Source organism: Oncorhynchus keta, chromosome 4 (assembly GCF_023373465.1).
Source record: "Oncorhynchus keta strain PuntledgeMale-10-30-2019 chromosome 4, Oket_V2, whole genome shotgun sequence".
In the NCBI taxonomy this organism is placed as follows: Eukaryota; Metazoa; Chordata; class Actinopteri; order Salmoniformes; family Salmonidae; genus Oncorhynchus; species Oncorhynchus keta.
Genome location: NC_068424.1, coordinates 22,896,350 through 23,040,528, shown reverse-complemented (window position 1 = coordinate 23,040,528; position 144,179 = coordinate 22,896,350). Strand labels below are relative to the sequence as shown.

Sequence of the window (144,179 nt, the reverse complement as noted above, 5' to 3'; positions counted from 1 at the left end):
TTGATTTTGTTAGTCACTCAAATAAAATTGTATTTATCACATTCTTGGTAAACAACAGGTGTAGACTAACAGTGAAGTATTACTGAAAGGTCCATTTCCAACAATGCAGAGTTAAAGACACAAATAGAAATAGTGACATATCAAATAACACAGTGAATCAAAATATACACAGTGAATATCAAATAACAACAAGAGTAAATATAACATGGCTGTATTCAGGAAGTAGAAAGCAACATGGCTGTATACAGGGAGTAGAAAACAATAATAATAATAATAATATATGCCATTTAGCAGACGCTTTTATCCAAAGCGACTTACAGTCATGTGTGCATACATTCTACGTATGGGTGTATACAGGGAGTAGAAAACAACATGGCTATATACAGGGAGTAGAAAACAACATGGCTGTATACAGGGAGTAGAAAACAACATGGCTGTATACAGGGAGTAGAAAACAACATGGCTATATACAGGAAGTAGAAAACAACATGGCTGTATACAGGGAGTAGAAAACAACATGGCTGTATACAGGGAGTAAAAAACAACATGGCTATATACAGGAAGTAGAAAACAACATGGCTGTATACAGGGAGTAGAAAACAACATGGCTATATACAGGAAGTAGAAAACAACATGGCTGTATACAGGGAGTAGAAAACAACATGGCTATATACAGGGAGTAGAAAACAACATGGCTGTATACAGGGAGTAGAAAACAACATGGCTGTATACAGGAAGTAGAAAACAACATGGCTATATACAGGAAGTAGAAAACAACATGGCTATATACAGGAAGTAGAAAACAACATGGCTGTATACAGGGAGTAGAAAACAACATGGCTGTATACAGGAAGTAGAAAACAACATGGCTATATACAGGAAGTAGAAAACAACATGGCTGTATACAGGGAGTAGAAAACAACATGGCTGTATACAGGAAGTAGAAAACAACATGCCTATATACAGGGAGTAGAAAACAACATGGCTGTATACAGGAAGTAGAAAACAACATGGCTGTATACAGGGAGTAGAAAACAACATGGCTGTATACAGGGAGTAGAAAACAACATGGCTGTATACAGGAAGTAGAAAACAACATGGCTGTATACAGGAAGTAGAAAACAACATGGCTGTATACAGGGAGTAGAAAACAACATGGCTATATACAGGAAGTAGAAAACAACATGGCTGTATACAGGGAGTAGAAAACAACATGGCTGTATACAGGGAGTAGAAAACAACATGGCTGTATACAGGGAGTAGAAAACAACATGGCTGTATACAGGAAGTAGAAAACAACATGGCTGTATACAGGGAGTAGAAAACAACATGGCTATATACAGGAAGTAGAAAACAACATGCCTATATACAGGGAGTACCAGTACCGAGTCGATGTGCAGGGGTACGAGGTAATTGAGGTAGCTATGTACATATAGGTAGGGGTAAAGTAATCTTGGTTACCCAGAAATACAATTATCTCACAATAGTTTGTCAATTCCTGTTTTACTACTAGGGGGGGAATGCCATGAACAATTACTCATCTCATATATATATACTGTACTCGATACCATCTACTGCATCTTGCCTATGCCGTTCTGTACCACCACTCATTCATATATCTATCTTTATGTACATATTCTTTATCCCTTTACATTTGTGTGACTGAGGTAGTAGTTTTGGAATTGTTAGGTTAGATTACTCATTGGTTATTACTGCATTGTCGGAACTAGAAGCACAAGCATTTCGCTACACTCGCATTAACATCTGCTAACCATGTGTATGTGACAAATCAATTTGATTTGATTTTATATTATTATTCTTGATTACCTTTGTGCAAAGGAAGGAAGCAAAGTCTCCTCCCTCGCAAACGGAAACTCTTGGCCAAACCCCTCCCTTCTGCTAATTTCACTGGTTTATCATGGCCAAAAAGCACATTTTTGTTTTCATGAATGCTTTACTTGTTGCTGTGGAATCTAGTGTAAACCGTTTATTATCCTCACACAGGCTTGAAAATCACTGCACCAGTTTAAGCACCACCTTCGCCCAATCCTGATTCGTCCAAATATCAATGACGGAAACCCCAAACCAGGTACTACTGCTGCTCGTAATCAAATAATTGTTTGTGAGCCTTGACAGATTCTCACCATTTTGTCTGTCCACGAAAATCTGTCAATGAGAAATTAGGGGTAAGGCAACAGGATAGATAGACAGTAGCAGCGTATGTGGTGAGTGTGAAAGTATGTGTGTCTGGCAGCATTATACATGTGTGGGCATATGTAGTGTGTATGTGTTTGTTGGGGTGTCAGTATGTTTGAGTGTGTGGGTAGAGTCAGTGCAAGAGAGTTAATGCAAAAACGGTCAATGCGGGTACTTGCACTCAAATGATCATGGCAAAAATCATGGCAAAAATGTGTAGAATTGCAGGTCATTAACTTTGAAACTGCAAATGTTTCTCTCTGCTGCCAAGAGGGGGGCCACTAAAATGTTTTGCCCGCGTGGCCCCCAAAAAGCTAGAAACGGGACCTGCTCATTGGCATGTGAATTACCACTGGCGCAGGGGGAAAGAACAGAGCAGGGATCAGGGGGGAGCATTCTCTCTGCAGGACACTTTCTTCACTCACTCAGTTCAGGAAAGACCGTCCAGGCATTGTGCATCATAGCACTTGTTGGTTTGGCTCTGCCCTCCATCCCACCTCCAGGCGGCAGCATGGCTAGGTTCTGGTGGAGGTCATCTGACGACGAAGACGGCAGCATTGTATCGTGGCATGGTATCTGTAGTTGTTCTCACCAGCTGCAGAAGTGAGGGTATTAGCCTCAGGTCTGTCAATTAGGGGAGTGCCGATCGCCATGGAGACCAGCCAAAAGGGAGGAGACTATAATTAGGAGACACATAGAATATTGGTACAGAAAACCAAAGGATATGCAAAGGCAAAATAATGGATGCTAATAAAGATATGTTTTCAAGAATAAAGTAATAAATAGACAGAAAACAGGCCGGTCTCCACGTGACATTAGCACTGTTGATTCAGCTTGCAGCTTTGCCATTTATGTAGATATACATTAAGCAAGGACCTACTCATATCTTCTGAAATTAACTGAATAAATTAAAGTATATGTCCAGTGAAAATCTCACTTTTAAAAGTTCCTATTCTGTTAAGTCATACCCAAATAATGTTGTTGACTCGTCCTATATTCGTATTTGTGGCCAGAGCATAAATTGGGGGGGACACTTCAAAAATCCCACATCAAACATCTCAAACAGTCCATTTAAAAATCCTTGCTATTTCCTCATAGTGTATGATGTCATACTTCTGAGGAGGATGAGCTGGCCAGTCAGCGGTCTACTTGTGTTAATATTTTTAATGACTAGTATACTCCCACACCATTCTGTAGTTGGTGTACGCCCACACCATTCCAACACAGAAAATATGCTTTTTAACATACTTAATTAAAAACAATTTGGAAGGAAAGCTATTTCACTCATGTAGTTATAGGTTGTATTTCATAGAAATCTGGAAAATACAGGACAGTTACTTTAATAGGCGGCAGGTAGCCTCGTGGTTAGAGCATTGGACTTGTAACTGAAAAGTTGCGAGATCAAATTCCTGAGCTGACAAGGTAAAAACCTGTCGTTTTGCCCCTGAACAAGGCAGTTAACCCACTGTTCCTAGGCCGTCATTGAAAATAAGAATTTGTTCTCAACTGACTTGCCTTGTTAAATAAAGTTTAAAAAAATAATTAAATAATCACAAGCTAGTGGTTTTAATAGGTTTTAATAGGTGATTACAAATGGAAGGAATAAGCAATACCCGTATATTTCTATAATCATTAGGAAATATGATGCAGTATATAGCCTAACCTCTGACTAAAACAACACAGAATAAACAGCAATAAAACATGTTTTTTATTAGCATTAATATCAGAGCCTCAAGAAGAGACCTTGGAGAGTGGAGTCTTTGTGGGCCTAAAATATGTTGTTATAAACGAGGACACAAAGACACACACACACACACAGTCTATTCTTCCCGAGGAGGAAACCTATTTTGCGGAGTGAAGATCGATGAGGAGGTCAGCCCGTGTCAGGAGAGGTAAAGCAGAAACAAGCAGAAGATTGTTTTCTTCCTATTTTTCCCTTCCACTGGAAGGGCAGTGGTCAATCCACTCTTCCAGGGTGCCAAATCGCTACACAGGCAGCAGCTTTATTCAAAACAGCATTGGGTTTGCCTCTGTCAGTTTGTGCTCTTGCTTCATCTGTCTGCTCAGAATACAACTGCTGGCTTGACGTCTGCGGACATAGGGGATCATTTCTTACATTATTAACCAGCGATGTTAAGAATAACTTCTACCTATCACGTATGTATGAGTCACAATAGGCAAACATTTAAGTAAGTACAGTATATTGAGTACGCTATTCTCCCTGGTCAAACAATGCTCCCTCACTCCCATTGTCATTGCTGTCAACTCATCACCACTATTTCTAACCTGTGACATCATCTGTGGACCACAGTTTCATTGATAAGTGTGGGAAAGGGGCATGTGTCAGTGTGTTTCCACTTCCCTGTCCTCGTCCTGAGCCACAATGGCTGCCTTTGTGCCAGTCTCACCTCAGCTCTGTCTGCCTTGGGCCCCGTATGCACAGCGTTTGCATTTAATGACGTTTAATGAAGTTACAGCAGCTGTAGCGGCGGTCCCCTGGGTAGTAGTAGCCTATATGGCTAGCTAACTGTAGGAGGTTGAAGAGCCCAAAAGAACATTGATCCCTGATCCCTAGATCACCGACAGGGCCCATCTCATTGAATTAGCCGCCTGGCGGCTTCCTCAACTTCCTCTTTGTTCCCCTCAACGTGGCGCGACCGTGTAGGGTACAGTGGCACCAGGCTGTGACGGATAGGCTGGAGTGTTAGCTGTTAGGGTAGGGGGGTAGGAGGCCTGTGGTGGTGGGTCAACATATTGCATGTGTGGCAGGGGGGCACAGACGGAGGGGTGTGGGGGCACAGACAAAGGGGTGCGGGGACTCACAGGAGGGGTGTGGGAGCTCACAGGAGATATGCTATAGAGAGAGAGAGAGAAGCCCAGCATGGAGGTAATTAGAAGACCATGTTGACCACCAGCAGTTCATCTCTTCCTCCACCACTTCCTCCTCACAGATCCTTCCCAGGGTCCCCTTCTCTCTCACCTAAATCTACAAGAGCCCCCTGCGACCATTTGGTGACCTCCACCCTCCTTCCAGGTCAGGATTCCAAAGAGGTAGCCATAGCCGGTGTCGGCCCTGAGTGATTGTATGCACTCCTCTCATACCGTCAGTCCCTTGACATCCCCCCCCCACCCCCAGGGTGTCCTGGCCCAGGTGTACCTCCCCAGTGCAGGTGGCTGAGTGTGACAGCTCACTCCACAGGTAATACCAAGGCTGCCATAGTAAGGGTTCCCTGAGGGCCAGAGCAGTCCAACACCATCACCCCTACCAGTCCGCCCAGGGGAGGAAAGAAAGAGAGAGGGGTGGATGGGTCAGTCAACCAGGGGGTCCAATAGTGTAGGAGAGTTGAATGCCTGGTCCCCCCTGGGTTGAACCCCCCAACACACACACATACACACACACACACACACTCTCACTACCACCACTTAGTTCTTGTCCCCTAAGTCCCATCCTCACTGACAGAGCCGTTGAGGCGAAATGAGAGGCTGGGATTTTTGAGGGTGTAAATGTGTGTGTTTGTGTGTGTCCTTGCATGCGGCCGTGTGTGTGTCTGTGCTTGTGAGACAAACTGAGAAGTGCCCCTCAGAGTGTGAGCGCAGGTTTGCGGTGCACAGACATCTGGCCGCTAATTGTAATGAGGTCAGTATGTGACAAGTGCATGATAAATGACTTCTTGATCCCCTCGCTTCCTCTGGTCAACTCATACGTGTGTGTGTGTGTATTGTGTATTGTGTGTGTGTGTGTGTGTGTGTGTGTGTGTGTGTGTGTGTGTGTGTGTGTGTGTGTGTGTGTGTGTGTGTGTGTGTGTGTGTGTGTGTGTGTGTGTGTGTGTGTGTGTGTGGCAGTGGCTGACTTTTGACCTACTTGGACCTCAGTCAGAAATGGTTTTAGTGTGGAGAAACTTATGAGGAGGCCAATCTGACAAGATACGTATAGTCAAACTAAATATCATCTTATGGAATTAATTGAGGTCTGATTGCACCAACCCATTTCAAAGCACACCTCGATGGGGTTGTATCTATTGTGGTATACCTGCCAGGTAAGACCAGATCATTCAATTAATCAATTGGAAACCCAGTAGTAAAGCCTGTGAAGGTCCTGGGCCCTATGACAGCTAACTAACCTAACCTGTAATTGTAACAACTACTCCTCCTTTAACTGCCTATGTGCGTGCAGGTAGAGAGTTAATGGAAATGACAATAATCAGATGGCTCCAAACTAGCAGGCGTCTGCAGGACTGTAATGACATGCACGAGTCTGGGCACGCTTCTCCCAGGCTGATGGGAAAGTGTGTATTCTGTGGGACGGCTCAGAGAGGATTTGTGTGTGCTCTCAAAGTTTAACTCCAGAAATACACACTTGAGGGAGGGGGGGGGGGGTTGTGTCGTGTAGTACCCCAGCAACACAGCGAAAACAGGATTTGAGTCAGAACATTCCTACTTATGTGTCACGAGATGATGGCAGCAGACCTCCCTATCTGGTAACGCATCGTCAATGGGTCCCACTAGCAAAACTCCATCCAGGCAACACAAACACCCTCTCTTCAGCTGACTTATATGGCAAGTGGGGAGCTGGGGTGGGAGGTATCCTATCATCACCCTCTCCAAGTGTTTTCATGGAGCCTATCTTTAGGACATCATTTGACATCATGTACACATTCCACAGGGCCCAGATGCTCCCTTGTGATATGCCGTGTGTGTTCCCCGCCTCAAAATGGCCCTCAATGGGCCGCTTTCTTTCAAAGCCTCCCCTCTCTCTCCACACACACATACACACACAAACATGTAGGGCCCTAGCCCACCACTCGTCCCAGCCCTATTCAGCTGGCAGCGGCTTCTCACAGGGTGAAAAAGCCACCACATGATAGTAGCAGGGCCCTGGAGAAACCACCTTTTCTGTGCTAGGGGAACAGACAATGCATTGTGGGTCGTCTGGAGGGGAGTGGGGAGTCTGCCCCCCCATTAAAGCCAGTGACGCCCAGCTGCTTAAGCTCGTTCTCCAGACTATGGGCCATTGTTTCCACGCATGCCCCGCTTTAGTCACATCCCGGGCCCCGATGGGCCCCAAGTGATGATCTATGGCCAAAGCCCCTGTTGGTCTGGACCTGGCTTTACGGGGGCACCACAGGGCTCTGTGGGTGGACCACTCATTTTTGACTGATAGCCTGTCACCCCTCCACCCCTACCCCTCGCCCCTTCTCCTGGCCAAGTGTCCTAAAAGTGGCCGTCGTCTGTCCCCCCCCCCGAGTCCATCCATGCTCGTATTGTTCTTGTTGTTTCTGGGATTGTCCGAGTATGCAGAAACTACACCTCATTATTCACAATGTGTATTTTTATTGGTGGCAACTTCTCTCAAGATAGGTGTGCTCAGCCTTGTGTGTTTCATTCCATCTTCCTTTTTACGACGGGCCTTAAAAAGATAATGTCTGTCTTCTCATCTGCTTGGTGGCAATTAAATGCTGTTGTGGGGGTATTGCAGCAAGGCCGTGGCTAGCACGTCCATCAGATTGAGGGTTGCATGGGAGACATGCTCAGTTAGGCCGTGCGGTCGTAAAGGGGTGTATTAATGGTTTTATGTACCTCACTGCAGCATTGTTAATGGCAAATGACATTTACTGTGTGCTGCAAGAGGAGGCTATTCAATCCACTGTATGGTTTATCTGTCTTGTCAAGCGCTCAATAAAAAAGCCCTCCGTAATATCAAAGGAGAGGCTGAACAAAGCCTCCAACCCCTGGGCTAGGTTTAAACCTCCTCTTGTGTTCTCCCCAAACAAAATGAATAGTTTATATTTTCAAATCCGGCTGAAATTAATCAAATTTAATTTCAGTCACACTGCACGAATGCACACACACATATGTGAAAACTCATGGATGCACATACACCCAATTTGCACAAACACACACACACACACTACTCAGAGCATTTCAGGAAGCGTTTTAAGCTAGGCCATGAAATGGGCAACAACAATCAACCACTGGATAGTTTGTTTGTTAACGTCAATGCCATTGCTTTAGTGTTTTCCCTTTGCCTTTTACTATGAACCATTGGCCCCGACGTTGTGGGAAATGTGGCGGGGGTAACGATAATGATGATGAAGGTAATGATGGAATAATTCATAATTACCACTCATCGAGGAGCCATACAGTGTGGATTTGGAACAAACAGGCGGATAGAGAGGGAGGGAGCAAAGGAGGGAACGAAGGAGGGAGCAAAGGAGGGAACGAAGGAGGGAGCGAAGGAGGAAGAGGGGGGCTTTAGTCTTTCTCTTTAAGTGTGTCGCCTGATTGAAGTGTAAGGTTCAGAGCTAATTACATCCAGAGCCACAGACCTCAGGAACAGATGCCACACTTGTGCATCAATAAATACTTATAAGTCACTTATTTAGGGGCTGACTGCATGTGGCTGCCACCAAGGGAAATGGCATGACTGGAAGCACTGGCGCCCGGGGCCATTTCTCTCTCTCTCCCCCAGCTCTTTGTCTTGTCATCCTACATCTTTAAGTGTGTGTGTGTGTGTGTGTGTGTGTGTGTGTGTGTGTGTGTGTGTGTGTGTGTGTGTGTGTGTGTGTGCGTGCGTGCGTGCGTGCGTGCGTGCGTGCGTGCGTGCGTGCGTGCGTGTGTGTGTGTGTTGAATCTATTCACTGCTTTAGAACAACGTAGGAAGCAAGAGACAGCAGGGCCTGATGCATGAAAAAAATTACTCTAAATATTTGCCCTCTTTATAGTGTTTTTAATGTCTTGTCTGTCTCTCATCATGAAAGTTGCCTCTTCTGGCTTGATCATTGTTAACAGAGTAATCTGCCAGAGCTATGCTTCTGTTTTTAATGCCAGGATCCCTGTCTCTTTTTGAAGGCGTTAAGATCAATATTTGTTTACTATAGCTCGTAGTACTTCATTCTTGACAGGAAATATTGTTTAATCCATTTAGTTCTCTCTTAAAGTATTAGAGGCATTAAAGTGTTAGTTATTCAATGTAAACGTGTATAATGCTCCTTTTACAATTGAGAAGTGTCATAGCTGGCCCAAGGGATTCTCTGTCATCATTGTTATTGAGCGTTTATAGTGCCATTCAGATTGTAGTTGACTGTCTGACTGGCCTGACAATAGGTCACTACTGTCCTCCACCTATCTCTAAGCATATCGAAGGCGTGCCATTGCAGAGGAAGATCTAAACCCCAAACCACCACAAAGACTTGGCGATCCTGCTAAACAGATTCTAGTCATTGCATACAGTGTATTTGATTGACAGGGCAAATTTTATATTGACAGCTATTAAAGTAAATGAACAAAGCATGCAATCACAATTATCTCAATTAGATATCACACTATTTCAATAATGGATTAGCTAAATTTATAAATACTTATCCTGTAATTGCAGTTTAGACCCGTAAATAGCTGTAGTTGTTCACAGAAGAACACTACTTGTTTTCACTGTAAATCAGCCATCCCTCTGGTGTTCTCTGATCTGCCTTAGCTGTCTTTCCTGCTCCTACGCCTCACTCCACACCTGAATAAAAATGTGTGTGCCTGTGTGTGCATTTGTGTGCAATTTATGTGTTTTTGTGTGTGTTTGTGTCTGTCTTTGGTATCAACATTCCACAGATCTGCTTATAGAGAGGGAGCGTTCTGTGCTCATTATCGCCGCGGCAACATGATGAAAGAAGACGAAAGTCGCAGGAAATTCTGGTTGGTTGAGATGCATGGCCGACCGCAGCTCAAAACACGACACACTGAAGCCTCCCAACAGAGAGTTTCACAGCTATATTTTGAATGCGAGAAGCTGTTTTGCAATTGATTATTTTCCAGAATAATTAGGGAGCAGTATGTTTTTTCATAAGCTCAAAAGCACGGCTTTCTAATGTGCATTTTGTAACTTCATGTTGCAAATATTCCCGGGCCTATTAACATATTTGAAATATGTATGATCTTTAAGGCATATGCCAGATGTGTTTTAATCGAACGCTGCTCCCCAAGTTCATTCATGTGGATGAGAATAAATGACCTAGTTTGTTTTAATATTTAATAGTTCTTTTTTTATAGGTTGGAAAAGTAGAATTTTCACATGTACTTGTCTGGTCCTATTGGACGTAGGGTAGTGTGCACTCTGAAGTGTTCATAAGCATCGCTGATGCCCTCCATCTCAAACACACATACACACACACAAGTGTTGTGTTATGAGCAAACTGAGGACTGTATGACTACTCTGTTTAAAATGTGAGCCTGATTAACTTATATCAGGAGTGAAACACATGGAAATCCTTAGTGTGTGTGTGTGTGTGTGTGTGTGTGTGTGTGTGTGTGTGTGTGTGTGTGTGTGTGTGTGTGTGTGTGTGTGTGTGTGTGTGTGTGTGTGTGTGTGTGTGTGTGTGTGTGTGTGTGTGTGTGTGTGTGTGTGTGTAGTCAGTGGAAATGGAAGACTTGGGAACGGCCATTCATCCCCCCCACGTGGCTCAACGAGGTGGTAGAGAGGGGCGGGTGTTGGTGATCAGCAACTTTTCCATGACATCACTCGTCAGGCATTAACCCCATTAACGTGTCTGTTCTCTCTTTTCCTCCTCTCTCCTGTTGTCACTCAAAGCAAGGCGATGTGGGAGAGAGAGAAAGCGTTGCAGGTTTTATTGGGGTTCCATGTGGCGTCTTGCCAGACACTCGGCTTCTTATTTCTTCCCAGGGCTAATTTATCACTTCTTTGGTTAGTTGTTCACTTGTCCCACTTTTTTTCCAGGGTGTGAGCATCCACCACTCCTAAATGTGCTGGAGTTTAGTGGTAGTGGGGTAGAATTTATTGCTAGTGGGGTAGAGATCAGTGGTAGTGTGGTAGAGTTCAGTGGTAGTGTGGTAGAGATCAGTGGTAGTGTGGTAGAGGTCAGTGGTAGTAGGGTAAAGATCAGTGGTAGTATGGTAGAGTTCAGTGGTAGTGTGGTAGAGTTCAGTGGTAGTGTGGTAGAGATCAGTGGTAGTGTGGTAGAGATCAGTGGTAGTGTGCTAGAGGTCAGTGGTAGTAGGGTAAAGATCAGTGGTAGTATGGTAGAGTTTAGTGGTAGTGGGGTAGAGGTCAGTGGTAGTGTGGTAGAGTCCAGTGGTAGTGTGGTAGAGATCAGTGGTAGTGTGGTGGAGTTCAGTAGTAGTGTGGTAGAGTTCAGTGGTAGTGTGGCAGAGTTCAGTGGTAGAGGGGTAGAGTTTAATGGTAGCGGAGTAGAGATCAGTGGTAGTGTGGTAGAGTGCAGTGGTAGTGTGGTAGTGGGGTAGAGTTCAGTGGTAGTGTGGTAGAGGTCAGTGGTAGTGGGCTAGAGTGCAGTGGTGGTGCAGTAGAGTTTAGTGGTAGTGGGGTAGAGTTCAGTGGTTGTGTGGTAGAGATCAGTTGTAGTGGGGTGGAGTTCAGTAGTTATGTGGTAGTGGGGTAGAGGGCAGTGGTAGTGTTGTAGAGTTTAGTGGTAGTGTGGTAGAATTGAGTCATAGTGGGGTCGAGTTCAGTGGTAGTTTTGGTACAGTTCAGTGGTAGTGTAGTAGAGTTCTGTGGTAGTTTTGGTCGAGTTTAGTGGTAGTGGGGTAGATATCAGTCGTAGTGGGGTGGAGATCAGTGGTGATATGTTAGTGGGATAGAGTTCAGTGGTAGTGTGGTAGAGATCAGTGATAGTGTGGTAGAGTTCAGTGGTAGTGGGGTAGATTTCAGTGGTAGTGTGGTAGTGGGTAGAGTACAGTGGTTGTGTGGTAGAGTAGTGGTAGTGTGGTAGAGATTAATGGTAGTTGGGTAGCGTTCAGTGGATGTGTGGAAGAGTTCTGTGCTAGTCGAGTAGAGTTCACTGGTAGTGTAGTAGAGTTCAGTAGTAGTGTAGTAGAGTTCAGTAGTAGTGTGGTATAGTTCAGTGGTAGTGTGGTAGTTAAGTGGTAGTTGGGTGGAGTTCAGTAGTGATGTGGTAGTGTGGTAGAGATCAGTGGTAGTGGGGTAGAATTTAATGGTAGTGTGGTAGAGATCAGTGGTAGTGTGGTAGAGAACAGTTGTAGTGTGGTAGAGATCAGTGGTAGTGTGGTAGAGATCAGTGGTAGTGTGGTAGAGTTCAGTGTTAGTGTGGTAGAGTATAGTGGTATGGTAGAGTTCAGTGGTAGTCGGGTAGAGTTCAGTGGTAGTGTGGTAGAGTTCAGTAGTAGTGTGTTAGAGTTCAGTAGTAGTGGGCTAGAGTGCAGTTCTGGTGCGGTAGAGTCCGGTGGTAGTGTGGTAGAGTTCAGTGGTAGTTTTGGTAAAGTTCAGTGGTAGTGTGGTAGAGTTCAGTGCTAGTGGGCTAGAGTGCAGTGGTGGTGCGGTAGAGTTTAGTGGTAGTGGGGTGGAGTTCAGTGGTAGTGGGGTAGAGTTCAGTGGTTGTGTGGTAGAGATCAGTTGTTGTGGGGTGGAGTTCAGTAGTTATGTGGTAGTCGGGTAGTGGGCAGTGGTAGTGTTGTAGAGTTTAGTGGTAGTGTGGTAGAGTTGAGTCATAGTGGGGTAGAGTTCAGTGGTAGTTTTGGTAGAGTTCATTGGTAGTGTGGTAGAGTTCTGTGGTAGTTTTGGTAGTGTGGTTGATATCAGTCGTAGTGGGGTGGAGATCAGTGGTGATGTGGTAGTGGGATAGAGTTCAGTGGTGGTGTGGTAGAGATCAGTGGTAGTGGGGTAGATTTCAGTGGTAGTGTGGTAGTGGGTAGAGTACAGTGGTAGTGTGGTAGAGTTCAGTGGTAGTGGGGTAGAGTTCAGTGGTATTGGGCTCGAGTGCAGTGGTGGTGCGGTAGAGTTTAGTGGTAGTGGGGTTATAGTTCAGTGGTACTGTGGTAGAGGTCAGTGGTAGTGGGGTAGAGTTCAGTGGTAGTGTGGCAGAGTTCAGTGGTAGTGTGGTAGAGGTCAGTGGTAGTAGGCTAGAGTGCAGTGGTGGTGCAGTAGAGTTTAGTGGTAGTGGGGTTATAGTTCAGTGGTAGTGTGGTAGAGTTCAGTGGTAGTGGGGTAGAGTTCAGTGGTAGTGTGGCAGAGTTCAGTGGTAGTGTGGTAGAGGTCAGTGGTAGTGGGCTAGAGTGCAGTGGTGGTGCAGTAGAGTTTAGTGGTAGTGGGGTTATAGTTCAGTGGTAGTGTGGTAGAGTTCAGTGGTAGTGTGGTAGAGATCAGTGGTAGTGTGGTAGAGGTCAGTGGTAGTAGGGTAAAGAACAGTGGTAGTATGGTAGAGTTCAGTGGTAGTGTGGTAAAGTTCAGTGGTAGTGTGGTAAAGTTCAGTGGTAGTGTGGTAGAGTTCTGTGGTAGTGTGGTGGAGTTAAGTGGTAGTCGGGTAGAGTTCAGTGGTAGTGTGGTAGAGTTCAGTAATAGTGGGCTAGAGTGCAGTTCTGGTGCGGTAGAGTTTAGTGGTTGTGGGGTAGAGTTGAGTCATAGTGGGGTAGAGTTCAGTGGTAGTTCAGTGGTAGTGTGGTATAGTTCAGTGGTACTGTGGTAGTGGGTAGAGTACAGTGGTAGTGTGGTAGAGATTAATGGTAGTGGGGTAGAGTTCAGTGGATGTGTGGTAGAGTTCAGTTGTAGTGTGGTAGTTCAGTGGTAGTGTGCAGTGGTGGTGCCGTAGAGTTTAGTGGTATTGGGGTATAGTTCAGTGGTGTTGTGGTAGAGTTAAGTGGTAGTCGGGTAAAGTTCAGTGATAGTGTGGAAGAGTTCTGTGCTCGTCGAGTAAAGTTCACTGGTAGTGTGGTAGAGTTCAGTAGTAGTGTGGTAGAGTTCAGTGGTAGTGTGGTATAGTTCAGTGGTAGTGTGGTAGTGGGTAGAGTACAGTGGTAGTGTGGTAGAGATTAATGGTAGTGGGGTAGAGTTCAGTGGATGTGTGGAAGAGTTCTGTGCAAGTCGAGTAAAGTTCACTGGTAGTGTAGTAGAGTTCAGTAGTAGTGTGGTAGAGTAGTTGAAGTGTGGTAGTTCAGTGGTAGAGTGCAGTGGTGTGTGGTGGAATTTCGTGGTTTGTGGCAGAGATCAGCCGTAGTGGGTTGGAGTTCAGTGGTGTGTTAATGTTCAGTGGTAGTGGGGTAGAGTTATTGGTTGTGTTGTAGAGTGCATTGGTAGTGTGGTTAGAGATCAGTTGTAGTATGTGTGGAGTTCAGTGGTGATGATGGGATAGAGTTAACTGGTAGTGGGCTAGAGTGCAGTGGTGGTGCGGTAGAGTTGACTGGTAGTGGGGTATAGATCAGTGATAGTGTGGTGGAGTGCAGTGGTAGTGTGGTAGGGAGCAGCCGTCGTGGGGTGGAGTTCAGTGGTAATGTGGTAGAGTTCGGTGGTAGTGGGGTACATTTCAGTGGTAGTGGGGTAGAATTTAGTGGTAGCGTGGTAGAGATCAGTGGTAGTGTGGTAGAGTACAGTGGTAGATTTCAATGGTATTGTGGTAGAGTTCAGTGGTTGTGTGGTAGTGGGGTAGAGTTCAGTGGTAGTGTGGTTGAGTTCATTTGTACTGGGGTTGAGTTCAGTGGTAGTGTGGTAAAGTACAGTGATAGTGTGGTAGAGTTCAGTGGTAGTATGGTATAGTTGAGTGGTAGTGGTGTAGAGATCAGTGGTAGTGTGGTAGAGTACATTTGTTGTGTAGTGGTAGTGTGGTAGAGTTCAGTGGTAGTGTGGTAGAGTGCAGTGGTGGTTGGGAAGAGTTCAGTGGTCGTGTGGTAGTGGGGTAGAGTTCAGTGGTAGTGTTGTATCGAACAGTGGTAGTATGGTAGATTTCAGTGGTAGTGTGTTAGTGTGTAGTGTGGTTGGGTAGAGTTCAGTGCTAGTGTGGCAGAGTACAGTGGTAGTGTGGTACAGTTCGGTGGTAGTATGGTAGTGGGGTAGAATGCAGTGGTAATGCGGTTGAGTTCAGTGGTAGTGTGGTTGAGTTCAGTGGTAGTGTGGTTGAGTACAGTCGTAGATTTCAATGGTATTGTGGTAGAGTTCAGTGGTTTGTGGTGGTAGTAGGGTAGCGTTCAGTGGTAGTGGGGTTGAGTTCAGTGGTAGTGGGTAGAGTACAGTGGTCGTGTGGTAGAGTTTAGTGGTAGTGGGGTAGAGTTCTGTGATAGTCGGGTAGTGTTCAGTGGTAGTGTGGTGTCGTAGAGTTGAGTAGTATTTGGGTATAGTTGAGTGGTAGTGTGGTAGAGTTCAGTGGTAGTATGGTAGAGTTCAGTGGTAGTGGGGTAGAGTTCAGTGGTTGTGTGGTGGAATGTAGTAGTTGTGTGGTAGAGATCAGCCGTAGTGGGTTGGAGTTCAGTGGTAATGTAGTAGTGGGGTAGAGTTTATTGGTAGTGTGGTAGAGTTTATTGGTAGTGGGTTAGAGTTCAGTTGTAGTATGGTAGAGTTCAGTGGTAGTGGGTTAGAGTTCAGTGGAAGTGTGGTGGAGTGCAGTGGTTGTGTGGTAGAGATCAGTCGTAGCGGGGTAGAGGTCAGTGGTAGTGTGGTAGAGTTAATTTGTAGTGTGGTTGTGTACATTTGTAGTGTAGTAGAGTACATTTGTTGCGCGGTAGAGTGCAGTGGTAGTGTGATAGTGGGGTAGAGTTCAGTGGTAGTGTTGTATAGTACAGTGGTAGTGTGGTAGAGTTCAGTGGTAGTGTGGCAGAGTACAATGGTAGTGTGGTACCGTTCAGTGGTAGTATGGCAGTGGGGTAGAGTGCAGTGGTAATGCGGTTGAGTTCAGTGGTTGTGTGGTTGAGTTCAGTGGTAGTGTGGTAAAGTTCAGTGGTAGAGTACAGTGATAGTGTGGTAGAGTTCTGTGGTAGTGTTGGTGGAGTACAGTGGTAGTGTTGGTGGAGTACAGTGGTAGTGTGGTAGAGTACAGTGGTAGTATGGTATAGTTGAGTGGTAGTGTGTTAGTGTGGTAGAGATCAGTGGTAGTGTTGTAGAGTTCAATGGTGGTGTTGTATAGTTCAGTGGTAATATGGTAGAGTTCAGTGGTAGTGTGGTAGAGATCAGTGATAGTGTTGTCGAGTTCAATGGTAGTTTGGTAGTGGGTAGAGTATAGTGCTAGTGTGGTAGAGTTCTGTGCTAGTCGGGTAGAGTTCAGTGGTAGTGGGCTGTAGTTCAGTAGTAGTGTGGTGGAGTTCAGTGGTAGTGGGGTAGATTTCAGTGGTTGTGTGGTGGAGTGCAGTAGTTGTTTGGTAGAGATCAGTCGTAGTGGGGTGGAGTTCAGTGGTAATGTGGTAGAGGGGTAGAGTTCAGTGGTAGTGTGGTAGAGTGCAGTGGTAGTGTGGTACAGTTCAGTGGTAGTATGGCAGTGGGGTAGAGTGTGGTGGTAATGTGGTTGAGTTCAGTGGTAGTGTGGTTGAGTTCAGTGGTAGTGTGGTTGAGTTCAGTGGTAGTGTGGTTGAGTTCAGTGGTAGTGTGGTTGAGTGGGTCACAGTGGTAGTGTGGTAGAGTACAGTGGTAGTGTGGTAGAGTTCTATGGTAGTGTTGGTGGAGTACAGTGGTAGTGTGGTAGAGTACAGTTGTAGTATGGTATGGTATAGTTGAGTGGTAGTGTGGTAGAGTTCAATGGTAGTGTGGTAGAGTTGAGTAATAGTGGGCTAGAGTGCAGTTCAGTGGTAGAGTGTGGTTGTGGGGTAGAGTTCAGTGATAGTGGGGTAGAGTTCAATGGTAGTTTGGTAGTGGGTATAGTATCAGTGGTAGTGTGGTAGAGTTCAGTGGTAGTGGGTAGAGATTAATGGTAGTGGGGTACAGTTCAGTGGATGTGTGGTAGAGTTCAGTTGTAGTGGTAGTTCAGTGGTAGGGTGGTGCCGTAGAGTTTAGTGGTATTGGGGTATAGTTCAGTGGTATTGTGTTAGAGTTATGGTAGAGTTCAGTGATAGTGTGGAAGAGTTCTGGGTCTGGTAGAAAGTTCAGGTAGTGGCAGTAGTGTGGTGGAGTTCAGTGGTAGTGGGCTATAGTTCAGTGGTAGTGGGTAAAGTTCAGTGGTAGTGTGGTAGAGTTTAGTGGTAGTGGGGTAGAGTTCAGTGGTAGTGTGGTGGAGTTAGTTGTTTGGTAGAGATCAGTGGTGTGGTGGAGTTCAGTGGCAAGTGGTAAGAGTTCACTGGTAGTGTAGTAGAGTTCAGTAGTAGTGTGGTAGAGTTCAGTTGTAGTGTGGTAGTTCAGTGGTAGAGTGCAGTGGTGGTGCCGTAGAGTTTTGTGGTATTGTGGTATAGTTCAGTGGTATTGTGGTAGAGTTAAGTGGTAGTCTGGTAGAGTTCAGTGATAATGGGGTATAGTTACGTGGTTGTGTTGTAGAGTGCAGTGGTAGTGTGGTAGAGATCAGTCGTAGCTGTGTGGAGTTCAGTGGTGATGATGTAGTTGGATAGAGTTAACTGGTAGTGGGCTAGAGTGCAGTGGTGGTGCGGTAGAGTTGACTGGTAGTGGGGTATAGATCAGTGATAGTGTGGTGGAGTGCAGTGGTAGTGTAATAGTACAGTGGTAGTGGTTGGTGTTAGTGGTGGTTGGGTACATTTGTAGAGTTCAGTGGTAGTGGGTAGTACAGTGGTAGTGGCAGATTCAGTGGTAGTGGGTGGTAGTGGGAGTTTAGTGGTGCAGTGGTAGTATCAGTGTGGGTAGAGTACAGTGGTAGTAATGCAGTGTGGTAGAGTTCAGTGGTAGTGTGGTAGTGGGGTAGAGTACAGTGGTAGTGTGCTGAGTGGTACAGTGGTAGTTCAGTGGTAGTGTGGTAAAGTACAGTGGTAGTATGGTAGAGTTCAGTGGTAGTAGTGGTAGTTGAGTGGTAGTGGGGTAGAGTTCAGTGGTATAGTATGGTGTGGGAAGAGTTCAGGTGGTGTATGCTAGTGTGGTGGAGTACAGTGGTAGTAGTATCAGTGGTAGGGGTAGAGTACAGTGGTAGTATGCAGTGGTACAGTGGTAGTATGGTGGTAGTGGCAGAGTACAGTGGTAGTATACTAGTGTGGAAGAGTACAGTGGTAGTATGGTAGTGGGGTAGAGTGCAGTGGTAGAGCTAGTGTGGCAGAGTGTGGTAGTATGCTAGTGTGTAGTGTGGCAGAGTACAGTGGTAGTATGGTAGTGGGGTAGAGTACAGTGGTAGTATGGTAGAGTACAGTGGTAGTATGCTGAGTGGTGGTGGTAGTGGTGAGTAGTGGTAGTGTGGTTGAGTACAGTGGTAGTTTCAATGGTATTGTGGTAGAGTTCAGTGGTTTGTGGTGGTAGTGGGGTAGAGTTCAGTGGTAGTGTGTTCAGTGGTAGTGGGTTGAGTTCAGTGGTCGTGTGGTAGAGTTTAGTGGTAGTGTGGTAGAGTTCTGTGGTAGTGGGTAGAGTTCAGTGGTAGTGTTGGTAGAGTGGTAGTATTTGGGTATAGTGAGTGGTAGTGTGGTAGAGTTCAGTGGTAGTATGGTAGAGTATAGTTGAGTGGTAGTGGGGGGTAGAGTTCAGTGGTAGTGTGGTGGAATGAGTAGTGGTAGTGGTAGAGAGTTCAATGGGTTAGTTCAGTGGTAATGTAGTAGTGGTAGAGTTTAGTGTAGTGTGGTAGAGTTCTTGGTAGTGGGTTAGAGTTCAGTGGTAGAGTTCAGTGGTAGTGGTTAGAGTTCAGTGGTAGTGTGGTGGAGTTCAGTGGTAGTGTGGTAGAGTTCAGTTGTAGTGGGTAGAGGTCAGTGGTAGTGTGGTGTAGTTCATTTTGGTAGTGTGGTTGTGTACAGTTGGTAGTGTAGTAGAGTTCAGTACATTTGTTGCGCGGTAGAGTGCAGTGGTAGTGTGATAGTGGGGTAGAGTTCAGTGGTAGTGTTGTATAGTACAGTGGTAGTGTGGTAGAGTTCAGTGGTAGTGTGGCAGAGTACAGTAGTGGGGGTACAGTTCAGTGGTAGTGGGGTAGTGCAGTGGTATGCGGTTGAGTTCAGTGGTAGTGTGGTTGAGTTCAGTGGTAGTGTGGTTGAGTAGTGTTCAGTGTGGTAGAGTGGTATTGTGGTAGAGTTCAGTGGTTAGTGGTGGTAGTAGAGTTCAGTGGTAGTGGGGTTGAGTTCAGTGGTAGTGGGTAGAGTTCAGTGGTGTGGTAGAGTTTTAGTGGTAGTGGGGTAGAGTTCAGTGGTAGTGTGGTAGTAGTGTTCAGTGGTAGTGGTGGTAGAGTTGTAGTATTTGGGTATTGGTAGTTCAGTGGTAGTGTGGTAGAGTTCAGTGGTAGTGTGGTAATGTAGTAGTGTGGTAGAGTAGTGTGGGGGTAGAGTTTAGTGGTAGTGTGGTAGAGTTTATTGGTAGTGGGTTAGAGTTCAGTGGTAGTATGGTAGAGTTCAGTGGTAGTGGGTTAGTTCAGTGGTAGTGTGGTGAGTTCAGTGGTTGTGTGGTAGAGTTCAGTGGTAGTGGGGTAGAGTCAGTGGTAGTGGGGTAGAGTTAGTAGTGTGTGTGTACAGTGGTAGTGTAGTAGCATTTGTTGCGCGGTAGAGTGCAGTGGTAGTGTGGGGGTAGAGTTCAGTGGTAGTGTGTGTAGAGTACAGTGGTAGTGTGGTAGAGTTCAGTGGTAGTGTGGCAGTAGTGTGGGTAGAGTTCAGTGGTAGTATGGCAGTGGGGTAGAGTGCAGTGGTAGTGGGTTGTAGTGTGTGGTAATGTTCAGGTAGAGTTCAGTGGTAGTGTGGTTGATTCTGAGTGTTAGTGGTAGTGTGGTAGAGTTCAGTCATGGTAGTGTGGTAGTATAGTGGTAGTGGTAGTACAGTGGTAGTGTGGTAGAGTTCTGTGGTAGTGTGGTAGAGTGGTGGTAGTGTGGTAGGTATAGTGATAGTTCAATGGTAGTTTGTAGTGGGTAGAGATAGTGGTAGTGTGAGTTCAGAGTGTTGTATAGTTCAGTGTAGAGTTTAGTGGTAGTGTGGTAGTTGATAGTGGTAGTGTGGTAGAGAGCTCTGGGTAGAGTAGTGGTAGTGGGGTAGCAGTGGTTGTGTGGTGGAGTGCTAGTTGTTTGGTGAGATCTAGTGGGGTGGAGTTCAGTGGTAAATGTAAATGTGGTAGTGTGGTAGAGTACAGTGGTAGTGGTTAGTTCAGTGGTAGTGGTGGTTGGGTGAGAGTTCAGTGCTAGTATGGCAGAGTACAGTGGTAGAGATAGTGGTAGTGGGGGTGGAGTTCAGTGGTAATGTGGTAGAGTGGTAGTAGAGTGTCAGTGGTAGTGTGGTTAGTAGTGGTAGTGGGTAGTGGTAGTGTGGCAGAGTGTAGTGGTGGTGGGTAGAGTTCAGTGCTAGTGTGGCAGAGTACAGTGGTAGTGTGGTAGTTCAGTGGCAGTATGGCAGTGGGGTAGAGTATGGTGTGGTAATGTGGCAGAGTACAGTGGTAGTATGCTAGTGTGGCAGTGTACAGTGGTAGTGGTAGTGTGGCAGAGTACAATGGTAGTGTGGTAGAGTGCAGTGGTAGTATGCTGGGCAGAGTGCAGTGGTAGTATGCTAGTGTGGCAGTGGTACAGTGGTAGTAGTGGTAGTGTGGTAGAGTGCAGTGGTAGTATGCTAGTGTGGTAGAGTGCAGTGGTAGTGGGTAGTATGGTAGTGTGGCAGAGTACAGTGGTAGTATGCTAGTGTGGTAGTTTGGTAGTGGGTAGTGGTAGTAGTGTGTAGTGTGGTAGAGTACAGTGGTAGTATGCTAGAGTTCAGTGGTAGTGTGGTAGTATGCTAGTGTGGTGGAGTTCAGTGGTAGTGTGGTAGTGGGGTAGAGTACAGTGGTAGTATGTAGGTGGAGAGTACAGTGGTAGTATGCTGAGTGGTGGAGTACAGTGGTAGTATGCTGGAGTGTGGCAGTAGTACAGTGGTAGTATGGTGTGGTGGAGTTCAGTGGTAGTGTGGTAGAGTTCAGTGGTAGTGTGGTAGAGTACAGTGGTAGTGTGGTACAGTTCAGTGGTAGTATGGCAGTGGGGTAGAGTGTGGTGGTAATGTGGTTGAGTTCAGTGGTAGTGTGGTTGAGTTCAGTGGTAGTGTGGTTGAGTTCAGTGGTAGTGTGGTTGAGTTCAGTGGTAGTGTGGTTGAGTTCAGTGGTAGTGTGGTAGAGTACAGTGGTAGTGTGGTAGAGTACAGTGGTAGTGTGGTAGAGTTCTATGGTAGTGTTGGTGGAGTACATTGGTAGTGTGGTAGAGTACAGTGGTAGTATGGTATGGTATAGTTGAGTGGTAGTGTGGTAGAGTTCAATGGTGGTGTTGTATAGTTGAGTGGTAATATGGTCGAGTTCAGTGGTAGTGTGGTAGAGATCAATGATAGTGTAGTAGAGTTCAATGGTAGTTTGGTAGAGAAGAGTAGAGTTTGGTAGAGTAGAGTATAGTGCTAGTGTGGTAGAGTTCTGTGCTAGTCGGGTAGAGTTCAGTGGTAGTGTGGTAGAGTTCAGTAGTGGTGTGGTAGAGTTTAGTGGTAGTGTGGTAGAGTTCAGTGGTAGTGTGGTAGAGTTCAGTGGAAGTCTGGTAGAGTTCAGTAGTAGTGTGGTGGAGTTCAGTGGTAGTGGGCTATAGTTCAGTGGTAGTGTGGTAAAGTTTAGTGGTAGTGTGGTAGAGTTTAGTGGTAGTGGGGTAGATTTCAGTGGTTGTGTGGTGGAGTGCAGTAGTTGTTTGGTAGAGATCAGTCATAGTGGGGTGGAGTTCAGTGGTAATGTGGTAGTGGGGTAGAGTTCAGTGGTAGTGTGATAGAGTTTAGTGGTAGTGGGTTAGAGTTCAGTGGTAGTGTGGTAGAGTGCAGTGGTGGTGGGGTAGAGTTCAGTGGTATTGTGGTAGAGTACATTTGTAGTGTGGTAGAGTACATTTGTTATGCGATAGAGTGCAGTGGTAGTGTTGTAGAGTTCAGTGGTAGTGTGGTAGAGTGCAGTGGTAGTGGGGTAGAGTTCAGTGGTAGTGTGGTCGAGTACATTTGTAGTGTGGTCGAGTACATTTGTTGCGCGGTAGAGTGCAGTGGTAGTGTGGTATTGTGCAGTGGTAGTGTGGTAGAGTGTAGTGGTAGTGTAGTAAGTCGCTCTGGATAAGAGCGTCTGCTAAATGACTTAAATGTAAATGTAAATGTGTAATAGAGTACAGTGGTAGTGTGTTAGTGTGTAGTGGTGGTTGGGTGAAGTTCAGTGCTAGTATGGCAGAGTACAGTGGTAGTATGGTAGTGGGGTAGAGTACAGTGGTAGTATGCTAGTGTGGCAGAGTACAGTGGTAGTATGCTAGTGTGGCAGAGTACAGTGGTAGTATGCTAGTGTGGCAGAGTGCAGTGGTAGTATGCTAGTGTGACAGAGTACAGTGGTAGTATGCTAGTGTGGCAGAGTACAGTGGTAGTATGCTAGTGTGGCAGAGTACAGTGGTAGTATGGTAGTGGGGTAGAGTACAGTGGTAGTATGGTAGTGTGGCAGAGTACAGTGGTAGTATGCTAGAGTGGCAGAGTACAGTGGTAGTATGCTAGAGTGGCAGAGTACAGTGGTAGTATGCTAGAGTGGCAGAGTACAGTGGTAGTATGCTAGTGTGGCAGAGTACAGTGGTAGTATGGTAGTGTGGTTGAGTTCAGTGGTAGTGTGGTTGAGTTCAGTGGTAGTGTGGTTGAGTTCAGTGGTAGTGTGGTTGAGTTCTTTGGTAGTGTGGTAGAGTTCCATGGAAGGGGGGTAGAGTTCAGTGGTAGTGTGGTAGAGATCAGTGATAGTATGCTTGGTGACCCCTTAGTGTTTGTGGACCTCGTAGCACGCTGACTAAGCTACATTAGTATACTGTACACCACAACCAAGTGCTTCTGCTAATCGGACTGAGTTAGAGATAGGCCTACTTCACGCTGTAGGTTTGCTTCAGTTGCAGGTCTATGCTGTCTAATCCATTTCTATATCATTGGTCTGTATGAAATATCTCTAATTCATCTGGGATTAGTTTGTCTGGGTTCATACTAACAAACTGTCCATAGCAAGGTATAGTTGTGCTAATACTTGAGATGTCTGGAAAGAGTATCTCAACATTGCTTTAAAATAACAAGGGCACATTCACGACAACAATGGTAGACTAGTACATTTCAGTTCAACTCAATTGACGAATTGGTATAAAAACCTTGAAATGTTTTTTCATGGCCTGTCTGTCAGAGAAGTCGGTATAGGGCTGCAGGTAGTGTTATGTTCCAAGCTGCTCCTGCACACTTTCTCACGGTGAGGAGTAAGTGCTAAGACAATGTGGGCTCCACAATGAACTAATCCGAGGTGTCTGCTTTCACCTTGGGGGCAAGGGAAAAAAGTGTCGAGAGGCACCATATTTTCACGTCTCGAAAAATGACGACGCTCTATTTGTCGACTTGTTGGGGCGTCAACCAGACTCACAGTGGAGCATATACATTTACTTCCTGCCACCACCTTGTCTTTTTTATCTAATTTACTTTCCTGTTTTTTTTCTCCCCCTTTTCCTTTCCCCCTGAAATTGATTTCTTCTTGTTAGGTTTGGCAGTAATAAGATCAACAGAAGGATTACATTTCAATGGCATACTACCTTCAACCCGGGGCAAATGATTTGTCCAAACTTAATAATAGAATACTTAGGATGTATTGTCAGATGTAAACAGTAGTCGTAATAAAACAGAGCCCCGGGTAAAATACTTATTTAAGTTGTAAAGCCCCTGTACTGCCTTGTGTTGGTCTATTCAACACCCGGGCTGAGGGCTCCCCTAAACATTATGATAAAATGTATCCCCATTTACCCTGATGAAAAGTCACTATAAAAGCCATGCGCTAGGCTATCAGAGGCTAACAGAGGCTAAGCCCACAGAGTGAAGACATGTTTATCTCCCCACCAAGCAAGTCAAACAAGCAGAGATTGCGGGTCCTGAGTGACACAAGAACAAGCTACTTCAACGTGACACAAGCTACTTCAACGTGCTACGTTGGCGTTAGCAGCGATGCTCAGTTGGGTCTGACACTGCTTTGATGAACAGGGGCAACACTGGGGAAGTGGATCTTGTCTGCATGTTAGCTAGATACCTACAACTATTCTGCAGGATGCCTGTGTTTGCATCCAAATTCAACTCTGCTACCAAACTCAGCATATACTGCCCTCACATTTGTAAAGAAAATGGTATCTTGACTTAGTTAAACTTTGCATATGTATTTGCATGTGATTATAACTGAAAATCTTTAGAGTGAGCCTAAAACAGCTGTTTTACCGACTTCTAAAATCCAAACAAATGGGTCATCCTCAGCCTTTTTGAAACTGTTTATATGTTCGAGTTGATACTTAGAGCTAACCGATGTGATTGTGGCATACTTGTTACAGATATATCCATGCTTCATTATCATGCATCTGTTTTGTTGTCTGGACTGCTGTAGGCACCACATGAATCCTTGTGACTAAGGCCTGAAGATATCAAGATAACAACTCTTGGTAGTCAGGAGCTCTTGGTACATAGCCTGCTCTGCAAGCACCCAAATCCTGGGACAGTAACAGTCCCTCTGACCCTGTTCTGCCATTAAACAATGCACTTCACGACATGCAGCGGCCGGTCTACAAAGATCTCATTGACCACTCATTGGGTGTGAATCACTCCATCTAATTCTTTTGATAAATTACACAAACTCAATCTCGAGCCAATTCTAATTTGTTATCATGCCGCTTTTTTCACACGTTCATTAAGATCGGTACTGTAAATGTGACACGAATGTTGACGCAGGGACATTACGAAAGCTGGAGTCTGGACACAAGGTGGCCTTTGATTGTGTGCGACTTAAGTGTGACCCTGACTACGTGTGGGTTTCTCCTTAGAAAGGGAATGAAAAGTGGGTCGATGTTGGAATGATTTGACCTTAATAAGAGAATATAGACCTCTTTTTCTGACTACTGACTATTTCAGGTGTATGTACTGATCTTGATGAACGTGTGAAAAAAGCGGCATGATAACAAATTAGAATTGGCTCGAGATTGAGTTTGTGTAATTTATCAAAAGAATTAGATGGAGTGATTCACACCCAATGAGTGGTCAATGAGATCTTTGTAAACCGGCCACTGCATGTCGTGAAGTGCATTGTTTAATGGCAGAACAGGGTCAGAGGGACTGTTACTGTCCCAGGATTTGGGTGCTTGCAGAGCAGGCTATGTACCAAGAGCTCCTGACAACCAAGAGTTGTTGTCTTGATATCTTCTGTTGAAAAATACTAGGATTTTTATTTTTAACTGATTCGAGAAAAAAACACATGTTTGCCATGGCTGAAAGCAGGAGCCTTTAATAGCCTGTCATAAATCACTCACTCTATTGTCCTGCCACCAAGTTACAGGTCCACATTTTTTTTCAGTTAAAAACTTTGCTTCTGTTTTTACCGAAGATGCTACGTTTTGCATTCGTCATGATCACCGTGCAGTCACATCTCACTCATATTTGAGTGCATTGAAATAATTGGAGAGCTGATTAACCCCAGCTCAATCTCCTTTGAATTTGCCCTCTTGCACGAGTTCTCTAATTTGGTTCTCGGTTAAGAGTGCATTCCAATAATTCTCCGCTTTGAATTACAAACGTGGACCCTGCCTGCACTCTATGGTGCTTACAGGTTGACTCCTTTTTAACTGCACCCTTTCAACAGACCCCTTTTTGCTGGAGTTTGATAGTGTGATTCATTTATGCTAAACAAAACCACCAGCTTTTAAAAAAAATCTGAGTTTAACTTCTGTTGACCTTTCTAATTGCTACTCCAAGCAGGGAGGGGTCATTTTTCTTAATCACTCTTTTGACAACAAACACAGTCTGTTTTGGCCAGGAAGGCCCAGCAACGGATTTGTGTGTGTGCGTGTGTGTGTGCGTGTGTGTGTGTGTGTGTGTGTGTGTGTGTGTGTGTGTGTGTGTGTGTGTGTGTGTGTGTGTGTGTGTGTGTGTGTGTGTGTGTGTGTGTGTGTGTGTGTGTGTGTGTGTGTGTGTGTGTGTGTGTGTGTGTGTGTGTGTGTGTGTGTGTGTGTGTGTGATAGGACGCAGGCTGGCCTGACAAAGAGAGAGAAAAGGGCAGTCCACAAACTAGCCTGAACGGGGAAGGTGGCCGCTATAGCCCTTTAGATGAAGGGCTTGGTTGACGGTCAGAAGCTCGACAAAGACAGAGAGAGGAGAATAAACGGGAGGAGGAGAAGGTATGGAGAGCACCTGAGATCAGATCAGTTGGCTACAGTGAGGGGCGTCTCTGTAGCTACTGAAAGGGCCCAGTCTCCATTATGAGGCCAAACATCAAGGGGTTAACAAAAAAAGACAGAGAAGAAACAGAGGGCCACACCAGCTTGTCTGCATTCTCTGTCTAGTTAATGTGGGGAAGCTCTAATAAAAATCCACCATGTGCCAATTGAGCGCCTACAATTAACAGATTAGGGTGATAAAGAGGTTGCATGGCTGTGAGGCAAGCCCCCCAGGCCCCGGGCAGAGGGTAGAGGGGAGTGGGCCCAGCACCGCTGATGAGGGGGCCAGATAATCTCTCCTTCTCCTCCCCTCACCCCTCTCCCCCTGTGCCCTGAAGCACCTTCAGCAAATACCTGCTCAATATTCTAGTACAGAGGGGATAGGGAGGAGGGTAGGGGAGGGTATGTGGCACGTCTGCAGAGGGGAGATACACAAAAGCCGAGCAAAACAAAAACCGGAACATCTGCTAAAGCGATTGCGGGTAAATATGTTTGACAATTATTGTTTACAGTGACAGTGGTAACAGTTCACGAAATCAAACCCCATTTCTATTTGCAATGAAGCAGATGGGCCTACAGCGATCCATTAACGGGCTGTCAAGAGCTTAATTTTAAAGTTACTTTTATGTCTTTGCTTCGCTGTCGCGCAAACGAAGCATTATTATTTGGGATAATGATTGTTATCCATTTGCTGGGCTTCAATCAAGATACCTAGCATTCATTGTGCCTTTTTGTCTTCAAGTTTCTTTCACTGCAAGTGTTTACAGTGGAATGATGATTCCTTCCTTGACTCTGTATTTTTGTATCGAGGCACATATTGTGTTATGTTGTTGATGGTGGAATCTGTTTCACTTGAAAGCACATCTCTACAAAGACAATGATTTTTCTGTTTGTTTGGCTACAGAAAAGCCTCCACATTAGGGGGCATTTGGGTTGGTAACTTGTGAGTAATTCTATCAACAACACAAATGATTAATAGCAATTGCTTGTCTTTCATCATCCAACAGGGTTTTCCTGCTATCTAGTCTGCATAAACACTCAACACAAAGGTACCAGCCATTGTGTGCATGCAAAGCACTCATTTTGAATAACACGTGCAAAACCACAGGGCTTGATCAAATAAATAGCAGTGGTTTTGTCATGGGGGCCTTTACGTGTCAGTATTTACCAATGCGACAGGAAGGGGGGTGGAAGTGAGTGGTGTACACACATGAAGACGAACGTGTTATCTACCGTTACCCCTTGTCATCGTTCCTCCCAAACACTGTACATTCTAATGACGTTCAATCAAAATGTGTTGAGGCATAATTAACCCCGGCCTCCCGTCGCTCTAATTGACGCTTATTAGAGGGCCCACGTGATTCTATGATAAATGAGAGAGAGTGAGAGAGACCTGTGATTGGTAAGCAACGTTTGGAAGTGATGCATACCGGGGTAACCAACACTTAATTATCAATGAGGTTTTTTGCAACACTTTGAGAACCCCGGGGCACTGTTTCCCCTCAGTAATAGTAATGGGCTCTTTTAATGGAACTTGTGTTAAACACAGTGCTGCTGCTCGCTAGATGCTGGCGTTTCGTCCCCACCAGTTGAGGCTGCCATGCTAATTTGGGTGATTAGAAGGAGCGGAGGCTCATTTCGCTCATTTCGCCGCAACGACTTTTGAATGTGGTTGGAGGCTGTGGTGAATGTGGTTGGATGCTGTGGTGAATGTGGTTGGAGACAGTGTTGAATGTGGTTGGGGGCTGTGGTGAATGTGGTTGGAGGCTGTGGTGAATGTGGTTGGAGACAGTGTTGAATGTGGTTGGGGGCTGTGGTGAATGTGGTTGGGGGCTGCGGTGAATGTGGTTGGAGGCTGTGGTGAATGTTAATGCAGGCTGTGGTGAATGTGGTTGGAGGCTGTGGTGAATGTGGTTGGAGGCTGTGGTGAATGTGGTTGGAGGCTGTGGTGAATGTGGTTGGGGGCTGCGGTGAATGTGGTTGGAGGCTGTGGTGTGGTATGAGATATGTGGCCACCGTGTGATGAGAGGGGTGATGGTGTCACCGTTCTGTCACGGTCAAACTCAAGGCTGCAGGAGTAGTCAGACTGTCGTCAGATACTGTCTACGTGGTTTTGAATGTATAGTATGCTGTGGAGACCAGCATTTGACCTTCTGTGACCAGTTCCAAACGTACATTTTCACCTCTATCTAGTTTCACGTACCATGAACAGTTTGAACCCTTTCTAACTAACTGAAGGATTGAATTGACTGAATGATTGACACTAGTCCACCAGTCCCACTCAAAACATGAGTACTTCCTGGTTTAGCTAGCTAGCATCAGACCATACCCACTCAGCTCCTTTCTCCACTCAATACCTTCCACCAACCAGTAGAAAACAGGTTTTGGTGACAGATTGTGCACACCAACAGCCCACCTCACACTTTGAGGAGCGTGGCGACATTTTAATTTTTTAACCTTTATTTGACTAGGCAAGTCAGTTAAGAACAAATTCTTGTTTACAATGACGGCCTACCAGGGAACAGTGGGTTAACTGCCTTGTTCTGGGGCAGAACGACAGATTTTTACCTTGTCAGGTCAGGTCACACGCTATAACTACTAGGCTACCTCCAGCCTCTCACTCAGGGCATAATGCTGGAGGTGTGGGATGTGACTGGAGCATGTGTGGGCAAGGGCTGAGTATGAGGCTGCATGGGCTGGGAATGGGGCTGAAGCTGGGTATGGGGCTGGAGCCGAAGCAGGGGGCCCTAAGAGCCAGACGAGGCCCAACTGACCCACTTTGCTGAGGATCCTGTCATGAGGCTCCTGGGTCTGTTAGGGAATCAGGGAAACCCTCTTCCGTCAATGCTAGCTGCCGTGAACTGGGTTAGCACGTGCCAATCAACCCGGATGGGATGACAAGTTTGTGATGACACGGCTAGAGAGCTCCCTCTCCTCTCACTGCCTGGCTATGTCAAAGACAGGATGATGTCTCGATGGCCATGGCATTTCAATGTCAACTGGCAGACTAGGTTGGATAGTGCATGATTGACTGAGACAACAGCACGTGTTTGTGACAAAAATTGTTTATGAAGTTTGGGAAGTTTATTGGGTAGGGGTGAAACAGACAAAGAAAATGGTCCGCACTCAAAAAGATGTTGCATAAGCTTACTTCCTTTTTCAGGACAGAGAATACAGCACTATTAGCACACAACAACATTTCTTAATACCGAAACACAATACACACATCCAATTTGATGATTCATTGTGATTACCCTTTCTGTTTACATGGTAAATGCTATTTTTTTCGTTACCTTGATTACCCTACAGTCATATTCAATGTTTCACTCCAAATAGTATTGACATGATGTTCCTCCATCTAAAGAATGGGAAAATCAAAGTTGTCTGTTTTTTGCAAAAATAAATCTTCGCCATTTTGAAAATGGCCTCTCCCTTTAGCAATGGTTGTCAGTGAACTCTGACTGTCACAGTCAGTCAGACTAGCAGGAGCAAGGAAGAAATACATCTGACAATTCACTGGCATGAAAGCGATCCCCTCAAGCTAACAAATTCAGAGAGAAAATTACAGTTTTGCACGTTTGTGTCAATATGCATGTCAAAAGGTAATTGGGAAATTGTTCTGCAATGTCAAGTCCTGTTGGAAGTGTTTAGCCTGTGGTTAGATCTAACTGTTTCTTCTCACACTCGAGAGGTCGAAGCAATCTCCCCTCCCCTATAGGTTTCCTCTAATAAGTTAATAATGTAGCAATTCATCATAAAAAGTTATTACACATGATCTACCCCTTTCCCGTGTACTGAAAATGACATTTCAGGCAATATTTATATCAAGTCATAAACAATTGAAATTTGTTATAAGTACATTTCTTATTATCGTAAGGGATTTTTAGGAGTAGGTTATCAAACGTTACTATCCAAGTGACTCACTCAGGCCTCTTTTCAACTTTTAGTCAGACATAAGCTATTCTGTCCTAGAGCTAAACTCACTTCTTCTGGGCATCAATTTTTTTATATTTACATTTTTTGTCATTTAGCAGAAGCTCTTATCCAGAGCGACTTACAGTAGTGAGTGCATGCATTTTCGTACCGATCCCACATAGGAATCGAATCCACAACACTGGCGTTGCCATGCTCTACCAACTGAGCCACACAGGACCACATCCTCCGCCTAGACGGCCATAGCATCTTTATCTATACAGACAGGATTAATAATGATAACCATGAGAATGATGATCATCATGATGATGATGTTGATGAGGATAGTGGTGATGATGATGATGAATATGGTGTTAATGTGAAGGTGTTAATGTGAACAGGTTCTATTTAGACAGCATAGTTCAGTCTTCACAACATACACATGGGAGGGCTAGACACACACACACACACACACACACACACACACACACACACACACACACACACACACACACACACACACACACACACACACACACACACACACACACACACACACACACTGCAACACCTGGGGCTTAGAGTCCACCACTTCAGACAGCCCAGGTAGAGATACATTTGGAGTGTCAGTGCATTGCAATTCACAGCTTTAGTGTCCATTCAGATTAAAGTGGGAATTCATCTTTGGCTCAACACAGACACACAAACATTTATACAAATGTTCCAAACAGCAGGAAATAAAATACATTGGAAAAGTGGAAAAAGACAATTGGGGAAACATCAGTGCAATGCATCAATACACACTTCTTATTGGCATTTAGAGTGGAAATTACTTTGTAAAAGTGATATAGGCCTACCTTACTGGATAGAGTTTAAACCATCAACCTTAAAGGCAGAGGCTCAAATGAGCTGTAGACAGAATGGTTCCGTTCCTACCATCAAGTATTCGTGTGTCTTGTAACTTGCTTTTCAACTGCACTATTTCATTATTGTATTTCTAAACAAATGTATTTTAAAACAATTGTTGTGGATTCTAACGATTTGTGAGCAAATGCACCCTTACATAATTTCTATATCACTCAAATCCACTCCTTTCTTTAGCAGGATAAATAAGGAAATATCCAGGAAATGTGCAATAAGCCAAAAGTTAGCTGTATTATGAAAAAAGGATAGAGGGAGGAAAAACCGAAAAGCAGTATCGGCCAAGCCTGCGAGTTGATTAGTCTCAAGTGAAAGCTGCTCTCTTTCTTTGCGCACAGAGTAAGTCCTTTATCACCGGGCGGCACTGGCGTTGCCTCGAGCTATTGCTTGCCTCGAGCAAGGTACTAGGATAGCAAACGGGATCCTATCATCAAACTTCATAATAACGCTGGGTTCGCCACAGCTGCGCGGTGACCCTTTGTGATGGAACAGATAGCAGCTTAGATGAAATAGTGTTCTTCTTTGGTGTGAAATAATCATGTCTATTAATTCAGTCAGACATCAGCGTCTCTCCCCTCTCTTCCACTCTCTCTCTTATTCCATTCCTTATCCGTGAAAATATGCGATTTTCTAGCAAATGGTCCATTTTACTCAAGTAATTTTTCATCGTTGATTCACAGAAAATAAGGCTGGGGGGTGTGAGCTTCAAAAAAGGGCAGCTTCGTTGAAGACACAGTACAAGGAGCCTTTAAACTGTAACAAAACATATGATGCATTTTGTCATTATCTTTTCGAATTTGCTGGACTCGTTCACATTGAAGGCTATGCCATAAATTCATCACAGAAAAATAGGCAATAGAGAGTGCTTATCGAATAACCTAGTTCTCTTGTGAATTCATGTATCTCAATTAATAGATGTAGGCGGAGGTTGCTGCTGTAAATTGTCAATATGTTCAACAAACCGGGTGTAATAGTTATAAAGCATTAATAGTTATTTTTGTATTTATATACTTTCGTAGTAATGTCACTATGGTAATATTATAGTCTAAAATAAGTTTGCTTCGCAATGAAATGTGATTTTTCACTCCATAAAAAATACTCCAATAGGCTATTACTTTGATTTAGATATAGGCATATACGTTTTTTGGTATGAAAAAAATCTAACACATGTAAACATTATTCTATTATTATTAGGTAATTTTGCCTGATATTATTGTTATTAATATTATTACACCAATAACACCAACTTCGATCATATGGTATCATTTTAGCAAGCATTTTTGAGCATGAGAAAGATTTCCACTTGTTTTGGAGATATAGGACGTGTTACCATGGTATAAGCCAACGAGAACCCCAAAGCATGTTATGGGGTCAGCATCGCTTAAGGCTTTGGTCCTTTTCAAAAGTTGTATATCTTCAGATTGCACACTCCAAGTCTTGGTGCAACTGTTTGTTTGGGTAAAAAACTGTTTCTCAATTACAAACCATTCGTAGATTTTTCTAATGGTATGTTAATATTTACTTATAACCCAATAGCTGATGCTCCTGAAGCCAGAACTTTATGAGGCAAATTGATGGAATTCCGTGTGTGTTATCTAATTTCATTGAGTGTGATAAAATTCAATTTTTCCATTGACCAAATAAATATACATTGTGGGCTAGGTTTCTATATGTATAATGCATAATTAAGACGCGCAATAAAATAGATAGGCCTACCACTCCTCACTTTTACCAAGTTCACCAACTAGGTGACCTGCACAGACAAGTCATTCTACGGGTCCCCAAAAATCTGTGACGAATGTCATGTGATCGAATGACCAACATAATGACACAATAACTAAAGGGGAACAGACTACATGAGACCAATAAATAAATAAATGGATAGATTAATAAATTAATAAACAAATTAATAGTCTTTTGGGGGTGTTGTTTATGGAGCGTGAAGCCGTTTGGTTAAATGTTCGCATCATTTTCGAGGTCTAAGGTTTGATAGAAAAGAGACAGCCCTCAAAAGGCGTTTGATTGAAATGGCGTGTGCCGGGCTGACGGGAGCCAGCGAGGGACAAAGCCCCGCGAAGCCATGGCCACTCGAGCAATTATTCCTCCACGCTGAATTTGGATTAGTGCAATGGAAAGAAGCATATGTTTGGCCCGGGGCGACACTCCCCCCGGCTGCCTTCAGAGATGCGGGGAGAGAGAGAGAGGCAGAGAGACTGAAAACTAGAATATAAACTATATAAACCGACAAGGGAAACATTAACAACATTTTTAATCCCCTCTTTTTGTATATTTGGGAGACACAAACCCATGAAATGAGTCGACCTCCGCTTTTGACAGGTGATGGAAATGATCGGAAAACAACCTTGCAGCCTATGAATTGTGATAAGCATGAGCAGTCATCACACCACTAACATTTTTTAAGATACAAAGTAAATACATGCCCAGATGACACCATATAAACATGATATTATTTTAAACTTAACAAAACGTAATCAACATCATGTAGGCTTATTAGGCCATTATTGGTCTGAAAACAACATGAATGTTTATAAGCCAAGATGAGGCCATCTAGTCGAAATATTGTCTTTTGATGTTAAATTGATGTTATCTCTGACAATTTTGTGTACATAAATTAATTGGATAATCAAATTCTGGGTGAGATTTTTTCCCTTCACATTAAAGAAGAAATCAGTGGTAGCCTGTGCACATATAGCCTAGGCCTATATATATATATATATATATATATACTTCAGATGTTATGTGGGTGTGTGTGGTTCCAAAGTTGTCACCCCAAGACTCATCCAACACCTAACATTATTTTGGAATGACCCATATTGCGTTGGAATGATCGACTTCTCAGCTCACTTGTGAGTCCTTTTGTTTATTCAGTTGATGTTTTCTAATCGATTCTCCGATGTCCCAAGTAATCAAGAACGATTTGGTGGAGTCGTTGACCTTTCGTGGCTTTTGAGCCCCGGCTCGCACAGTGGGGTGAGGTCAGTGGAAGGGTGTCGAGACCGAAATGAGGGTTGATGTCAGACTTGACGAAAATTAGCTATTTTGCGCTTCATTGCAAATTTATAGAGTCACATAATTCGATTGCACCGGTCCACGTTTCAATTGTCATTTGAGTGAACCCTATATGCATAGAACACATATTTCTCTACTTGTAGAATGTCCTGCAGTTTTCAATTCGTCATTAATAAGATATAAAGAAATTAGCAATTTGGTAAATAGATGTGTCCATGCAGGAACAAAAATGAGCTTGAATACAATAAAAAAAAAGATTTACATGGTATACTCTCCAAATAGCCTATACATCGTTTGCATGTTGCAGATGGAAGGTTACACTGTATGCACGCTTGACACAACCGGTTTTCAGTCCGGAGGTCAATATTATAAGGTTACTTGTGTACACAGCACATGACAAAAACGTATCTAGTATTCCATCTTTATGGAAAGTGCATGGTTCAAAGCTATAGTTGCACGTGACTAATTAAAACAAAATTGTTAGCTAGCCATTCTGATGCAATGGCATTAAATGCCATTTCTATTATTGTGTTAGTCTATTTCATCATTTTTCATTTTTGTTAACCCTTGACTTTGTATTTGGGGCCATTCACACTTGAAGGGTCAATTAATTAAATTTCTGTTATTTCATGCATTGACTGGTATCGAAATGGAATTGACCCAGCACTGCACATCAAACCAACGCTATATATAGCCACTAGTAACAGTCTTTAGTCTATTGCCAAATCTGCCGGTTCAAAGTATTGTATTGCCAGTAAAAATGTTGGATGTTGTGAGTTTGGTCTTGTCTATTTTGAAGAACGGATCGTGGTGTAGTGAAATCAGCTCACCAACCAAAGCTCCCAACAACATCTCATCAAAATAGTTTCGGACTAGGATCAGATAATGACGCGTGAGGAGTGTAGGCTATGCGTGCCTGAGCGCATGCATCTCTGCATATTCGTGTGTATGCAATCAAGGGTATGCTGATGCATGGGAAGATCAGATTTTTAAAAAAGTAAATTGTAGCCTAACATTTAAGAATAGGCTATTTAATAACAACTCGGGGAACAGTACACAACAGACGCACGTATTAATTATTATAGTGGAATCAAGTGTAATTGATGTAGCTGAAACCAGGGGTTACGGATTGAATTAGCCAAATTCAGTTGGGTATTGCTGACTGGCTCTTCAAATTTCAGGCCTCTTCGTTATTGCAAATTACTTTAGCTGTAAGGCATTATGTAAAACTAGTTCTACCTGTTTAAGATCAAATTATGGCAAAATTAAAAATGTCGTATTAAAACAGTAGCCTATGTAAATTACAGGTTTGTATCAAAGTAAACAAACCAAAGAAAATTTGTGAAATGGGGGCAATGGCATTGCGTGTTCGTTCCTTGATAGGCCTATAGCCTTCACGTGCTTTCGATAGCTGCCATTGTGATAGACATGTATAATGCTTTCGTCTCGCTCTCAAAAAACGCTTTCATTTACCCCCGATACATTTATTAAATAACATTAGCATTAATGACACACGTGAGGGGCTTCCTAATACCAGTGAATGCTATTTAATACGATTGTTTCCTTTAAAGTGACTATTTATGCTTTTTTTTTAATGGAAGGAGCAGCCGGGTATTCCTCTTTATGAGTGAGCTATTGTGCCTGGGGTTAGGATCCCACACACAATCTGAGATGCAGCCAACAAAAACAGCCCTGACAGACAATGGCTCGCTTCACCTGCTACAGCACTGCACCGCAATTATGCCAAGGACATGTACAGTTAGGCTTCATTCACCTTATTTGAAAACAACTGCTTCGGAATAAAACAGACCGTCTGGGCTTAAAATATGCAGATAATAAATAACCGCTATTTTGGAAAATGTGAAAGAAAGGGGGGAGGGGGGTTGAAGAAAAGTTGCTCAGTAGGCCTAAATCTATCTCGATGTCACAACATCCCCATGCCACAACGCTCTCGACTAGAACCAGAGAGTGGAATATAGAACAGAGCACAGACACAGGATAGGCATATACATTCACCGACTCCACTCCACCATGCTTCAGTAGAGATTGATTTCGAGGTGCATGCCATCAATACACAATCAAAACTCCATTTGAATTCGCTTATGTAATGCATCGTCCCCGTGGCTTTAGGCACGCCAAACAAGGCTACAGCAGGTGTGTTAGAAGCATACGTGATCATTTGCATCGACATGACTACAACGAAGCCTATGGGTAGAGATGTGAGCAAATATAAGAGATATCCACAGGCAAACGTATTTGTCATATCATTTAACTGAATGCAGTTGAAATAGGTTTCCCACATTTGATTCCAACTGAATGCTGTCAAACAACACCAATAATTACAGACAGGCTAGTAATAACAAATATTTGATGAATGTCTTAAAAAAGCTTTAACAAAAACGAAATAAAGAAAACAATAGAGTAGTAGGGAAAAGCAAATGTAATAACCTTCAACACAGCCATATAGATCTCACTGATTTTAAAGAACGGTTTTGCTTGAGGGCTGGCGCTTCACACACACACTTCAAACACCAAAGAATTCATTGTTTTCTGTGTCATTTGGCATGGTAAAAAAGCTCGGCTCCGGTTTTGAATGATCCTGTGCTCTGAACTATGAGTTGAAAGTATAAGTTGTTTTATTATACTTGAGGGAAACAATGGGTTCAGCTGCTTATTGCAAGGAACACTCGTCAGGGGAGAGTTAAACTCAATTACTGTAACCGTGCTGAATAGAAAATATGGCCAAGAACGAAAATACACCCGGGCGTCTAAACCACTGAATAAAAAATGAAAATATATGAATAAAAATCAACATGAAGCGTATCAAATGTTTATTTTTTTCTGGGCAACAAAGGACTATAATACATTGACAGGCATGGGAACTATTGCCAGCACAAGTCTATACAATACAGCTAAAACCGCCTCCAATTTGGACATTGGACATACAAGATATCAGATGGTCCCAAATGCTTAGAATTACTTCGAACATAAAAAAAAATAATCAAAAGACAATATCCATTTATTGCTTTTATGGTGCTTCAAGGGAAGAACAAGTGAAACGTATTCTGATTGGCACAACACATAAAAGCTTGTATAAAAACAAGAAAGTAGAAACACAAAACAGTTCTCTTCGGGGTCTCGATTATGCACTTTTCAATTAAAAAAACTGAATGGAATAAGGATGATATAGCTAGAGAGAAATGGAGGTTTATTTCTATTAAATTTGTTTACTTGCTTCAATGTCGCCTCAACATGCTACAAGAGGGCTGAATTGAAATATCCCAGAGAAAAAATACCCCAAACTTCTGTTTTCTAATAACCATAAAACCACATGAAGAACTAACCGAATATTTAAACCCACTAAAACAGGAGGCACCAGATAAATAAAAAAGAAGTTTCAACAGACGCACCATATTTACAATTCCCATTAAATTACACATAAATAAATATATACATACATGAACACAGATTCCCTTATATAACCGTGAATCGTGTTGAAATTCAAAGTTCAAGTTGGTCGCTTGGAGTGAGAGTCTACAACTGAAGTCATGACATGGAACTCTGTGGATTTTTTTCAAGTTTATTATTCACAATACTGATAATAATTCATCCTCTTTTAGCTTCTTTTTGTCACATGGCTACAATCGTAAATTGAGAGATATAAGGGTCGCTCGATTTCAGTCCGTTGCAGCTCATAAAAAGAGGGAGTACATAAAAAGTCATAGATGTGGCAGAGATCTTTCCCTCTCTGGATCTGTTCTTTGCGCCTTTCAGCATTTTTTTCTTTTTAATTATTGTGGGGATCTTGCGCATCACTTCCCGTGAATCCAAAGTTGAATGGTATTAAAAACAAACATGTAAAATCATCGCGAGATCAGGAAGTGGCACGTTAACTTGATCAATAGTATTTATATGTATTTATAATATTTATATTGGGCTTTCAGGTGGGAATCACTTTCTGTGCTTCTCGTCTTTGTCTCCGCCTTTAGTTCCGCTGTCTGAGTGACTGTTGTTGTTCAGGTACATTTTGTCCATGGCTTTAATCGCCTCGGTCAGATAGTTCTGGAGAGCGGTGAGGGCCGCGCACATGGCTGGGGTCCCGAATCCGTGAGAAATGAGACTGAAATGGGTCAAGCAACTCTGAATCCCTGGCTCAAGAATAGGTTGTGGTCGAGAATTCCCCAAGGGCGTACGGTCCTGGGAAAGCAGGTCTGTGAATTCTTTGCAGATCTGCCTAAAATGGGGAGACAATATATATGTTAATTACAATCATAATGTCAGTCTGCCCCTAATATGACGTATAGGCCTATACAAGACATGTTCAAAGATCCTATTAATTTTATGTAGTTAGTACTATAACATTAGAATGTGGCCTATCGCATATTTGTTCAAAGGGACGTATAAGTATAGTGTCGTACTATGTCTAAATGTTCAAATGCAGTGGGGAAAGGTTGACGTTGGAGTAAAACCAACTATGTTTCAATGCAATCCCAATCACAGCAAACAAAATGGTTGCATATAGATGAATCTGAGGCCTGTTCAATCGACCAATTACAGTAAACTCCATATTGGATAGTCTCAGATAGGCTATTCGTGCACGTGTTTTATTCAATGCTTACGCAACGCCAAAATGCTTGGCATGAATCGAATACAGAACATGGATATCAAATTCAGTCCGTCTAATATTAGTTGAAAGTGTCGAATTCAAGAAGTGTTTGTTCATTGTTGCATTTTGTCGTGTGCATAACATCACTTGATGACCTATTTGGCTTATTAGAAGGACAAATAATTGGACATTAGTCGATTCATTTGTATCCAATATTTTTTTTGTCAGTTTTAATGTCACATTCATTCAATAGCCTACTACAATGTAACACCAATAACGAGTCCATAAATCAACACTTTAGAAATGCATGTGAAATATATAGGCCTATCAAAAGCCTACAACAAAAAAAATAAAAAACGCATTTATAGAATTGACCACGACCATCCATTTGTGTTTGCAAACACTGTCGATGTCAACACGAGAATCACATTTTTTTTTACATATGAAATGTGATAATATAACACTTACTTCGTTGCCAATAACATGTTTTTCCTCTGGACTTGTTCGTTTGGGTCGGAATGCTGACGGTTTGTATATTCAGCTACTGCCTTGGCTGGAAACTCAGTCTCGCATACGTAACCAAAATCTCTGGCAAGATGCACGGCTTCGCCTGAGAAGGAAAGAATGGATTGAGTATACTATATTGCTCTAAATTGGACATTAAATATAGACCAATTAACGCTTCCATTTAACACATGATTCATCTAATGAACGTCCTCTGCCAAAGAGAAGGCCTTGTCTTTGCATCAAATTCTAAATCATTAGGCTATAGGCTAGAACTTGTACCTTCCATCTCATGATGGATTATTTTATTTTTCTTGTTGTCATTTAGCAGACGCTGTTAAGCAGAGAGACATTTGGGTTAAGTACCTTGCTCAAGAGAACATCTACATATTTTTCACCTTGTCTGCCCGGGAATTCGAACCAGCAACCTTTCGGTTACTGGCCCAACGCCCATAACCGCTAGGCTACCTGTTATCAATAAGAGTCAGGCCCCCATTCCGTGAGAAGAGTTAAATATCAGGGAAGCAATATAAAATGCCATAAGTAGCGTCATGCATATCACCATGTCATTGCTTAGACATCCCTAAACATTATTGAACGTCCAGCAGATCATACAACGAAAGCAATTTTAAAAGGCTATATGCAAATCTCGCTCCTACAAACTTTAGCCATGAGAATTATAGGTTCATTCCATTGAGGTCTGCCTTTTTTGTAGATTTTTTCAAGTCTTTGGTTTTAATTTCCTGAAACAGTTGGGTTTTTACTGCGGGGCTTCCTGCCATAAGCCTCGACTCCGGAAGAACGCATGCGCCAATTAGCATCAAAGCTCAAGTCCAGTAAACTCGTTTCCATAAAATGGAGCGGATCATAAACAATAACAGCACTTCAGAAAAACGCAGTGTCTCTTCACTAAATAACCGAGTGTCTTCAAACCCCCCCCCACACACACTTTATCGCAAAGAATCATATATTTCTTCAACCTCATTACCATACAGCACCCAATTTCAATGAAGTACAATGAATATTGCATTCGCTCCACGGCTGTAATGATTAACAGGAACCAATGAACCGTCCCAGGCTTTCACCTTTAAAATCCACAGCTCACCAAATACCACCGCACTGAATAATAAGGTTCAACTTTGCAAGCAAAATGGATTTATTCAATAGCAATGGCATCCTCATAGTGTGCCACAATTACCTAATTTATTATTTAATAGTCTCACAACATATAGATCTTCCATAGGTCACTTCCACTTCAATCACAGAGAAACAGAAAGTGTCCCTGCATATGTGAATAATAGAAGTCTAATAACAGTAGCTGTAGCTGTTGGCTCGTGGTCCTACTACTACTAGTATTACTATAACTATGATTATTACTACTATTACTACTATTACTATGATTATTACTACTATTACTACTATTACTATGATTATTACTACTTTTACTACTATTACTATGATTATTACTACTTTTACTACTATTACTATAACTATGATTATTACTACTTTTACTACTATTACTATAACCATGATTATTACTACTATTACTATAACTATGATTACTACTATTACTATAACTATGATTATTACTACTATTACTATAACTATGATTATTACTACTATGAATACTACTATAACTATGATTATTACTGCAACTACTACTACTACTACTACTACTATTACTATAACAATGATTACTACTACTACTACTACAACTATGATTATTACTACGACTACTATTACTACTATTACTCCTATTACTACAACAATGATTACTACTACTACTACAACTATGATTATTACTACGACTACTATTACTACTATTACTACTATTACTATAACAATGATTACTACTACTACTACAACTATGATTATTACTACGACTACTATTACTACTATTACTCCTATTACTACTACTATAACTATGATTATTACTACGACTACTACTACTACTAGCCTAATATAGGCCTTATGATAATGATCATGATAACAAGCCACTATAGTGTTAATAAATCAATCGATCCACCTCTGCCAGAGGTGAAACAGCTCCAAACTCACGCTAGACAATAAATAAGCAAATGTCCATAACCCTGCTTCAACAAGGAGCCTAGTTCATCTGGTACAAACTAGGCCAGCCAGGTTTACCGAACCCACCTCACACTGTAGTAGTCTATTCTAGGACCACTTTCACGAGAGGATTGCACACACGAAGGCTACATACACAGGCCAATGTTGCGAAAAGCCTTTTAAAATTATTACCATCATCCTCTCTCTCAAAAACACACATATATCCTTCATGCATGACTGGTTTGCAAGGCAAAGTCAGTCCAAATTACATGGATGAGCGCATATACTGATTTCGAATGTCCCCCCTGAAACCGTTCAAAGCACCTGCTATCCCGGGAACCGGAACTCAGATCATTTACAATGCAACTTACCTTCGACTAGTGACGTCAGCAGGGTAACGTTTGCGGCTTTGCGTCTACCTGCAGGTAGATTTAATCCGATTTTATCCAATTTCTCTCTGAGGGACCTTCCGCCATTCTTAGACTTGGCCCTGTGACAAGAACAGAAAAATAGGTTGTATGAATAGGCTAATTTGTAAAACGGTATGTTTTTTACATTTATTTTATTTTTACCATCATTGTTACAAACTATCTGATCCAAAAAGGTCTGAATGAATAAGTATGTTATTAATCATATTATTGAATCAAAGATTAGGTAGCTATCTTGATTTAAAGAACAACAATGCCATAATAGCATCGTCTTCCTTCCATACACTTCTATAACACTATCGGTGTCTACAGGCCTATGTGTGTGTCAATATAGGCTACGTATTTTCAAATCACTGAAACTACTTTATTTGAATGCACAGTGTATACCCAAAATACTGGCTTTGTGTCGAGTTTGGAATCTATAGACTAAACACTGAACTAGTTTACTGTTGTTGGTGTACTGTTGTTGGTCGAAATATGATGTGCGTAAACTAGTCTTACAGGGTTGAGGGTAAGGCCAAAAGGCCTACATTAATTTGTGGGCTACATTGTGAGTGTAAAGTTAATATGGAATTTAACAGTCTGCCTTTTGGGCTGTTTTAAATGCAGGAGGTATCACGCTTGGTCGATTTTAATTATACCTGGGATAAAGAATGAGGAGCGACATTAAAGTCCGGCTCACCTTCTCAGCACCCCGCCCAGCAGTGACGCGTTGAGGCACTCAGGCGGCGAAAGGCGTCTCTGCACTTCCGCCACCGTGACCTTGTATTTTGATGTGGAGCTGAGCAGAGACAGGCGACCCGGAACAGAGCAGAACACCTCGTTGGGGTTTACCACACCGCCAAAAAGACCATCCTTATTTATCGGAATGGCGGAGACGTTGTTGTTCTTGGATAAAGAAACTGGACCTAGGGAAGAAGGAGAACAATTTCTGTGAATCTTATTCAATGTAGACCATTAATCAGATGACATTCATATCAAACGCGGTGTGGGTGTAAAGGCCTACACATAATTAAAATAATTGGCATAGGGTATGACAGGCCAAATAATAATAATAATATTAACACGAATAATAAACATTAATAATGATAATATAGGCATATTTATTGTTTTCTTATTTTGGTGATTAGGCCTACGCACAAAGGCCTAACCATTGCAAAATGTTGTACCATATTGTAGGCCTCGTATAGGCCCAATATTTGTTTAGGGTAGGCTATCTATGCAATTTGAGCTCTGAAACATCGCACGCTTTTGCAGACGCGCGCGCACACATGTTGCAATACTTAAAACACACACACACACAGCACGCGAAGAGAAGCCTTTTTTCAAATATCCATGGTCTCCCCAAAAATACAGTCGCGCGTGTGATTTCACTTTGCAGGGGTTACCGTTTTGTGTGCTGTAACCGGAGACAAAGGGACTAGCGCTTTTGGATAGATCACTTGTGACATTAATAGCCCAGGGGAGGCTAATAGAGACGATAGGAGTTAAACGAACTCTTGAGATTACTAATATAAGAGCCAATTATCATGTTGATGCGGAAAGAGCATCTCTCAAGATTTATCCCCTGCGCATCTAATTTGAACTGACAAAAGACTCCACATGGCGAGAGGGGTAACGTTCAACCTGACCATGAAGTAGGCCTAGCACGCCAGAAATGGTCTTGTAGGAGTAAACAATCGAATTCACACGCAATTATGCTAGGCCCATATATGATAATGCCACACTGAACGCATTATTCCATAATCAACCGAAGCCAAACAGTGATGGAATGAGACTCTATAAATGGTTTAAAGACCTTGCCTATTTTTGCAGCGTATATTTTTTTCCACCTTTGATGCAGGATCTGGTATCATCCTGATACTTAATACATAGAGCATTACCAACTGCCATTTTAGATTTGCTCCCGAACGGGCCTATATTTACGATATATAGCGAAAAGATGCGTCAACACATTAAAACCAATAGCCTAAACAGCATAGCCTATATAGGGCATATTCGCATCTGACTATGCCTACTCTGAAATGCTGACATTGGCATTAATTGATGAAAAGGTGCATGCAGTTAGTTTGATGCACTCGAGCTCACGTAATAAAAAACACTGCGCATTAATCCACTTGGTTCAGTGAGGCACTGACTACCGCACAAGCTCCGGAGCAGAGGGGTGGTGTGGTGTGCAGCTTGTGGAAACATACATGGCATCTCGAAGGAAATTGCTTACCTTTTTTAATTACAGTCTGATCTGGGATGTGAATTCCTTGATCCTCAACATGCTGCAACACACAGATGCAAAATACGCTTAATATGGAATACAATGAAATTAATTTGACATGTCATGCTGTTTGCAAAAGACTGGCATGTAAGTCCACAATCCAAATATATGATGGGCCTGTTATTCTTTTCAATGAGGGTGATATTGGCTATAGCTGTTGGGCAGTGCGCGTCATGCATATCAGACTTAAATAATGAAGCTCTGTCGCCCAATAATCGTGACCTCATTCCATCCGCAGAGTGGATACTTACGAATAACTATGAATCCAAATTGTATTCGGAATAAAGGTGGTATTACACGTGGTGCACGCTAATTGGGGATTAGTCATTTGTTTGAGAAAAACGCGTCATTGTACAGGCCTTTACTTATTTGATGTATTCGTATTACCTGCAGAGCGATGGAACTTAATCTAAAACATGGTGCTCATAGTGTGCCTGCATGTGCAAAACTCCCGAGTGGACATTTTATTATTGCTCTCAGCCTCCCGCTCATATCGGGACTTGAGTATTTTCAATGAGCACAATTAAATTAAAGATGAAGGGAGGATATCCAGAATCATGTCCAAAAATGACAGGGAATATTAATCAACAAGCGCGGTATACCATCCATTTTGTGAGAGGGGTTGCAGATCATATTATAGTTCTCAGAGCTTCAGCTTTGATCTGTTTGTTTAAGGCAAGTGTTTATAACACTATGCATCTTTTCCGTGGAGGGAGGGGGTCAACAAAATAATACAGCTAATAAAGTGCAAACACAGCTCGAGAATATAGACTGAATAATCCATGCAAATAGGCTTTTATACAGTGTTTCACTCGAAAGCCGTTTGTAAAATGTAATGTCTGTTGGAACATTTACATAAAAAGGACTCTGTCAATTCAATGCAATGGTTATGACCATAATCTTTGACCATTTCTGCATTTATAAAATTGCATGCCATGCACTGAGTCATTACATGTAGGACATGACATTTCATACAGAGCTGCCAATTTACAGCAACAAACACTTAAGCTATAGAAGGCTACGTGTGTAGGCCTAATAATAATTAAAAAATAATAATAAGAAAAATAATAACAACAACAATTATTATTATAATAACAACAACAACAATGTAATAGTAAAAATGTAATAGTAATAATAATATAATTACCAAATAATGCTGAATTACCTGAACATCTTCTAAAGAGTGAGGTATTCCATGGATTGGGATAGAATCTGAGAGTCCCGTATCGATTCCGTGGCCCGACGGCAGGAGCACTTCTCTACGGTACTCCCTACAGAGCTGATGGGGCAAGCCACGGTGCTGGTGCAGCAAACTGCTCTCCTGACTTTGCCTCTGGCCCGGCCAGCCAGGGTGTTGTGGCTGCGGCTGAGCGTGCAGGGAGTTGAGGGAGTAGGGGTCGTTGACGTGCGAGTATGGGTCCTGAGACTGGGGGTAGATTGGCTGGTAGGGCGGAGGAAAGTACGGTGGCTGGAAGTCGGAGTTTGGGGTATGGGAGAGTGGAGGGGCGCTATATGGAGACTGGCCCACGCCTCCCAGCTGAGGTAGCCTGGCTGTCCCATTGCTGGTACCGTCGTGACGATCCTGCAGGAAAAAAGAATCGGAGAAATTAAACCTATACACCAACCCTCCATTTTACCCGTTTTCACCGGGGCTTTTATGGACTGCCACCTACCATAATTGAATGTCTATTCAAAGTCGTTGGTTGAAATAAAATCAACAGCATTTATCTGTTGAACGCAGCAATAATAGCCTAATAATAATAATATTAATAATAATAATGCTAACAATAATAACAGTGATAATTACTGTAGGCTAATAACACACCCGTAGGCCTATTTGATCATTTTCAGGGGGAAAATGATTACAGTTGAAATATTTAGATAGGCCTACTGAAATTAAATGTGAGAGCAATCTTGCATTCTTTTTCTTTTTTTGTATGATAACTATTTGACTAAAAAAGGCAATAATCGGAGTCTGAATGGTGCACGAAGTAGGCTATAACTGTCTTTGCCACCGAGTCCAACTTACCATCGCGGAAAAGCTGTGCACTAACATCTGCGAAGATTTTCGAGCGATTCAAAAGAGAATTTTCAGAAGAAAAACGTTGATAAAACAACGAAAATGTACGAGCAAACAAAATAATGCCAGCAACAACACTATTGAAAGATCACGGAGCCCAATGTTCAGATAAGCACCACCGAAGAACGATAATCCATCAGAATTTGGTTAAATTCCCACTGCCCTTCATTCGATTCTAAAATGCAATGTTTGGTCTTGCGGATTTATGTTTAAAGTTTCCTGTATCCCTGTTCCGTCTTCTGTCTCTATCACTGTGATGTTCCCTCGACTGAGCTCATATTAGCAAAGAGCTGCTTCTTTCCTTGGACTCCTAATAGCAGATATTCATGACTATTAATATTACACGAATTCTTAATAAGGGAAGAATGGTCGGAAATCGAGCGTGAAGCGAGGAAGCAACTCAAGGCAGAGTCTGCACTAAATGACGTCCATTGAATGAGGAATCAGTATATCTATCTAATCAGAGATGGGGAGAGAAAGAGGGAGTGAGTGAGGAGGGGAGAGAGAGAGGGAGACAAAAAGAGGGACATTCTCTTGCGTCTGACGAATCAGAGAGAGGGGGGAACATTTTAAAAGGTTCGAAGGCAAGCACAAGTGAAAGAAAGGCAGAATGAAGGGGGGACCAGAGATAGAGGAAGAGCCATGGACGGAAACAATGTGCACCTCTGATTCGTGTGAAAATCCAGCAAACGCTGAGGGCATCTCGGCTGGCACATTTTTACTGTTCAGAGGGCGGTTGTCTGCTCGCCATGTCCCTTTGTTTTTCACTTCAGTTTCCGACGCCTTGCTTTCCATGGCCCTTCCCCAGTCTCTCGAATGAATTAATCCACGGTTATTTGAATTCAAACTACGCCAGCCGAGCTAACTTTCACTCCGAGCAAATATATTCAAAAGTTATTATACGGATACGCAAGCTTAAGACATCCACTTTCCACTTCTAACCTATTTGCACGCGACCATTTTTACAAAACAGCAAAAGAGTAACCAGTACGGTAGTTAACACTGATTTCGATAAAAACAGAAACAGGTCTATTAGCCTAACCGTAAACTAAACTTGAATGAGAGAATCACAAATTCAAACACGGGCGGCGAAATCCAGCCCAGCGTTTCTTCCCTGCTCTTTGCATGCGCATTCTCCAGACGCGGTTAAAACACGTTCAACTGGCTGCACCACTCCTAAACAACTCCCTGATATGACTGCCAAACTTTCTATTCTATAATAACAATCACACAGCGTGTGCAGTGCACACACACCACTAAGGGCTCAAAATGCACCGATTTATTTTATAAGAATGTAAGGGATAGGCATCCTATTATTTAAACACATTATTTGAAACATACTTCTTTTTCGATGATACAGTCAACACATGCATTTTGGGTATGTCTCCATATGTACATTCTCTTACTTTCTATGTACATTTAGCATGTTTCAGCAGTGAGTTTTGAAATCCTATTTTATAACAATTACGTTTAAAATGGTATAAATATATAAATGTTTTCCTATGGGTTTGCCATGTATTACTTTCATTTATTGATGTGAAAATGTATTATTATTATTGCTATTACTTTATTTTCACTGTTAATATTGAAATTGTGTAAAATGTATTTTTCTACACAATTAAAAATTGCATTACTCCATATCAAAATAGCAAAATATCTAACATACGAAATAAACCAATATGCATCTGTTATCCTTCAATGAATTAAATATGTTCCCAGACAACTGTCAAAACAATTAGAGATTGACAAAATGAAAATAAAGCAGTATACCCCATTAATTACATGAAAACAGCAATAAATTAAATATGAGCCTCTTACCTCGCAATCTTCATATTTTATATTATCAGTTAATTTCCAAAGCATTTTCATGAGTTGTGGTGGATATTGAGAGCGCCTTTCCTTGTTTTACACAGTGAATTGTGCTCTAGCGGAAACTATTTTAGTTGAGCTTGGCTGTCTGCGCTCTGAGATCTCCCTCTAATGGTGAAAGTAAAAGGCTCGCGCACCACTGTAATAACATTCGCATTCCCTCATTAGCATATCAACAGCCGCTTGATTCCCATCTGCCCAACACCAATGGACAACACAGGTAACACTGGAGCGAGATTTCACATGTATTTACTTCTCCCACATTCAATGAGAACATACAGCAGGAATTGAGCGTACATTTTATAAGCATTCTCTATGACAAAAAGGCAACAACACACCCTGCACCTGGGGGTGTGAACGTTCATTTGATGGCTATGATAAAACAAATAATTGGATAATACATGTTATGTATTAATTTGCTTCCTTTTTGTCGTGCATATTCGTTTTAGGAAATGTGGTTTCATAAAAACAACTGTTTATGTAACAGCTTCATAAAAACAAGTTCCATCATCTCACACCCTATATGGGCCTATGGTACAATCTGTCTGTTCTTACATTTTAGGATGGTTAACTTGCTCTGAAGAGCGTGCCACACGCAAATACTCTATCTAGTGCTCTCTTCATACTTTGTTGCCAAACTGATATTCGTTAACTGTTGTTTTAGACGTATTGAGAGTTGAGACCATGAAAAGCTATTCTGTCACTGTCATGCAAAAGAAGAAACGGTCTAAAGTAGGTATACAGCTCCATTGACGACATGTAAGAGCGCCGTTTTTGTAATGTAAATAATCAACACAACAACATAGCTTGTTTAATGTGAATGAGAGTCTGAAGTATTTGGGCGGGTCAAGAACCAGGTCGCCAATTCCTAGGCGTTGGCCTCTCCTAGTTCAGATTTACATTTTTGGTGGGGTACCTTTACAACCGGTTGTTATTAATGAGAGGGCCCATGAATCTAGATCACAATGACAACTATCAGCCGGGTAAAGGTGCCTTAAAAAATCAATCGTGGAGTGTGTGGGTCTGTATGTGTTTCTATATGCTGCTATGTGGATATTAGAGGTTGTGTGCTTTTGGAGAGTGAAAACGAAAAGGCTCAATCTCACCATGGCTTGGATTGTTTCACCGACTCCAGTTTCACCGCGTTAGAAAGTTCTGTTTTACAGTCGACATTAAATTATTCTTTAAAAATCAATTGCATTAGGCCAACATACCCCTCCAAAGTAATAGGCCTACATCGGATAGATTTGTTTTGACATTTTAGATGACAAGAACCACAACTTCCGGGCGAGCTATAACTTTAGTATGAGATGCCATTTATCATATCATAGACGAATTAACATCTATAATGATAAGTTGGAGCATACTATGTATGATTTGTGCTATTTTATTGATTTTATTCACATTTCAATAAACACTAGCCTATAGCAAAACAATACATTCTATATCCTAAAGTATACTCTATAGGTTATTATTTGCTTCTATATAAGGAAGGGTTTTCTATAGTCTTAAATTGCATGATATATAAAGTGATGGAGCCTTCTATGCCAGTTAAACCTGCTCTCCCCAAGTTATTACGAGAGCCAATGCGCTATTGTTAATCAGGCGTAAATAGGAACATTATCGACTTTTGCGATAAAAAAGAACACTGTCAAAGTAAAAAATAATTAAAACTATTGAATAACTGTATAATATTTAGGCTAAATATAGTGCTTGCCTACTAATTCTACAATGAAAAGTTGATGGCAATGCATTTACCAATTGTGGCCATATATTCGACATATATTACACAACTAGCCTACACGTTCTTTGTCTTGAAATAAACAGCACATACCTGCCAATCCCCCATTTTGCCCATTATGGACATCATTGTTTCTTCAATTTGCCTGGATATGGTAGATCACACGTCGTGTTATCTCATTGAGGCTTCCGTCCATAAGCCAATTTTTGCTTTTACTTGTGGTGAACGAGATCAGCTCACCTGGCCATAAAAACCCTCTGGGCCACCTGGTGGCACATGCGCAATAGACCGGATGTGTTAACCTACCTGAAGTTGAGGTAATGCTCTTTTGTGAATATGCTTTTGGAGCTTACTGCGTTCAATTGTGAATGAACATATGGCTGGAAAGTGTGTGGACGAAACTTTCGACCAGAATCTTTTTTTTTTTCATCCATGGGCTAACTGTTGTGAATAGAACAATATAACAATATCATTTGCATACCATTTATTTATGTAAAATACAAAAGTAAATGAAAAATCTATATATTATTGAATATCAACATCATATCAATATCAGTTGATTATAAAATATTTATTCACATTAAAAATTAAACTGTGTCAAGATAAAATCTGAAGGTTAACTGTAACATCATTACTTAAACACAATCTACAAGGTTCCCTTACGTGTATTGGGGTCATGGTTTATTTATCATCTGTTTATTTCTAATACATACTTATGAAGACGCCTCAGGCCAGAAATGAATGAGCTCAGCTCTTCACCAGGCACACCAAAAAATAAAAAGAGCAACACGTGCGCTCAACGAGGTGTTAATGGTAATGATGGTCGAAAAGTATTTTCTTTCTAATTCTAACGGGACACATGTCGACTCTACCTATGGGGCGCTCCACAACATGGTTGCACAGCACTGTCAATTTCAGGATGGAAAGATATATCTGGCTTGAATTATGATGTATTATTTAGTTGATATAAATATGACAAATAAACCATAACGATAAGTATTCCATTTCAAATTCAACAGTGCTATCTATATAAGCCATATAGTCTAGATATATAGCTTATTTTAAACAACAGGCCTTTTCCTGAGAAAACACAGCTCAGTTGAATTACAGTCATACAATTGGGCAAATATTGAAATATTTTAGACTACATATTTGTTTTTGTCTTGCATTTGACTGTGGTGTTTGGCAACTGTGCGGTCTATAAACTTGTATTCTATACATATTTGTACTATATTTGGGAAACTTTAATATTCCCTCAATATTTGTCTTCAAAGAAAATCGATTTGAAAAGAATAAAAGTGCAGGCAGGAATACAGATAAAATATAGAACAATCTAAAACATATATTCAGAGCAACAAGGTGTAGCTTACTGCAGTACTGTGCACAGGGAACGCGAGCAAGTGTGTTAAAGAGTTCTGGACAGGATCCGTTTCCATGTGAATATCCAACCTGTTTGTCTAAGGCTTGGTTTCAACCACTTCCACCCCTGCCAGGAGCCCCAGGCACAATTTCAGTTAAGCATCATAAAACCGTACAAGATGTTTAATAGGCAACGATACTGAAACGACTGGTTGCACCTTTTGGGCATTGATATATCTCACAATTTAGCAAGGATAATGCGCAATGCATTTTGCCAATAACATCTAACATTTATTATTATTATTAGTAGTAATAGTAGTAGTATTTCAGATGTTTATTGAATTATTAGTCCTACGCTAAATAAATGGTCTACTTCAAAACACGACATGTCATAAAATATTACAATGGCTAGAGAAACGCATCCTCGTGCGTAATTCTTATTTGTCCAAACTTTGACGCAATACTTTATTCATTATTTAACAAGTTAGGAGTGATGAAAGGCTAATCCGTATAGCCAAGTAAAGAAATATCTAATGGTTTGAAGCACTATAAAATCACTCCGCTGCAAGGTATTTACCATTATCCAGGAGTAAAACATCATTTACACAGAATTTGCCTATATTATATTCCTCCGCAAATCTATAGAGAGGCCTCTCACATAATGTTATGCATTCTGGATTTCTGGTTGTGTATGCGTTTCCCTATGCGTTTCAAGTGATGAAACAATCGTTGGTTTTCAAATTATGATCCCCAGAAGAATAAACTGTGGTCTGGCGCCATCAAGTTCTAAAAGAAAGAAAAGCGCTGCAGAAAGGCAAAAAAGTTTCAAATTCAACTGTAATTGAAACCAAATGTACTCAAATGGAAATACAGGAAGAAATAGTAAGCCAAAAGCCTACCAGGTCTGTGCAGTACAGTTCGCAACATCAGTTTTCATATCACTGCAAGGATAAGACAATTTAAAAAAATAATCTATATGCCAAAATTAACTTTATGTTATATCAATAACGTATAAGAGTGATTTATGCGTTATACTGGAATCGAACACATATTCTTCTTTCAAATTAACCCTTTGATCTCAACCTAAAATCCTTCATAATGATAATCATCTCAGATTTGGCCCAATCTGGACACAGACGTCAACAGGCATAAATCTTAATTGATCCTCTTGCGCCATCTTGTGGCTGAAATTATACAATTTAAAGGGACCATATCACTCCCAAAAAAAAATGTAGTCAATTCACCTGGACAGTTATTACATATTTCACTTACTTAGGTACTTGATAGACCTATTCTGTTTTGACAGAAGATCTAGTTGACTATAGTGCTCCATTCTGAAAATATGTCAATCTAAAACACCTTACAAACACTCAAATTCAACTCATATTGGCCGTATCTCTGACAGAGGATATTCTTGTCAGTATTAGGCCTTATGTATCCACTTCATGATTCACAGCAATGTTGGTTCATGTTTCAATCATGTCTTTGGTCATGTTCGTGTGAGTTAAAAATACAATAAAAATGATTTGTTGACAATAAAGCCACCCACAATGCAGGCAATGGCTGCAGGATGTCATTGAAGAGCAACTGCAGAAACTTGCAGTAGATGCAAATCGGACCATTTTTATCCCCATAAAGCAACACACTTTGAAAGGTGGTGACTGACCAGGGCCGGATTACCGAAGGGGCACGCAGTGTTCCCAGATAGCATATGACAGCAAAGTGTGTGGAATTGCAGGAAATTTGCTTTAAAACTGCAAAATTGTCTCTCAACCTCATGGGAAAATATTTAGAATAGCAGGAAATTTGCTTTGAAACTGCAAAATGTTTTATCAGCCTAGTGGCAAAATATGAACAAAAGCAAGAGATGAACTATAAAACCACAAGAACAACAAATACCTGCCCCATGGCAAAAAGTGTAGAATTGGGCAAATTTTATTTTAAACTGCAACATTTTCTCTTATCCTTATGATAAAATGTGTAGAATAGCATTATAAAACAGCACATTTCTCTCTCTTCACTATGGGTGGGCGCAAATGCAGTAGTCCGACCATGTCACCGACTTGACAAAAGTGATCTGCCGGAATGCGCCCAATAGCATTAAAATCACACGAGCTCTGTTAAAAGTCACTGTAATTAATTGATGAAAAACAACTGATAGTAAAGATATATGTGGAACCTTATTTTCAGTGAATGTATTGTGACACATTAGGCCCACCACTTGTATTTAACAATGCTATGTAATCAATGTATTACTTTTCATAAATGTAGGCCTAGAAATGAATGTGATGTTTGAGGCTCTCTCACTAATTGATTGTGCAATGCACACACATATTGTTTGATTTCAGTTTGTGAGTGTGTGATATTGGGGTTGGAGACATGTTTATTTCGACATTATAAATAAAAACCTTTATCAACAATGACAACACTGCCATGTTGGATCTGAGCCTTGCTGTTGGAAAACCTCCCCCGACTTCACTTCTCCACATTCATCTACCAGCGGTTGCTTTAGCCTTTACAACTAAAACGCTCCCATTTTGAAAGGGTGTCAGTCATAGAGATAGAAGAGGATTTATGCTACGTTCATATGCTAGTCGGGACTCAGAAATGTTCGACTTGCTATCCACTTGAACGTGGCACGTGTATAACTACAACCAGTTTGCAAGTTGTAGATTTCAGCGTTTCCTAGTTGCGACTAGCATGTGGACGCAGCATAATCTTTATACCTGTGCCATTATAGCGGCTGTGACAGCATTGGCAGCTCTATTGAGGATACAACCCCCAGGAATCTTCACCCAGTTGATTACTTTGACTACTTCAAAATGGCGGAAGCATGGTGGATGCCCTCAATGGCGCTGCCCATGCTAAATCGGCCTTTTGGCAACCAGAGGCTTCTATAATTCTCTATGTTGTCACTTTTAAAACGTTTTGGGTTTAGTTAAATGGGATTACGAGTTCTAGTTGTGTGCCAGACAGCTGATGGTATACTGTCTGCCATGTTGAGAAAAACTTCACTTCCCATCAGTTATTTGGCAATGCGTCATTGCTACGATTTACGTTGTGTGTGCGCCATCATTGGTGGCTCGGTTGTCACTACGAAACAGCGGTAAAGGACGTATCAAGCAGCAAGGTTGTACACAAACGAGTGTTTTAGTATCCAAATGTTTTCAGAGTTTGATAACGTATCTGCATATAAATTAATATCGGTAGCAAACATACATGCTAGTCGAGATTCTAGTATGCATGTAGGCTACTGTGGTATACTGCTCTCGTAACATTGATGCTAGGCTATGTTGCTCTGACTTACTCTTGTGGGACTGGCTTAGCCTACTAGTTACCCAACCGACACACAAAATGTACCGAAGAAAGTCAAATATGTGATCAACGTTGGGGAAATGAACCACGGTGTTCCCCTGAGGAATTCAGCTAAACTAGGATAGGCTATTGTATGGAAGAACAGTTCAGCTGCAGATACCATTTATTTGCCCACGTTTTTTCTTTTTACCACATTCATACTGTATGTACAGTCATTTGTGTTTTGCAACTATGTAAAAAAAAATGACCGGCACAGCGCAACAAAATGATCGTTTAATCTTCTATTACTAATTTGCTACATTTGTATCGTCTGCACGTGCCCACAGCCAATTGTTCTGCAGTGGGTGTGTGGGGAATGGCGATAGTCACGTTCTCCCTCATTATTTCGTTATGTGTCCTAATCTAGATGACTGATTGGGCTGGATATGGGTATGCAGCCCTCATTGCATCCGGGGGAGCGATGGGCTATGTCAAAGCAGGTAAGTTTATTATTGTGCCATCTGGGTCTACTCAATTATATAGTTATGCAGCCATTTACAGGTGAGTTTAATTTATTCTATCATTTCTACTCTTGTGCTTGCCCATACTTGATAATGAACTGGTAACCAAGTTACCACTCACCCTGTACTTCTTTTTGTGTCTCCAGGCAGTGTCCCCTCTTTGGCAGCAGGTCTTCTATTTGGGGGCCTAGCTGGGGTTGGTGCCTACCAGATATCACAAGATCCCAAAAATATTTGGGTGTCATTAGGTTGGTGAACTTGTGTTGGCCCTTATACAAGCATGCTTTCACATTCATAAAACCGTAACAGTATAGCTTCCTTCCCTCGCCCCGAATCAGGGACTCTCTGCACACACTGACAACAGTTACCCATCGCGCCACAAAAGCCATGACCCTTGCAGAGCAAAGGGAACAACTACTTCAGGTCTCAGAGCGAGTGACGTCACCGACTGAAACACGCTAACTAGCTAGCCATTTCACACCAGTTACACTTGCAACAGGCCTCCCATCGCCCAGACCTCATTTGATCACCGCTAACTAGATACTCATGATGATTAGGTTTACAATAGACAAGATGTAATGGGTCCTCACTCAAGATGTTACATAAAGCTTACTTCACTTTTCAATTGTAATTTTCACTGCGTCGGGGATAGCATACACAGACGTGCAACATCTTTTTGAGTGTGGACCCATTACACATTTGAATTTGCGGGTTTTACGCACCAGCCAAGCTTCTGGGAGAGCATGATGGTCCCCTATTGAGTAGGTCTACAATAGGCCTACTATACTGTACTGAGAGTCATTTCCCCCTGTATCACAGTCACATCAGGAGCCCTGGCAGGTGTGATGGGAAAGAGATTCTACGGCTCCAGGAAGATTATGCCTGCTGGAATGATGGCAGCAGCAAGGTAGTTGAGATGACCAACTCCTTCATTTCAGGAATAGGTCATAGGTATGCATGTAGATGATACAGTACATGATCTTACAGTACTTAACGTTTATTTTCTCTACTTTCTAGTATCCTTATGGTGGGAAAGCTCAGTGTTGGAATGCTGCTGCAGAAGCCCCAGGAGTCATAATACACTGATGTGAACACTTTCAGACACTGATGTAAAAATCATTATCCTCTTTCTTTTCCATTGTCTTGTATTATTCAGGCACAACCGGTCATCAGTCATATGTGGATGTTATTTTGTAAAAATGTATAATTGAACACTGATTTATCTTGTTTATAAAATTACAAGGATGGCATGTGTTTTTGTTCATATTGTTACACAGATTGTCATTACATGAATGAACCGTTAAGTTGTGTAAAAGGTTTTAAGAAATGGCCAGTGTTTAATAGCTGCATCTTAAGCGTGGATTGTCATAATACATAACTGAAGTCAACACTTCTTTAGCCACTGATACAGTAAGTGGCTATTCAAGAGATTACAATGAGTGATAGGAAACATTTCCTTATATAATTTCATTGGAGTTGAGTAATGTAAACAAAAGTTAAAAAATAGAAACTGTAACATTATAAAAATCTAAAATACAAAATCCACCGTTATTGGTTCTAATCAAATAAAACCAATTGTAAGACGAATGTCATTTTTCGGCATCAGACTCCATCCAGACAACACCCAATGGGTTTCGGGACATGGTTATCTTTGAGGGATACTTTAGAGCAGCCCTATCAGCCAGTCTATCATCAATTACCATACAGTAGATCAGTGTTTCCCAACTCTGGTCCTCAAGTACATATTTGTTGTGGCCCAAGACTAGCACACCTGATTCAAGTTGAATCAGGTATGTTTGTCCGGGGCTACAACAACAGTATGTACTGTTGAGGTTACTGAAGGACTGGAGTTGGAAAACACTGCGATAGATGACGCCGGGTCTTCTGTTGAAGGTACAGGGATCAGGCCTCCTGGCGTATGTCTTTCCTTCATACATCACCCAATGATGCCAGTATAAAACAAACATGTATATATCTCCTTGAACATCCCAGTACATGTGCTACTTAGTTGTAATAATGTATTGGAGGTCTTTCAGAAGTACATTCACCGAGGGTAGTAAAATTCAGAGCAGAGCAACAAAAGGTTTTCCTTAGCGCAAAGACTGGCTAAACCTGTGAGTTGGTTTAATAGCATCTCTTGATGCACTACCGATTGCCTCCATACTTGGATGCCCAGTCTACCCTCCCATGGACTGGCTGTACAGGTGGACCTCTAGTCAGAAGGTTGCCAGAGGTTTTCCCCAGGGCAGAGTAGTCCTGGCCTTTCATTTGAGGCTTGTCCGCCCTCCTTTTCCAGCCGTCGTAATCTGAAAAGAAAAAAAGATCTGAGTGAGTGACACCTCCATGTGCTGAATTTACTATTCCATATTTACAGGACTCCCTCTATTAACAGACACCCAGGTACAATCCTGAAACAACACCCCTACCACCCATATAGGCACGTGTGTAGATCAGAGTATTGTGCAGGTATATGCAATATTCTACACAATTTATCAGTTGGCAAGGTGGAGCAACAGATATATTTTTATACCTGTCCAATCCTTTCAGATCTAGGCAAGTGCCCTGGCATGAGGAGGTTGTTTCTGAACAGAGATATATAGTGTCTACTGGTATGAGGGAGTTGTTTCTGGACAGGGATATAGCGTGTCTACTGGTATGAGGGGGTTGTTTCTGGACAGGGATATAGTGTCTACTGGTATGAGGGAGTTGTTTCTGGACAGGGATATAGCGTGTCTACTGGTATGAGGGGGTTGTTTCTGGACAGGGATATAGTGTCTACTGGTATGAGGGAGTTGTTTCTAGACAGGGATATAGCGTGTCTACTGGTATGAGGGGGTTGTTTCTGGACAGGGATATAGTGTCTACTGGTATGAGGGAGTTGTTTCTAGACAGGGATATAGCGTGTCTACTGGTATGAGGGGGTTGTTTCTGGACAGGGATATAGTGTCTACTGGTATGAGGGAGTTGTTTCTAGACAGGGATATAGCGTGTCTACCCCAGCCTCAATGTAACCGTCTCCCTTGTCTGCTTGAGACAGATATCCCTGGGAGACCATCTGGTCACTTTGACTGAGCCCAATAAGTGCTCATAACAATGCATCAAAATGGCTCTAGCTAATGTAATGTAGATGAATGTAAATGTTGATTAAGTGCTTCAGATCTTTAGCAATGCAGATCCCCGGTTCACAGTGCGTATTCGGGCTCCCTTTCCAACTGTGGCCTAACAAAGAATCACAGGCTTCTTATCAGGTTTAAGGGCAGGCTATTGACTAACAGATGATTGCTATATATAAATAGACTTCAAATGGCACCTACATCAGTACCTGTGTGGGTCGGTATTAAGAGCATGATGGTAACAACACCAAGGTAGTGGGTTCAATTCCCAGAGGGGTCGCATACATACACATAAACTGTATGCACTCATTGTAGTGTAATTTGCTCCGGATAAAAGCCTCTGCTAATTGGCGTATTTGATATTATTAGCCTGGGACTGAAACACTGCATTACCTTCAGTGTTTTCACTCATGGGCGTGGTGGAAGTGGACTTTGTCTTTGAAGGTTTTGGTTTGACATTTTTGTTATCAGGAGTAGCAAGATCAACTGAGAGGGACAGCAAGAGATGAGTTTAATGCAAAAAAAATAATAATAGAAAATGAGTAAAGAATGACGAAATGTCAGAAAAAGAGAAAGCATGTAATGGTATAAATCCCTTCCAAGTGGCCTTATCTGTGTCTGCTGTGCCATCTAGTCCAAAGACCAGAGCATTTTTATGCCAATTAAAATGGTAACTATAGGATCTTACTTGTGTGCTGGCCGGCAAGAGGAGCAAGCTGGATCCTTTGACCCACAGAGCCAACCTCTTTCTTCTGAAAGGAGGGAACATAACCTCCAGACAGATTGTACTTTGTACTGACAAAGTTTCCTGAAAGACAAAAAAACGAATTGATTTAAATGTTGACAAATGTTATTCATAACAATGATTTAATTCAGACAAACTTTATTCATAACAAATAACGCTTCACTTGTACATCTTTAGCAGCAGTTCATTTGTTATTTAGAGTTCAGTCATAAAAATGACCATGGTTCCAGCAACCTTAATCTATTTAGTAATCTGGAGCGTGGTTCTCGTGTAGCACTGTGTGTTTGGGCTCCCTCTCCTGCTGTGTCATAATTGGCTGGGCTCATCAACATGTTAACCCACACCCACAGTATTAGGGAAATGGTTGCATAAGCAGAAACACTTATTTCATTTTAGTATATCCACCATAAAACAGATACGTAACAAAATGTTACTAAATGTTTATGAAAATTGGGCATTATTGCTAATGACTATACTTAATAATAAACCACTTCAATTAATTTTTACTATAGATCTTAGCTAGAGGTCAGCAGAGGTCAACAGCAGGAATCCATGAACATACAAAGACATGAACATTCAATACTAAAAGCCTTTACAGGTAAAGTACCTTTAGCTGAATCAGGTATTCTTTCTTTTAGAACAGATTTATCCGTAGATTTATCAGAAGGGTTATCAGTGTCTTCTGCTCCCACAGTTAATGACAGGGGGATAAGACAATACACACATGAAAGCAGAGGGACAAGAGCGAGCGGAAAGGAGAGAAATTGGTGAAATGATGCAACAATTTATCGAGTCATTAGAGAAGCACAGTGAAATATAAGTCAGAAATAGAGACGAAGATGAGGAAGGCTACTGTAGATTTCTGTGAGAGATTGGGCCATCCGGTCCATAAACTCAAGATGGAGGGTGGGCTTGGAGACACTTGATCCTAAGCAACTGTCTTAATAATCCTCTAATCTCATGAATAAGGAAAGTGGGGGGCAGAGAGAGAGCACAGAGGCACATATTGTGTGTCTGTCTACATGACAAATGAATAATGGAGGCTCCCGTCTCCAAAGTGGCCCAGACGCTTAAGCACAGTAGCATACTCCAAACAGTTGCCTTTTTTGTGCCGAGTCAACACTAAAAGATCAGGGCGAATCAGGAAATGAGCATTGTAGAACTAAAGCATATGACGTGTAGGCCCTTTGTGATATGGGGGCATAAGAGTAGGAGGGCAAGCGTGTAATATAAAGCGACAAAGGGTTACCTGCGTTGACTCTGGTGACGGACAAACCAGCTCCAATGGGGCCGAGGGGTTTACTGTTGACATTGGTGGAGTTGTCCCACAGATCTCGGAGTGTCGGCCCACTGGGCTCCTTGTCTACAGAGTTCTTGCCGATCAACCCTGTAAGGAAAGAAGAGCTGGGTCTGAAAATGTGGATGGCTGAAACTGACATAAGAGGACCAGTTGATACATGAGAAAATATACCTCCTACAAATGACTTGCTTATCTCACATTCTTCTTGTTTAAAACAAACAAACAAATAAGCACATTTTCAGTTGGTCTTACCAGGCAGATATCTTGATTGACTAAGGTAATGTTGTCTTGCTGAGGAGCCCGGGAGACTGGAGTCCATTTGGCCCTTCTTAATATTGCTTGGTAACTTAGTAACAGTGCTGAAGGAGTATATCGGTTTTTGCTCTTTGGATCTGATAGATAAGAAAGGCAGAAAATCAAACAGTCGGAACAACTCAGACGATTCATCTCAGCCAATGAAATATTTCAGTTAGATTGAATATGAACCTCCTACAGGTAAATCAACCTATAACAGGGTAGCTAACTGTAAAGGCCACTTTTCTATCTCATCGTTTGCACAAATAGTATAACGGTCGTCACAGAAAGGTAATTGGTTTGTGCCATAATACATGAAATGTAAACAAAAGGTTACAGGTAAATCAATACAAGGAGACATCTATGCAGGGAGGAAGAGGAGAATGGTCCCCTGCTGTAATATAATCATTGATCTTACTGTGCATTACTATGGTCCTTAGGGCCCTTCTCCTCCTCTGATCCAAGGCTGGGTTTCTTGGAGTGGGACACAGAGGTCTCAGAAGGTTCTGACTCATCCCAGCTCTCTGTTGCCTTTACCACTGTCTGGCCCCAGCGCCTCCGCCCGCTCTTCACACCCACCGCTGCACTGGTCTCACTCCCAGTCCCCACCACGACAGATGGCTTCTGCCAAACGCAATACATTTCATAGGACATAAGTCATTCAGTTACAGTTGAAGTCGGACGTTTACATACACCTTAGCCAAATACATTTAAACTCCGTTTTTCACAATTACTGACATTTAATCATAGTAAAAATGCCCTGTCTTAGGTTAGTTAGAAACACCACTTTATTTTAAGAATGTGAAATGTCAGAATAAGAGTAGAGAGAATGATTTATTTCAGCTTTTATTTCTTTCATCACATTCCCAGTGGGTCAGAAGTTTACATGCACTCAATTAGTATTTGATAGCATTGCCTTTAAATTGTTTAACTTGGGTCAAACATTTTGGGAAGCCTTCCACAAGCCTCCCATGATAAGTTGGGTGATTTTTGGCCCATTCCTCCTGACAGAGCTGGTGTAACTGAGTCAGGTTTCTAGGCCTCCTTGCTCGCACCTGCTTTTTCAGTTCTGCCCACACATTTTCTATGGGATTGAGGTCAAGGCTTTGTGATGGCCACTCCAATACCCTGACTTTGTTGTCCTTCAGCCATTTTGCCACAACTTTGGAAGTATGCTTGGGGGTCATTGTCCATTTGGAAGAGTCATTTGCAACCAAGCTTTAACATCCTGACTGATGTCTTGAGATGTTGCTTCAATATATCCACATAATTTCCCCCCCTCATGATGCCATCTATTTTGTGAAGTGCACCAGTCCCTCCTGCAGCAAAGCATCCCCACAACATGATGCTGCCACCCCCGCCCTTCACGGTCGGGATGGGGTTCCTCGTCTTGCAAGCCTCCCCCCTTTTCTCGAAACATAACGATGGTCATTATGGCCAAACAGTTTTATTTTTGTTTCATCAGACCAGAGGACATTTCTCCAAAAAGTACAATCTTTGTCCCCATGTGCAGTTGCAAACCGTAGTCTGGCTATTTTTATTGTGGTTTTGGAGCAGTGGCTTCTTCCTTGCTGAGCAGCCTTTCAGGTTATGTCGATATAGGACTCGTTTTACTGTGGATATAGATACTTTTGTACCTGTTTCCTCCAGCATCTTCACAAGGTCCTTTGCTGTTATTCTGGGATTGATTTGCACTTTTCGCACCAAAGTACGTTCATCTCTAGGAGACAGAACGCGTCTCCTTCCTGAGCGATATGATGGCTGCCTGGTCCCATGGTGTTTATACTTACGTATTATTGTTTGTACAGATGAACGTGGTACCTTTAGGCATTTGGAAATTGCTCCCAAGGATGAACCAGACTTGTGGAGGTCTACAATTGTTTTTCTGAGGTCTTGGCTGGTTTCTTTTGATTTTCCCATGATGTCAAGCAAAGAGGCACTGAGTTTGAAGGTAGGCCTTGAAATACATCCACAGGAACACCTCCAATTGACTCAAATTATGTCAATTAGTCTATCAGAAGCTTCTAAAGCCATGACATCATTTCGGGAATTTTACAAGCTGTTTAAAGGCACAGTCAACTTAGTGTATCTAAACTGGAATTGTGATGCAGTGAATTGTAAGTTAAATAATCTGTCTGGAAACAATTGTTGGGAAAATGACTTGTGTCATGCACAAAGTAGATGTCCTAACCGACTTGCCAAAACTATAGTTTGTTAACAATACATTTGTGAAGTGGTTGAAAAACGAGTTTTAATGACTCCAACCTAAGTGTATGCAAACTTCCGACTTCAACTGTATATGTCAAAGTCCAAATAGATACCCAGATGTCTCCGAGTTTGATTTCAAGGGGGGACTGCGTAATAATGTTACAATTGTTATATAACTGCTACTGATTTTAACATGTTTAGCAGCTATTCCATGTTTCCTCAGATCTCTTTGTATGGACACAGTCCTGCCACCCACCGTGTTGGAGTTAATGACTTGGTCATGTGGAGATGTCTGGTCAATCTGATGGTCTGTCTGCTGGAGGGGCTGTTGGGGGGCCTGGTGGTGTCTGCTGGAAGCTTTGGGGTGGTTGCCCTGAGACGTCCGGGCAGAGGAGTCTCCTGAAGAGGACTGCAGCTCACCTTTGGGCTCTGATGAGCCTCGGGATTGAGTCCTCACCGTGGCCTTGCGTATCTCACTACCGGGCCGAGGCCCCAACACCTGACCCACCTGGAAGTAAGGGTACCGCAGAGCCTAGAACACAGAATGGGGATATGAATAGGATGAATTACTTATCATTAATGACTCCAGAACATAAAGGACATACGTTGACCAGCCATAAACAGGCATTGCGTAAGCAGCACACAGAAGAGCCCCATGAGGCTCTTGGGGTAATCAGTCTTAGTGGGCATGACTCACTGCACACCTAGCCAACGACTATGTAACAGGCATTACGGTGCTGCTTAACCATACCTATTCCTCCCTCACCAGCTAACACAGAAACTGGAACTCAGAACCTCAGTCTTTTGACAACATCTTAGCCAGCTATGTCACCAAATAGCTAGAAATTTGGTGGCGTGGAGAGACATTTCAAGCTGAGGAATGAGTTTTTATCATGCCCCATCAGTTACATATAGGAGTTGAAACAGATCTGGGAGCAGGCTACAGCACTGTGATGACTGAATACCTGCACGGCCGTGGGTCTTTTCTTAGGATCCCACATGAGCAGGTCCTTCATCAGGGTGATGGCCTCTGTGCTGGCGTTGGGGATGAGGGTCTTCAGGTGGGTGGGCACACACTGAGGGAAGCGGAAGTTCATGGCCGAGGCCAGCTGGTATCCCTCTGGCCAGTCAGACTGGTAGAACAGGAGAGGAAAGTTAATTTAGAGAAATAATACTGTATGACGTTTCATTAACTCTCTCAATGCTTCATAATATCTGTGTATATTGGAAGCAATACAGTATGTCAACTATTCAAACCCATTAGAGCTAATTGTAATAGATTTGTATTAGAAACAGATTCCATTACACAAATGTCAATAGAAAACAGTATTATTCTAACCAGTTTAAATGAGCTAGTTTACTGGATTACTTCCAGCACACACATTTTCACCAGGCCATCATTTAAACTATATCACACTAGTACTATATCTCTCTGTAGACAGAGAATTGGTTGCTCTTCCCTCTCTTACCTTCTTGACTGTCCCCAGAACCTGGCAGATCTTGAAGATCTCGTCCACCTCGCTGTTCCCGGGGAATAGAGGCCTAAGTGTGTAGAGCTCAGCCATGATGCAGCCCACTGCCCACATGTCTATGGGAGAGCTGTAGATGGACGACCTGAGCAGCACCTCTGGGGCGCGATACCTGGACACGACGACAGGGCAGCGTTTTTTCAACTTCGTTATACATTGTTTAAAATAAGAGGGGACCAAAAGTCCCGACGATGGAGGGTACCTCACCATCTTGTGGACACGTAGTCCGTGTATGGGGGGCGGGAGCGGATCTCTCTGGCCAATCCAAAGTCGGCTATCTTGACTAGCTCTGGGCCCATGCAGAGCAGGTTTTCAGGTTTCATATCCCGGTGGAAGAATCCTATGCAAGGGGTCATGGAGAACACTCAGCTCAACCTCTTCACAGGTCATCCAGAAGGACGTTTTAAATATTTATACTGACCATTGAGTGTTTAGGTGAAGACCACATTTCATACTTGATTACTGTTATGGATTTTAGTTTTACATGAATCATTCAGTCAAAATAGATTCAAATGGCTTTAAATTGATAGTTCAGTACATTTATTTGGGATTGACATCTATAGATGGATTCTAATATACTGGGATCTACAAACAACAAGCATACAATAAAATTTTGCTTGACTTGAGACCACTTATGAGGAAAATATCAGACTAACTTTGAACCAACCATCCCTTTAATCCCAAGACAATGGAGTGAACCATCCCTTTAATATGCATCATATGGGGTTTTGCGACATGGAGTAGTATGCTAATTTACAAAAAGCAATGTCACGCAAACAATAGACAAAAGAGCAGCAGGAGGACAAAGCATCTTACCATGCTTGTGCACAAATGCCATACCAGACAGCACTTGGAACATGATGTTCCTAATTTCATTCTCAGTGAACATCTTATTTTCCCTGGCAGCGCAAAGGAAAGGCACACAAGAGGAAAAAAGAAAGGAGGGAGGAGAAAAGAGATAAAATAAGAAGAGAGAGAGATGAGATAGGGAAACAGCTCCCAGGATGCATGCAGCCCATAGGACAAGTGGAAACCGTGGCCGTGTTGGACAAACACAGACTGAGTTAGCGTGGTGTGAGAAAAGAACAACTCTTGCCAAGTCACTCACTCTCTAACAGGCCAGATGGACTAGAAACCTGTTTACCTCAAAGTTTAAAGTGCTTTTCAACGCTGGGTTGCACAAGTGAGGTATCCACATGTCCGTTCACCGAAACAGCAAGACAACGGAGGTCTAACCAAGGGTGACAGCCAGCCAGGTGCTAGCTAGCTAGCGTGTGAAAGGCTAAATATTTGTCAGTGTTTACAGACAATAGCCAACTCTATGAATGATGGGAGTGCCCGTGACAGCAGAGACCTCTGTAGCCCCAGTTGTCCTTGGTGTGTCAGAGGACAGAGTCAAGTGGTTCTTATGCGGGAGACCTACCATGTTTATGGATAAATGATAGGCCTTGTAATATCTGAAAGCTTATGTTTCTGATCGCTGATTCAGGGAACAATTTATTTCTGCAAATGAAGAATTGATAGAATTGTCAACTGATAAGACTCTATATGAAACTTCAAATAAATGTTGGGTTGTGTTCATAAGGGCACGGAACGAAAAACATTTTTAAACGTTTTGTAACGGAAAACAAAAATACAGCTTTTTCTATTTTCTTCAGTTTGGTGCCAAATGAACACAATCCTGTTGATTCCCACTCTTAAATAAATTACTTCCCCAACAAGCATTATCTATTAAACCATTTTCAGGGTTTCAAGGTTTTGTTGTTTGAAATGAAACGCCCTTACCTGTCCTTCATGAGCTGATAGAGATTTTCTTTCATGTATTCAAAGACAAAGTACAGGTGGTCGTTTTCTCTGATGACTTCCTTTAACTTCACCACGTTGGCATGATTCAGCTTCTTCAGGGACTGTGGAAATACATCATGGGATGGACCAAGATGATGAAGTATGATTATGTCTTTAAATGAAATATAGTGACAAACATTCTCTAGTATATAATCATCATAAAATATCAACAGAAATTGAATAATTAAATTCCATAAGCAAGACACGGATGTCATTGTTGTTAGTGATAATTGTAAGCACTTCCAGTTGGTGCTGATACCATCCTGTATGAAACATGAAATGTACCTAAAACATTCTGTTAATCATGTGTTGTGTACCAATCTTTACCTTTACTTCTCTCAGATTCATGCACTCTTCCCACGAATAAAACTTCCTCTTCATTCTGTAAAACGAGACAAACGACATGGTGTTTACAGTTTCAATACCATTTTCTCACTCTACAGGAACATACTATATTTATTATTTACTCTGTAGCCCACTATTTACATAGAAATCCCACACTAATATATAACATAAGAATATCCTAATCTTTACATTTCAGTTTCTTTGTAATCTATACAAGCACCACTACTAAATTTGTAATGCTAAGATATTAATTATTATTAGGCCTAATTCTTTCAGTTAAAGTGCCAAAAGTGTATCTATCTATATAGTGACCACATCTTTTCAATAAATGCTAGGTAAACACTAACTGAAAAAGGACTGTAAAACAAGGCGTTAGTGCATCGTCGGGGCGTCATTTACAGATGTACTGTACATGAAATTAAACCTTATTCCCAATGAACATTGGAGGTGTCCATTACGTGTCAGCTAATACATGTTGCTATGCTTGGTAGATAGTAGGTCCACCACCTGGTATAACTGACACTCTAGTACAACCTAATCCGTCGAGGACCTTTATTCTGACACTCTCATCTGATATTATGTAACTGGACACTAGGACCTGCAGATATCACACTCCTCCTCCTCCCGTGCATCCGCCAATGCCTCTCTCCGCAGCAACACAACACTGCAGACTACTTTCACTCCTTTCACCGTCACCATGGCTATCACTTTGCATGGTAACGAAGCGTTCACCCCCCCGTATCCATTATTCAACCTACCCTCCATGATGAAAGGCAGAGTTGTAAGCTGGCTTGCCTTAGTCATGGGGAAGCCTAAAGTGAGACTTCAGCCGGATTTGTTTGTAGTTAGGCATTATACAGCCAGAGAATTGTGTATGGTTCCGGAGTGTGGTTACCTTAAACCTAACCTTAAGCCTAACATTAATCCTGAACTTAACCAATATTGATCCCTATGCTTAACCCTTCCCTTTCTGTCAGCTGAATATACACTTCCTTGTTACTACGTTGTGCCAGGCATGGTGTTTCAGTCATCATGACTCATGAAGGTGTATTTTAGGATGGTAGTGCACTTATGTGCTTCAAAATGGCCGCTTGTGAGAACACTTAAGGAGTCTGCATGCCTCCCTCCCTAAACAGTATGGAAGAGTTTGTGACATTTTGTGATGTTTTTGTTAGTTTTGGACTTCGGTAAGGGTTTTTTCAGCTGTTCGGGCACAAATTTTTTCTCGAGGCAAGCCGAAGTCGGTAGCCAAAGTCGACACCCCTTCGTCAATGATAGGTCAACAGTAAGGATTCTTAAATGAAGTCTTTCAACAGTAAGGATTCTTAAATGAAGTCTTTCAACAAGAGACGACTCGTTTTCATGCACATTTTTGAATTGAGAAATACTGCACCATACATTTAATGTAAAATTATAGGACTAAGATCTCCTCTGCAAAAATGTCAAAATTAATGAAAGATTTCTTGAGTTATATCAGATTAATTCTGACTATTTTAAGGAAGTGTATACTGGCTATGTCATTTCAAAATTGACAAACAGTACTATTGCTGCTTTTTTCTTGTTTTTCAAGCAAAAGTCTTTTAAGGGAGTATGTGAGCACACTCGTTCGGTTTCACCTAGCTGAAGCCAAACTGAAGCATACTGACACATTTACCCTCTCAGAACAAAGCCATGTGAGTAAACAAACCACCCAGACCCTTGACTAGTTTATTAGTACTATACACACATACCTGTTGATGGCCACCAGTGTAGGACTATACATACCTGTTGATGGCCACCAGTGTAGGACTATATGTACCTGTTGATGGCCACCTGTGTAGGACTATACGTACCTGTTGATGGCCACCTGTGTAGGACTATACGTACCTGTTGATGTTCACTAGTGTAGGACTATATGTACCCGTTGATGGCCACCAGTGTAGGACTATATGTACCTGTTGATGGCCACCAGTGTAGGACTATATGTACCTGTTGATGGCCACCAGTGTAGGACTATACGTACCTCTTGATGGCCACCAGTTCTCCCGACTCGTTGCTTTTCCCCATCAGCACGCTGCCATAAGTGCCATCTCCCAACTGCTTCAGCTGCGTGTAGCGATTCATTGTCTCAGAATCATCAGCTTGGGGGAGTTGCAGGGTGCTTCTCTCTCCTAAATGATAGTTCTACCAGTCCTCTCTTTCTCGCTCACTATGTCAATATGTTATGTTCTTCATTGGTGGGATTCACAACAGGTCACACAGGAACGGTACCATTGCTCTCTCCTGATCGCCACACTGGAGGTCAGCCAAATGTTACACTCCTTCCTGATGCTGGCATATCTTCAACAACACAGGAGAAAATACAATACTGTCAACTTTAAGGTAACCAGTCGCCTACAGAAAATCATAAGACAACGACAAAATAGGACTTTCAGTAGTGGAAGCTCCCAAATATCTCAATGAAAGGGCTGTTAAATGAAAGTAAAGAAGTAGAGAACATCCTCTCTTCTTGAGAAAGAGGTTGAGGAGGTGGATTAAGTGTGTGACAGCAGGGCTTGAGCCTGAGCTGACGCCGTCGTCACACTACCCAGGGACATGACACATCCGTGGCCAGGCGTGGCCTGCCGGTGATTAGGTCTACTGGGATATAAATAGGGCATTACATCACCACCATGCTCACTTACCAGCACTCACTCTATCCCAAGCTCCCAACCCTGCATGACTGGCAATTGGATTTCAAGGGGCACAGCAACAGTAATCAGAGTGTTGGCTGCTATAGTACAGAGGTTTGTTTAAGGTAAACATGTCATGTCATGCTTACGACAGAGACACAGCGTTGCCCATGTAGGCTATGACCCCAGTTGCTTTGGTGTTATATTCTGAGGGGACGATACAATATAGTCTAAATATAGCAAACCATTATCAAAAGACTAAAATGACAGAGAGGCTATATAAGTCTACCTCAATCTAGAGTTTGTTCAATAAAAGAGACTAAAATGGACATCTCAAACCAGATTTCTTATCTGAATTAGACAATGTAGGATTGACGAAGCCATTTGGTGGAAATTTGAATAGTCATATCGCCAACAGCTTTCTAAACAGCCATATTTGAACAACAAAATGGGCACATCTAGGGTAAATAATAATACCACTATATGTGTATACTGTCTGTATTTAGGCTAGTCGATTCAAAGCCACAGAATTAGATTATTCTCTAGGATTAAATAAGACTGGTCCACTCAATTGAATTTCAAGACAGGAAAGAGACTACTCTCCATCAAATATGAAAATAATATTTTGAAAATACTTTGCACTCTTCTTGTAGTAGACAAAAGTCTGCCCTAAATCACTTTAGAAAATAACTGAAAAGAGAAAACTGCATAAAAGTATTATGTTCTATCTTCTCTATGATTTTAATTGCTTGCTCCAGTCTATAGCAAAACTCCCTTTCTTAAGACCATATGCCTCTAAAATAGGCAGGGAATGGTGAGCAAGGAAGGGCCTCTGTAACAGATTGCTGGAGTCCACTAAGCTTTCGCAGTATTGTAATCTGTTAGAGAGGGGTTTAGGAGGAATTACAAAGATGTATTAAAGGCACATGACATTAAGAAGCTCCTGAAGGTCGATGATGAAGCTGAAATATGCACACGTTTTATCATACCAAAAGTGCTAGGATAACCTAACAACCACAAGGGAATTAGAGTTTTTAATTAGGAGAGAGTATTTCCTGGGTAAAAAACTACTGTCACTGACATGATAAAATTGGACACAGGCCCAATATGTCAAGATGCCTTGCATTTCAAATGAATAAAACTCAAATTATATTAGAACCTAACCTTAAATTGAAGCTATGCTGATACCAAGTGTTTCACATTTCTAAGATTAAAGAATATTCAGGCCTTGAATAATATTATATTTGACAAACTTCTGTCTCTTAATTAATATAGCCTATTATACAGGCCTATTTTTGGCTTAGAATTAACCTACACAACAGTAACGTTATATGTTCTGTCATGTGTGGACATGTGTTGACATATGCCCATAATAACAGTCCTCTCAACTGTCCCTCTTTCTTGGCCAAAACGTTTCTTCTTGGCTGCCTGTCTTTTTAAAATATTTTCTCGGAACTCACCATTTTAGGGTGTTGTTCCTCCCACTGTTTTCTGAGCTTGAAGATAGCGCTGAAGTTTCTTGAGATAAAATGCAAGTGGCGTCCTTAGTGTTCCGATAAGGTGTGTGGCGCTTCTCCTTGGCAACGTACACAGACCAACGATGTCAGGTGGAAACGCAATGGTTTGTGGGACTTATTGTCGCGTGCCTGAGTGTGTCTTCAGAGTCGAGGCCTACCACCAAGGCTAACCAGGGGCCTACGAAACCACAGGATTCTATATTTGTGTTAGCACGGCACACAGTACACAAGTAGTCAACCAAATACCAGTAAAATAGCCCTCACCATAGCCCCACTGCCACCAGATGGCGCTATTATTCTTTACATATTTTGTCACCCACAGAGCAGCATACCTAGGCAACCTTTCAGGCTTATCTCTGCGCCTTCAGTTCCCTCAGGTAAGTGTTTGCCAGCCATTTCGCACAAAAGTGTAGTTCGTTTCCGACGTTTGAATGATTATTAATAAGAATATAGAAGGCCGTGTTTTACAATTACACGCATAGACTCTGTTTAATTTATATTGGCATTTTCAAGACAACTTGGAACTCTGGAGAAAAAAACGAGGTAAAATCATGACGCCAGTGATCTTCAGGTCAGACCTCTAGAAAGATGCCCGAATATCCGAATTGGAATTCCGAGTTGGATGACTGCTCAAAACTATTTTTTTCCCAGTCGGAGCTCCTTTTCTTCAGAGTTTCCAGTTGGTCAATTGGTGCTTTCAAGACAACTGGGAACTAGGATAAAAAACGAGGTCAAATAATGACGTCAGTGGTCTTTGGAGTTTTAGAAAGATGCTACTGCATTAGAGGCTAACGTCTTTAGCGCATATTGATTAAATTATCTCCTGACCTGGGGAGTTTTGTTAAAAGCCCTAACACTGGCTCTAAACATTAACAATTTTCTGTACGTTTTTGGAAACATAAAGGAACATATTTCAGATCACCAATACATATTTTTTTTCAAAAGGTTAAACTACTACACACCTTTTATAATGTTAGTCTTCCCACAGGGTCATATCTCCATGTTTACATGGCTTGTTTACTGAATACAGATGGAAGACAAGAGTGAGGTTTCCTCCACACAATAATGTGATGATTGTCAGATTAATATAATAGTTCCATTTAAAACGTTTAAATTCTTTGCAAGAATAACAATTTCCCCAATAATCCTGTTTACACGGACCCCTTTGAAATCAGGCAACCTGATAAATGCAGAAAATCACCAATCAAAATAAACATTCTACCACAGCGAAAATGTTATTTTTCTGAAGTGTATTTGTTTCGGAGTTCGGACATAAGTTTGCGTGTGAAAATGACTTCTAAAACGCATACATTCAGCTGTTCCGAACATAGCTAAAGAGGGAGGCTAGCACATGCGCAGATCAAATACACTGCTGGAACACCGATTTAATTAAGGCGTTTACTGTTTTAATCATTCTAAAGATTGCTCAGAAAGAGAAAAGCATTTACATGACTATTGCATAATCTGCCTACTGCCATAGTCAGTTCGATATCGAATTATTAGTGGGCATGTAGACCACCTCAGTGGCGGCCACCTGTGCTAATTAGCGATCTAACATTCTCCGAACACCTGTGTGTAAGTGTAACTGGGGAGGAAGTGTGGTGCATCAATTGAAGGCATGCCGCTTGTGGATCTGTGCAAAACTGCTACAGTAACTGTATATTTTTTATTTGAAAAATGATTTCTCTGATATGCAGACATGCACCTTATTTTTCATATGTTTTTCGAAAACCGTTTTGAAAGCAATGATTTACTTTTCTAAATGTTAAAACACAGCTTCCTAATTGTAGTAAACGCTGAAAACGATTTTTCCCAGTTGGTGCTCGTTTTTTCCTGAGTTCTATGTGTCTTGAAAACACTGAAGTCGGAAGTCAGAGATTTCCGAGTTCCCAGTTGTTTTCAACGTGGCAATGCACCAACAACTAAAGAACGTTGACGCACAAGGCAAAACCTTCCCAGCTGTTTTGGTGCAGTACCCACCACGCCCTACAGCGTAAAGCGAATCCATGCACATGCGCAGATACTGTGTGAAAGCGAGGTATTGCACCTCGCTCATCGCAATAGCTGAGTCCTTAGAGTTGCGACATAATTTTTTGGCTTCTAAATTAATGATAGGTAGGCCTACCCATGGATTCTTGAAGAATATAACATATAAATGCCTCATGTGCTTAGTTCAAATGTCGTACCTCATCAAAACCCAACCTAAGCTTGTTTTTAAACAATGCCAACGTAAACATACACTTAATTTTGATATCATAGATTGTCTATGAATTTGAAAGTGGTTACATTTCTCCAGGCCCATTCCTCAGCTTTTACCCGAAACGAAGGTGGGGTGACGACTTCGTTTTTGTTTCAATTAAGGGCTCTAGCTTTAAACAACTATTTTGTAAAAATCACATCATTGGTCATTGTGCTTGGACCCAAATAATTATTCAGACGTATGGCATGAAGTGGAACTGTACTGAGATAATGTATACCGGTTGTTTGTTTCTCAATCCACAAGGGTTTGTGATACACAAATTGAAATTCACAGTAACGCTTTCCAATACAAGGAATACAGGAGCCATTTTCCTGATCCAATATAAATAATTTAAAATGTCTAATCTAACAAAGAAAATGTTGACCCTCCTATAATTATTTTCAAAACGTACCTCTAGAAAAGCATTAATTTTCAGTCACATTATATTGATCAATTTGTCCATTATTCCATTGTTTCTTTCACCTATCATAGCAAAACAGAGTAACATGGCTCTGACACTGGCAGCAAGGGACCCAATTGTCTCAGGCTGAGGCACTCAGTGTCCAAAGTAACACTTCAGACAGACCAGTCAAAAGGGACAAGGAGGAAAGGCACTAGGAAATGGATTTTTTAACATCCCCATCCTCTAAGTGATTTTAGCATGGACTGAGCTCTCTGAGTAAGAAGCACCAGCTGACTACCAGCAGCACTCTACTGATTGAAGTTTCATCCTTTATTTGACTAGTGGTTGGAGATGGAGTGTCTGCTTTTTTATTATAAGACTCAGGTGCAGTGGACATACACTGAGTGTACAACACATTAGGAACACCTGCTCTTTCCATGCCTTAGACTGACCAGGTGAATCCAGGTGAAAGCTATGATCCCTTATTGAAGTCACTTCGATTAAAGAAGGATTTTTAAGCCTTGGCACAATTTAGACATGGATTGTGTGTGTGCCATTCAGAGGGTGAATGAACAAGACAAAATATTTAAGTGCCTTTGAACGGGGTATGGTAGAAGGTGCCTGGCACACCGGCGGTTTGAGTGTGTCAAGAACTACAAGGCTGCTGGGTTTTTCATTCACAACAGTTTCTCGTGTGTATCAAGAAGGGTCCACCACCCAAAGGACATCCAGCCAACTTGACACAACTGTAGGAAGCATTGGAGGTAACATGGGCCAGCATCCCTGTGAAACGCTTTTGACAATTTGTAGTCCATGCCCCGACGAAATGAGGCTATTCTGAGGCCTGATATAAGGAAAGTGTTCCTAATGTTTTTTACACTCAGTGTATAGTCCCCCTCTATACTGGTTCTCCGGTCAAGGCGTCATAACTCCGCATTGGAAAACACTTCAGTGTCTCAGTGTTTGTAATTGATGAAGGTTGTTCAAACTGTTGATTTAATGAGGTTGTTGTAATAACGCTTCTTGGGAGAGATGGTCATGGGTCATCCTCACCTAAAAATATTTTAGCCTACTGTTGATAATCTATTCCTTTTGGCACAATATACCTGCGCAGAGCTATTATTGAGTATTATGATACCTTTGTAACATTTATTAGCAGTGTATAACTCCCCTGATATTCTTTTTCCCCCCTAGGAGAAGTCTTCCCTCACTCCCCATCCACCCCCATGAAACAACACCTCTGATAAGGGCGTCTATGTAAGCTTTTCTATTCACTTGTATATTATTTCCGTCTTATATGCTTGAAACAAAGTGAAAAAATGTAATCGAATTTAAACATCTATAATAACTAAATATATCCTGGATTTCAAGAAAAGTTTAAATACTTATTTGGTTCGTTGCATTTGATTTCAATCACTTTATGACCGCACCCCGTTCGATGTGGACAAAACATTCCATACATATTTGCCCATGGTAGAAGTGGTCAGAAAGTAACTTTTTGGACCTGAATGTCAAAACATTTACGAGATAGAGCTACTTAAAGTTGACCCATTTTGCATACCCCACCCTACCATCAGACATCAATGTCTTCATCACTGGAAAATATAAACTGTTGAGTTTTATATTATTTAAAAGCTTACAAACAGGGTTGTCTTAACCTTAAACATCAATTATCTAAAAAAACAAACTTTTTTTGGGGTTCACATATGTCACGTGAAAAAAGTCATTCCATAGAGGGCCGAGTGTCTGCGGGTTTTCGCTCCTCCCTGGTACTTGATTGATGAAATAAGGTCACTAATTAGCAAGGAACTCTCTCACCTGCTGTTCTTCATTGAATGGGAAAACTAAAACCAGCAGACACTAGGCCCTCCATGGAATGAGTTTGACACCCCTGGTATATGTTGTAGTTTAGGCACTATTTTACATAATCTGAGGTGTTTGTGTTGTGCCCTCGATCAGCTGAGACACAGCATACTCTTGAATAAAGGGTGCGGGTCATTTCAATCAAATAAATATAAATGGACCTCAATCAAATAAATATATGCCTTCAGACCACTACAATTTAGCTGGGACATTATTCAAATTGAATAAAAATCGATGATCTATATTTCTATCATTCCTATGGAAGATTGACAGTAAAAATGTAAAACGACTCCTATATTCCCATTCATGTCAACATTCTCTGATGTGTGGGTCTCCAACCCTCTTTGTGCTGCCATTTGAATGTTGAAATTGAAATTGTATCCCCATTTTAGTACATTTATCAGCCCAAACATGACACCCACCCTATATTGAAGAGTATGCTGTGTCTCAACTGATGGCAGGCACAACACAAACACCTCAGATTATATTAAATAGGGTCTAAACTACGACATAAGCTACAACATATGCGTGTTTTAGTTGACATGTTTTTAGATAATTTACGTTTGAGGTAAAAAATGTCAATTTTGATTTTAAAATATTTTTTTCATGGAATTATAAAATAGTTTGACAACCTTGTTTGTAAGCTTTTAAATAATATAAAACTCAACAGTTCAAATTTTCCAGGGATGAAGACATGGATGTCTCATGGTATGGTGGGGTATGTAAAATGGGTCACCATTGAGCACCTTTATCTATTATGTTTGGGCATTCATTTCTGAGCACTTCTACAATGGGCAAATATGTGTAGAAAGTTTTGTTCAAATCTAAACAGGTGCAGTCAAACTATTCTCTCTTAAATATATTATTACCTTGGTTTTTAAATGACAACTTGGCAAGCATACACCTGTAAATTCTACCTAGTGCTACAGCTGTAGGATCTTAATTTGATCACCCTGTTGCAGGATAACTTTACTGCAATGCAGGAAATTGAAAACATGTAGTGTATTTGAGGTTTAAAAAGGCTTCCGTTTGTAATTTACACTTTGGCATTTCACACTTGATTTTTCCCTTAAGAAAATGTAGCAACCCCTACAAAAATGTCCATTATTTATAATCCACGTAATAATTCACATTTCCTGTTGCTGCAGGATTATTTTCTTTCTATAACAAATTGGCTCAAATTAAGATCCTACATATGTACTAACTAATAACATATATTAGATTACTTAAACAGTTGATTAACCTGTCTTCTGATAAGCCTGGTGCCTCCATAACACTCTATTAACCAGCATGCAATTTGGCAAACACCGGAGCTGCATGGGGTGAATAAAAGGATGAGCACGTTTTCATCTGCTTTTTCTCTATGCAGGAGTAATCCATCAATCGGGGAAATGTTCAACATGATTTGGTTTTGCATTGGTATTCATTAACCATTACAGTCAAGGGGGGGATATCCTGCAGATGTGAGGATTGGGTTTCATAGGGGCATACTTTTCCTGGGCACCTCCATGAGACACTGGGGTTTTAAGGGCCACACACACAACATAACCTTAGCATGACTTACATGGAACCTACAATTCCCTTTTTTGTTTCCATGCTCAAAGGAGCAGAAGAACTCACATGTAAATTCACTGTAGCTTGTAAAAATCTGGATTGGACAACAAATAGGAAAAGGAACAGTCTGTGAAAATTGTTTTTAGTAGTGTTTGTATTGCTAATTTGATTAAAGTATTCTAATGGTGAATAAAACTTACTTACACTAAATTAATTTGGATTTATTTAATTGGTTAACTCTTAACTCTTATTTTTAAAAAGGCATCACACATTACCATAAATAATTAGACTAGTGGAAATCTGGTGGGGTGTTTATTTACTGTCACAGTAAAAGTAATGATGTTTTGCCGTAGGTGATTTTTGCACTTGCGTAGGAGAGGAGACGGAGTGATTCCAACGGCACTTGACACCCAGCGGGGCAAGGTGGTCACTGACCTGGATGACTTTCAAGCAAAAGGTACAGCAACTTAAGCAAAGCAAACAGTGTTTGGTTCATAATAAGTCAACATCTTCAAGCATGAAATGGACCACGTTTGTTTCCCCAACAAAAGCCATGCAGTGAGAAGGTGTCTGCATTTTACAGCCTATAGCCTAGCGCATATTCCGCAAGAAGTGTTTGACTAGCAGTACCCCAAAAACAGGTAATCTATCCACCATCTCAGTGAATAACAGGACGGATCATAATAAAAATGAACAATTGTCCCCAAAAAACAACTTTCCCAATGTTGGCACTTTCAAATGTAATGGTCTGAGGGACATCAAGTAAAATAAAGATGGTTGACAAAAACATTAACAATGAGATTGTTTGGAATAGGTGGACATTTCTCCCACTTTAATCTCCATATGTGACAAGAGCTTAAGTGTAAACTTACCACATTTTCACATGCTGAAACCCCCCAAAAAGATGAAAGAAAGTGAAGGTTTTGACTTGAGAGGGAGATTGGGGGGGCTGTTTTTTGGGGTAAAGGGGTAAAGATCACCCCTGCAGAGGGTAACACCTGAGATATGTGTTATTACCCACAAGGGAAGCACTCTCAGGGCTCAGTGACAAGCACTTCACACTCTACAGTGCTCAAAGGCCTCTGCTTGCAGTTGACAGCACACACCAGTGGTGAAGAATAGCCCCCGCCCGATGCTTATCTATTCACCCAGTTCCTCCACCTGCTTGTAGTAGTGGGCCTTCCACAGCTGCGTGGGGCTTTTTGTGTGTATGTGTGTGTGACTGTGTCAGTGAATGTGTGTTTGTGAGTGCGTGTCAGACTGGATCCAAAAGCGCTGATCCTAGTGGGTTTTCAACACACACCCGTGGGAATAGAGCTCTCAAGGTCTGTATCCCAAGGCATTTTCCGTTTGACCTCTAAACCCCCATATCTAACATGGCTGTGACTGTAGTAGCTATGTGTCACTGGTTCACACAGTCATTGTTTATCAAACATTGGATTTACTATACCTCTCGCTACAATTTTAGATATGTTTTGTAAGGACAAACTGAGAATGCTATTGTGTGCATAAGAAGTGATGTTTTGGGATAGATTTTCATTTCTGCTTTCTGACCTCAGAAACATTTATTCCTGAATATCTGTATTTATTTAACTAGGCAAGTCTGTTGAGAACAAATTCACAATTGCGTCCAACTCCGGACAACACTGGGCCAATTGTGCGTCCCTCTATGAGACTCCCAATCAATCCCGGCCAGATGAGATTCAGCCTAGATTCGAACCAGGGACTGAAGTGTCGCCTCTTGCACTGAGATGCAGTGCCTTAGACTGCTGTGCCACTCGGGGGATACTTCAATGGCGTCTCCTATTTCAGCTCTGAATCTGTAAATTAGATGCACTAGATGTAATCGTTTTCAATTCAAATGGTAATTTTTTTTACAGAAAATAGCAATTTCTCAAGCAAGAACTTAGCTAGGACTGTCTGGAAGTGGTCTGAGTGGGGAGAGGAAAACTGAGAACTAGCTGTTATCGGCAGAGATGTTTGGAACTCTTTCTTATTGGTCTATTAACTAATTTAACACCAGGTGACGTCACCAGGCAGGCCAAAACTCCATCCCACCAAAACAGGCAGAAATTTTAGGCAGTCTTTTCAAACACCTCATATACTAAAAATGCATTATCATAATTTACGCAATTTCACACTATTATTCCAACCTCTAGTGTGGAACTATATATAAATCACATTGGTTGACTGCACTGGGCCTTTAAACCATAAAATAACTGAAATCTAATGACTTTAAAAAATGTCTGAATGAAACTTAATCACAAAATTAATCACATTGCCCAGAGTTCATTGACATTTAGCTTTAGTAGTGTCAGCCAGGCAGGTACTAAGTGACTAATATCAGTAGCCAGGTGTGCCTAATCCTGCTGAGTTTGGCAGTGTTTACGATGCGTCTCACATTACAAAGGGTAGAATTAAGGTCCGTTGGTTGAGCTCAGCAGTAATCAGCACATAGTTTGCACTGAATACTTTCCCCTCCCGTGTTTGTATGGGTATCTCTGGTTATTTTCTTTTTTTCTCCCTCATTACACCCGTCCTCTAAACACTTGCTGGAGGACCTAGGAGTGGTCACAGACTCTTAAAAGGCTCATGTGCTTGTTTACGTGCAACACTGAGGATCCACTGGGCACAGATGTCAGTTCAACGTCTACTTTTGATTTACATTTGGTTGAGTTATCAAAGATCTCACAAAAAAATGTCACCATGTCATGGGATTTAGGTTAAAAGTTTGTTGGAAAAAATATGAAATTCCCTTATGCTGATGGCTTTTTAAAAATCCAAACAGTTTTTCACGTTGATTTCAACATCACATTCTTTGGTTGAAATAATGTGGAAACAACGTTAATTCAACCAGTTTTTGCCCAGTGGGGACTGACTTTTCTGTAAGAATACTTTCCTAACACTCTTTTAATGTTAAATGCCCTTTTGTGGACTAATATTGGTCTCTTTACAGATGTACGTTTGTATTACTTGTTATCAGGGCCAAAAGTAGATTTAATTTCTTCCCGGTACATGACCTCCTATGTGTGTATGTGCTTGTGAATATTTTTTAAAGGCCAATTTAGAATTACATCTAGAAAACCTATCATTTTAAAAGGATCTCTGTGGGCCAAGTAGTAAGAACTGATAGGATTTGCAAAAAGTCGTCAACATAAAAGTATTTCATGCCCCCTCCACACACACACACCTAAATCCAATGACATGGTGAAATGTTTTGTTGGTTTCACTTTGAATTCACATTATTTGAAAACTCAACCAAATGTAAATCTAAACTAGACGTTGAACTGACGTCTGCACCCAGTGAGATGTAGGCTACCCGCGCATATTTGTCCACACAAAAATGAATTCCAGCAGACAAAATGTACTCTGTGCACCTGCCATTTGATGAAACAAACACTAAAAAGTGTAAGGACATATTAGCGATTGTCATTATGCCTACACTTGTAGCCTGAATTGATGTGTCTACTGCTGTCCATGTGCATCAGTCTCTGACAGTCATCTCCCAGCCAGCACATAATGTTCTGAGAACCATATGTTTCTTAGAGCATGGTTGTCCTATGGTTATTTTGCATACAACCTTCCCACAACTTTCTGGGAATGGTGCAGGATAGTTTTCTTAGCTTTGGTACATTTTCAGCATATTTAAGGAACTTTTTTTCTTCTTGGTATTTCAATACTCTAACAGAACGTTTCATACAAGTTCAAACATGGTTTCATTTCAATTTTTGTAATGTTCTAGGAACCTTCTCCAACTGATTTGACATTGGGAATGTTCTCAAATAGTTTAGAGAACGTTCTTCTGTGGGAATTTCAGTACTTCAGCATAATGTTTCCTACAGGTTTCCTCATGGTTCTATTTAAAGTCATGTTCTCAAAACCCAACATTAGTAACGTTCATTCTAAGAATGTTGTTTAAAAACATATACATTCCGTTCTCAGCATTAACAAAACTCTCTTTATCCTCTGTCTTGTTAAGTGTGTTGGCCTTATATCCTTTGACATGGATCTGTATGAATAGACTAAAATGAACAGCTTTGCATGAGTTTAAAAAACATGGCATGCTAGCATGGTGGACTAATTCCATGGATAGAGAACAGAATATTTATAGTTTTCAATTTCACTGAAGTGTGCCATAATAAAGAAATGTGTTTGTATGATTATTTCCTAAGCAAATTAATGTGTCCTATCTGTACTTGGAGTTCAAAACAGTTCAACTAAGCTAGCAATTATTAAAAATCTTATTGAAACGTTCTCAGAATGTTATATAATTACCTTAAAATAACCTATCATTTCTGTTCTCCCAGGAAAACTTTCAGGGAACCATAGTAAAATGTTCTCAGAACCTCCCTGCAACCTAAACATTTACATTACCAGAACAGGTACAATTTTCACTTCCGTTCTCAGAACATTGAAAAAAACGTTCAGTTTTACAGATCAGAAAAGTTATGGCTTCGTTCGCAGAATAAATGGGAAACCAAAAAGATACGTTCGCATACCTTCCAATTAACCAAATGTGCTAGCTGGGCTCTGCCTTGGAAAATGTTCAGTGTTCTCATCTAACCACACTACATTTTGGAGCGTATAGGCTACCACCTGTTTAAGTCCATTCGCAAATGTTTCATGTGGCTGACATGATAATGATAAATAATGTTGTAATATCCTACAGTGTCCTTTTGTTTAAATGATTGTTATAGGCTCATGTTTTACCGGTACAGCGTAGGCTACCCCCACTTTTTATTTTGCCGGGACGCTCTGCCGGACCTTACAGTTTCACCCCTGTTTTTTTCTAGTCTTTTTTTAAGACGTTTCTCTCAAAGACCATTCATTGTATGTTTGAGTTGGGACAGTGTATTGTGACATAAGGGCATCATTTACAGCTTGATTTGTGTTAATACAATGAGGGAAAAAAGTATTTGATCCTCTGCTGATTTTGTACGTTTGCCCACTGACAAAGAAATGATCAGTCTTTACTTGTAATGGTAGGTTTATTTGAACAGTGAGAGACAGAATAACAAAACAAAAAATCCAGAAAAACGCATGTCAAAAATGTTATAAATTGATTTGCATTTTAATGAGGGAAATAAGTATTTGACTCCCTCTCAATCATAAATATTTCTGCCTCCCAGGTGTCTTTTATACACGTAACGAGCTGAGATTAGGAACACACTCTTAAAGGGAGTGCTCCTAATCTCAGTTTGTTACCTGTATAAAAGACACCTGTCCACAGAATAAATCAATCAGATTCCAAACTCTCCACCATGGCCAGGACCAAAGAGCTCTCCAAGGATGTCAGGGACAAGATTGTAGACCTACACACGACTGGAATGGGCTACAAGACCATCGCCAAGCAGCTTGGTGAGAAGGTGACAACAGTTGGTGCGGTTATTCGCAAATGGAAGAACCGTCAATATACAACTTCCCCTGTCCACCCTACTATCGTCAATATACAACTTCCCCTGTCCACCCTACTATCGTCAATATACAACTTCCCCTGTCCACCCTACTGCCGTCGTAATACAACTTCCCCTGTCCACCCTACTGCCGTCGTAATACAACTTCCCCTGTCCACCATACTATCGTCAATATACAACTTCCCCTGTCCACCCTACTGCCGTCGTAATACAACTTCCCCTGTCCACCCTACTATCGTCAATATACAACTTCCCCTGTCCACCCTACTGCCGTCGTAATACAACTTCCCCTGTCCACCCTACTGCCGTCGTAATACAACTTCCCCTGTCCACCCTACTATCGACAATATACAACTTTCCCTGTCCACCCTACTGCCGTCGTAATACAACTTCCCCTGTCCACCATACTATCGTCAATATACAACTTCCCCTGTCCACCCTACTATCGTCAATATACAACTTTCCCTGTCCACCCTACTGCCGTCGTAATACAACTTCCCCTGTCCACCATACTATCGTCAATATACAACTTCCCCTGTCCACCCTACTGCCGTCGTAATACAACTTCCCCTGTCCACCATACTATCGTCAATATACAACTTCCCCTGTCCACCCTACTGCCGTCGTAATACAACTTCCCCTGTCCACCATACTATCGTCAATATACAACTTCCCCTGTCCACCCTACTGCCGTCGTAATACATCTTCCCCTGTCCACCCTACTGCCGTCATAATACAACTTCCCCTGTCCACCATACTATCGTCAATATACATCTTCCCCTGTCCACCATACTATCGTCAATATACAACTTCCCCTGTCCACCATACTGCCGTCATAATACAACTTCCCCTGTCCACCATACTATCGTCAATATACATCTTCCCCTGTCCACCATACTATCGTCAATATACAACTTCCCCTATCCACCATACTATCGTCAATATACAACTTCCCCTGTCCACCCTACTGCCGTCGTAATACAACTTCCCCTGTCCACCCTACTGCCGTCATAATACAACTTCCCCTGTCCACCATACTATCGTCAATATACATCTTCCCCTGTCCACCATACTATCGTCAATATACAACTTCCCCTGTCCACCATACTGCAGTCATAATACAACTTCCCCTGTCCACCATACTATCGTCAATATACATCTTCCCCTGTCCACCATACTATCGTCAATATACAACTTCCCCTGTCCACCATACTGCCGTCGTAATACAACTTCCCCTGTCCACCATACTATCGTCAATATACAACTTCCCCTGTCCACCCTACTGCCGTCGTAATACAACTTCCCCTGTCCACCATACTATCGTCAATATACAACTTCCCCTGTCCACCCTACTGCCGTCGTAATACAACTTCCCCTGTCCACCATACTATCGTCAATATACAACTTCCCCTGTCCACCCTACTGCCGTCAATATACAACTTCCCCTGTCCACCCTACTGCCGTCAATATACAACTTCCCCTGTCCACCCTACTGCCGTCAATATACAACTTCCCCTGTCCACCCTACTGCCGTCAATATACAACTTCCCCTGTCCACCATACTATCGTCAATATACAACTTCCCCTGTCCACCATACTATCGTCAATATACAACTTCCCCTGTCCACCCTACTGCCGTCGTAATACAACTTCCCCTGTCCACCATACTATCGTCAATATACAACTTCCCCTGTCCACCCTACTGCCGTCGTAATACAACTTCCCCTGTCCACCATACTATCGTCAATATACAACTTCCCCTGTCCACCATACTATCGTCAATATACAACTTCCCCTGTCCACCATACTATCGTCAATATACAACTTCCCCTGTCCACCATACTATCGTCAATATACAACTTCCCCTGTCCACCCTACTGCCGTCAATATACAACTTCCCCTGTCCACCCTACTGCCGTCAATATACAACTTCCCCTGTCCACCCTACTGCCGTCAATATACAACTTCCCCTGTCCACCATACTATCGTCAATATACAACTTCCCCTGTCCACCCTACTGCCGTCGTAATACAACTTCCCCTGTCCACCATACTATCGTCAATATACAACTTCCCCTGTCCACCATACTATCGTCAATATACAACTTCCCCTGTCCACCATACTATCAACTTCCCCTGTCCACCATACTATCGTCAATATACAACTTCCCCTGTCCACCCTACTGCCGTCAATATACAACTTCCCCTGTCCACCCTACTGCCGTCAATATACAACTTCCCCTGTCCACCCTACTGCCGTCAATATACAACTTCCCCTGTCCACCATACTATCGTCAATATACAACTTCCCTGTCCACCATACTATCGTCAATATACAACTTCCCCTGTCCACCCTACTGCCGTCAATATGCAACTTCCCCTGTCCACCCTACTGCCGTCAATATACAACTTCCCTGTCCACCCTACTGCCGTCAATATACAACTTCCCCTGTCCACCATACTATCGTCAATATACAACTTCCCCTGTCCACCCTACTGCCGTCGTAATACAACTTCCCCTGTCCACCATACTATCGTCAATATACAACTTCCCCTGTCCACCATACTATCGTCAATATACAACTTCCCCTGTCCACCATACTATCGTCAATATACAACTTCCCCTGTCCACCATACTATCGTCAATATACAACTTCCCCTGTCCACCCTACTGCCGTCAATATACAACTTCCCCTGTCCACCCTACTGCCGTCAATATACAACTTCCCCTGTCCACCCTACTGCCGTCAATATACAACTTCCCCTGTCCACCATACTATCGTCAATATACAACTTCCCCTGTCCACCATACTATCGTCAATATACAACTTCCCCTGTCCACCATACTATCGTCAATATGCAACTTCCCCTGTCCACCATACTATCGTCAATATGCAACTTCCCCTGTCCACCATACTATCGTCAATATACAACTTCCCCTGTCCACCATACTATCGTCAATATACAACTTCCCCTGTCCACCATACTATCGTCAATATACAACTTCCCCTGTCCACCATACTATCGTCAATATACAACTTCCCCTGTACACCCTACCATCACACTACCGTCCTCATAGACAGCTTTCATCCTTCTGACTGTGCATTAGGCATCGACGTCGACTTTCATCAGAATGAACAACAAGAAGAAGATCACAACGGATGCTTATCACAATAGGGGAGAAACCATCACAACGGGTCCATCAAAGGCCTTCGAGCTGAAATCAGCCAAGGTATCTCTGGCAATCAGCTATCTGTGGGTCGGCAGGGATAATGTGGAGACTGACGTGTGCAAGGGGCCACGCAGGAAAACATCATCTAAGCAACTGTGCAAATCAACAAAACATATCAAAGCCCAGTTCCATAGAAGTGGCTCTTATTGTGGGATCAATTGTATGGTCTATTGTGCATGGGAAAAATAACATTATTCAATGGACTCCTTTTACACCTTTAGGGTAGTTATAAGCCCCTGTTTATTTAGAAAATCTACCACAGTGTTAACATATTCAGTGAATTTACAATTTACATGGAGTTACAGTATGGACATATTCTATCAGGTTTATTGCCTGTATCTGATTCTGTTGTTTCTTGTCTTTTAGTTGGAGTCCCCCTGCACAGCTGGTATCTGTGCTCTCCCTTCATCTTGGAGTTCTTAATGGCCCCTATGGCTGGAGAACTTACCCAGACGAATCACACAGTCCTCATCCATACACCCAGTACAGCCTTTTGTGTCCTAAATCTAAGAGCAGTCTATAATGGCCCAACCTAGTCTAAGGGTATCCATTACAAAACAAGGGGATTGTTTTGCAGGTTTTTTTTTTATCTTCCCGCTTGTAATGTTGATGAAACGTGGCAAGGCTTAATCAGCAAATCTCTATTTTTCATCATGCAAATTATTTTCTGTCAATGCATATAAATAAATCACCATATTGGGATGAAATGCATCCTCCCTCTTGCCTGTGACTCAGATGTGGCTCTGCACTAATGGCTGTTTTCCTTTGTGGGCCACTTGGTGATGATCAAAAACAGAAGGAGGTCTGAGAGGGAGGGTGCAAGACGGGGAGAAATCAAATGAGCCTAGTGGAATCCATGGTGCATGGCAGCTGGCAGATTGCTTATCGGGAACGATGCACAATATCCTGACTTTAAGATGTCTATCTGGGAGGCGGTGGCTTAAACCAGCAGCTTCATGCCTCTTAAAGAAGACAGTACATTTTTGGCTTTCGCTTCCTTCTCAGATAAGGATTCTCACGGAAAGGTGTCCTCTTTGGCCTTATCACCCCACTGCATCGGGCCGTCTCAGAATTAGTTGCCTGAGCTGAGCTATCCTGAGGGTAGGGTTCGAGGCTGGGGGGCGCTGGTGTCCTCTCAGGCAGCTAGCTACAGCAGAAAATCCTAACAGGACACAGCAGTATGAAACGCAGTGTGTACAGTATATCAATAGACTAAAGCTGTCCCCTCTTCTCGTCTTCTATCCCTCATCAGCACAGATCTGAAAGCAGGGTATGTGAAAGCAATCTGCTGGATGGATAGGCTATCTATTGCTTACCGGGGAGTTGCTTTCATTTTCAATGTCTTTTCATATCAGTGCAAATGGAAAGGATACAAGGAAAGGAAACGATTTTAGATCATTGAGATCCCTGGAGTGCCAAACCAAAATATTACCCAATAGTTCCAGGAGCACAGGGGTATTTCCTGTGTGTCAGGTTTTCAGTGGAAGCAAGTGGCTGTCATGCCATCATTCAAAATAGTTCCCTTTAAGTGTTTTCTTTGCCTTTTTTGTAAATAACATAATCATTGTTTGAATCATACATCTCTGGGAACGCACAAGCTTCAGTGTCCATCAAACTATTCAGAGGCAGTGATGCATTTATCTGCTGACTATCAACAAACTAAAACAATTCTATCTTTCATTTGTTTCATGAATTCACATTAACTACTGTATATCTTGTTCAGATTTTTGGAAGTATACAACCAGCCAGCACATAAAGTTCTGAGAATCACATGTTTCTCAGAGCTTGGTGAGAGCGTGCTTGTCCTAAGGTTATTTTTCATACAACCTTCCCACAACATTCTGGGAATGGTGCAGGATAGTTTATTGGCTTTGGATCATTCTCAGCACATTTAAAGAACTTAACCAAACAACATTATTTGTTTGGTATTTCATAATTTTAACAGGATGTTGCCAAATAGTTCAAAATGGGTTACATTTTTTTCTTTAATTGTCATGTTCTAGGAATGTTCTCCAACTTGTTTGAAATTGGGAATGTTCTCACATAGTTCATTTGTAGTAGGTTTACACATGGTTCTATTTAAAGTCATGTTCTCAGAACATTAAGAAAACATTACATAAAAAAACACAAGAAAACAGTAAAATTCTAAGAATGTTGTTTAGAGAGTTTCGTTTTATATAAACATATGCATTCTGTTCTCTGCATCAACAAAACTCTCTATCTTCTAAAGTGTGTTGGTCATCACACCTGATCTTATTGAGTGCGTCTTTCCTTTGAAATGGGGTCTATTTTATTTATAATTGAACTAGGTAAGTCGGTTAAGAACAAATTCTTATTTACAATGACAGCCTAGGAACAGTGGGTTAACTGCCTTGTTCGGTGGCAGAATGACAGATTTTTACCTTGTCAACTTGGGGATTCGATCTAGGAACCTTTTGGTTACTGGCCCAATGCTCTAACCACTAGGCTACCTGCCACCCTAATAGACTAAAATGAACAGCTTTGAGTGAGTATCCTGGTGGCGCAGTGGCCTAATTCCATGGATAGAGAACAGAAAATCATAGGTTAGAATCTTACTGATGTCGTGCCACAATAAAAAAAAAGAAACATGTTTGCATGATTAATGCCTAAGAAAAGTAATTTACATGTGTCATATCTGTGCTTGGAGTTTAAAACAATTAACCTAAGCTAGCATTGTTATTAAAAGTCTTATTGAAACATTCAGTGAAAGTGTTAAGGAAGTTATTCGAAACCCTCTAAATAACCTACAGTTTTCATTCTTAAAACCTCCCAGGAAAACTTTCGGGACCATAGTAAAACGTTCTCAGAACGACCTGCAACTTAAAAATGTACATTCCTAGAACAGTCTAAAAGTTCACTTCCGTTCTCAAAACATTTAACTGGTCAGGAAACTGATGTCATTGTTCCCAGAACCAATGGGAAACCAAAAACGTATGTTCCCAGAACTTCCAAGGAACCAAATGGGCTGTGCTAGCGGGGCAGTATCTGAGTTCACATTAAAGTGACGCTCCAGAGTTTTTAATAATTTCAGCAAGTAGTTGTTTTGAAAATAGTCCCCAAAAATGTTGCACAATTGTGTAATACGTCATCCCTTATGAATCGTTAAGTGCTTAAGATCCCGGACTGCATCTTTAACTACTGTGTATCTTGTTGGTACTTTTGGTACAGTTTCCCCAAGTTTGGCGCCAACCTCTCTATCAACCTGGAAAAGCTTCACCGGGGCGTGAACCGGGTTGTCACAATACCTCGTCTGCATTTGTCTGTGGTCTGCTAGCAGGATCATTACTCACACTGCGCAGAATGTGCATGAAGCGATATGGTCGCCAAAAGTTTATTTTGAATGCAGAAGCTACTGATGCCGAACTGTACAGGTTAGACCTGTTGAAAGTCTAATCTCCTGGTCAGCCTCATATTGACTGCCAGTTCACACCACTACTGCAGAAGAACTGCACGTAGGCACCTCTCACACTGGTGGGACCAGAGCCAACATGGAGGGAGGAAAAAACTCATGCTGGTAGCTTTGATAAAGTATCAGTTTCTTTACATCATCTAAACAACCATGTGTTCTGAATGCATCAGCAATGTCTGGAGATAGTAAAGAATGCAACTGTATACAAACTTTCCAAGACCTAAACTAGCGAAGGTTCCAAATAAGGAACAGCCATTTTGGATCTTCTTTGTGGAACGGTTTCTTAATTTGCTATTGTGCTCCTGTATGGACTTGCGGGCATTATATCCATCAGGTTTATCAGGGTTTCTGATTTCAAAAGAATCGGAGGGACTGTTTCGGCACTATTTTCAGGTTGTCTTGGTGTGCCTCTGGAACGGAGCCAGTCTCTGCGTTAGTGTCCAAGTTCAACAATCTCAGATACAAGACAGTGGTGCTAATTAATCTATAGCTACCAGAGCATGTCAGTATTTGCATTATGCAATTGCAGGGGGAGACGAGGCACTCTTTTTCATTGGGCACCTGAGGACTTCTTCAGTTTACATATTTGGGAGAATTGTCCTCCATGTCACATGCCTATCCAATGCCAGGACTGGGTTTTATCTTAACTTTAGATCTGGGAAGTTATCATCTGATCTGAAAACAGACATTTTATACTTCTCCAGTGCACAGACAGAGATTCCATCTGATTCAGGACCCTTTTTCTAAAAAGCATCAACGAACAGAAGAGTAACTTACAAAAAGAATTCAATTGTTGCAAGAAAAGTACACTTATTTTTTTTATTTTTTGCTTCTATGGGCAGTGGTTTGAAGTACTTAAGTAAAAATACTTTAAAGTACTACTTAAGTAGTTTTTGGGGGTATCTGTACTTTACTCTACTACTTATATTTTTGCCTACTTGCCATCGTTGTAAATAAGAATTTGTTCTTAAGGAACTGATTTGCCTAGTTAAATAAAGTGTTTTATTTTAAAATACAGTGGTACTCTATTGAACCATATACTCAACTTCACAAATACTGTATTTTTTCTTTCTATTCATCTTTCGATCTGAAACACCAGTTACTTTCATTAAGACAATATGGGATGAAGTCTCAAAAAGGTCTTTATATGCTAATAAAATAAAGTTGATCAACATTTTATGAAATGATGAGAGTGTGGTAAGTGTACCCTTATTCTGATGTATGGGGTTTAGAATATAAGAATATAATTGAATGAAACAATGTTTACGGCAATCACCAATGGGATATATTTCCTATAGGAAGTGACACGACTGCATAACATAGGCTACCTATGTTAAAACAGATGACATTCACCCCAAGCCTATTCATATAATTTCTAGATTGACACAGTTATGACATATAGACAGTTGTGGAAAAAGTACTCAATTGTCATACTTGAGTAAAAGTAAAGATACCTTAATAGAAAATCATTCAAGTAAAAGTGAAAGTCACTCAGTAAAATACTACTTGAGTAAAAGTCTAAAACTATTTGGTTTTATATATACTTAAGTATCAAAACTAAATGTAATTGCTAAAATATATATGCTTAAGTATCAAAAGTAAAAGTATAAATCATTTTAAATTTCTTATATTAAGCAAACCAGATGGAACAATTTTTATGACATTTTTTATTTACAGATAGCCAGGGGCGCACTCCAACACGCATACATCATTTACAAACAAAGCATTTGTGTTTAGTGAGTCCCTTATGTATGTAAGTAAAAAGTATATTTTCTTTAGGAATTAGAAGTATTTTATTTTTTTATATATATGTTTAAAATGTAACCTTTATTTAACCAAATAGGCCAGTTGAGAACAAGTTCTCATTTACAACTGCGACCTGGCCAAGATAAAGCAAAGCAGTATGACACAAAAAACAAAACATAGTTACACATGGAATAAACAAACGTACAGTCAATAACCCAATAGAAAAAGTCTATAGTGTGTTAAAATGGCGTGAGGAGGTAAGGCAATAAATAGGGCATAGTAGTGAAGTAATTACAATTTAGCAAATTAACACTGGAGTGATAGATGTGCAGATGATAATGTGCAAGTAGAAATACTGGTGTGCAAAAAAGTAAATAAAAACAATATGGGGATGAGGTAGGTAGATTGGATGGGCTATTTACAGATGGGCTGTGTACAGCTGCAGCGATCGGTAAGCTGCTCAGATAGCTGATGCTTAAAGTTAGTGAGGGAGATATAAGTCTCCAACTTCTGTGATTTCTGCAATTCGTTCCAGTCATTGGCAGCACAGAACTGGAAGGAAAGGTGGCCAAAGAAGGTGTTGGCTTTGGGTATGACCAGTGAGATATAGCTGCTGGAGCGCGTGCTACAGGTGAGTGTTGTTATGGTGACCAGTGAGCTGAGATAAGGCGGAGCTTTACCTAGCAAAGACTAATAGATGACCTGGAGCCAGTGGGTCTGGCGACGAATATGTAGCGAGGGCCAGCTGACGAGAGCCTACAGGTCGCAGTGGTGGGTGGTATATGGGGCTTTGGTGACAAAACGGATGGCACGGTGATAGACTGCATCCAGTTTGCTGAGTAGAGTGTTGGAGGCTATTTTGTAAATGACATTGCCAAAGTCGAGGATCAGTAGGATGGTCAGTTTTACGAGGGTATGTTTGCGTGAGTGAAGGAGGCTTTGTTGCGAAATAGGAATCCGATTCTAGATTTAATTTTGGATTGGAGATGTTTAATATGAGTCTGGAAGGAGAGTTTACAGTCTAGCCAGACACCTAGGTATTTGTAGTTGTCCACATATTCTAAGTCAGAACCGTCCAGAGTAGTGATGCTAGTCAGGCGGGCTGGTGCGGGCAGCGATCGGTTGAAAAGCATGCATTTCGTTTTACTAGCATTTAAGAGTAGTTGGAGGCCACGGATGGAGTGAAGTATGGCATTGAAGCTCATTTGTTAATACAGTGTCCAAAGAAGAGCCAGATGTATACAGAATGGTGTTGTCTGTTGAGGTGGATCAGAGAATCACCCGCAGCAAGAGTGACAAGACAATTACCCGCAGCGATGAGTATGAGTCATAATACCCATAAAACTAGCAGTCAAACAGGGAAATGGTTCCAATCATTTTTACACCCTTCATTTTTTTCCATAGGGTGTTTAAGAAACACTTAAAATGAGATCTGGGTTTCGTGTAGGCTTACCTTGGCTTGACGTTTTGATAACTGTGTAAATCTCTCTAGGACAAGGTGACTTTTATCAATATATTGGCCTGTATTTACCCCCCAAAATGAAATGCTATTTAGCTGCTAATGTGGATATCATAAAGAGCTAGAAATGCCATGCGGATCTGGACGAGATTACCGAATCGAGGCAAAAGTTAATCCAGACATTCTTACCATCTAATGTTGGCTAAATGTATCAATGAATAAATTTGCTGCATTTCTTTAAATTGACACTTCTGTGAACTGTCTTGTGCAAGTTTTAAATTGACACAATACTTGTTGGCAAAGGTGTCAGCTAGAGAATACGTGCAGGAGCTTGCAGGGATTTGTAGTTTTGCATGATGTCTACTTTGACGCTAATTACCATTTTTGAGAGAAAATAGAGCTGAATATATTTATAAAAGTCAGCTTGTCCTAGAGAGATATACACGGTTATTAAAACGTTGCGCCAGGGTAAGCCTACATGAAATACAGCTTTTATTTTACGTGTTTCTAAAATCCCCTATCGAAAAAATGAATGGTGTAAAAATGATTGGAACCATTTCCCTGTGACCGCTAGGTTTCATGGGTATTATGACACCTCGACTGTGGGGCTCTATGGGAACGTCACACAGTTTTTCACAGGCACCATCAGGTTGGATGCTATAGGATTTCACAGTGGTTGGTTTTCAACTTTTGGCTCCACTTTTGCTTATGCGTCCCTGACATCCATTTCCTGGCACTTGCATTTGTTTAGAGTTGTGTCACTCACAACGCAGCGGCAACAATCACCTGACCCTACTACACTCAAATCACATGGTTTTCTCCGACTCGCATGATTCATGATGCCAACGGCTGATGTCACTACCTATCATGTTTAGATGCTGAAGATCTCTGAGATATGGCAGTGCTATGATACCTGTGGAGGGCACTGATGTTGTGATAAAATAGCTGTAAACTATTTTTATATGTGCGTCACTGAGAACTTGTAGACCATTATCAGCTTTAATGCCAAGACATGATTAATGATGATGATGATGATGATCATGTTATTCGCTAATTACCTGTTGAGGGATTAGGACATTCTAGTGTTCGAACGACAGAGACATTTCCAATGAAATTATTTTGCAAAGAAATATTCCCTGCTTATGCACCAAACTTTCCATTGCAAGCCTCGAGGCAGACGTCTAAGTGTCCTCTCTTGGACGAATGGCAGTTCCAGGTGAGTGGCTGTCTATAAGGACGTCTCTCACAGCAGCATCCTTTACATTCCTCCTCATCACTTTGTCCTTTAGCCTTGACAGGTCATTGAGGACAGTGGAGGCCCCTTACCACTGCCACTGCCTCATTGTCAATATCATTTTTGCTGTCCATTTATTAGTTTGTGAATTAATTTAGGCAGATGTCTTATCAGTATGTGCTAATTTTATGAGATTAGTCTTCTTCATCCAACTAGCTCCAATATGTTCATGCCTTGTACCGTATGGCTCTTTTTTCTGTTGGTAAAATAGTACCATTCATTCATACCTATCAATACACACTGTGGCAGGTCTCTAAGGTAAATAATTGACACATCGAAGCTACACCACCCTACCACCCACATGTGAGTTAGCGTACCGACTCATCCCTGTGCAACCCCTGTTTGCCCTGTTAGTGTTGGGTGTCAGCCATAAGGGGGTTGAAGGGTGATGAGAGGGGCGTCGCGGCGCTTGCTCATGAGCTCATGAGGTGCCGCTGATATGGGGATTACCCCATGGCGCTGATCCATCCCTTCCAGCTCTCTCTCTCTCTCTGCGTTCTCTGGTGGTGCATCATCATCATCGTCTTCGCTCGTGGTGCCCTTCCGCCCCGCCAAGCTACACAGACACCCTTTCACCACCTTCATCGGGATTAAATTAGAGATCAAGTAGATGCATTTGCAACTTGCTCTCCGTGCCCGAACTCTTGTGTGTACATGCCCTGGGGGCCAAACGGTGCTCACTGTTAAGAAGCAGACTATTTGTTTTCCTTTTCTTTTGATTTGTGTTTTGCTCTCGGTATGTTGACTTTAGGCTCATGCTTTAAAGCTAGACAACTTTAAATCAAAGATTTCTTACATTGAATCGGAAAGACAGGAAAATGTTTAAGTACTAACTTACACAGCGCACAGTGGAGACCCAATGAATAAAATGGGTGATATGACAACAAACCTTACGCAAACCAGGAAGCAAACCATTTCCATTGCGAACGTAGGAAATCGTATTGTGCCTGGATGGTTACCTATTCCTTGACGTGAGGCTATTGCATTGTGTTCCAGTTTTTTTCTTTAAACACACAACTGATTTCCCCCAGCTATTGTGGCCTACACACAGATGTTCCCAGTGTTGCGTGTCTGCGGATGACACTGGTGAGTTGTAATGTTTTTATCTTCAACAAAGACAAACAAAATGCCTCATACAAAAGGCAGCTGAGAGGGCAAACAAACTGGTTGCTTCAAACACAGCTTGCACTCTCTCTCTCTCTCTCTCTCTCTCTCTCTCTCTCTCTCTCTCTCTCTCTCTCGGTCCCCGTCAAATCCATTAGCACTTCATTTTAGCACACAGACATAACATAATGTGCTCTGCTGCTCTCTACATGAACCAGGAAACAATGATTAACATGGATGAATGGGGGTGTGGTACAAGAGCAGGTTAACCTGAAAAAAAATAAGGGTGTCCAAGCACAAGCGTGACACACACACACACACACACATATATATTCAAGCATGACACACACACACACACACATATTCAAGCATGACACATACGTACACACACCTGCTTGTCTTCTCGTTTTACACCAGGTATATCTCATACCTGCTGACTTGGCTGGGGTTCATCTCTTTTGGAGGGTCAGGCAAGAATCAACACCCCCCACCCGGCAACAGGAGGACCAGTGGGGGCAACCCTTGCCCAACCAGCCAGCCTAATCCAGTTACAGTGATTTAGCGTTCACAAGGAGCTTATAGGCTGTTATGAGAAAGGGGGTCCAGTAGTAACATGTCACTGTTTGGTTTGTGGATCTGGAGGGGTTCACAAGGTACAATGATGACACCTGTGGATAACATGGTCCCATAACTGTTTGTGCTGTTTAGACAACTTCTATGGTTGTTGTTATGCTAAACTGGACCAGGCTAAGTTGTGGAGGCCCCGACAACCTACTTACAGTTAAAATCGGAAGTTTACATACACTTAGGTTGGAGTCATTAAAACTAGTTTTTCAACTACTTTTCAAACAAATGTATTGTTAACAAACTATAGTTTTGGCAAGTTGGTTAGGACATCTACTTTGTGAATGACACAAGTCATTTTGCCAACAATTGTTTACAGACAGATTATTTCACCTACAATTCACTGTATCACAATTCCATTGGGCCAGAAGTTTACATACACTAATTTGACTGTGCCTTAAAACAGCTTGGAAAATTACAAAAAATTATGTAATGGCCTTAGAAGCTTCTGATAGGCTAATTGACATAATTTGAGTCAATTGGAGGTGTACCTGTGGATGTATTTCAAGGCCTACCTTCAAACTCAGTGCCTCTTTGCTTGACATCATGGGAAAATCAAAATAAATCAGCCAAGACCTCAGTACAACAATTGTAAACCTCCACAAGTCTGGTTCATCCTTGGGAGCAATTTCCAAATGCCTGAAGGTAACATGTTCATCTGTATAAACAACCGTATGCAAGTATAAACACCATGGGACCACGCAGCCATCATATCGCTCAGGAAGGAGACACATTCTGTCTCCTAGAGAGGAATGTACTTTGGTGCGAAAAGTGCAAATCAATCCCAGAACAACAGCAAAGGACCTTGTGAAGATGCTGGAGGAAACAGGTACACAAGTATCTATATCCATAGTAAAAACAAGTCCTATATCAACATAACCTGAAAGTCCGCTCAGCAAGGAAGAAGCCACTGCTCTAAAACCACCATAAAAAAGCTAGACTACGGTTTACAACTGCACATGGGGACGAAGATCATACTTTTTGGAGAAATGTCCTCTGGTCTGATGAAACAAAAATAGAACTGTTTGGACATAATGACCATCATTATGTTTGGAGGATAAAGGCGGAGGCTTGCAAGCTGAAGAACACCATCCCAACCGTGAAGCACGGGGGTGGCAGCATCATGTTGTGGGGGTGCTTTGCTGCAGGAGGGACTGATGCACTTCAAAAAATAGATGGTATCATGAGGTAGGAAAATGATGTGGATATTTTGAAGCAACATCTCAAGACATCAGTCAATCAGTCAGGAAGTGGTCTTTGCTTGGTCGCAAATGGGTCTTCCAAATGGACAATGACCCCAAGCATACTTCCAAAGTTGTGGCAAAATGGCTTAAGGTCAACAAAGTCAAGGTTTTGGGCTGGTTATCACAAAGCCCTGACCTCAAACCTATAGAAAATCTGTGGGAAGAACTGCCTGTGCATGTGTGAGCAAGGAGGCCTAGAAACCTGATTCAGTTACACCAGCTCTGTCAGGAGGAATGGGCCAAAATTCACCCCTTATTGTATGAAGCTTGTGGAAGGCTACCCGAAACATTTGACCCAAGTTAAACAATTTAAAGGCAATGCTACCAAATACTAATTGAGTTTATGTAAACTTCTGACCCATTGGTAATGTGATGAAAGAAATAAAAGCTGAAATAAATCATTCTCTACAATTATTCTGACATTTCACATTCTCAAAATAAAGTTAAAACAGGGAATTTGTACTGGGATTAAATGTCAGGAATTGTGAAAAACTGAGTATAAATGTATTTGGCCAAGATGTATATAAACTTCTGACTTCAACTGTATCTATATAAGAGGAGTTGGCATCGACGCTTTTAACTTTTCACATTTCATAAATGAGTTATGTTTTCCACCACTTTTGGTGGCATTGTATCCTTGATCTGTGTCCTTGCAGACACTATTCATTTTGTTTCGTTGTGATAACATAACATACATAACACTGATGGCCAACGCTCAGTTTCCCAACCTTCGTGATGATGAATCTGATGCATGTAGATACAGTAAATAGCATGGCTGTTGGCAGGGAGGACAGAGGCACACGCACACACTCATGCGCGCGTGTACACACACACACACACACACACACACACACACACACACACACACACACACACACACACACACACACACACACACACGAAGGTCAATGTGATGAAATAGTAACAAGCTGTTCAGATCACACCGATAGAGAGGAAAAATGTGTCAGGACGTGAAAGAGAAATGATAGTGTTTATTCTCCCGGCGCCTTTGTGAGGAGACAGGCTGGACTGGGGGGGCCACACCCTTCTTCTGTCTCGGTAGGCACTGTGGGAGTTTCTCCAGTTGTGAGACATCCTGTCCATGTCCTCAGCGTCTGCACCTGTCCTGTCTGTCCCCAGACAGTACCGTAGTCATCATCAGTCTCTGTCGACCTCGATAATAATATTTAACATAACATGTTACATAGGTATATGGGGGGTTTAGGCCTGGTTTGCATTCACTTTGTACTTTCACAAATGTATTTGTAATAAACACAATAAATACAACAATTTGATTAACTTTGATTTAGAAGGAATCATAAAGTGTATGCACACCCCAAATAAATTCTGAAAGGCTTGAAGTAGCTTTTCCAAACAGTGGTCTGTTAGCCATGCTTGGTGTTGTGGCCTGCTGCCTTTGTCTCGGCCAATGCTTGACTTGGGCAGGAGCTCTCCGGAGCTGAGTACCGGCACACCTCACATGTTCTACTGCTTGAGCTCCTGTTCCTTTTATAGAATATTATCTCAAAAGTATTGTGGAGATCCTGTCCCTAAATATAAATAGTATCGACACCTGTTCCAGTCCTCTGTGGTCTAGGCCATAGAGGACATACTATTAACAGTGGAGGTCACTTTGTGGTTTTACGTTATTCCTGTACTCTAACTGCTAATGCAGTAGAAGGGTAATTTTGGTTTTTCAGATATTATTCATCAAGTTATGCTGTTTAAATATACCACAAACTTATGGACCTGACAGTTCTAGTTTTAAACATTCATTGTATGAGTGTGAATGTGGTTCTCATAAGTATGACAATTCTTTCCTTGTTGTAATATAGGTTGCGAGACAGGGTAACATTCAGTCTACATTTTTACAAACCGCACAAAAAGCCAAGAGCAGTTTCTTAGTCTGTATTTTCTCACCTTCCATTCACAGCAGAGGAAGTCTTTCTGGTTCAGTTGAGAAGAATGAAGTTGGCTTACTCAAAGTTTATCTTGACGCAAGACAAGTGTGGGGTTGTTTTCTGTCATAACTTGTCTGTAGTTCACCGTGGCTGAATTTATTGAGTGCTTAAATATGTGAAGAGTTTATTTCCAAAACTCTATATCCACCAATTTTTCACATTTGTGTTATTTCATCATAAATGATTGCCAATGGATACCTTCATGTGTGTGCAAAATATTACTGTTCTCAGATGTTTTATTTTGTCGATTTTATGAATGTGTTTTTTTGCAAAACGCTATATATCCATTGTTTAGCTGGATTGGAATGTTCATATCCTGTATATTTGACTGTGATGTGGTTGTCTCACAAAGCTATCTTAAGGTGGATTGCACTAACTGTAAGTCGCTCTGGATAAGAGCATCTGCTAAATGACTTAAATGTCAAATTTGAAAGTTTTACATACAGATCTCATATTACTGAATTGAATTATTATTATTTTATTATCTTATTTATATTGATGTCACAAATGTATAATTTGTACAGTTCTTTATAAAAAATGTAGTTATTTGTTACATTTGACTGTAAAACCTAGCAGTGCTACTTATTTCTCTGAGAGGCAGATGTACAGCATTTTGCAAAAAAAATGGTTGATTATTTGTGTCTCTGGAATTAAACCATGAAATTATAGATTTTAAACAAATACGCCTGTCATTGAACATGCCATAATAAGATAGTTAAAAAAACAGATCTTTTTCATAATTTCTTTAAACAATAAAAGCTCATTTACCAATGTTTATGAAACTGGATATATAGCATTTTGGAATTGAAACCCTTCATGTGTTGGTTGTAGGTGGAGCAGCAGTCTAGGTCTAATGTCTGCAACATATTCTGGTAAAACATTTAATCATCCTTCTAAACTCATGATAAGGATCGGATGACTGATCGCTGACCCCGAGACAGTACACAAGTGAAATGAAGCAGAACAGACGTTCTTGATGCTCGGATACAGGAAAGTGTTTGGTCACGTCTCAACCAAAAAGGATTTTCAGAGTCATTAGGTCATTGATGGATTTTTTTCAAGCATTGTATTCTCAATGTCAATTGTACTGTAAATTCAGCACTTGTATAATATGAAACTCATTCATTGGATGTACAAGTTTGTTATAGGATTCAGATTTTGAAATCATAGTTACAGTACATAAGGCGCATACATATGTAGGATCTTAATATGAGCCAGTTTGCTACATCAGGAAAATAATCCTGCAGCAACAGGAAATGTGAATTATTATGTGGATTATAAATATACATTTTTGTAGGGGTTAATACATTTTTCGTGAAGGAAATTCAAGTCATACATTTGTGGAAGTGACAAACTTCAGAAGCCTTTTTAAACCGCAAATGCACAGCAATATTACATATATTGCAGGAAGGTTCTCCTGCAACCGGGGGATCAAATTAAGATCCTACATCTGTACATAGCACATATGTGCATAGAGCCCTATTTCATACGCTGTTAAACACTGTATGAAAGAATATTTGAACTAATGCATAAAATTTCCTTTGTTCCTAGAACCAGGTTGAGTTTTTGATTGACATGTCCAGGTCCCATAGTCTTTTGTCAGTATGATACTGGTCAACGATCTTAGTCTGCCAGTCATCATATTTGCTATGTATCCCATACTTAAATTTATACATCATTGGTTATCTACATGTACTAATCAAACACTGTGTTGATGCAAATCACTGGTTTATGCTGATACAATCTGGGACCATATTCATACGTTTGACTGTTTATCGCTAATGCTAAATTAGTAAACACAGGAAATGTAACTTCATGGGGATTAGGGATTAGTTCAGTCATTTGGAAATGAGGGCCGTGTTCATGTTCTGAGACATGAGGAAAGCCATTATTTAGACACCTCAGGGTGTTACTGTAAATGCTCTATGCTCTAAATACTCAGTGCTGTCTCATAGAATACCCTATGCAGGCATTGTCACTGTTAGCTAGTGCCCAACCACCTTGTCTGGTAGCAGTTTATAAGAAAAGTGATGTAAAGAGGGCCAGTAAATTAGTTGACAAACTGTTATGATTGATAGCTTTAGCCCCATGCCATGTATTATGGTAACTAATACAAAGCCACAAATAGGTTGGCTAAAATAAAAACTACTATTTAACCTTACCTGGGAAAAGGGGCTCCTTTTTGATGGTATTTCCTTCTGGAATCTTTTTTCAGGGCTCGGCAGGATCTTTGGCCCAAGTCATTGGTTTACAGACAAACAACCGATCCTTATTCTGCACAGGTCATATTTTCCCCACGTCCGTCTGCTCTTACCTTACCTGTGAAAATAGGCCCCATTTTGAAGCCCTTCCCTTCTCTAGTCTATTTTGAGTTAGTTCCTGGTGCCTGTTTGAGAACATTGGCTCAAGTCATTGGTTTACAGACAAACAACAGTTCCTGACTCTGCAAAGATCCCAAGAATAGATGGTGATGATACCAGTTGGACATCTTCCTCTGGCAGTTTATACTATAAATGATAGCTTTACATTCTGGGTCCTCTCGTTAAGACCCGATAATGGAGGGGGGGTCAGAATTATTAAGGATTCTTTTTCCATACTGACGCAGTCATTGACGTGGACGTCCAAATTCTCCTTTGACACTTTTGAGTGTGAGGTCTCGGCATACCTTCAGAAATCCATCCACATGACCCTATACGAGATCCATGAACAAATCTTTCACTGTTGGGCTACTTTGTTACAGTTAGATGGAGATTTAAACTCTCTCTGCCATTGTTCAGCCAATAAAAACAAATTGACACATGGATTTTACAGATACCTGTACTGCATTTCTCTCGAGGCCTCTTTGGACTCATCCGTCAGGGCATTTATATTCCGACAGGTGTGGGGTGTGGGGGGGGCGGAGAATACGTACGATCCTCGGTACTGCAGGTGCTAATCTTTCCCCGTGCTGGAAGGCTCAGTTGGGGTTCAGGGGAGCTGTGAGAGGGGGAGATCTGAGGCCGCGGCTGGTTTACTCCCAGCCCCGATGGAGCAAACCGAGCATGGCCGTCTGCTTTGTCCTTAATCAAACATATTTTTCCTCCATCCCCTTGCCTTCAAGGGGCTCTCAGCCCTCTGGAAGACTTAATGGTTCCATCAAAATCTTTGGCAAAGGTAGAGGAGAGATCTGGGAGAGTTTGATATATGCGTTCATACTGGATGAAGGGAGGGGGACTTGAGTTGAATCTGTCAGACAACCGAAACAGGGAATTCATTGTGATAACTACAAAAAAAGATGCTATCTAGAATATTAAAGGGTTCTTCGGCTGTCCCCATATGAGAACCCTTTGAAGAACCCTTGGTTGGTTCCAGGTAGAACCTGTTTAGTTCTGGTGTGATCATATAGTCCCAATACATTATCACTGCATATTGGCTTTACTTTAATTGACCTGCCAATGCATTGTTGTTCAGACCATTTTTTTGAGGTAGGCTATATGATCACACCAGTAATATATCAGTTGTGTATAACTTATGAGGCACAGCTGAGTGAGCTTACTTTAAAATCATTTGCCTTTTATTTTACTGGGCTGATGGTGCCTGCATCTAATGGTCAGTCTCAGCAGAGGGAGAGAGCCGCAGACTGAGGGTCCACCTTTTAACATCCCTCCGCTCTCCCTTTCCTCCTCTGACACTGACCAAAAAGAGACACCGTCTTCGAGCTGATGGGGAAACTAGTCGCACTGCATTATTTCTGCCTCATGGAAAAATTCCTGTTGTTTCTCCTATGAACAGAGAAAGTTAAATATTCCTCAATATTAAAAAAGACCCAAGAGGCTAATAATAACAACGCAAGCTTATAGATACACTTTCAAACTCATTCATTACAGCTGCAGTGCTGGTTGTAGCGTGACTGGAAGTAGGGAGAACGCACATTTTGTGTGTTGACAGTGCTGAGTAAGAACTTATAAAAACTCACTCATAAAAACTGCAGATCTTTGCTGTATTCGTTGACAAGTCTCCCTCTAGTCATGGTTTTAAAAGTTTTGAAATCTCACAGTATCAACTTTGCTATAGCTTTCTTTTAACCCTGATACGTTACTGCAGACACGGGAATCTGAGCCATCTGATTGGCCAGCGATAGGCCTATAGCAGTGGCAGTTGGTGCCGTTTAAGATGAGGGAGGATTACTTTTTTTATGGACATGGTCTTATTTTTATTACAGCATATTGGATGACTGTCATTCATATTCTATTCACCCAGCTCAATGAAACATAGATAGGTTTAGGCAACTGCATGACACTCACATTTTCCCTATACCCGTCACAACCTAGCCTATGAATGAAAGTTTACAACATAGGTGCACAGGTAGATAACATTTTGAGTAATCAAGGTGACAGACAGTGACACATTCAATACCGCCTTGCACACTCTTGCATGCATTCTAGCTGATCTAGGGTGTAATCATTAGTCCAACAGTTGCAAACTAGAGTTTCTATCGGACAAATTCAGTTATGTTTATCCCTGTTTCATTCCATTTGCTTCTGTTTAAGATATATTTTTCAGCGGATTTGGCGGAATGAATACACCCTTGATCACACACTTCACTTTCATAGCAGCCACATAAAAACAGCTTGATCACTTTTCTCGTTATAAATATACAGTGCCTTGCGAAAGTATTCGGCCCCCTTGAACTTTGAGACCCTTTGCCACATTTCAGGCTTCAAACATAAAGATATAAAACTGTATTTTTTTGTGAAGAATCAACAACAAGTGGGACGCAATCATGAAGTGGAACGACATTTATTGGATATTTCAAACTTTTTTAACAAATCAAAAACTTAAAAATTGGGCGTGCAAAATTATTCAGCCCCTTTACTTTCAGTGCAGCAAACTCTCTCCAGAAGTTCAGTGAGGATCTCTGAATGATCCAATGTTGACCTAAATGACTAATGATGATAAATACAATCCACCTGCGTGAAATCAAGTCTCCGTATAAATGCAACTGCACTGTGATAGTCTCAGAGGTCCGTTAAAAGTGCAGAGAGCATCATGAAGAACAAGGAACACACCAGGCAGGTCCGAGATACTGTTGTGAAGAAGTTTAAAGCCGGATTTGGATACAAAAAGATTTCCCAAGCTTTAAACATCCCAAGGAGCACTGTGCAAGCGATAATATTGAAATGGAAGGAGTATCAGACCACTGCAAATCTACCAAGACCTGGCCGTCCCTCTAAACTTTCAGCTCATACAAGGAGAAGACTGATCAGAGATGCAGCCAAGAGGCCCATGATCACTCTGGATGAACTGCAGAGATCTACAGCTGAGGTGGGAAACTATGTCCATAGGACAACAATCAGTCATATATTGCACAAATCTGGCCTTTATGGAAGAGTGGCAAGAAGAAAGCCATTTCTTAAAGATATCCATAAAAAGTGTAGTTTAAAGTTTGCCACAAGCCACCTGGGAGACACACCAAACATGTGGAAGAAGGTGCTCTGGTCAGATGAAACCAAAATTGAACTTTTTGGCAAAAATGCAAAACGTTATGTTTGGCGTAAAAGCAACACAGCTCATCACCCTGAACACACCATCCCCACTGTCAAACATGGTGGTGGCAGCATCATGGTTTGGGCCTGCTTTTCTTCAGCAGGGACAGGGAAGATGGTTAAAATTGATGGGAAGATTGATGGAGCCAAATACAGGACCATTCTGGAAGAACATGATGGAGTCTGCAAAAGACCTGAGACTGGGACGGAGATTTGTCTTCCAACAAGACAATGATCCAAAACATAAAGCAAAATCTACAATGGAATGGTTCAACAATAAACATATCCAGGTGTGGCCAAGTCAAAGTCCAGACCTGAATCCAATCGAGAATCTGTGGAAAGAACTGAAAACTGCTGTTCACAAATGCTCTCCATCCAACCTCACTGAGCTCGAGCTGTTTTGCAAGGAGGAATGGGAAAACATTTCAGTCTCTCGATGTGCAAAACTGATAGAGACATACCCCAAGCGACTTACAGCTGTAATCGCAGCAAAAGGTGGCGCTACAAAGTATTAACTTAAGGGGGCTGAATAATTTTGCACGCCCAATTTTTCAGTTTTTGATTTGTTAAAAAAGTTTGAAATATCCAATAAATGTCGTTCCACTTCATGATTGTGTCCCGCTTGTTGTTGATTCTTCACAAAAAAATACAGTTTTATATCTTTGTTTGAAGCCTGAAATGTGGCAAAAGGTCGCAAAGTTCAAGGGGGCCGAATACTTTCGCAAGGCACTGTAATTTTTTCTCACAACTATCTACGCGATTTCATCCTCATCTTTTTCCTTCGCTTGTGGACTGCAGTGGACACAACACATCAGATGTCTGTGGCCAGGCTAAAAGCATTTCCAAGCCAAACCTTCATATCATGACGCTAACCGCTACACACAGCCTACATCGTTGTCACGTCATATTCAACATAGCTACTAGAACCAATGCATTAGTAAGCCTGCTACAATCATGCAGTACAGTGTACAGCCAGAAAGCAGTTTAGCAGTTACATCGGCAGGGCCCAGTGGCAATAAATGAATAAAACCAAAAGCTTACCTTGGAAGAGTTCCAGTGTTGGATAGCCATAGCCAGCTAGCTACAATAGCATCCTTCTCTGTTTGAACCGAGTGTAGGGTAAACTAGCTAGCTGCATTCGCCAGCTAATTTAAAGTGATAATTTAACAAAAAATATACACTGCTCAAAACAATAAAGGGAACACTAAAATAACACATCCTAGATCTGAATGAATGAAATATTCTTATTAAATACTTTTTTCTTTACATAGTTGAATGTACTGACAACAAAATCACACAAAAATTATCAATGGAAATCAAATTGATCAACCCATGGAGGTCTGGATTTGGAGTCACACTCAAAATTAAAGTGGAAAACCACACTACAGGCTGATCCAACTTTGATGCAATGTCCTTAAAACAAGTCAAAATGAGGCTCAGTAGTGTGTGTGGCCTCCATGTGCCTGTATGACCTCCCTACAACGCCTGGGCATGCTCCTGCCAGACCTGGACTAAAGCATCCGCCAACTCCTGGACAGTCTGTGGTGCAACGTGGCGTTGGTGGATAGAGCGAGACATGATGTCCCAGATGTGCTCAATTGGATTCAGGTCTGGGGAACGGGCGGGCCAGTCCATAGCATCAATGCCTTCCTCTTGCAGGAACTGCTGACACACTCCAGCCACATGAGATTGTCTTGCATTAGGAGGAACCCAGGGCCAACTGCACCAGCATATGGTCTCACAAGGGGTCTGAGGATCTCATCTCGGTACCTAATGGCAGTCAGGCTACCTCTGGCGAGCACATGGAGGGCTGTGCGGCCCCCCAAAGAAATGCCACCTCACACCATGACTGACCCACCGCCAAACCGGTAATGATGGAGGATGTTGCAGGCAGCAGAATGTTCTCCACGGCGTCTCCAGACTCTGTCACGTCTGTCACATGTGCTCAGTGTGAACCTGCTTTCATCTGTGAAGAGCACAGGGCGCCAGTGCCGAATTTGCCAATCTTGGTGTTCTCTGGCAAATGCCAAACGTCCTGCATGGTGTTGGGCTGTAAGCACAACCCCCACCTGTGCACGTTGGGTCCTCATACTACCCTCATTGAGTCTGTTTCTGACCGTTTGAACAGACACATGCACATTTGTGGCCTGCTGGAGGTCATTTTGCAGGGCTCTGGCAGTGCTCCTCCTGCTCCTCCTTGCACAAAGGCGGAGGTAGCGGTCCTGCTGCTGGGTTGTTCCCCTCCTACGGCCTCCTCCACGTCTCCTGATGTACTGGCCTGTCTCCTGGTAGCGCCTCCATGCTCTGGACACTACGCTGACAGACACAGCAAACCTTCTTGCCACAGCTCGCATTGATGTCCCATCCTGGATGAGTTTCACTACCTGAGCCACTTGTGTGGGTTGTAGACTCCGTCTCGTGCTACCACTAGAGTGAAAGCACCGCCAGCTTTCAAAAGTGACCAAAACATCAGCCAGGAAGCTTAGGAACTGAGAAGTGGTCTGTGGTCACCACCTGCAGAACCCCTCCTTTATTGGGGGTGTCTTGCTAATTGCCTATAATTTCCACCTGTTGTTTATTCCATTTGCACAACAGCATGTGAAATGTATTGTCAATCAGTGTTGCTTCCTAAGTGGACAGTTTGATTTCACAAAGTGTGATTGACTTGGAGTTACATTGTGTTGTTTAAGTGTTCCCTTTATTTTTTTGAGCAGTGTATATATAGCTAGCTCTCTCTCACTTCTTCTTAATTTTGGAACAAACTGATTTGTTCAAAAACTGTTAAACTATTTTCTTTCTCTCTTTGAGTCAACTACTCACCACATTTTATACACTGCAGTGCTAGCTAGCTGTAGCTTATACTTTCAGTACTATATTCATTCTCTGATCCTTTGATTGGGTGGACAACATGTCAGTTCACGCTGCAAGAGCTCTGACAGGTTGGAAGACGTCCTCCGGAAGTTGTCATAATTACTGTATAAGTCTATGGAAGGGGGTGAGAACCATGAGCCTCCTAGGATTTGTATTGAAATCAATGTACCCAGAGGAGGACAGAAGCTAGTTGTCCTCCGCCTATACCATGGTGCTATGCTACAGAGTTCTGCTGAGGCTACTGTAGACCTTCATTGCAAAATGTTTTACTCAATTATTTGATTTTGTGTATATATTAATTATAGTTTTATCTAAAAAGGACAACTTTAATGTTTCACAGTTGTTTTATTTGATTAAATTCACTGAGGAGCCTCCACTGGCCTATAGTGAACTTTAATTGCTCTCTGGGCCCGCCAGGAAGGGGGAGTTTGTACCTTCAGACACATGAAATGGTTCAAAATGGGAACATTTCACCTACACGGCACGCAAGGCTGCTGAATCGGATGTGCCTACCGCACGAGAAAAAAAAATAGGAACGCAAGGCTTTATCGTTGGGCTTTTTATTGAAATCTTTGGCGATCGACTAGGAATGCCTTGGAGATCGACCAATCAATTGCTATCAACCTGTTGGTGACCCCTGTCCTATGGGGATGAAGAACCCATTTGGAAACCTAGTCTAAGAGTGTACTGTGTTCCATCCACATTTGAGATATTACTCAAAAACTGATATAGCTTATATTGTAGTGACAGTCATTCAAGTGACAATACAATATGTTGTATCCATTTCCCATTGACCATTTAAACCCCTTTTGGGGGGCCCTAGTGGAGATGTTAAATACTGGCAGGTACATCGGACATGCTCTGCACTCTTACAAATTACACAACACTGAAGCTGCCAGACTGGGCTGTCTGCTGTCAACAGCAGTTATTGATATTACAGTCCAATGCGGCAGATGAAGGTTTAAAGGGAAACAATAGGCACAGGTTTTGTTTTTGCAGGCGTTGTGGTGACATGGACTCCAGTGCTCAGCGCCCTTTAGAATCGGTTTCAGTTGATTTATGTTAATGATACATGGCCTCCGCATTCAGCAAAGCACCTGCATTCCAGCAGCCTTTCAGGCAGAGATATCAAGGCCTGGTATAAAGAATAACCTGTCCCTAACCATCTATTCTTAACAATTATGTGACATCTTCAGACTGGCATGCCTGAGATTCTTGCTTCGGTTCACGGCTAAGGGCAAAACAACAGAATCCATCAGGTGCGACAGCTTCCTAGGCTAGCAGACTTACAGTACGTATCTGAAGACCAGATGTGTGAACCGTGGCATGATTGTCGTTGACTGTTGTTGTTTGAAGAAGAAGCTAAAAAAAACAGTTAGAGACTTAACTTGTCGGAGATTGATGAGTTTTTAGTTAATTATTATTGTGTCACAGATCAGTTTCATCTGCATTTATATCTGGGTTTGACTGGAGGTAGCTGTGGTGTGATGAATCAGCTTTGTGTAATCTAGAGGTGGAACAGAATGTGTTTCTGGGCTCTTCAAGAGCAAACTGTATAGAAGTCACTCATCAATGGTTCTCACTTAAAGGGATCAGAAAAGCTGAAAGGCTCAGCATTTGAGGCCGTGTGTGTGTGTACACGCTTTACTATACTTGTGAGTACCAGAAGTCCTCACTTGTAAAAAGGATCATTTAGTTTTATGGATTAGGCAGTTAGGGTTATGGCATAGGGAAAATAATATGTTGATTGGGAATCGATTGTTGGTCCACAAAATGTTTATGCGCCCATCAGTGTGTGTGTGTGTGTGTGTGTGTGTGTGTGTGTGTGTGTGTGTTTGTTTTTATTTATGCGCCCATCAGTGTGCGTGTGTGAGGTACACTCAGACAGAGAGAAAAAGGGCTGTATAAATGGCCTATTTTTCTGGCCAGGAGCAGCTGAGGCCCTGCACTAATCAGCCTGAGTGACCTGTAGAGAGAGAGAGGCCTACAGAGCTAGAGAGCACCTAGCCTGCCTGTGCTGTGTACCACTACCACTATCACTACCACCACCGCTCAGCTGCTAATGTAAAAGTAGTAGAGGGTCTGTTGAGGAGCGTAAAAGGCTGTCGCTCAAGCTGTTGGAAGGCTGGTTCAGTGGGCCCACCACCTGGGACCTTCCATCTTCATTTTCACAGGAATGCTTTTTGGAAAAATACTCAAAGCCCCATTCTTTGGGGAGAAATGTTGAAAATGTGCAATGGTAAAAAAAGAGACATGTCAATGCAGAAAGCAAATGTTGTTGCTTTTGAAAGGGAAAATTGAACCATGAAGGTACAATACAATGCTTTCCTACTGGTAGTCTGTGTTTCCCAGTTTTAATAAAGCAGAAATGTGCAATTTATGTAAAAAGCTGAGGGATGGGGCTGGAGAAATGTAACCACTCTCAAATGTATAGAACTATGGATGCAAGGATGTATTCTAATTTTTTTTTCAATGTAACCATGTTTTGAGGCTATATAGTGATTGTTTACATTTACTTTGTTTACAAACATTAGAGGTAAGCAAGCTTATATTTTGGTTTTGGATCGGGTATGGCAGTTGAACTAAGCTCATGAGGCATTTATAAATTAAATTCTTAAAGAATCAATGAGTACATATCATTAATGTATAAGTCCAAAAATGGATGTATAAACTGCAGATTGTCCCTTTAAGTTACTTTAGTTTTCCCAATATACATGTTCTGTACTGGGCACTGCAACCCTCGTTGTTCGCAATGCTTGCCAAGGCCCATAATGTGTTCAACAGTCAAAGGCATCGTCCCACTTCTGAGTGGCTTTTGGATCCCTTTGAAGCGCTATATGGTTGGAGAGATAACCTGGCACCTGCTTTTAAGCATGGCATATCTCTATCCCACTGTTTGTAAACAAAACCTCTTGAAGTATGATGGTGTAGGATGAGGGCTGGGGGAGGAATATAGGGGTGGCTGCAGATTCACCAACATTAATCAGGCACCCATCAGCCAGCCAGTGCTACAGCCCTGACAGCAGTGCCGTGGTTCTGTACCTTCTGAGTGGAGCATACTAGCTTAGTCAACCCCTCAGTGGAATTCAAGACAGGTTTCATGAGAGAGAAAGATCAAAGGTCAAGCAGGGGTCAGAGGCCTAGAGGTTAAAGTTTGCTGTGTTTGGGTGAAGAGTAAAAATGTCACATAGGTGTGTATTATATGGGTTATAATCCACGTGTTCCCTAATGAGGTTATTTGTACTATTATTAGCTACCACCACCACTACTATTTGTAGTACATGTACTACAATACAACTTGTTGGTAGTGGTGAAAGTTATGTTGATAGGAGGATGATTATATGTTGAGGGTCAAAAACAGAACAATTTGACTTGTTTTTCATCCAGTATGAATGTTAGTTTAACACAGCTTGAGTCAATGCTTGAAAGAAAATACTGACTACTATCCAAGTTGTAACCTACAGAAACCATCTAAAACTGGACAGTGAAATACAGAGTTACACACACATCAGAGCCTGGTTCCTCTCTAGGTTTCTTCCTAGGTTCCTGCCTTTCTATGGAGTTTTTCCTAGCCACTGTGCTTCTACATCTGCATTGCTTGTTGTTTGGGGTTTTAGGCTGGGTTTCTGTGTAGCACTTTGTGACATCGGCTGATGTAAAAAGGGCTTTATAAATACATTTGATTGATCACTCATTAGAAGAAAGCACTACAACATCAGTATGTAGGCCTGCAATTTGGTACCAGGAGGGCTGTATTCAATCCGCATTGCGGAAGTTCAGCTTTACAGCGTGATTGAAATGTAAAGGCAAATGTTCCTGCTTTAGCGGAGACTGCATTCACAGCTGAATGTGTCAATTAAATCGGAAATGACCTTCACATTTCTACTGCGGAATGTGTAATGCTTCAGCATTACAGATTTAATAGAGCCCTGAGTTCATTTTTTGAGAAGTGCTAAAAAGTATCCATTGTCACAATTTCGTTGTAAATACTGTACTAAACAAGTGGAAGCTGAAACAGGACTGTGAAATAAAGCCAGGACCCATGTTTTTGTTAGACATACAGTCCTACAGAGGGGAATTGTATTGTTAATTAGATGTACAGATGTACCTCACAACTAAACAAGTTAGGTTTGATGAATCACTCAAATGAGCCAATCCTGTTTTGTGTTTTAATGCAGTACATTATTTGTGTAAGTAGGGCCTACAAATAATACACTGCACTGTACCGTGCACTGTAATATAATCTATGATTCTAATATACTATAAATCAGCCAAGTCTATAATCTTGAAGAGAAGAAACAGGCTAACAGTCTGTACCCATCGTCCTGGCTATCCAGTCTCATAAGCTCTACGTTACATTTGCTTCTACACCTGCATTGCTTGCTGTTTGGGGTTTTAGGCTGGGTTTCTGTACAGCACTTTGAGAGATCAGCTGATGTACGAAGGGCTATATAAATAAAATGTGATTGATTGATTGGTTACATTTAAACTTTTTTACAAATATGTTGTATATTAACGTTTATGTTGTCAAAACCTTGTATATTAGGTGTAGCTGGCCTACAAACCCAGCTTAATTACATAGAAAAGGCTACATCTCTGTACAATTAATCCAATACAAGGTAAGAGTTTTGTGAAATATTGAAACCGAGCCGTTATTAGCCATCTGTGATCAGTCTGTCTGACAAGGCTCCCATTATGTCTCCTGTCAGCACGCAGTTACACTAAAAAGGATCACACATATGGAGAAACTGATTCAGGGCTAGCACCACCTCTGTCCTTACAATAATAGAGAGTCATTTGTTTATCTAGATGGGACATCAGAGGAAAAGTCCCCGGCGGAGTCAGAGTGTTGAGCTTCGAAAAGAAGCGGCGCCGCTTCCCTGCTGAACCGTCCGCGAGGAGAGATACTGTCAGCGTCAGGTATTACCGGCATTCTGAAAGGAGGGGAGAAAGACTCATCTCTTCTCCCTCTATCTTTCTCTCGTCTCTACCCCAGCGTGGAGGGAAATACTTGTCAGGGCGCCTCTGAACCACAAGATTGAAAGCGACCCGATGACAAACCTGACGATTAATTGCCCAACTTCATCCCTTTTGACACGAGCACATCCTTTTCTGAGTGAGTGAGTGTGTGTGTGGGGGGTGGCAATGAGCTTGTTTTTGACTTATGTTCCTCACCCCCCAGTATTTTAAGACAGTCGATAACAGTGTAATTACTTTGTTTAAACTGCAAGGTCTTGCAAAGGGTTGGAAGTAAATGAAGTGAATTTGACCAAAAAAAAGGCAACATCCATAACCACAGCATCAGAATGTGTCAAATCTATGGTGGGAGCTCATTGAATTTTTATGTCACATAACAATGTTCACAAACTGTACAGTTGAAGACTGCATTTACAGTTGCACTGTACCACAAGCATTTTCATGATACTTTGTTGTCCATTCCCAGTCTATAGAACATTTATTTCAGTGCCATAGGAACATGATGTGATATTGTAACAGACAAAATACCTTAAGAATACATATTATTCATATTCTACAAACACATTTAATCCGATTTTTAAAAAAAATCCAAAGGCAATAATAACTACTTTGTGGCTTTTTCTTATGCATTAAATGGGGAAATGTTGGGAACATCCTAGAAGAGTCTAGACTCAATGTAGTGTCATCACTAGCAGTCCAAATGCAATCCAACATCTCAAATATATAAATAACAATAGAGCTTTACAAACCTGATAAAAGGTGGCAGAAAGTCTGTTCCAAGCGTTCTTTCTGATCATTTGCATAACTATCAAATCACAGTCTTCCACTTCAATTAGTAGTCCCCTCCGTCGTATCTAAATGGATGAGAAACCCTGTCGGGATAGCTGTTGGACGCGTAGTTGCCGTATCGGTAAGTATCAAAGTTCTCAGCCCTCTCGATTTTAGCTGGCAGGGTTTCCGGCTGGTACGACAGCGCAGACTTGATGACCCCAGAATCTTCAGGAATCTTGAGATCGGAGTAAGAGGTGGGCGAGGTGTCCTCGAGCAGGGAGCTGCAGCTGGGCAGGCCCTTGACGTCGTAGATGTTGTCGCCGTACTTTACCACGGAGGACTTGGGGCAGGGCTGGTAGGACACTTTGGTGGTGGTGGTGATGATGGTCTGCAGGGCAGCGGGCGTGGCTGGCGCTGGGCCAGGGTACCTGCACGGGTATTCACTGTTGTAGTAGTGGTGGTTGGTGTTGCCAGGAAACTGTCCGTACTCGCCCCGCTCGCTGTACGTCCCCTTGCCCAAGATCTGTTTCCAGCCGTGGTGCTTGCTGGTCGTGTCGTAGTTGTTGCGGTCGTGGCCCGAAAGGACCCCGGTGGTGTGGGGTGTGGCCGTGCTGGTACCCAGACCCGAGCTCACCTTGCTGGGCTCAGGGGCCTCTGCCTGGGGGCTACTGGGGTCCTTATAGAGGGCTGTGTAGGAGCCCGAGCCTAAATAGCTCGGCACGGCAAAGTCATAGCCACACGGAGGCCGGGGCATGTACAGACGGTGGTTGGCCTGCTTCTGGAGTGTGGATGGGGCCTCACCCATGTTGGTGTGGGCATCGTAGGCAAACTTGTAGGGCTCTGGGTTTTGGAAGGGAGGGTAGTGCTGGGTCTGGATGGGGAAGTTGGACTCAGAGATGATGCTAAAGCGGTCTGGGCCCTCCATGCAGGACAGCTGGTGCAGGTTGGGGAAAGGAGTGCCCAGGTCGTGGTATCTCCCGGTCTGAAGAATATTTAGTACATATTAGTGATTGGCTAGGCAAAGACAGTCTACTGCATCTACCAATTTAATAAAAATGGCATGTGGGTAGTTTGTGAGTTATTTACTTTTCAGTCACATTGTATGTGCAAAGAAGTGCTTTTACGGTATTCGAAGTACAGGTCACAAAGTGCTTACTGTTTCTGCCACCCAAACTAAACAACCACAACGAGAAAGCAATGGCAACAGTGGCAAGGAAAACATCTTGAAAGGAACCATCCACCTCTGGCTGAGCAGGTAAATATTCAAAGTACACTTGAACAAAAATATAAACACAACATGTAAAGTGTTGGTCCCATGTTTCATGAGCTGAAACAAAAGATCCCAGAAATGTTCCATACACTCAAAAAGCTTTTTTCTCTCAAATGTTGTGCACAAATTGGTTTAAATCCCTGTTGGGGAGCATTTCTCCTTTGCCAAAATAATCCATCCACCTGACAGGTGTGGCAAATCAAGAAGCTGATTAAACAGCATGATCATTACACAGGTATACCTTGTGCTGGGGACAATAAAAGGCCACTAAAATGTGCAGTTTTGTCACACAACACAATGCCACAGATGTCTAAAGTTGAGGGAGCGTGTAATTGGCATGCTGACTGCAGGAATGTCCACCAGAGCCGTTGCCAGATAATTTAATGTTTAATTCTCTACCATAAACCACATCCAATGTTGTTTTAGAGAATTTGACAGTACGTCTAACCGGCCTCATAACCGCAGACCATGTGTATGTTTTGCAGCGGTTTGCTGATGCCAACATTGTTAACAGAGTGCCCCATGGTGGCAGTGGGGTAATGTTATGGCCATGCATAAGCCACAGACAAAGAACACAATTTCATTTTAGAGATGGCAATTTGAATGCTCAAAAAGAGAAGAGATTCTGAGGCCCACTGTGAGGCCCATTTTTTAAAGATATCTGTGACCAACAGATGCATATCTGTATTCCCAGTCATGAAATCCATAGATTAGGGCCTAAGGAATTTATTTAAATGGACTGATTTCCTCATATGAACTGTTGCATGTTGCGTTTGTATTTTTGTTCAGTGTAGATATGACTATTGAGGGCAACGTTTCTTACATCTGTCTCCATCAACCTCCTCTTTTGGGAGAAGTGTGGAGAGGACATCCTCCTCTTCACTGCACTCCTCCGGACCTCCGTCTCAGACTTACTCTCTGGTCTGGGGTGGTCATGGACCCCCTTCGCCTGCAATCACATCAATACATACTAGGATGTTACTTTCTTGAAATTAGAAACATCTTTGGTCACATTTAGGATTACTCTTAACTAAATAAATTGTAATATTTGTGAGGGAATGTTTTTGCACAGAAGCTCATAACTAAAAATGGTTGGTTTATTGTTTGATTACTTTAATTAACCCATATCGTTACATTTCACTAATAAAACAACAAATTCATGAAGCCATGTTAATGATAATTTATTGCCTAATATCGCTAAATAGAAATACTAAAAACATACAGTACTTGTAGGTCTGCTCATAAACGGCTAATAAACATACATTGATAAGTAAATGCATGTATAAGATCTGCTGTACTGTACAATACATTACAGTACTATACATGAATTAATGTATGAATAGTTGTATTGTATTAACAATTGATATACAATGATTATCAAACAGTTTATTAATGGTGACAGACTATTAAACAATGCTTAAAAAACAGTTAATAGAGAGACCTGCAAACGTGTTACCTCTCAATTTAGAATATGAACCCACAAACCTGGAAGAATATAGCTTTTCCATCTATTCTCCAGAAGTTGGTGACGGGATAGCCACTGTGTCCTCTGCATGGCATCAGCTCCAGGGCAGAGTTACAGCTGGGGCACAGCTTCTCTGGAGAACAACCACCAATACACACAACCACACAGTTTTAAACAAAGCCATGTTGGCTAATAGTATAGAAGTGATTTTTGTATTCAAGTATTGTAAGTTTATTTATGAAATATTATACTGTTGTGGATGTGAGGAGAATCATAGTCTATTATGTGGAGGGTGGTTGAAAGTGAATACTGATTAATACATTTTTTACAATAAAAAAAATACATATTTACTATGAGGGGTATTATTTTTAATTAGACCGTTTTTTTTCAGTCAGACCAACAATATCTGAAGTTGTTTAATAAGTAGGTGTTCTGTATATAAAGCGTTATTGAGTTTATTTTATTGAAGCACCAAGTGTCAGATTTCTATAGAGTATCAAGGTCATGACGATGTGAAAGAATGAGTCAGATGTCAAGTGTTACCAGGTGTTAAGTTTAATAGTTTAATCTCTTTACAGAGTGAGTGGAATTATAGGCTATTCTCAAAAACAGCCTACAATATCGACAGGCCCAATAAGTAGGCTATCATTATGAATAATTTAACTGAGCTCATTAAGCTTTGAGAATAAATAGTGTTTATTTAGACAATAGGAAATTATTTGATTCAACATCAACAAGTGTTTTAATGTCTTCCTCGTTTTTCCGAGGAGACGGGTCGCCAGGTGTATACCATATGCATGACAGCTGTGCATAATGCATTTACTTACTTTGTTGTTTTTGTCGTGCTTTGTCGCAGATAGCCGGTCGGAGCTGGAGTTTGCTTCCGTCAGCCAGCGTGCAATTTCGGCCACAGACTACCACGCCGAGGCAGGACTTCTTGAGAATCTGACAGTTGTGGTTGTTGGTGTTCCGCATGGCCCATCCGCTTAGGTGCCGCTGTGCGTTCTTATCCTCGCCTGTGTAGATGTAACGAACATACCCATCCGTCCACTCCTGGAAAGCGTCATACTGCTTTGTGTCCTGTCAGAATTAGGGAAAAATATAGATTTTGATAGATTCATTATTTTCAAGTGCTTTTTATTAAAATGGATAATACGGTTAAAACAACAACTACAGGCCAATTAATAGAATATTCCTGTAAATAGTGTTCATTGTGACGAAAACCAAAGATATGGACAAACTGCAAATGAATATGTTATTTGATATCTGAGCTATGAAAGCATAGGCTATAAGGCAAATCATGACAACATGCGTGTCAACTAATGTATCATTAACTCTGCATATCTTTACAAATGAAAACTGATTTATTCGATTCAACCGTGAAATACTTTTATTTTATAGACTACCAAATGCTATAGAATGTTATTTTAAATAGCTGTCACTGAATATATTTTAAATGATAGCGTCAACTGGCGTATGCAAAACGTCGACATTAGCCTACCTGAGGCAGCTTTGGGTCGTTGATATCCCACGTTAACTTCATACCAAAGGAAGAAACACAGTCGGGGTCTTCAAACTGATCCGAGGACTTTGACATCTTAGAATCTCACAATTTTACGGTTTTGAACTTGACTCATAGCAGGACCCACCAATACAGGTACCGTCCCGTAGCCGCGAACCTTACGAAATCACTTCCTTTGTCAAAAATAAAGCATATGACAGACAACGCTAAAAATGAAAAAGAATTAGAGAATATATGTCCAGAAGTACATGATCTTTATCCGATTTCCTCTGTCTTTTCTCGGTGTTAATCCAAAATTCCCTTGTGTCCTGGGGAGTGTGTCACGCGATGCCAACGGAATAGCAAGGTGAATGACTGTAGGTAAGGGCTGTCTCGTCTATGTAAAGGAGGAGGCAGGACTAGGAAATATGTCTAGCCTCAGCTCTGTTGAGGCTGAGCGCTGTGCACTTTCAGTTCACCTGATCCGTGGCACTGACCTCCACTTACTGCATGTCCGTTTCCCCGAACGTTTCTTTCTAGCACTGTGTATGCATGAAACATAAAAAATATTAGGCTATTATGCTGTGTCTCTATGTTGAACTTAAATACACACAGACGTCATGAAATTTCCCAAGGCCGCCCACAAACGATGGGAATTGGCCTGGGCTGTTTCTTGTGGGTCTATATTGTTATTTTTCGATGATGCTTGCAGTTCTGACAGGAATATTATCTGTTGTAAATTTCAAACCTGTTGGTTAGGATTCACGAGTCCTCTAAACTCACAAATAAGCAAAAATATATGTGAATAATCTGAATGTGAAATAGCAACATTCAACGGTTACACAAGTAGCCTACATTGACAGGTGTCAACAAGTGATCTATCTGAGATCATTAAGAGTTGTTGTATGTAAACCTAAAGCCACACTGACGTGTAAACATCAAAACAGCTGGGGCTGCACATTAACAATAAACAAAGCATCAATCATTCGGCATTGTTAACGAATGTCATGTTTTAGAGATTTTTGTAGGCTACACCAATGTCTTTACCTATTGTTTTATTGTGGAATGTTGTTCACTTTTCTTTTATTTGGGAATCAGAATTTGGATATTTTCCCGACAGCATTTGGCAGAGTATAATACACATTTGAAGCATGTCAGGGATTTGTTTGCATGTCAAATTGGCACTGTTACGACTTGAGGCTGATCAAAAAATAGGCTACTGTATACGGTTAAATGTACTTTTTTCTATTGTTATTCTCCTTCATGTGAAATTAAAATCTATTGCTGTCCATTAGGCTATTCATTGAGCGAATTACCAGAATACCTAAATAAAACCACTGGCGTAGCACCCCCATCCAACCCAAACATATAACAAAATGTATTATTTATATATATTTATTTAATCGTTTGTTTGGGGTCGCCCCAGAGGTAAGCCCCCGCCTCTCAAACTCTCCAAAAAAGTGTTTACAATACAAAATAAACTGGCCATAATGGATATTAACTGGAAAAGGATCTTATGTAGTTTCTTGCAATAGCCCTCTGTGACTAAGGAATATTTCTCTCAAAACGGTGATTCCTATAATATGTGTTGGGAGATTTGGTCAACTGTCAGATTTGTCCAAAATTAAACAGTAATGAGTAGGGTCAGCTATAACATAATTATTCATGTCCTCGTTACATGTAGTGCAACAAGGCCACTCTGTAAAGTTCTATACTGTTGATAGATTTAAACAAACAATATTGTAATCACCGAGGTCACAACCATAAACTGTCAGCTCCATCTGACTGATAGGTTAAACTAGAATATGCATTTTGGCTCAAATATGTTACATTTAATTAGGTTTTAAAGTCATACAGCAACTGAGAATAAACAAAATTGCTACTGTGTATACCACTTGAATGAAGTAGAAAAATGTAATTTGTCAACTCAGTAAGACAAACAGTCAGATTTTTCTCTAACTTCAAGTCCGTCACATTGCTGAAAGATCTGATAGTGGTAAAAAATCCACGATAAAAACTATTTTAACTGTGAAAGTCCCATTTAATTGATCAAAATTCGAATGTTATGCACAACTTTAGATGTTTGTTTGGTCATTATGTATCCTCCATATGCAAATAAGATCGAATGGCTTCACACACAAAAAAAAAACTAATGTTTTTCCGCCCAAAAAATACTTTCAAACACAATAATTGATTCAGATTGCTGTTATCAAGAAAACGTTCACAGTTTCACTTAGTTTAGGTTGAATTACCCGTAACGAAAAGGAGATTACAGCATGTATTTATTTGGACAGATTATGGTCCTTCATGCGCGTCTTTTCTAGCGATAGTTCACTAATTAGATTCACCTGTGGCAAAATTGTCCCAATAGCTACACTCGCACACCGCTAATTATGAACGTAAGTTTGAACATTTTTTTTTACAATTATATGCAATCGTTTCTTCGTGACTTATTGCCTAGCTGCCTAAAAAACGGCAATATTATCGTAAAACATGGTAAATTATGGAAATGTATTTAGATTAGTTTATGTGCGTGAATAGGACCCCATTGAAGAGACCAGCGGTGTAACGCTAACTATAGGCCTATCTATTACAATCATATTGATCAAAACGATGCGTATTTTTCACATTTTCTATCAGTTCGAAATAATTTTGGAGGATGCTTTCGTCAGCAATAATGTTGGAGCCATTACAGCAGCACTTCTGAGGGAGAAAGCCTCCAAGTCGTTGGTTAACAGATTGAACAAAGTCGCTAACAAGGTAGCCTATTTTCTCACATCCATCAAATTATTTAACCCTTTGTGGGTATGAAATTCCTGCTTGAAGTAGCCTATTTATATAAAACAATGATCAGTAAAACCTTACCAAAGCATATTGGTTCCACAATAAATGTGCTGAACAGTTTTGTTAGAATTGTGAACATTCTCTTCCCCGTTCTCCTCTGTGGATTGCAGGAACTTGACAGAAGTGTGTTCAAAAGTGTCACTTTGCTTTTGAGAGCAATTGAAGATGTATGCCAGTATGATGAAGACTGCTTTAACTGCCTGGCCAGGCAAGGTCTCGTTTACAAGATAAGTATCTTATATATATGTTCAAATGTAATCTATCGGGTTCTGAGTCTATTTGACCGTGTTTGTTCATGTCCACATGTTGACGTGGTTTGAAAGAGCTGCAGACTTTCTGAAAATGGAAGAATACAAAGGCGTGAAGGACCTGCCCAGCCTTATTGAGACCTTTTTTGATTTTTTCCTGGTAAGGAGTGAGTTGGCCAAATTTTAAATCAACCCCTAGCCCTACCCACTCATGTAGATCGGAAAATATTGGATGTCTAAACAATGTTAATTACTTCACCTTGCCTTATGACAGACTGGGTGGGTAGTTTGCCATGTTGCTTTCCTATCTAGGTTGCTTTCTCAACCGTTTGTCCAGAAATCCTGATTCGTAGACTCCTGGAATCAGGAGGGAATAAGCAGGAAATCCGTGAATTTTGGAAAAGTTACAGGAATTTTGCGACGCTATCCTTATCAAATAATTTCAGATCTGCATAAGTGTCTAGGGCAGAGCTCTCTAACCCTGTTCCTGCAGAGCTACAGTCATGTAGGTTTTTGCTCCAACCCTAATCTAGCACACTTGATTCTAATAATTAGCTGATAACCTGAATTAGGTTAGTTACAAATGGAGTTGGAGTGGAAAACCTACAGGAGGGCAGCTCGAAAAGAACAGTTGGAGAGCCCTGGTCTAGGGTCGATTTAGAATACATTTCCAGTGTTATTCACTGCATCAGCCAACTAAATACTGTTTTTTTTCAGCGTTTGCCTCCTTCTGTTGAAGGTGAGCTTTTTCTCTCATTTTGATCATTCTACAATTGCCATCCCTTGCTTTGTTTTACGCTGGTAGCTACAGTAATGCTGTTTGTTTTTTGGGGAAAGACAGAGGTGAGCTCACCAGCGTCTTCCTGCTGCATGTTGGAGTGGTTGGGACCGACCCAGACGTCACGTTTAGTCTGAGATTAGAGGTAAGGCTGTACAGTCATTGAGAGCGATGTTGTTGGTTATGAAGAAATACACTTTGTTCACTAAAACACTAAAAAGGGAGACTGTCTAATAGAAAAGCAGGAATAACGTTACTAAAGAACTGGATATATTTTTCTAAACATTAACATCCTGCAATTCTATTGGATGTTACATTGTTCTTGTCTCCAAAATGATAACGAATACTTCACTGTTTTCTTTCTATCCATTCAGGCTATAAGAACGATTAACTCGATCCTCGACAATACCACAAAAGAAGAGAGGAGGAAACTGAGCATGTCCAAAGACCATTGTCAACTCCTGTAAGCTTTCAGTCATGACAGATTCCTGTAAATACGAGAACATGGAGAGGAGGCCTTTCCAACATTGAATTGGTTGTCTGAGGATGCATTGCCCCCTAGTGGATAGATTTAGTCTACATTGCATTTTTATTTTCTTTCGCAAGATCGTGTTCATGTAGTTTGACGTTTTTTTCCCCCCAGTGAGCAATTTGCAAAAGTCATTCTCAATGTGGGCGGTGAGTGACACTTCAGTTGTTTTTTTAATGGCATGCAATTCACTGTATGAAAAATGCATAGTTGTCTGTGACTGTGACTTGGGTAGTGGTTTTGTTCAGACTATGAGATGCAGGTGGCCCTATCCGAAGCACTCTGTCGAATGACTATAAAGAGGTCGAGGAAAGAGCTGACCAGCAAGTGGTTTGCCAACCCAGTTTTTGCGGAGGGCTTCAACGCAATAAACGATACAGAATTTGAGATAGTAAGTTTCTCTAAGTCGGAGTTCTAACTTCCCCCATAAATAATTCAAATGTTGATAGTGGCATTCAAAGAGGACTGCTATTTGGGGTAAAACATGCATTGCTTAACTGTCAGACTAGCCTTGATTTTTCTTCTTCTCTGTTGCAAAATAGGACTGCAGAACTTTTCTCAATGACTTGAACAGCTATTTTGGAGATGAAAGAAGGGGAGTCCACACTATTTTTCTCTACATTTCAAACACCCGCCTCATTATTCTCATTTCACATTATTTAAATACAAATATATTATTCTGTAAAGAATAAATCACATCAAACACAAGTTTAAAATGGTAAGATAATGGCCTGTTTCTCATAGGGTGTTCACGTTCCCCTGCATCTGTGTGTTTCTTGACACCACTGAGGTAAGACCAGCAGTAGTCCCAGGATCACTGCTCCAAAGTCATAAGGGGACATGGATGACACTCCAGAGAATAAACATACACGTGTGGCAGTTACAAATGTCTTATTTAAAGCTAACTGTGTCTTATGTCATGCATGGGTACCTCCAATTGGGTCTGATATTCCCCTCAGGCAATGGTGTGTAACACTTACAAATTAATGTCTTTGTCTTCAGCTGTTCATGCCAGAGGATGAGAAACTGGAACATTTCTGGGTGGACTTCAACCTAGGAACGTCCTGTATCAGCCTCTTTGTCAACAACCCCGAGGTGAGACTGACCAGACCACACACACCAGTGTACGTCAGCGATAAATGAATGTCAGTAATGTTTACTTTAATGGGTCGCTCCTAGATTTACAATGTCCTAAGTGAGGCTTTTTAAATTTGTTTTCCCCCTCTGCCATGTCGTCTGGTGCTACAGGGTTCACTGTGGGAATCAATCCATTTGCTAAGAGCAGACGTCTTTAGGTTCAGTGTGTGTGGTGAGTGGAGAATTCATCTTACATCATTAGCCCTTCAGTTTGATGCTGAAATGAGGATATGGGACTTCTCCTTTATTTGAGAAGTAACAAGCTGCATTTTATATTGTTTACAATGATTCTCCTTCCAGACTGTGATAATCAGACCATTCTGACTGTTCACCTGTCCAACCCCCTCACCTATCGCATGACCAAGGGAAAGATGGTCCAGATCATCTTTGATTCCAAGCATGACATCCTGGACGCTGCCAAGAGAGTCTTTGAAAGCAAACGACTACTGGTAACCCTTAACATGACAGTTGAATTATGAGGACAATGCTTTACCAATAAAGTTACGAGCATGAGATGCCCATTGTTAAGTTATGAAAGTAGGCTATGTCATATTCTTCCCTTTCCCACAGCAAAGTGTACGTTCAGATGACCAGCCATCGATACAACACGTCATGGAACCTTTGCAATCAGATATGTTCAGTTCTTTAATCTCATAGACTGTGATGTATCAGACCAGATCACATAGGTTATGCTATATTAATTTCCACATTAAAGGGATGCTTTGGGATTTTGGCAATATTTGTTAACATATACCCATGCACTTCCAGTCAGTAGTTAGCATTGGCTCGCAAAACTACCTCGAACTTCCTTCATACTGTACGTAGATCCAGTTGAAGTCAGATGTTTACATGCACTTAGGTTGGAGTCATTAACTTGCTTTTAATCCACTCCACATATTTCTTGTTAAACTATAGTTTTGGCAAGTCGGTTAGGACATCTACTTTGTACATGACACAAGTCATTTTTCCAACTATTTACAGACAGATTATTTCCCTATCACAATTCCAGTGGGTCAGAAGTTTACATAAACTAAGTTGACTGTGCCTTTAAACAAAATAGATGGCAACATGAGGGAGGAAAATGATGTGGATATATAGAAGCAAGTGTCCTTTTTTTGTGTGTCCTTTTAAATGACCTTGACTCTGGGGGTAGAGGTAACATAGTAAATGTAAATCCAGGACACTCCAGTATGGTGTATGTGTTTAATTTTGTGGATGTTCATCCATTTTGTTTAATTTGTTACGAATTACAATTTGTTTTGGCTAAGTTAGCTAGGGAGCTATGGTTATGGGAAGGATTAGCTAACATGCTATGTAGTTACAAAGTTGCTACAGTTGTCTGTGATATTCGAACACACAATATTTGGTTTGCTAGTCTTCACCCTACTTTTGTTTTTGCTTTAAGGAACCCGTCTTATGTAACCGATCATACTAATATAATATAATATATAATATATGTATCAGTGTCTCCTTTTACCATGTTAAGTCAAGTCTGAGACCAGGCTGCTGTAAAAGAATGTATGAATTCATGGAATGTATTTCTCCATTAGATCTTGACGTGCTAGCTGCATTGGAGACCTCATCACTGTAAGTACCCTATGCTTTATTTGGCAGTCTATATGGTTATTTATGATACATTGGGTTTTTAAGATGAGCAACTGATTGTTTCCGCCAAGGTCCTCTACTCTGGCAACTGCAGGCAGCACAGAGGTAAGCATTAAAACACATGAAGGGGTAACTTAACCATATTCAGTGGGGCTCCTTCAACCTAGTCCCGCAGTGTCCAACTCTGTCAAGCTATATCATTATGGCACATGGTAATAAAGAGTTGACTGCTGCACAAATAGTATGGGAGTAGTGATTGTTTTGTCCTATAGATCCCTGCTGTAAACCAGACCAGTCTGGCAACAACTCTGTCTCAGTGAGTGATCACAGCAAAAAGTGTTTCAATGGTTCACCAATACTGCACTCGTTCTATACTGTCATATTTCCGTCAAGTAATTGATTTTCTCTAATCACAGGGAAAGAATTGAAACTTCACCGGAGGACATATTTGAACTGTGTGCCAGCTCTGACACTGAGGTTTGCTATTTGAGTCTTGTCATCTTATGTCTGCTGTGATGCTATTTGAGCAATGCTTTCAATGAGACGAGTATTAATCAAGCCAGTGGATCTAATGACTGTAGATGCATTTAAAAAATATACACAGTAGAAGTCGGAAGTTTACATACACCTTAGCCAAATGCATTTAAACTCTGTTTTTCACAATTCCTGACATTTAATCCTAGTAATAATTCCCTGTCTTACATCAGTTAGGATCACCAATTTATTTTAAGAATGTGAACTGTCAGAATAATAGTAGAGCGAGTGATTTAATTCAGCTTCTGTCTTTCATCATATTCCCAGTGGGTCAGAAGTTTACATGCATTCAATTAGTATTTGGTAGCATTGCCTATAAATTGTTTAACTTGGGTCAAATGTTTCGGGTAGCCTTCCACAAGCTTCCCACGAGAAGTTGGTTGAATTTTGTCCCATTCCTCCTGACAGAGCTGGTGTAACTGAGTCAGATCTCTAGGCCTCCTTGCTCGCACATGCTTTTTAGTTCTGCCCACAGATCGTCTATGGGATTGAGGTCAGGGCTTTGTGATGGCCACTCCAATACTTTGACTTTGTTGACCTTAAGCCATTTTGCCACAACTTTGGAGGTATGCTTGGGGTCATTGTCCATTTGGCAGACCCATTTGCAACCAAGCATTAAAATCCTGACTGATGTATTGAGATGCTGCTTCAATATATCCACATCATTGTCCTCCCTCATGATGTCATCTATTTTGTGATGTGCCCCAGTCCCTCCTGCAGCAAAGCACCCCCACAACATGATGCTGCCACCCCCGTCCTTCGCGGCTGGGATTGGTGTTCTTCGGCTTGCAAGCCTCCCCATTTTCCCTCCAAACATAACAATGGTCATTATGGTCAAACACTTCATTTGTGTTTCATCAGACCAGAGGACATTTCTGCAAAAATTACAATCTTTGTCCCCATGTACAGTTGCAAACCGTAGTCTGGCTTTTTTATTGTGGTTTTGGAGCAGTGGCTTCTTCCTTGCTGAGCGGCCTTTCAGATTATGTTACATTTACATTACATTTAAGTCATTTAGCAGACGCTCTTATCCAGAGCGACTTACAAATTGGTGCATACACCTTATGACACCCAGTGGAACAGCCACTTTACAATAGTGCATCTAAATCTTTTTAGGGGGGTGAGAAGGATTACTTATCCTATCCTAGGTATTCCTTAAAGAGGTGGGGTTTCAGGTGTCTCCGGAAGGTGGTGATTGACTCCGCTGTCCTGGCGTCGTGAGGGAGTTTGTTCCACCATTGGGGGGCCAGAGCAGCGAACAGTTTTGACTGGGCTGAGCGGGAACTGTACTTCCTCAGTGGTAGGGAGGCGAGCAGGCCAGAGGTGGATGAACGCAGTGCCCTTGTTTGGGTGTAGGGCCTGATCAGAGCCTGGAGGTACTGAGGTGCCGTTCCCCTCACAGCTCCGTAGGCAAGCACCATGGTCTTGTAGCGGATGCGAGCTTCAACTGGTTGATATAGGACTCGTTTTATTGTGGATATAGATACTTTTGTACCTGTTTCCTCCAGCATCTTCACACGGTCCTTTGCTGTAGTTCTGGGATTGATTTGCAGTTTTCACACCAAAGTACGTTCATCTCTAGGAGACAGAATGTGTCTCCTTCCTGAGCGGTATGACGTCTGCGTGGTCCCATGGTGTTTATACTTGCGTACTATTGTTTGTACAGATGAACGTGGTACCTTCAGGCATTTGGAAATTGCGCCCAAGGATGAACCAGACTTGTGGAGGTCTACAATTGTTTTCTGATGTCTTGGCTGATTTCTTATGATTTTCCCATGATCTCAAACAAAGAGACACTAGGTAGGCCTTGAAATACATCCACAGGAACACCCCCAATTCACTCAAATTATGTCAGCGAGCCTATCAGAAGCTTCTAAAGACATGACATCATTTTCTGGAATTTTCCAAGCTGTTTAAAGGCACAGTCAATTTAGTGTATGTAAACTTCTGACCCACTGGAATTGTGATAGTGAAATAATCTGTCTGTAAACAATATTTGGAAACATTGTGTCAGGACATCTTCTTGTGCATAACTGACTTGCCAAAACTATAGTTTGTTAAAAATATATTTGGAGTTGTTGAAAAATGAGTTTAAATGACTCCAACCTAAGTGTATGTTAACTTCTGACTTCAACTGTACATTCAATACGCTTGGTTGGTACTCCCCTCTGTATTTATTTGGACAGTGATGATGAAATTGGTTAATTTGGCTCTATACTAAGCATTTTCGATTTGGGAACAATGTTTCATGAGGTGACAGTGCAGAATGTCACTTTTTTATTTGAGGGAATTTTCATGCAAATGTTTAACCATTTTAGCGTCGTCCGGGTTAGGGAGGGATTGGCCGGTAGGGATATCCTTGTCTCATCGTGCACCAGCGACTCCTGTGGCGGACGGGCACAGTGCACGCTAACCAAGGTTGCCAGGTGCACAGTGTTTCCTCCGACACATTGGTGCGGCTGGCTTCCGGGTTGGATGCGCGCTGTGTTAAGAAGCCATGCGGCTTGGTTGGGTATCGGATGACACGTGACTTTCAACCTTCGTCTCTCCTGAGCCCGTACGGGAATTGTAGCGATGAGACAAGATAGTAGCTACTAACAATTGGATACCACGAAATTGGGGGGGGGGGTAAAATAAAAAAACAGGTGGTGACCATGAACCCGATGGTCACTGACAGAGCTCCAGAGTTCCTCTGTGGAGATGGGAGAACCTTCCAGAAGGACAAACATCTCTGCAGCACTCCACCAATCAGCCCTTTTTGGTAGAGTGGCCAGATGGAAGCCACTCCTCAGTAAAAGGCACATGACAGCCCGCTTGGAGTTTGCCAAAAGGCACCTAAACTCTCAGACAATGATAAACAAGATTGAATGCTCACGTACACAAAGCGAGGCCCATATAGAAATGGTGGGAGATCGGTGTGGAAGAACTTGAATGGCTCGCACAGAGCCCTGACCTCAACCCCATTGGACACTTTTGGGATGTATTGGAACGCCGACTGCGAGCCAGGTCTATTCGCCCAACATCAGTGTCCTAACTAACGCTCTTGTGGCTGAATGGCAGCAAGTCCCCCGCAGCAATGTTTCAACATCTAGCGGAAACCTTCCCAGAAGAGGGGAGGCTGTTATCAGCAAAGGGGGGACCAACTCCATATAATTGCCCATGATTTTGGAATGAAATGTTCAATGAGCAGATGTCCACATGCATTTGGTCGTGTGTGTGAATTTTGTACGTGTGTATTTTGACATTAACTTAGTGTCTTAAAGTAGGTGTAAGTTTAGTATCTGGTCCCATATTTCTAGCACTTGGATGCATTTGTAGGTTGTTTCTGATTTTTGTTTTGCCCAAAAAGAACTGAAGGGTGAATGATGTCTTGTCACTTTTTAATTGTAAATAAGAATGGAAGACCTTTCTGAACACCTACATTAATATGGATGCTGTCATGGATAATTAATTAATCGTGAATGAGTGATTATCCATAATCATGGTAGGTAGCATCCAAATTAATGTAGATGTGTTCAGTGACCTCTTCCATTCTTATTTACAATAAGTGACTCCAAAATGACACTACATTATCAACCATTCAGTTCCTATTGGGCACAACATAATCAGAAACACAACCCAAACTGAAAATGCATGTAAATAAGTTATTCACTAAGGGAATTTGTCCAAATGCGTATGAAAAAATGGAGGGACGTGATGCATAAAGTGCTTTCATTTCTAAACGGTAAAATGGATATCTATGAAAATACCCTCAAGTAGGTGACATTCTGTACTGTGCCTCGTATGAGAAATGTTATCTCAAATCCAAAATGCTGGACTATAGAGACAAATGTAGCTTCACTGTCTCTAAATAAATACGGAGGGGAGTGTCCAAGATCATAATGAAAACCTGCCACCTTCTGGAGATCACAGGAACATTGCTTGTGCAGTCAGATCATGTCACTGAAAACGTCTGATGTCTTGGGCCTCGGCATCACCATCACTGCATGTGTTAACGTCTGACTGCCTCAGGTCACTGTTGAAGTAACTGAGACTATTGGTGCCACGTATACAGACTTGTCACATGTCAGGAAGCCAGAGAGTATTACATTCTTGACTGCTTTGAAGAGGTACCAGGTCAGTTTGTAGATAGAGAAATGTAGCAGTGGTTTGCGCTTTCAGTTTCACACAGTTTCACTCGACTGGCTATTGTGTATGTTTAGTGTGTCAAGTACTAAAATGACTTTCCTCAAGGGCATCTGGTTGGCTATATTTCCCTCTACATTTAAATATCTCTGTGTGTGTCTGTGCTGTTTGTCTGTTTTGCAGGTGGCCAGAGCAAAAACAAGGCTCTTCAGCACTCAGTCTCTCTCCTCTGGCGGGTAAGGCCACAGTCCCCAAACACTTGTCCAAAAGACCTCTACAGGACACTTAACAGTTCTGTTCCTGTTATATTAGTCACAGTTGTCTGAAACTGTATCTGTAGTTGATGTTGTCCCTTGGTAATCGTGTGGTCACTACTAGTTGCAGAGGACTAGTGCAATTACAGTTCATTGATTGACAATCAATCTCCATGTCCTTCTGTGTTCTCTTCTGCTTCAGGTCAACACACTCCACCCCAACCAACAAGGAGAAACGGAAGCAAAAGGTTTGCATAACAATTTTCACTTTTTGATAAAAGTATAATGTTATTGCACTCTGAATGGGATTTGCTGCTAACCATTTGAAATCGTAGCTATTTTCCACCAATTTCATTCATACTGAAGCCCAGTGTTTCCTAACTCCAGTCCTCCAGGACCCCCAACAAAATACATTTTGTTGTAAACTAAAACACCTGATTCAACTTAAGGGCTTGACGATTAGTTGACTAGTAGAATCAGGTGTGCTTGTCCGAGGCCACAACAAATATATGTACTGTGGGGTATGGGGGACCGGAGTTAGGAAACACTGCTGTAGCCAGTGGCGTTGTTTTGAAACTGTCCTATTCATATGCATGAATAAGGTATTGAACTTTATTTATATCCTCTGTAGTCTAAATCAAAAGACTCTCCTCCTCCCCCTGCTGAGGCTGGAAGCAGTGTGATCCTGTCCCAGCGGGCCAAACACGACTACACCAGGAAGAAGCCCAAAACCAAGAGCAAACTGAAGAGTGAGCATGCCACGACCCGACTCCCCTCACACCCACTCATTCTGTTTGAGTGCTCTGAGCTGCGTTGGTCTAGTAGACACCCTGCTGTAGCCCGTCTCCCCCTCACTCTCTCTACAGTTCTACCCCTGTCCTCTCCCAGCAGTGCAGACGAGGCCTCCCCTGTCAAGGTAACACGTCTCTCCTTTATTCTAGGTTAGTAACTTCATAGCTAATGGCAACCAGAGCCCTATTTCACCTAGGCTACCAGACATTACCACCCCTTAGAACAGACTGTCATTAACATGTTGGGTAGTTATCAAAATGGATAGAATGATTTGGTATGCCACAGTGATTTTTTTTATAGGTACAGTATGGGATCTACAGTTTGCTGCTTCAGTGTCTTTAGATATATTTTTGTCAGATGTTACTATGGAATACTGAAGTATAATTACAAGCATTTCATAAGTGTCAAAGGCTTTTATAGACGATTACATGAAGTTGTAGAGTTAATATTTGCAGTGTTGACCCTTTTTCAAAATCTCTGCAATCCACCCTGGCATGCTGTCAATTAACTTCTGGGCCACATCCTGACTGATGGCAGCCCATTCTTGCATAATCAATGCTTGGAGTTTGTAAGAATTTGCGGGTTTTTGTTTGTCCACCCGCCTCTTTAGGATTTGACCACAAGTTCTCAATGGGATTTAAGGTCTGGGGAATTTCCTGGCCATGGACCCAAAATATTCATGTTTTGTTCCCCGAGCCACTTAGTTATCACTTTTGCCTTATGGCAAGGTGCTTCATCATACTGGAAAAGGCATTGTTTGTCACCAAACTGTTCCTGGGTGGTTGGGAGAAGTTGCTCTCGGAGGATGTGTTGGTACTGTTCTTTATTCATGGCTGTGTTCTTAGGCAAAATTATGAGTGAGCCCACTCCCTTGGCTGAGAAGCAACCCAGCACATGAATGGTCTCAGGATGCTTTACTGTCGGCATGACACGGGACTGATGGTAGCGCTCACCTTGTCTTCTCCGGACAAGCTTTTTCCCGGATGCCCCAAACAATCGGAAAGGGGATTCATCAGAGAAAATGACTTTACCCCAGTCCTCAGCAGTCCAATCCCTGTACCTTTTGCAGAATATCAGTCTGTCCCTGATGTTTTTCTTGGAGGGAAGTGGCTTCTTTGCTGCCCTTCTTGACACCAGGCCATCCTCCAAAAGTCTTCGGCTCACTGTGCGTGCAGATGCACTCACACCTGCCTGCTGCCATTCTTGAGCAAGCTCTGTACTGGTAGTGACCTGATCCCGCAGCTGAATCAACTTTAGGAGACGGTCCTGGCGCTTGCTGGACTTTCTTGGGCGCCCTGAAGCCTTCACAAGAATTGAACCGCTCTCCTTGAAGTTCTTGATGATCTGATATGGTTGATTTTTAGATGCAATCACACTGGCAGCAATATCCTTGCCTGTTAAGCCCTTTTTGTGCAAAGCAATGATGACGGCACGTGTTTCCTTGCAGGTGACCACGGTTGACAGAGGAAGAACAATGATTCCAAGCACCACCCTACATTGGATGCTTCCAGTTTGTTATTTGAACTCAATCAGCATCACTGAGTGATCTCCAGCCTTGTCCTCGTCACAACTCACACTTGTGTTAACGAGAGAATCACTGACATGTCAGCTGATCCTTTTGTGGCAGGGCTGAAATGCAGTGGAAATGTTTTTTGGGGGATTCAGTTCATTTACATGGAAAAGAGGGACTTTGCAATTAATTGATATTCATCTGATCACTTTTCATAACATTCTGGAGTATATGCAAATTACCATCATACAAACTGAGGCAGCAGACTTTGAAGATTAATATTTGTCATTCTCAAAACCTTTGACCACCACTACTGTAGCTGTAATAGCATAGGTCCAGTTCTTGGTTTGCCTCTACATCGGTGTGACAGGAAAGGTTGTTGCTGTTTGACAATATATGTCCACGACATCCCCTTTCTGTTTTGAACAGCACCGTACACCAGCATGCAGATCAGCGGGGGGAACACCAAGTACAAACATTGCAGAACGGCTATTTGACAAGCTCAAAGAGGAAGAATCTCTGGAGTTTCCTCCTCCGTCCAACCAGATATCACGAGATTCAGGCAAGCTATACAGTTAATTTGGAAAGTATTCAGACCCCTTTTTCCACAATTTGTTATGTTACAGCCTTACTCTAAAATGGATTAAATAAGTCAAAATTCTCAGCAATCTACACGGAATACCCCATAATGACAAAGTGAAAACACGTTTTTAGAAAACAAATACCTTTGTTACATAAGTATTCAGACCCTTTGCTATGAGATTCAAAATTGAGCTCAGGTGCATCCTGTTTCCATTATCATCCTTGAGTTAGCTCACTGTTCCCCGGTAGGCCGTCATTGTAAATAAGAATTTGTTCTTAACTGACTTGCCTAGCTAAATAAACATTACATTTAAAAAAATGTTTTTTTTTTTTAAATCTACAACTTGATTGCAGTCCACCTTGAGTACATTCAATTGACTGGACCTGATTTGGGTAGAGGCCCACCTGTTAATATAAGGTCCCACAGTTGACAGTGCCAGAATGTCTGAACAAAAACAAAGCCATGAGGTCGACGGAATTGTACGTAGATCTCCGAGACAGGATTGTGTCGTGGCGAAGACCTGGGGAAGGGTACCAAAACATTTCTGCAGCTTTGAAGGTCCCCAAAAACACAGTGGCCTCCACCAAGACTCTTCCTAGGGCTGGCCGCCCGGCCAAACTAGCAATTGGGAAGAAGGGCCTTGGTCAGGGAAAAGACCAAGAACCCGATGGTCACTCTGACAGAGCTCCTCTGTGGAGATGGGAGAACCTTCCAGAAGGACAACCATCTCTGGAGCACTCCACCAGTCACGCCTTTATGGTAGAGTGGCCAGATGGAAGCCACTCCTCAATAAAAGACACATGAGAGCCCGCTTGGAGTTTTCCAAAAGGCACCTAAAGCATCTCCGACTATGAGAAACAAGACTTTCTGGTCTGATGAAAACAAGATTGAACTCTTTGGCCTGAATGCCAAGCATCACGTCTGGAGGAAACCTGGCACCATCCCTACAGTGAAGCGTGGTGGTAGCTTGCTGTGGGGTAGTTTTTCAGGGACTGGGAGACTGGTCAGGATCAAGGGAAAGATGAACTGAGCAAAGTACAGAGATCCTTGATGAAAACCTGCTCAGGACCTCAGACTGGGGTGTAGGTTCACCTTCGAACAGGACAACGACCCTAAGCACACAGCCAAGACAACGCAGGAGTGGCTTCGGGACAAGTCTCTGAATGTCCTTGAGTGGCCAAGCCAGAGCCCGAACTTGAACCCGATCGAACATCTCTGAAAATAACTAAAAATAGCTGTGCAGCGACGTTCCCATCCAACATGACACTGTTCGAGAGGGCCTGCAGAGAAGAATGGAAGAAACTCCCCAAATACAGGTGTGCCAAGCTTGTAGGGTCATACCCAATCATTGATGCTGTAATCACTGCCAAATGTGCTTCAACAAAGTACAGAGTAAAGGGTTTCAATACATATGTAATTTTGATATTTATTTTTATAAATGAGCAAAAATGTCTAATTGGTTCTTGCTTTGACGTTATGGGTATTGTGTGTAGATTGACACAAAAAACAATGATTTAGTACATTTTAGAATAGGCTGTAGCATTACAAAATTTGGACATTTGGAAAAAGTCAAGGGGTCTGGATACTTTCCGAAGGCATTCATCAGAACAAGGCTGCATCTGAAATGGTACGATATTCAATATAGTACAGTTGACCAGGGCTCATAAGGGCAATGTTAACTATGGTTGAATTGATTTTATTTTTGTCATTTAGCAGACACTTTTATCCAGTGTGACTTACAGGAGCATTCGGGTTAAGTGCCTTTCTCAAGCTTGGCACATCGTCAGATTTTCTTTCACACCTAACACCCACATCGCACATTGTGGTACCTGTTTCTCATGGATTATGGGGCTATAGTTAGACCTGTAGCTGATGTGAAACCTGTATGGGATTTTCCCTTCAATACAGGTATACAGCATGTCAAAATAAAAGTCCCATACAGGTCTCACATTAGCTAACAACATTGCATTCCTTGTAGGCTTCCGTGATGTGACTGGGGAGGACTGGGACGAATCTGTGTTTCCCCGAGAGGAACAAGATGCATCTACACCTACTGTAAGGTACTCCGTAGTACTTGCCTGGTGCCAGATCTGTTTGTGATCTTTAGCCAACGCCATAGAATACAACCATAAGCATTGGCACAACAGCACAAACAGATCTGGCACCAGACTCGTGATACATCCCAATAACACATGTTTCACCTCTCCAATAGGAGAATCCCTTTCCTATTCCTAAATCTTCTCTTGGAAGATTTACTAACAGAGAGAACCTCCATTTATACCCTGGTGCTAGTTATTCTATTGTTTTGTTGGGTGTTTACTGTACTGTTGTTTCTAACTAATGTGTTATAACATGTATAGATTTTCATAATATACATGTAATCTGTTACAATCGGTGCTTGAATTGGAAAGGAGCTCACTGGAGCTGAGTACCGGCACCTACATTTTTCTACTGCTTGAGCTCCTGTTCCTCTAGAATATTAGCCTAAAAGTATTGTGGTGCTCCTGCACCTAAATATAAACAGTACTGTCACACAAAATGAGTACCAGCACCTATTTCAGTCCAGGCCATAATGTAAAATTATTATTTCAGGACCATGTTCCCAATCAGGAGGCTGGAATTCATAGGAAGAGGCCTTGGGCCTCAGGTATGTCTCTGAAGTCTCTCTGTAATGACTTGATATATACTGTTGACCAATTCTAAAAGAGCATCTGTTTTTAAATACTTACCTTGGTCGTATTCATTAGGCATCAAACTGAATTTAAAGGACTACCTGAACTTGTATTATAACAAAAGTTTGTACGTTTTCATATGATAAAACACTTGATAAAACATGGCCCTCACTGAAGGAGAAATTACCATAAAGGTGTGGACTGGAGCTGACCATGGTCAATGGCCATGTTGTGGTCATATTACTCAGCAGAGCGTGCCGACTCGGGAGGTGCAGCGGAGAAGAAGAGTGTGCCGCTAGAAAGTGATCCAAGGCAAAGACCCAGGGCCTTCTTTCCCTCAGAACCCGTCGAGGAGGCTGCTGGTAATACATGCATACAGCTGGAAGTTTACATACTTAGGTTGGAGTCATTAAAACTTGTTTTTCAACCACTCCACAAATTTCTTATTAACAAACTGTAGTTTGGCAAGTCTGTTAGGACATCTACTTTGTGCATGACACAAGTCATTTTTCCAACAATTGTTTACAGACAGAATTTTTCATTTATAATTCACTGTATCACAATTCCAGTGGGTCAGAAGTTTAGATGCACTAAGTTGACTGTGCCTTTAAACAGCTTGGAAAAAATCCCAAAATTATTTAATGGTGTTAGAAGCTTCTGATAGGCTAATTGACATAATTTGAGTCAATTGGAGGTGTACCTGTGGATGTATTTCAAGGCCTACCTTCAAACTCAGTATCCTTGGGAGCAATTTCCAAATGCCTGAAGGTACCACGTTCATCTGTACAAGCAGTAGTACGAAAGTATAAACACCATGGGACCACGCAGCCGTCATACCGCTCAGGAAGGAGACGCGTTCTGTCTCCTAGGGATGAACGTACTTTGGTGCCAAAAGTGCAAATCAATCCCAGAACAACAGCAAAGGACCTTGTGAAGATGCTGGAGGAAACCGGTACAAAAGTATCTATATCCACAGTAAAATGAGTCCTATATCGACATAACCTGAAAGGCCGCTCAGCAAGGAAGAAGCCACTGCTTCCAAATCCGCCATAAAGCCAGACTACGGTTTGCAACTTCACATGGGGGACAAAGATCGTACATTTTGGAGAAATGTCCTTTGGTCTGATTAAACAAAAATAGAACCGTTTGGCCATAATGACCATTGTTATGTTTGGAGGAAAAAGGGGGAGGCTTGCAAGCCGAAGAACACCACCCCAACCGTCTTATCTCAGTTCACTGGTCACGATGGCAACACCCATCCGTAGCACGCGCTCCAGCAGGTGTATCTCACTGATCATCCCTAAAGCCAACACCTCATTTGGCCGCCTTTCGTTCCAGTTCTCTGCTGCCTGTGACTGGAAGGAATTGCAAAAATCGCTGAAGTTGGAGACTTTTATCTCCCTCACCAACTTCAAACATCTGCTATCTGAGCAGCTAACCGATCGCTGCAGCTGTAAATAGTCTATCGGTAAATAGCCCACCCATTTTTACCTACCTCATCCCCATACTGTTTTTATTTATTTACTTTTCTGCTCTTTTGCACATCAATATCTCTACCTGTACATGACCATCTGATCATTTATCACTCCAGTGTTAATCTGCAAAATTGTAATTACTCGCCTACCTCATGCCTTCTAGACTTTTTTTTCCCTACTGTGTTATTGACTTGTTAATTGTTTACTCCATGTGTAACTCTGTTGTCTGTTCACACTGCTATGCTTTATCTTGGCCAGGTCGCAGTTGAAATGAGAACTTGTTCTCAACTAGCCTACCTGGTTAAATAAAGGTGAAATAAAAAATAAAAACGCACGGGGTTGCAGCATCATGTCGTGGGTGTGCTTTGCACACCTGACTCTGTTACACCAGGTCTGTCAGGAGGAATGGGCCAAAATTCACCCAATTATTGTGGGAAGCTTGTGGAAGGCAACCCAAAGTTTGACCCAAGTTAAACAATTTAAAAGCAATGCTACCAAATACTAATTGAGTGTACAGTCATGGCCAAAAGTTGAGAATGACACAAATATTAATTTTCACAAAGTCTGCTGCCCCAGTTTGTATGATGGCAATTTGCATATACTCCAGAATGTTATGAGTGATCAGATTAATTGAATTATAAAAAGTCTCTCTTTGCCATGCAAATGAACTGAATCCCCAAAAACATTTCTACTGCATTTCAGCCCTGCCACAAAAGGACCAGCTGACATCATGTCAGTGATTCTCTCGTTAACACAAGTGTGAGTGTTGACGAGGACAAGGCTGGAGATCACTCGGTCATGCTTATTGAGTACGAATAACAGACTGGAAGCTTCAAAAGGAGGGTGGTGCTTGGAATCATTGTTCTTCCTCTGTCAACCGTGGTTACCTGTAAGGAAACATGTGCCGTCATCATTGCTTTGCACAAAAAGGGCTTCACAGGCAAGGATATTGCTGCCAGTAAGATTGCATCTAAATCAACCATTTTCCGATCATCAAGAACTTCAAGGAGAGCGGTTCAATTGTTGTGAAGAAGGCTTCAGGGCGCCCAAGAAAGTCCAGCAAGCGCCAGGAAGACTTTTGGAGGATGGCCTGGTGTCAAGAAGGGCAGCAAAGAAGCCACTTCTCTCCAGGAAAAACATCAGAGACAGACTGATATTCTGCAGAAGGTACAGGTATTGGACTGCTGAGGACTGGGGTAAAGTAATTTTCTCTAATAAATCCCTTCTCTGATTGTTTGGGGAATCTGGGAAAAAGCTTGTCCGGAGAAGACAAGGTGAGCGCTACCATCAGTCCCGTGTCATGCCAACAGTAAAACATCCTGAGACCATTCATGTGTGGGGTTGCTTCTCAGCCAAGGGAGTGGGCTCACTCATAATTTTGCCTAAGAACACAGCCATGAATAAAGAATGGTACCAACACATCCTCCGAGAGCAACTTCCCCCAATCATCCAGGAACAGTTTGGTGAGGAATTATGCCTTTTCCAGCATGATGGAGCACCTTGCCATAAGGCAAAAGTGATAACTAAGTGGCTCGGAACAAAACATCAATATTTTGGGTCCATGGCGAGGAAATTCCTTAATCCCATTGAGAACTTGTGGTCAAATCCTAAAGAGGCGGGTGGACAAACAAAAACCCGCAAATTCTTACAAACTCCAAGCATTGATTATGCAAGAATGGGCTGCCATCAGTCAGGATGTGGCCCAGAAGTTAATTGACAGCATGCCAGGGCGGATTGCAGAGGTCTTGGAAAAAGGGTCAACACTGCAAATATTGACTCTTTGCATCAACTTCATGTAATTGTCAATAAAAGCCCTTGACACCTATGAAATGCTTGTAATTATACTTCAGTATTCCATAGTAACATCTGACAAAAATAAATCTAAAGACATTGAAGCAGCAAACTTTGTTGTATTAAATATGTCATTCTCAACTTTTGGCCACGACTGTATTTAAACTTCTGACCCACTGGGAATGTGATGAAAGAAATAAAAGCTGAAATGTATCATTCGCTCTATTATTGTGACAATTTCACATTCTTAAAATAAAGTTGTGTTCCTAACTGACCTAAGACAGGGAATTTTTACTGGGATTAAATGTCAGGAATTGTGAAACATCTTAGCCAAATACATTTAAACTCAGTTCATGTAAACTTTTGACTTCAACTGTGCATATGTACAAGTTGTAGGTTTGGGCACACCTACTCATTTCAAGGAATTGCTTTATTTTTACTATTTTCTACATTGTAGAATAATAGGGAAGACATCAAAACGATGAACACACAGGGAATCATGTAGTAACCAAAGAAGTATTAAACAAATCAAAATATGTTTTATAATCGAGATTCTTCTCGAAGCCACCCTTTGCCTTGATGACAGCTTTGCACACTCTTGGCATTCTCACAACCAGCTTCATGAAGAATGCTTTTCCATCAGTCTTGAAAGAGTTCCCACATGTTGAGCACTTGTTGGCTGCTTTTCCTTCACTCTGCGTTCCAACTCATCCCAAACCATCTCAATTGGGTTGAGGTCGGGTGTTTGGAGGACAGGTCATCTGATGCAGCACTCCAGCACTCTCCTTGGTCAAAAAGCCCTTACACAGCCTGATGGTGTGTTTTGAGTCATTGTCCTGTTGAAAAACAAATCATAGTCCCACTAAGCGCAAACAAGATGGGATGGCGTATTGCTACAGAATGCTGTGGTAGCCGTGCTGGTTAAGTGTGCCTTGAATTCTAAAGAAATCAGACAGTGTCACCAGCAAAGCACCATCACACCACCACCACCACGCTTCATGGTGAACCACACGTGGAGAGCATCTTATTCACCTACTCTCCCACAAAGACAGTGGTTTGAGTCTAAATTTGAGGTTTTTGGTTCATGAGACCAAAGGACAGATTTCCACCTGTCTAATGTCCATTGCTCATGTTTCTTGGCCCAAGCAAGTTTATTCTTATTGGTGTCCTTTAGTGGTTTCTTAGCAGAAATTTTACCATGAAGTCTTGATTTTACGCAGTCTCCTCTAAACAGTTTATGTTGCCGTGTCTGTTACTTGAATTCTGAAGCATTTATTTGGGCTGAAACCTGAGGTGCAGTTAATTGCCGATTTCTGAGGCTGGTAACTCTAATGAAGTTATCCTCTGCAGCAGAGGTAACTCTGGGTCTCCCTTTCCTGTGGTGGTCCTAATGAGAATCAGTTTCATCATAGCGCTTGGATTTTGTGACTGCACTTCCGTATTGACTGACCTTGTCGTCTTTTAAGGTAATGGACTGTTGTTTCTCTTTGATTATTTGAGCTGTTCTTGCCATGATATGGACTTGGTATTTTACCAAATAGGGCTATCTTCTGTATACCTCCCCTACCTTGTCACAACACAATTGGTGCATTATGAAGTAAATAAATTACACAAATGACCTTATAACAAGTCACACCTGTTAATTGAAATGCATTCCAGGTGACTACCTCATGAAGATGGTTGAGTGAATGGCAAGAGTGTGCAAAGCTGCCATCAAGGCAAAGGGTGGCTACTTTGAAGAATTTCAAATCTAAAATATATTTTGACTTGTCAACACCCATTTGGTTACTCCCCGATTCCATATGTGTTATTTAATAGTTTTGATGTCTTCACTATTATTCTACAATGTAAAAAATAAAAACCCTTGAATGAGTAGGTGTTTAAACTTCTGACTAGTACTGTACATACAGTACCACATTTTATGTTACAGCATTATTCTGAAATAGATTAAATGTTTTTCCTCATCAATCTAAAACAACCTTATTTACATAAGTATTCAGACCCTTTGCTATGATACTCGAAACTAAGGTTAGGAGCATCCTGTTTCCATTGATCATCCTTGATGTTTCAACATCTTGATTGTGGTCCACCTGTGGTAAATTCAATTTATTGGACATGATTTGGAAAGGCACACACCTGTCAGAGCAAAAACCAAGCCATGAGGTCGAAGGAATTGTCCGTAGAATATTTGTATAAATTAGACTTCTCTCTTTCATTTTCCCAAAAATTGCTAATGTTTAAAGAACAAGTTTTGAGATTTTATTTATCCAAATTTAAATTCCGGCTGTAACACATTAAAATGTGATCTGTCGAGGGATAAGAATATTTTCTGAAGGCACTGTATGCTACTGGTTGTGCAGGCGTTCATTCCAACCGCATCTGTTTCATGCTTTCCAGAATCAATGAGCAGAGTGCTGAATGAGGAGGTGGAATCTGAGATGGAGATGGGCTCTGGAGTCATCGCTGCTTTCCAGACCTTCAAGAGCCAGCTGAGAGCGCACTTTTCGGTGATCACATCACACGGACTCGTGCAACACAACATAAACTCAGCAAAAAAAGAAATGTCCCCTCACTGTCAACTGCTTTTATTTTCAGGAAACTTCATGTGTAAATATTTGTATGAGCAGAAGGTTCAACAACTGAGACATGAACTGAACAAGTTCCACAGACATGTGACTAACAGAAATTGAATGTGTCCCTGAACAAAAGGGGGGGGGGTCAAAATAAATAAGTCAGTATCTGGTGTGGCCACCAGCTGCATTAAGTACTGCAGTGCATCTCCTCCTCATGGACTGTACCAGATTTGCCAGTTCTTGCTGTGAGATGTTACCCCACTCTTCCACCAAGGCACCTGCAAGTTCCCGGACATGTCTGGGGGGAATGGCCCAACCCCTCACCCTCCGATCTAACAGGTCCCAGACGTGCTCAATGAGATTGAGATCCGGGCTTTTCGCTGGCCATGGCAGAACACTGACATTCCTGTCTGACACTGACATTCCTGAGTACAGGCCTTGGTGTTATGCTCATTCCTTCAACAATAAACTCAAATCGGACCATCACCCCTGGTGAGACAAAACCGTGACTCGTCAGTGAATAGTACTTTTTGCTAGTCCTGTCTGGTCCAGCGACAGTGGGTTTGTGCCCATAGGCGACGTTGTTGCCGGTGAGGACCTGCCTTACAACAGGCCTACAAGCCATCAGTCCAGCCTCTCAGCCTGTTACGGACAGTCTGAGCACTGATGGAGGGATTGTGCATTCCTAGTGTAACTCGGGCAGTTGTTGCCATCCTGTACCTGTCCCACAGGTGTGATGTTTGGATGTACCGATCTTGTTCAGGTGTTGTTACCCATGGCCTGCCACTGTGAGGACGATCAGCTGTCCGTCCTGTAGAGCTGTCTTAGGCGTCTCATAGTACGGACATTGTAATTTATTGCCCTGGCCACGTCTGCAGTCCTCATGCCTCTGCAGCATGCCTAAGGCACGTTCACACAGATGAGCAGGGACCCTGGGCATCTTTCTTTTAGTGTTTTTCAGAGTCAGTAGAAAGGCCTCTTTAGTGTCCTAAGTGTTCATAACTGTGATCTTAATTGCCTACTGTCTGTAAGCCGTTAGTGTCTTAATGACCGATCCACAGGTGCATGTTCATTAATTGTTTATGGTTCATTGAACAAGCATGGGAAACGGTGTTTAAACCCTTTACGATGAAGACCTGTGAAGTTATTTGGATTATTTTGAATTATCTTTGAAAGACAGGGTCCTGAAAAGGGGACATTTCTTTTTTTGCTCAGTTTACAATCATGGTCCCTAATGTTACCCTGGTCCTGGAGAGCTCCAGCTTGCTCCATTCTAATCTCCAACCCAGAATTATCTTGCGTGCGCTGACAAGCTACTGTCACCCAGAGACCAGCCCGGCATTAACACACGATTCCTCCAATCGCTTACCCATCAAGACCTTTAAAACTAGACACTAGGAAACAGTTGACTATGGCGCTATTTGATAAAGGTTGCTACCATTCATGTTTCAGATGACTAATCCCCCTTTCCTATTGTTCCTACAGTCCAGGTACAAGAAAATTGAAGCCCGCTCCCTGCAGTCTCTGATGGACTGTCAGAAGAACGTCACTTCTCTCCTGGGTGCTGTCCATGACAGCAGGTAAAAACTATCACTTGGACCAGTCTTAAAATAATAATGGATTCAGTAATAATTGATGTCATTTAGATGACTCAAGTCACTTTCCACTTGGGAACTTGCCTCATCCATGGGTGCAGTTTATACACAGTGATTGGAAATGCCACCCATTCTTGTCTTATGATTGTGATTGTTGGAAGGTTCCACAGTGACATTTTTCCTGTTTGTGCAGGCTGGTCCACCTGGAGCGCTTCCAGGCCACCGTAGTCCAGGAGCTGGGCCGCCTGGAGAATGACTGCATCTCGCTCAAAGAGATTGAGTGTGAAACTGTGGTCTGTCTTCTGTCTCTCTGGCTAGCACACCATCCTCGTTGAAAAGCGTTACTTAATTTGATGTTACCATTACTTAAATCTGGGCCGCGTTAGGGCAAGCAAAGGAAAAGATTTGTAACAGAATTACATGTCTTATGGACAGTTGGTTCAACTTCTGTTGTCTGCCTTATGGTGCCTAATGAACACGACCCAGGCTGCCTTATGTTCATAATGAGATCATTTGTGGCTGATGTATGTACTGCAACGAAGATGACTTGGAAAGTAGGGCAGGCGAACTGCACAAGAACCAGTTGACAGTACCTCCTTTCTCCCACTAGGGTTCACTTTTGCTTCCACTACATCATAATTGTTTCTGACCCACTCCTAGGAGTTAGGGTTTGGTTCAAATTGATTCAAAGGGTTCACATTGTTTTGTTAACTCCTTTCATTTTTCAGAACTTTTGGCAGAGCGAGTCTCAGTCCGTACGGTCGTTCTGTGACCGACAGCAGCAGAGGTAAGCAACCACTCAACGGCCAACTGACCTAACCTCAATGCAGGGATACAGTACATGTTACATCACATGTATCTAATAATAATAGCCATGTCAGATTGAAAGTCATGCTCTCCCATGTCCTTCCAGGTTAGAGTCGCTAGGAGAGCCCAGCGATGGCTGGAGGAGCAGCATGTCACAGAGGGAGGAGGCTGCAGCACCACCGGTACACTTCTGACCCACACAATGTATACCATGCGTCACATGACACGTCCCGTGGAATAGTCTGTCCACCCTGCCCTTGGACATCATTCTTGTATTTTCAAATGGCAAATTAGATATTGTATTATAACCTATAAACACAGACATGGGTCACCCATCAATTGTTTTTTTGGGACGATGTCTGTGAAAACAAGAGTAAACACACTATGTACACTGCAAATCTAGCCTGAGTGATGCAGGAGAACCCGTCACCTCTGTAGTCGTGCTCTTGGTTGTGGTGTGAATCATGGTCAGAGTTACTGTGTTAGTGGACTTCGGATGTACTCGGGCTCCCCCAGGATGAGTTACAGCCACACTGAACCAAGCAGAACTGAGCCAGCAGCAGCACTCCGTAACCCACCTGACTCCTCGAGTATCAAAGACAATATTCCCAGCCTGAGTACAGTCAGTGTAGAATATGGCTATTTTGGATTTTTAGGTCTGGCAGTATTCCTGTAACAATATTAAACATGGAATTACGTTGGCGTAAAGGGATAGGTGACTTTTTGAAGTTGGGAGATTCTGCATGTGGCTAAATAACCAGCCAATGATCTTATTGTTTTGATGGAATTTCAATATCATATGCAAGTTGAAAATAGTTAGACTTTTTTTTTTTTAATCTCTTTTTACAATTACAATAAAGATGATTTCTCTCTTCCTCTCCCCAGGAACCTCCACAGTAGAAAGCCGGTGACAAAGGAAATAGATAAGACTCTCCAGGTCCTGATGAAACCAACACCACCTTGGACCTTTATGCTGACATTGAACCATGAGTGACGTCATACAGACGCGTAATGGCTGATAGACCATGACCAAAGTTCTCACACAGGCAATGACCTACCTTGCTCATTTTTTTCTGCCATTGTTCAAAATACACTCAATTAGAGCTAATACATGAATAGATGAAGGATAATAATAGGCTGATGAATTTCAGGGACTTGGTTAGACATCAGAGAGCAAGGCAGACCGTGCGTGTTTATTCTTTTTTTTAAAATAACTTTTGTCATGTTTGTCGATAGCCACTCAGACATTCAGTTATTGATTGAGAAATGCAATGTATGAAGTCTACTAAAGTCGTCAAGAAAGCCTGTAAAATATAGTTTTTCTAAAGAACCAGTCAAATGTTTACTATGTTTTGCACCCATAAACTTACATTCAAATACAGTGGGATATATCAGGTAGGTTTAGCAGTGTTTAAGGCATCTTTAGTTTAACAATGATTTGAGTGAATGCTCTGGAGGGATATTTTTGTTGAGTACATACCGCAGGCTATATTCAATAAAGGCATAGTTGTGGTCAAATATATTGGCACCCTTGCACTTTTCTTAAATAATTCCCTCTACAATAAGTTACTAACTTTTGCAATGTTCAACCCAGCGATATTGGATTTTTTAACATTCCAGAATTTAAAAAAAATTGTTTATAAAAAAAATGTGTTTAGAAAATACAGGCAAATGGCATGGACAAAATGATTGCCACTCTGAAGCTAGTACTTGATTGCTCAGTCTTTGGCCAAGATAATGGCAGACAAATGCTTCTTGTAGCTATCAATAAGCTTGCTGCACCTTTTCTACTGACAATTTGGCCCACTTTTCAGCAGCAAATGGCTCTAATTTGTCAATGTTTGAGGGGTGCCCTCCACCAACTGCTGTTTTCACATCTCTCATAAGTTTTGGATGTGATTCAGATTTGGACTTGTCACTGGCCACTTCACAACAGTCAAGCATCTCTTTTCCATTCCTGGGTGCGTTTTGTGTGTTTGGCATCGTTGTCGTGCTGGAAGATCAACAACCATTAACGGAGACACAGTTTTTTGGC

The 144,179-nt window shown here is 41.7% G+C and overlaps 5 protein-coding genes and 1 long non-coding RNA gene across 30 annotated transcripts; 3 read left to right on the top strand and 3 right to left on the bottom strand.

The window, feature by feature from the left end:
* Window positions 1–36,874: 36,874 nt before the first annotated feature.
* tfap2a (transcription factor AP-2 alpha) lies at window positions 36,875–49,880 on the bottom strand. 8 transcript variants are annotated; one of them, XM_035756644.2, is made up of 7 exons: window positions 49,719–49,880; window positions 45,083–45,517; window positions 43,885–43,936; window positions 42,346–42,571; window positions 41,607–41,725; window positions 39,133–39,274; window positions 36,875–38,292 (listed from the first exon to the last, which is right to left on the bottom strand). In XM_035756644.2, exons 1-7 carry the CDS (start codon window positions 49,752–49,754, stop codon window positions 38,010–38,012), a joined length of 1,293 nt encoding a protein of 430 aa, XP_035612537.1. In that variant the 5' UTR covers window positions 49,755–49,880; the 3' UTR covers window positions 36,875–38,009. The 8 variants fall into 8 exon arrangements, with proteins under 8 accessions (XP_035612537.1, XP_035612558.1, XP_035612530.1 ...); XM_035756665.2 differs by having other exon boundaries at window positions 45,101–45,517; XM_035756637.2 differs by lacking the exon at window positions 49,719–49,880 and adding an exon at window positions 47,834–48,085.
* A 4,074-nt stretch (window positions 49,881–53,954) lies between these two features.
* Window positions 53,955–56,049, top strand: tmem14ca (transmembrane protein 14Ca). The gene is made up of 5 exons (XM_035756599.2): window positions 53,955–54,114; window positions 54,706–54,778; window positions 54,946–55,047; window positions 55,619–55,706; window positions 55,817–56,049. Exons 2-5 carry the CDS (start codon window positions 54,706–54,708, stop codon window positions 55,875–55,877), a joined length of 324 nt encoding a protein of 107 aa, XP_035612492.1. The 5' UTR covers window positions 53,955–54,114; the 3' UTR covers window positions 55,878–56,049.
* A 55-nt stretch (window positions 56,050–56,104) lies between these two features.
* mak (male germ cell-associated kinase) lies at window positions 56,105–71,030 on the bottom strand. Of its 8 annotated transcripts, XM_052504241.1 has the most exons (17): window positions 70,679–71,030; window positions 70,290–70,542; window positions 68,181–68,497; window positions 66,161–66,215; window positions 65,774–65,895; window positions 64,805–64,887; window positions 64,196–64,328; window positions 63,929–64,100; window positions 63,425–63,592; window positions 62,716–62,991; window positions 60,670–60,875; window positions 60,210–60,349; window positions 59,907–60,044; window positions 59,265–59,339; window positions 58,601–58,720; window positions 58,306–58,398; window positions 56,105–57,105 (listed from the first exon to the last, which is right to left on the bottom strand). In XM_052504241.1, the coding sequence occupies exons 3-17, from the start codon at window positions 68,279–68,281 to the stop codon at window positions 56,945–56,947; spliced, it is 2,043 nt and encodes a 680-aa protein (XP_052360201.1). In that variant the 5' UTR covers window positions 68,282–68,497; window positions 70,290–70,542; window positions 70,679–71,030; the 3' UTR covers window positions 56,105–56,944. The 8 variants fall into 8 exon arrangements, with proteins under 8 accessions (XP_052360201.1, XP_035612432.1, XP_035612446.1 ...); XM_035756539.2 differs by lacking the exon at window positions 70,679–71,030 and having other exon boundaries at window positions 70,290–70,667; XM_035756553.2 differs by lacking the exons at window positions 64,805–64,887; window positions 70,679–71,030 and adding an exon at window positions 65,412–65,491 and having other exon boundaries at window positions 70,290–70,514.
* Window positions 70,574–100,707, top strand: LOC118371232 (uncharacterized). 3 transcript variants are annotated; one of them, XR_008105966.1, is made up of 6 exons: window positions 70,574–70,723; window positions 74,183–74,245; window positions 76,759–76,862; window positions 81,675–81,763; window positions 84,928–85,050; window positions 85,417–89,315. It is a non-coding gene; the product is annotated as an uncharacterized LOC118371232 (long non-coding RNA). The 3 variants fall into 3 exon arrangements; XR_008105967.1 differs by having other exon boundaries at window positions 81,675–81,771; XR_004822954.2 differs by lacking the exons at window positions 81,675–81,763; window positions 84,928–85,050; window positions 85,417–89,315 and adding an exon at window positions 97,885–100,707.
* A 10,919-nt stretch (window positions 100,708–111,626) lies between these two features.
* gcm2 (glial cells missing transcription factor 2) lies at window positions 111,627–119,301 on the bottom strand. The gene is made up of 6 exons (XM_035756524.2): window positions 119,158–119,301; window positions 116,293–116,486; window positions 115,619–115,871; window positions 114,812–114,924; window positions 114,150–114,275; window positions 111,627–113,038 (listed from the first exon to the last, which is right to left on the bottom strand). The coding sequence occupies exons 2-6, from the start codon at window positions 116,386–116,388 to the stop codon at window positions 112,118–112,120; spliced, it is 1,509 nt and encodes a 502-aa protein (XP_035612417.1). The 5' UTR covers window positions 116,389–116,486; window positions 119,158–119,301; the 3' UTR covers window positions 111,627–112,117.
* Window positions 118,486–143,660, top strand: sycp2l (synaptonemal complex protein 2-like). Of its 9 annotated transcripts, none has more exons than XM_052504230.1 (32): window positions 118,486–118,691; window positions 118,933–119,052; window positions 119,247–119,365; window positions 119,442–119,544; window positions 120,102–120,123; window positions 120,222–120,307; window positions 120,537–120,625; window positions 120,806–120,840; window positions 120,940–121,082; window positions 121,234–121,288; window positions 121,438–121,481; window positions 121,694–121,786; window positions 121,940–122,000; window positions 122,129–122,277; window positions 122,399–122,461; window positions 123,381–123,415; window positions 123,505–123,538; window positions 123,706–123,749; window positions 123,850–123,910; window positions 128,276–128,328; window positions 128,549–128,594; window positions 128,978–129,262; window positions 131,078–131,210; window positions 133,210–133,286; window positions 133,824–133,878; window positions 134,152–134,265; window positions 139,567–139,676; window positions 141,228–141,322; window positions 141,531–141,630; window positions 142,066–142,124; window positions 142,251–142,326; window positions 143,030–143,660. In XM_052504230.1, exons 1-32 carry the CDS (start codon window positions 118,686–118,688, stop codon window positions 143,042–143,044), a joined length of 2,580 nt encoding a protein of 859 aa, XP_052360190.1. In that variant the 5' UTR covers window positions 118,486–118,685; the 3' UTR covers window positions 143,045–143,660. The 9 variants fall into 9 exon arrangements, 7 of the variants coding, with proteins under 7 accessions (XP_052360190.1, XP_052360188.1, XP_052360193.1 ...); XM_052504233.1 differs by lacking the exon at window positions 118,486–118,691 and having other exon boundaries at window positions 118,708–119,052; window positions 128,978–129,095; window positions 129,213–129,262; XM_052504231.1 differs by lacking the exon at window positions 118,486–118,691 and adding an exon at window positions 118,722–118,788.
* Window positions 143,661–144,179: the final 519 nt, after the last annotated feature.

Coding starts and splice junctions, on each gene's coding strand:
- tfap2a (XM_035756623.2), bottom strand. CDS start 46,810: ATGGAAAGCAAGGCGTCGGAAACTGAAGTGAAAAACAAAGGGACATGG. Junction 43,937..45,082: donor AGGTAATTCAGCATTATTTG/GTAATTATATTA, acceptor TGTGTGTTGCAG/CATGTTGAGGATCAAGGAAT. Junction 41,726..42,345: donor CTGGGCGGGGTGCTGAGAAG/GTGAGCCGGACT, acceptor TTCTTGTCACAG/GGCCAAGTCTAAGAATGGCG.
- tmem14ca (XM_035756599.2), top strand. CDS start 54,706: ATGACTGATTGGGCTGGATATGGGTATGCAGCCCTCATTGCATCCGGG. Junction 55,048..55,618: donor AAATATTTGGGTGTCATTAG/GTTGGTGAACTT, acceptor CCTGTATCACAG/TCACATCAGGAGCCCTGGCA. Junction 55,707..55,816: donor GGAATGATGGCAGCAGCAAG/GTAGTTGAGATG, acceptor TCTACTTTCTAG/TATCCTTATGGTGGGAAAGC.
- mak (XM_052504241.1), bottom strand. CDS start 68,281: ATGAATCGCTACACGCAGCTGAAGCAGTTGGGAGATGGCACTTATGGC. Junction 64,329..64,804: donor GGCATTTGTGCACAAGCATG/GTAAGATGCTTT, acceptor CCCCTTGCATAG/GATTCTTCCACCGGGATATG. Junction 60,045..60,209: donor TCAATCAAGATATCTGCCTG/GTAAGACCAACT, acceptor CTTTCCTTACAG/GGTTGATCGGCAAGAACTCT.
- gcm2 (XM_035756524.2), bottom strand. CDS start 116,388: ATGTCAAAGTCCTCGGATCAGTTTGAAGACCCCGACTGTGTTTCTTCC. Junction 115,872..116,292: donor ACGACCCAAAGCTGCCTCAG/GTAGGCTAATGT, acceptor TAATTCTGACAG/GACACAAAGCAGTATGACGC. Junction 114,276..114,811: donor GAAAAGCTATATTCTTCCAG/GTTTGTGGGTTC, acceptor ATGTGATTGCAG/GCGAAGGGGGTCCATGACCA.
- sycp2l (XM_052504228.1), top strand. CDS start 118,906: ATGCGTATTTTTCACATTTTCTATCAGTTCGAAATAATTTTGGAGGAT. Junction 120,124..120,221: donor TTTGCCTCCTTCTGTTGAAG/GTGAGCTTTTTC, acceptor TTTTGGGGAAAG/ACAGAGGTGAGCTCACCAGC. Junction 128,329..128,548: donor CAGTCTCTCTCCTCTGGCGG/GTAAGGCCACAG, acceptor CTTCTGCTTCAG/GTCAACACACTCCACCCCAA.